The sequence below is a fragment of the Felis catus genome, chromosome C1, assembly GCF_018350175.1.
Source record: "Felis catus isolate Fca126 chromosome C1, F.catus_Fca126_mat1.0, whole genome shotgun sequence".
NCBI classification, from domain to species: domain Eukaryota; kingdom Metazoa; phylum Chordata; class Mammalia; order Carnivora; family Felidae; genus Felis; species Felis catus.
This window is the reverse complement of record NC_058375.1, coordinates 120166886-120292288: the sequence shown is the minus strand read 5'-3', so window position 1 is coordinate 120292288 and position 125403 is coordinate 120166886. Positions and strand designations below refer to the sequence as shown.

Sequence of the window (125403 nt, the reverse complement as noted above, 5' to 3'; positions counted from 1 at the left end):
ACAGCATCTGGCCTGCGTCTGTGACACCGTGTCTTTCTCTCAGTAATCAGGGCTGGGCTTCCCTGGACGGGATTACGGCCAGCATGCGGAGGGGAGGGTCCAAACACCATCGTCTTCTGTGTCACACACGACTCCAGAGGAATCAAAGAGAGACATTTCTAAATCTATTCATAAACTTTAATAGCAGCGAGAGAGGGCAGGAAAGCAACTTAAGATGACAGAATAAATTAAGGACCTTGAGGGAGGCAGGATCGACGTGTCCTCTCCCATGGAAGAAAACTGTTTTCAACAAGACGTGATGGAATAAATGCAAAGAGAGGAATGACAGCGCAAAAGGTATGTGACGACGGCACTGATGAAAATCTGCTCCCCAATTACATTGCAATTGATCAGTATTCCTAGGGTCAGTACCTGGATTCCTGTATAAAGTAGTTAAAATGGGGCGAACAGATCTACACAAGGATGTATAGAAAATATATCACCATGTGGGAGAATGCAGGATGCTTAGCCATTAAGAAAGGCAAATTAAAACAAAATACATGATCATACACCAATTAAACAGTTTTCTTCTAGTGACAGAAAAATTGGTTTTGGCGAGGTTGTCAATCTCTCTCTCTTGTTTCTCCAAAGCTGAGGCCGAGAGAACAATAAATCCATTAAATCTCTCTAAGGTACGATTTGGAAATATGTAAAAAGAACAATCATACTGTTCCTACCTTTTGCCTCAGTTATTAAATTTGGAAGAACAATGTATCAAGGAAAATTCCCCGAGGGGCAAAATGATTTTGCTCGTTGTAATTTAAAAATCAGCAAGCAAAGTGCCTGTGGGGAACCGGGTACCGTGCAGGGTCCGGGACTTGACCTTACTTGCAAGCAACAAGCTACTGTGTAACTGTTCACAGATGTTGTCAGAAGACAGACACAGTGGGTCGGAGACAAAGGACTTTATTCCTCTGGGCAAAAGCTGCGGCCTGACCTCCGTGTTCATTTGTGCTGGTTCCTCACACTCCCCAAATCCCACGGGGGTTATAGAAAGAGCCTGTGATGACACCCGGACGGGCAGGCGACTGTGTTACAGGAGAGGAACCCTGGGCTTGGGGGGTCCCCTTTGCCCAGGGGGAGAGGTCACCTCATCTGTTACGGCCCCTTGCTGCAAACACAACTCTCTCAAGTGGCCTGGTCAGTGACGCAGGGCCCTGTCCTCGGCGTGTCCTATCGGAACGGGGTGGGGCGCTCAGGGCCCGTGGATCACCTGTCCCAACAACGCCTCCTTCATTCGTTCAAGACATCCTTTCTTTTTTTTTTTTTTTTTTTAAATTTTTTTTTTCAACTTTTTTATTTATTTTTTTTTGGGACAGAGAGAGAGAGAGCATGAACAGGGGAGGGGCAGAGAGAGAGGGAGACACAGAATCGGAAACAGGCTCCAGGCTCTGAGCCATCAGCCCAGAGCCTGACGCGGGGCTCGAACTCACAGACCGCGAGATCGTGACCTGGCTGAAGTCGGACGCTTAACCGACTGCGCCACCCAGGCGCCCCAAGACATCCTTTCAAATGCATCCAATCACCTTCTACGTGCCTGTGCAGAACCAGAAGTTAAGATACAGCAGTGAGAAGCCGCCCTGCCTTGGAGGAACTTAACATTTTTCTGGGGAAGGCAGGTAACAAAAGGCGCCGAAAGACACAACATGATGTCAATTCATGAAGTGTTGTGAGGACAAAGCAGAACAGTGAGCTAGAGAATGCCTTATTTTTTGATTTAGCTTTCCGTAAATTAGATTTATTCACTGCCAAGAAAAGGCCTCTGCTATTAACAACGCAACATGTGAAGGCACTTAGTTTATTTTTTATATCTTTACTCAAAAGGTAAAATTAGGGTATCTAGAATCTCTTTTTTAAATTATAAGGCTCTTTCCTGCCTGAATTGATATTTTGATTCTTTGTGGCTCATTTCTTTCTCCTTTTGTTTATTTTCTTAATCAGAAAGGGTGTTCCTGTGTGTTGTTAAAGCTTTACATTCCTTAAACGTATTTCTTTTTTTTTTAAGTTTCTTTTTTTGTTATTATTTTAGAGAGAGAGAGAGAGAAGGTGTGTGAGAGAGGGAGAGAGAGAGAATCCTACGCAGGCTCTGTGCCCAGCTCAGAGCCTGAGGCGGGGCTCGATCTCACAACCCTGGGGTCATGACCCGAGCAGAAATCAACCGACTGAGCCACCCAGGTGCCCCTCAAACATATTTCTTCTCAGGGCTTTGGTGGGTGTGCTGTTCCCGCTCCCTGGGATGCTCTTCCCTTAGGCGAAGTTCATTCACTCACTCCATTCTGGTCTCTGCACCCATGTCACTCTCTGGCCTCCCCTGACCATCAGGTCTACAGTCTGTCCCTCTCTCGAAAGGCGTTCCCTCTGCTTGAAACCAAAGTGAGAAAGTAACTTTGAAATATGTTTGAGGGGCACCTTTTCTAACACAGACTTTTTATATAAAACAATATTTAGGGGCGCCTGGGTGGCTCGTTCGGTGGAGCGTCAGACTCCTGATTTCGGCTCAGGTCATGATCTCGCGGTGACGGGATCGAGCCCAGAGTCTGGCTCTGCCCTGGTGCTGAGCGTGGAGGCTGCTTAAGATTCTCTCTCCCTCTGCCCCTGCCCGTCTCGTGCTCATGCGTTCTTTCTCTAAAACAAAAACAAAAATTTCATAAAAGAGTTAAAGGAAAATAATCAGACTGGACCCCAGTCCCGTGTACGGAGGGCAGCCTGGCGTCACGGACACGGGGGCAGGAGGGGCAGGGAGTCAGAAGAGCTGAGTCCCAGCTGGGAGGCAGCAGGTTAAGACCACAGACCTCTCTGTTCTCCAACTGCAGATGGGAATGAGGCCTAAAGGGGTGCGGGTAGGATCAAGTGAGGTAAACTGTGTGGACGAGTTTTCTTGTTGCAAATATTCAAGGGATCACAACTGTAAAAACACGGATCCACAGCAAAAGATCACAAGAGAAGGGAATGGAAGGTTAAACTCAGAGTGAAACAGTAGCAACAGTGACCCTGTATTGAACCCTGACTCAAGCCAGTGCTACCAGCTTCCTCTAACTGTAGTTCTTTTTATTATTATTATTATTATTATTATTAGAAAAGTTTTTAAAGTTTATTTATTAATCTGGAGAGAAAGGGAGGGAGAGAGAGAGGCAGAGAGAAAAAGAGAGAGAGCGAGGGAGGGACAGAGAGAGGGTGAGAGAATCTCAAGCAGGCTCCTCACTGTCAGTGTGGAGTCCGAACTGGGAACTCAAGAACCCTGAGACTGTGACCTGAGTGGGAAGCCGGCTGAGCCACCCAGGTGCCCCTACCTGTAGTTCTTTAATACTCGCCTGGCAGGCATAATTCGCCTTGGTTTGGAAATGAGGAAACAGAGCCTAAGTTGCTCAAAGTCTCTCAAGTAATAAATGGCACAGTATAAAAAGTACAGCTACGAAGAGAATATCTACCAACATGAAGAGCGTTAAGCGAACTCTGCCAAATAAGAAATTGATTTTAGGTTTAATAAACATTCTCTTTAGGTAAGAGAATAACAGCAAGTCAAGCATCTGACTGCTGCAATACGGATGCTTTTACATTTTTGATAGTCTTTGCTCTGGTTACACTCTTGTCCAATAAGGGGGAGACTATCGTGAAAGTATTTCAAAGGCCCGTCCCCGTTTTGTGCTCATCATGGGCACTGTCCCAAAACCGCCCAGCATCCAGCTTTTTCCATGGCCACATGCAAACCCTGCTCCTTGTCATTTACACCTGCATATCTGTCCCCTTGACCCCAGACTTTCACGCCCCTGCCAGGTCCAACCTTCCATTCATCTTGTCCAATATCCACACCCCTTCCCTGCGCTTCAGTAAGTGCAAAGCCTTGTCTCTGACCCCAGCATCCTCTGTCTCTGCAGTCATTGAACAGTCCATTTCTGATCATTTTATCGATCACTTGACACTTATGCCTGTATTTAAAAAATTTTTTTATGTTTATTTTTGAGAGATAGAGAGAGAATGAGCAGGGAGAGACAGAGACATAGAATCCAAAGCAGGCTCCAGGTTCTGAGCTGTCCACACAGAGCCTGACGTGGGGCTTGAACTCACAAACCACCAGATCATGGCCCAAGCCGAAGTCGGATGCCCAACCGACTGAGCCACCCAGGTGCCCCTGCCTGTCAGTGTTTTTGACTTCCTTGCCTGTTGCTTCTTATGCCCTAGGAGTGTGCTATCAAGTCCGAGTGTGTAAGCAAGAACCGCGAGGCAGGGTATGCAGACAGCAGAGAGCATCTACAAAGTGAATGGATGAAGAAGGGAGAGCAGAGGAAAAGAACGTTCTTGGGACGTCCTCCCTGCCGGGTCCAGATCCCCAAAGATTGCCCCAGGTGCCAGGAGTGGACCGCTCACGGGAAGAAACCCCTTCCACCTGCTACGGTCTCAGGGGACTTTTCCAGAAAGTCTCTCTCTGGGAGCTGACTCAGTGCCGTGCCCAGTCTGGCTGTTCTGAGCACCCTGCTTAGCCTGAGGCTGTTCCTCAGGTGTCAGAAAGAAGCCGGTGGGTGACTGTCCCTCTGCCGCGGTGAAAAGAAAAGGGGCCGTTTGGGCTCTGTGTTCCTGTTTTGATTCCCGGGCACAGAAGTAGTGCCGGCACTGGGTTGATTTAATTATTGTTGAACTATTATTCAAAAGCATGAGACTGAAAATGGGGGTGGCGGGGTGGGGTGGAAGGTTAGGGTGATTTCACCTTTCTAATTGGTGTCTACCTTTGCCCACAGGTCAACAAAAATAACCCCAGCCTTAGCCTGGAAGACATAGAGTGTGGCCAGGGCTGTCAGCAACTGCAAAGGGCAGGGAGGGAAGGACCAACAGGGATATGGCGGCGGACAGGTGTTGGTGGGCAGGGTTGGGGTCAGGGGACAGGTTGCAAACGCTCCCTGTTGGGGGCCCCTGCCAAACTGCCTAGAAGCAGCGTCCTTTCTTCCCGGAGTGAACTTCTCAAGGCACCGTGAAGCGCCTGCCGGTCAGAAGTGCTCGGAGTGGAGCCGGCTTAGGGGCTTGCTGTTGTCTGTACCTCGGTACCTAGTTCAGGTATACGTAGGATCGTCATTGGAGGAAACCAGAACTCCTCGCCAGGAGAGAGGGTGGGCGCCTCTGTCTCTCTGTCTCTCGGATCCCAGGGATCCGAGAAGGTGGTGGCTACGGCATTGCTGCGCGATCATGAACCTTCTCCGGAGACAACCGCAGTTAGGGTTCTCTCCGCCCGGCGGAGGAGTTGGGGGGGGGGTGGTGGTGGGAGTCGGTGGGGCTGCGTGAAGGCCTGGCTGGTGCTGGCGGGTCCTCAGGCCACCCCCACCCGCCCACCCGGTTGCAGCCAGGCTCCTGCCGCGGCCGGCTGCGGGAGGGGGCAACTCTCCAAACCCGCCCCTGCGCGCGGACACTCCGCGGCGCTCCCGGATTCCCAGCCCTGTGACAGCCCGTTGCCCCGGGGACGGCGCAGAGAGGTGGGAGGGACTGGCGCGCCAAGCTGAGCTGGACTCCAGAGGGGTCCCATTCTTTTTTCTTCCACTGGAAAAGAGGTCCACGAGGGCTCCCGGCAGAGGAGCCAAAGTGTGGGCTGCGGCCCAAAGAGGGACAGGGTGGGGCGACCTGGACCCCGCTCTGTCCTCCCAGGGCACGCGGCGACCCCTTCCACGCCCCCACCCGCCCGGTCCACACCGAGCCCCGGGCCGCGCGCGTGTGTCCCCTGCCGGGAAACCAGGATACCGCGCGCCGCGCGCCATGGAAGCAGCTAACCTCACGGTGGCCGCCACCGGCGTCTCCCTGCCCCTGGGATCCGAGGCCGGCAGCTTCAGCCCAAGCCCCGGCGGGGTCATCGGGTCGACCCCAGGCGGGGCCGCCCTGCCCGGCCGCGAGCCGCCTTTCTCCGTCTTCACGGTGCTGGTGGTGACGCTGCTGGTGCTGCTGATCGCGGCCACTTTCCTGTGGAACCTGCTGGTTCTGGTCACCATCCTGCGCGTCCGCGCCTTCCATCGTGTGCCTCATAACTTGGTGGCCTCGACGGCCGTGTCGGACGTACTCGTGGCCGCGCTGGTGATGCCCCTGAGCCTGGTGAGCGAGCTGTCGGCCGGGCGACGTTGGCTGCTGGGCCGGAGCCTGTGCCACGTGTGGATCTCCTTCGACGTGCTGTGCTGCACCGCCAGCATCTGGAACGTGGCGGCCATCGCCCTGGACCGCTACTGGACCATCACGCGCCACCTGCAGTACACGCTGCGCACCCGCCGCCGCGCCTCCGCGCTCATGATCGCGCTCACCTGGGCGCTCTCGGCGCTCATCGCCCTGGCGCCGCTGCTCTTTGGCTGGGGCGAGGCGTACGACCCACGGCGCCAGCGCTGCCAGGTGAGCCAGGAACCCTCCTACGCCGTCTTCTCCACCTGCGGTGCCTTCTACCTGCCGCTTGGCGTGGTGCTCTTCGTCTACTGGAAGATCTACAAGGCGGCCAAGTTCCGTTTCGGCCGCCGCCGCGGGGCTGTGCTGCCGCTGCCCGCCACGATGCAGGTGAGGAGCGAGCGTGCTGCGGCACGGGTGGGCTGGAGGAGGGGGTCGCTGGGTGGGGAGGCAGCTCGACTACGGGGAGAGTTGGCGGCGGAAGCTTGCACACTTGTGGCGCGCGCCGGAAGGCTGGCCGCCAGCGCACCTGGAGCGCACAGGGAGTTTGCCATCTGCTCTCCTGGCGCGCGCGCGGAGGGGCGCATCGCCTGCCCCAGGCGCGCACCGCTTGGCCACCTGCGGACCTGACGCGCGGGGGAAGGGGTTCCCCCACCCGCACACTGGGGCTGGCGGGGGCGCTCCCACCGCTAATCCACGAAGCTGAGGGGGGCTCACAGGGGCAGCGTGTCGGGGCAGTAGTGAGGGCACACCGATCGGCCGCGCCCTCGGGTGCTTTCCGGGGGAGTGACTGTGTCCGTGTGAATCGTGCAGCCGCCAACTTCCCGGTCCCGACTAAACAGAGCGGGACTGCGGCGGGCTGGAAATGTGCGTCCCGCAGATGAGCACATTCCTGTATGTTTCGTCCCCACCACACCCTGGTCCGTGCTCTGAAGTCCAGACACTAAATCTCCAACTCTATCAGCCAGCTCCCTGCCAAAGAGGGAAGTGAGCGTAAAACAGAACCCAAGCGTCGCTTTCCTTTCACTACCCCAACCTCAGTGCTTTCCTCTAGTGACTTCCGAACGACATAGAACAGTGAGTTCAAACCTCAGCTGGGACACTGGGGGGCGGTTCCTTAATGTCTGTGGGCCTCTTTCCCATATCTTTAAACAAGTTCATTCCTACTTCATGGTGAGAGAGGATCACATGAGATGAAGAACGTGAGGCGCCAGGCACACGGGGCGGCAGAATAGAGATCAAGGAGGTCCGGCCAGGCCGTGTGCACTGGGCAGGACCTGGAAATGAATGAGATGCAGGGCTGTGCATTTGGCAGAACTTCTCTGCTTGTAGTTAAAGTTGGACCTTTCTGCCTTTGGGCCAAGATCTAGTAGAGTCAGCTCCCTCCTCACCCTGCAAGCCCCAGACTTTCCCTGTTAAGGGGTGGGGGGCGGGGCAGGCTCAAAGTCCTGGAGAATAAAAACAGGACTTATTGCCCCTTCCCAAATACAATAGAGTGGCTGCCCTTTGTCCACAGGGATACCTTCCAAGCCCTCCCCGCACCCCGCCCCACTTGGATACATTTCAGGCCCCCCATGGATGCCTGAAACCTTGGATAGCACTGAACCATGTATACTGGTCTTTTCCTATACATGCCTAAGATAGATTTTAATTTATAAACTAGGCACAGGGATAGCAACATACCTACATTTTTTTTTTTAACATTTCTCAAGAGAGAGAGTGCATGCACACCCAAGCGAGCGGGGTGGGGGGTGGGGGTGAGGGGGAGAGCAGAGAGAGAGAGAGAGAGAGAGGGAGACACAGAATCCGAAGCAGGCTCCAGGATCTGAGCTGTCAGCACAGAACCCAACAACGCGTTCGAACTCACGAACCATGAGATCATGACCTGAGCTGAAGTCAGACACTTAACCCACTGAGCCACCCAGGCACACCTAAAATTTTTTTTAATGTTGATTATCTTTTGAGAGAGAGAGAGAGAGAGAGAGAGAGAGAGAGAGAGAGCGCGTGAGCGCGTGCATGAGCGGGGGAGGGGCAGAGAGAGAGGGAGACACAGAATCTGAAGCAGGCTCCAGGCTCTGAGCTGTCAGCAGGGAGCCTGACCTGGGGCTTGAACTCACTGACCCCGAGATCATGACCTGAGCTTAAGTCTGATGCTTAATCGACTAGCCACCCAGGTGCCCCATAATATATATAATAATAAAATAGAACATTATAACATTATAACAATAAAAGTTGTGTGAATGCAGCCTCTCTCTCCGAATATTTTACTATACCCATCCTTCCTCTTGTGATGATGTGAGATGGTAAAATGGCTAAAGTGAAATGATGATGCAGGCATTGTGACATAGTGTTAGGCTCCTGTTGACCCGGATAAATCAAGAGGGTCATCTGCTTCCAGACTGTGGTTGATCTCAGATAACTGAAACTTCAGAAAGCTGAAACCATGGATAGTGGAGGGGGCGGGTGGGGGGGGGGGAGGGCTACTGCCTATGGCCAAGGAAGGACTGCCGATGGGGGTGGGGCGGAGGAAAGGGACAGTGAGTTTTCTATTGTTAGTTGTGTTTTAATTTTGGAAAGTTAACTCAGATACGTAGGCTACTCAAACATATGTGTTTTAAAAAGCAGGCTTTTTTTCCCCCCTCTTCATTAAATGGCAGAGAGATTTTGTAGCATAAAATAGGAATGTCAAGACTATAATTGGAAAGTGTTGGTAGGGGAGAGCTTTATTCAGAATTAATGATGTTCTTTGAAAGGTCCTTTTGGAAATGCCTGGGGTGATTATAGCTTTTCTGTCTGATTGCGAGGTAGGGCTGACTTTTAATAGCTACATTAATCCAACGTGCACCTAGAGAAATCATGGTGAAATGGACGCCAGAAAGGCTTGCCAAGCCGGGGTTTGGTGTTTATTTTTGACAGACCTGGTTCCAGCAGGTGATACTGAGAAGAAGTGAGTGAACAGGAGCCTGGCCAATCCGGGGTGGCCTGTGGGTGGGGAGGAGGAGCTCTGGGGGGCAGGGCGAAGTATTGTGATTTTCCACTTGCAGTGGGCCCCCTGCCAACCCGGTTCCCTGCTTTGGGTGCTGCCAGTTCTCTGGTATCAGTCTAGGCCAGGCCTGGGGGTCTTGAGTCCCGTGATGCTGAGATTGTAGATGTGAGGGTCTTGGAGAGCGGCCTGCGTCTTTAGGCTTCAGCCAGCCCTCACGCAAATGCCTGGGAAATGCTGCTGAGCAAGCTTTCTAGTATTAAGACCCCCAAACAGAAATTTAAAATAATATGCCAGGAATACTCTCTCTCTCCCTTCCCCACCCCCATCACCTGCCATTTCCTGCACTCTGACATGTCGGTACTGATTTCTGTGGGTGATAGAGGCACTTAGGAAGGTGGAGGGCCTCTGGTAACAGGGCTGTGTACATCCCTCCTCTTCTTTGGAATTCTGTGGCCCGGTCCCAACATTGAAATATTACCAGAAAGGGCCAAGCCACAGTTCCTGGGCAGTGACTTAATTCTTTGAGGGAACAAATGCAGTTTTTGACAGTAGAGACAGAAACCAGTGGTGATTAAGTCAGTCCCCTCTTCTGGACACTGTTTTGATGCTTTCTCTTCATCTTCTTATTTAAGCATCACAGCCCAGCCAGGTTGGCCTAAAGTCTCTGTCGGCGGCTTCCAAGGTGGCTGTGAGAGGGGAAGAGATATATGGAAATACAGCAGCTTTACTCGCCTTACCCTCAAGTGGACACGTGTGGGTTCTGTTCTCGGTCCACTGGCTGTGAAATCCAGGGGACCCCAGGGATATTTGGTGAGAGCTATCTTTGCCACCAGCCCTCAGCTTCCAGTCGATAAAACTCAGCTGCCACAAAGTTAGGTCATCTAAGACCACAGAGTTATGGAGTGGAGAAGCTGAGGCTGGTTGCAGACCTCAAGTCACCGTTCTTTACTTTGTCATTCCTCCGTGCCCCTCTGGGCACTTAACTGCCGAGTGCTGCCCCACTGCCCACGGCATCTCACCTTCATAGGAATGAGGCAGTCGTATCCCAGTCAAGGTGGGGTATGGGAGCAGCGTCTCAAAACTGTGCACGGGACTCTGTTCGTTCCAGAACAGCTGAGCACAGAGGCACTGCTGGCTTCTCTCAGGAGGCAGGCTTCATTCCTACCCTGACATCCTTGCTTTCCGCTTTCTAGACTGAGCACCGCATACACAGTATATTCTGCTCCCCACAGAGCAACCCCCATGCGTTGTGATCGTTTCCTACTGCCCTGTGCCCTTTCTGTTTAGGAGAAAAAAAGCAGAATCAATGGGGATTATTTATCTGCCTTTCAACATGTGACATCAAAAAGTTTTTCTTTTTTTCAGGGAACCCGGGTGGCTCAGTCGGTTAAGCATCTGACTCTTGATCTCAGCTCAGGTCATGATCTCACAGCTTCTGGGTTTGAGCCTTGCATGGAGCTCTGCACTGACAGAGTGGAACCTGCTTGAGATTCTCTCTCTCTCTCTCTCTCTCTCTCTCTCTCTCTCTCCCTCTCTCTCTGTCCCTCCTCCACTCTCGCTCTCAAAATAAAATTCTATAAACAAATTCTATAAAAAGAAGTTTCTTTCTTTTCAATTGTTTGGTTGTTGTATACAAGTTGATACCAGGGTCTAATTGTTCATTAGGCAAAGTAGGCACACCACCCGGAGGCACCATACTTTTCGGGGCCCACGGAACTGGTTTACTTTTAATTTCCTTTAAAATTACGGGGACAATGAATATCGCAGCAATGAATATATAATAATGTGTCCAGCCTCGATTATGTTAGTCTTTCTAATAATATAGTCATAAAATATAATTTTTAATACTTCTTAATGGGGGAAGGGCCCACAGAGGCAAAGATGCCTGAGGCTCAGGGATGTGATAACGCCACCCTGGGTGATACCTTTCACTCATTCACTCAGTCAATAAACACGCGGTGGGAGACGGTGCACAGTGGTTCAGAGCATGGGATTTGGAAGCAAGGAGACCTGATTTTCAGTTGTGTGCGACTTATTAGCACTTCAGCTGAGTGACTTAATCTAAGGCTGTATTTCCCCATAGGTAAAAAGGAAATACTGCTGCCTGCCTCATAATATTCTTGTGAAGAGTAAATGAGATAATGGTGTATATGGAGTATTGAAAATGGTAAACCATCCATGACAGCTGCTGTATTATCTTTGTTATTATTTTTTTTAATTCCCCCTGTAAGTTATAAACAATGAATTCTTATCTTAGTCCTCTTTAGTTCTATTACTCACCATCCTAGGCAGAAGAGTTACTTTTTGCTGGAGTAACATAGCCCAACAAACATGTATTAGGAGTGTAAAACAACAAACATGTATTAACTCACTGTTTCTGTGGGTCAGGCTTGGGAATGGCTTCGACCTTCTGGACTGAAGGGCTCTTGTGGTTGTGGCCAAGATGTCAGATGGGGCAGAAGTCATTCGAAGGCTTGACTGGGGCTGGAGACTCTCCTTCCAAGATGGCTGACTCACATGGCTGTTAGCAGGAGATGTCCATAAGGCTGCCTGAGTGTTGTCACAATATGGTGGCTGGCTTCCCCTATTCCAAGAAAGCTCAGCAAGGAAGATACTGCAATGCCTTTTATGAGCTAGTCTCAGAAGTTACAGGCAATCACTTCCCATATATTCTATTTACTAGAAGTGAGTCGCCAACTCCAGCCCACACTCAACGGAAGGGGAATTAAGCTCTACCTTTGGAGAAGTGTCAGGAAACTTGTGGACAGATTTTAAAACCACCACCATCTGTGTAATTGAGCATCACACAGATGGTGCTCAAAATTACTTGACTGACTATTGCTGACCTATATATCAGGCAGTGTGGTAGCTTCTGGAGGTTCAAGGAATGCGCAAACAAGACCTCTGTTCTCCAGGGGTTAATGTTAGTAGACTACAACCATAGCATTAAAAAGTGAATAAACTCTTATAGGTGCTCTGCTAGAAGTCTGTCCAGAATACAATGGTCCTGAGAGACTGGATAATAAAGGGGAAAGCACTTTGTAAACAGCAAAGGGCGAAATAAATGTGTAGTATTGAGCTGTGGGGTTTATGACAACTTGGATCTGAGTGTTAGCTAATGTTATATTATAAAATATTTGCCTCTCTAAGCTAATTGTCTATATTAATATAAGCAGGTCTGTGTGCTGTAAACATACAGTACGTGCACCTTGAGTGACTGAAATCTGCACAGAGCCCCTTTTGTTTTTGTCCTTTGTCCAATATTTAGTTGTCACCAGACCATCCCAAAGACTAAGCTGCTGGTGGGCTTTTGCTCTTGTCAGAGCTCGGGTCCGGGAAGAAGACGTCGCCCTCGTTCTGACTCTGTCTATTAAAAGAACTTGTGGGCTCAAACACATTCCATTCCAGACTGCAAGATTATTTTAACTTTAGGAAAGTACATTTTATGAATCAAATCGTATCAGTGGTAATCAAAAATCTGGTTTATGGTTTGATTCCTTTAAGATGGGTACCTAATAGTCTGTTTTCAGAAATACTTGGAATTGCCAGGGAGCATTTTCTGGACCCCTTTAGAAATGTCCCTGGCCTTCCCCTTTCTATAAACTTCTTTGTTCTCCTTACATCATCACGTTCATTCTATCTCTGCACCTCTACTTCCGTTTCTCTTTTCTCTCTGATTGGATCATTGAGGAAGAGTGCAGGGGGAGAAGGGGAAATGAAGGGGGCATAGGCGAATATGGTGCAGGCGCCGTGTGTCTTCACCAATGACCTTGCAAGGAGCTGCTTCTTAAATCCGTGTAGTTCCTGTAGAAGGTTGAGCTTCTCAGTGGAACACTGAGATCAGAACTCCATGGTTCTTAACCTTCTGGTAGGTCACAGATGACTTGAAAATTCAAGAAAGATTTGGACTTGCTGCCCAGAAAGGTACGTAGGTGCTTAGTCAGCCATTTGCATAGGGCGCTCCCTGAAGCCCATCTCTGAAGAGTGATACTGAGCCTTGCTCCCAGCTGGCCCTCTTGAGGGATGGAACCCACAGTGCAGTGGGAACTGTGACTCTCTGAGGCAGGGCTGTAGTCATCAGGGTGTGGCCCCCAGGGGGGTGCATCGGAACACTGAGGGTTGACAATACATGTGCAAAAGGCAAAACCTCCCTTCTCTCCATTTCTCCCTCTACCCCTTCCCTCCTCCCCACCCCACCATTCCAGGCCTCTCTGTCCTGGGGTCCCAACAGAGGCCCTTCCATTGGCATCCACTCGTAAAGGGAGGATGACTTCAGATCAGATGATATTAGAGCTGAAAACAGAGCTATATTCCTCTTCTCAGCATGAACTCCAGTGGATCCTTAGCCAAACCACAGTGACCAACCTCTCCACAAAAATCCACGTTCTCCAAAAACAAGAATGATAGCAGTTGTACCTTCTGTTATGGTCACACCCAAGAGCTCAGCAAAACTATACTCCGTTACAAATAGAATTACACTGAAGGAAAAGTTATTTTTTTCAACCCTAGCATGCTCTGCTTTTATTTATTTATTTTTAACAAGAAAACTTCCTTAATCTTTCTTTCTTTCTTTCTTTCTTTCTTTCTTTCTTTCTTTCTTTCTTTCTTTCTTTCTCTCTCTCTCTCTCCTTCCTTCTTTCTTTCTTTCTTTCTTTCTTTCTTTCTTTCTTTCTTCTTTTCTTTTTTTCTTTCTTTCTTTTTCTCTCTCTTTCCTTCCTTCCTCCTTTCTTTCTTTTCTTTCTTCTTTCTTTCTTTCTTTCTTTCTTTCTTTCTTTCTTTCTTTCTTTTCTTTCTTCCTTCCTTCTTTCTTTTCTTTCTTTCTTTCTTTCTTTCTTTCTTTCTTTCTTTCTTTCTTCTTTCTTTTTCTCTCTCCTTCCTTCCTTCCTTCCTTCCTTCCTTCCTCCCTCCTTTCTTTCTTTCTTTCTTTCTTCCTGCCTTCTTTTCTTTCTTTTTTCTTTCTTTCTCTCTCTCTTTCCTTCCTTCCTTCCTCCATTCTTTCTTTCTTCTTTCTTTCTTTCTTTCTTTCTTTCTTTCTTTCTTTCTTCTTTCTTTTTCTCTCTCCTTCCTTCCTTCCTTCCTTCCTTCCTTCCTTCCTTCCTTCCTCCCTCCTTTCTTTCTTTCTTTCTTTCTTCCTGCCTTCTTTTCTTTCTTTTTTCTTTCTTTTTCTCTCTCTTTCCTTCCTTCCTTCCTCCTTTCTTTCTTTCTTTCTTTCTTTCTTTCTTTCTTTGTTTCTTTCTTCCTTCCTTCCTTCCTTCCTTCCTTCCTTCCTTCCTTCCTTCTTTCTTTTCTTTCTTTCTTCTTTCTTTCTTTCTTTCTTTCTTTCTTTCTTTCTTTCTTTTCTTTCTTTTCTTCTTTTTCTTTCTTTCTTCTTTTTTTTCCACCAGAGAAGCAGCTGAGAACATTTGCTGCTCTATGTTATCAGATAAGCTAGACAGTTTCTGTTCACGTTGAGGGGCTATTTTGGCTAGTCGTGTCCTTGGTGTGCCTTTGGGAAATGCAGTGGGGAGCTTGGTGCGCCCCATGGACCCTGGGGCAGAGAGACTGGAGCCCCAGGCATTCTCGGTCCTGACCTGCCGAGCTCTGGTTAGAAACAGGGGGTTCCACTTACGATCCGGGGTGCCTTCAGCCCGAACCAGCAAACTCTCTATGCCCTCTCTCCTCACTCAGAGGCCGTAGGCCTTGATTCACCACTGGGATTAGCGTGGCCGCCCCGACACCTGCCTCATGGAGACTCTTGTCCTACCTGTGGGGTCACAGCACCAACTGGTGTTTGTTCCACAAGTGATTGGGACAATGCTTCTTTCTGCTTTCCTCTCCTGTTCCTTGTTAGGATGTTGAGTTAACAACATTAGAGGATGAAAAATGTTTGTGGGTTCTTTCTGTGGCAGCTGGAATATTTTTAAAAAATTTTAAAATTTGTTTTTGAGAGACAGAGAGACACAGAGCATGAGCAGGGGAGGGGCAGAGAGAGAGACACACACACAGAATCCGAAGCAGGCTCCAGGATCTCAGCTGTCAGCACTGAGCCTGATGCAGGGCTCGAACCCATGGACTGTGAGATCATGACCTGAGCCAAAGTCAGATGCTTAACCGACTGAGCCACCCAGGAGCCCCAGCAGCTGGAATTTTTAAAAAATTTTTAAAATTTATTTTTGAGAGAAAGAGAGGAGGGACAGAGAGAGAGGGAGACACAGAATCCAAAGTAGGCTCCAGGCTCTGAGCTATCAGCACTGAGCCTGACTCGGGGCTCTAACCCATGGACCATGAGATCATGACCTGAGCTGAAGTCTCAGGATGTGAGTGGGGGATGGGAAGAGAGAGGGGGGACAGAGAACTGAAAGCAGGCTCAGAGCTGTCAGCACAAAGCCCGACTCAGGGCTCAATCCCATGAACCGTGAGATCATGCCCTGAGCTGGTCAGTCACTTAACCGACTGAGCCACCCAGGTGCCCCACTAGAATTTTTTTTTTTTTTTTTTTTTTTTAGAGGAGAAGGAAGGAACAAGGGGACAGGAGGCTGACATTTATGAGGTCCTACTATGCACCGTGCCTCATTGTGATCCTCACACTAGGCCTACAGTACAGACAAGATTCTTCACGGTTACAGATGTAGAAGTGGGGGCTCGGATGGTAATCCTGTCTAATCACTAACTTGCTCTGAGCCTCGGTTTCCTCATCCCCATCCTTACTGGTCGCTGTCATTACTGAATAAGACAGTGTGTGGAACCACCTAGCCACGTACCAGACAACCGTCAAGAGCCGGGAAGGTCTGGCATTTTGCCCTGCTTGTGTGGCCTTGGCCATGGCATTTGATGTCCCCAAACTTCTGTGTATTGAGAGAACCTTTCCTTTTTCAGCAGGACCCACTGACTGTATGCTTTCACCAGCCCGTATTCTTGTCTGCACATGAGCGGATTTCTAACCAGAGGTCAGAGGCCTCTAAAGCCCAGATGGTCAGTTTCCAGACAGGGGTGCAGAGGGAAGTTGGGGTGAGGAGGTTGAGGAGAGAGAAGACCAAAGAGGAGAGATGGAGAAGCTCACGGGTGGCCCCAGAGCTGGTGGTCAGAGAAATCACCAGGAAGCCCTTCATGTCCGTTCTGAAAACATTTCCAGGCATAAATATCCTTAAGATAGGTTCTGTCGGAACCTATTCAGAGCAATCACGTTTACTAAACGCGCGGAACAACATATAGGGATTAAGAGTGTGGTCTCTGGGTCCAGATATTCAAGTCTGACTTCCAGCTCTTATAAGAAGCAACTGGGTGACCTTGGACAAGGCATGTAACTTCTCAGAGTGTTTTCTCAACTCCAAAATGGAGATAATAATAGTAATGAATACCTCGAAAGTCTGATGTGAGAATGAATTAAAGTTATCCGTCACAAGCGTTTAGCATCGCGTCTTAGAGTAACTTCTCTAGAGCTGCCCTTAGCCCCTTTTGGATATCTCATTTCAAACGAGAAGAGCCAAGCTACCCAGTCCCCTCGCCAACCAGGATCATCCCAGGTTGACTCGGTTTCTTTGAAGCTGTTTCTGGAAAGATTCCAGGGTCTCCCAGCCTCTCTCTCTGTCTCTCTCTGCACAGAGTGCAGCAGGCTCAGGTGGAAAGCTGTGAGCTTACTTCTAGCGAACAGATGCTGAGGCGGGACAGACTCGGGTTCTGCCACGTCGTGCCGTGGTGCTGGAGGCCTGGTATTTTAAGCCTCCTTGGTCAGTGAACTTGCCTTTTCTGTTTCTCTTCCCCCAGGAGCCCTTTGAACTGAATTCACCCCATTTCATTCCCTCAACAGCATAACAAGGACTTAGAACTTGCCTTACCCAGAGGAGGGACTCCAGTGCCTGGGAGGCCGCGTAGGTCAGCAGAGAAGTGGCTGGAAAAGTGCCCATTATGGATGGAGCGGGAGCGCCGAGGGAGAGAAACAAACGCATCACCTCTCACTTCCGCTCCTGCTCCGATAACATGATCCCCTCCCTAGTAGACTGTTAAATATTCATGAGGTGGCTTCAGAAAGGCACGTTTTGTGGCTCAGACTTGTCTGGTGACTTGATGGTCCATCAAGAGGCAATCAGCCGATCAGTACCGCCTCTTCTGAAGAGGAGTGGGGACATGGGGCTCATACCTGCCCATGGGGGGCTGGCAAACCTTGGAAAGGCTCATTAGAGGGGTTCTGGCTGGCCGCTCTGGGGGCGCAGGGCGGGGAGGGGGAAATGCTGTTTGTTCCCATGCTGCCATCACTTTCCTTGTCATTGTCTCTCTCCAGGTAGCGGGCAGGAAGCCAGGTGGGCGCTGGCAAAGGCAAGGACTCTTTGTCCACGTCTTCGTGATCTCTTTCCAGGCCGGTGTAGTGATTTTCCCACAAAAGGCGCTGGGGGTGGTGGGGGAAGTAGCAGAAGACACTGACTGAATTCGAAGGTGGTTCCCAGGGTGGAGTCCCAGGTTTGCATGGGTCAGGCCCCCCGGGGGGGTCCTGCAGCACTTGGCTTTGGCCATCCTAACGCAGTGAGAGCAGACGGCGAATGGGCTGTGGGCCCTGTATTGTGCTCCACGGCCGTGATGCTGTCCCCACAGCTGCTTCCAGCGGTGTCCAAGCTAGATGCAACCCTTGCTCCCAAGCCTCCCGCCCCTGGGTGCCCCCAGTGTCGGTGGGCCATGGCTGGCAGCATCCGGGCAGGAAGGGAAATGCAGATGCGGACCCTTCTGTTGTCATGGTCACTCGTTAACGCAGCAGCTGTTTCCCGGAGCACCTGACAGGCACGGTGGCTGCTGCCAGGCAGGTGGCACACAGTCCTAGAAGACACAGTCCCCGCCCTTGTTGAGCTTGGACTGGGGCGGGGGCGGGGCAGATACAATAGCCGCAGTCACACAAATTCCTACGGAAGAGGACAATGTGATTGAGTTTAGAGGGTTACAAAGGCCACTCTGAGAGGGTTGGTGGCCTCTAAGCTGAGACCTAAGAAGTAAATAGGAGTTAGCCAAAGGATGGGGGTGACAGGGTGGACATTGTGCTGGGGACTCCTTAAAGAGTAGTGAATTATTACCACAAAGGCATTTACAGCTGTCTTTTTTTTTTAAATTTTTTTTACATTTATTTATTTTTGAGAAACAGAGTGAGACAAAGCGTGAGCGGGGGAGGGGCAGAGAGAGAAGGAGACACAGAATCCGAAGCAGGCTCCAGGCTCTGAGCAAGCGGTCAGCACACAGCCTGATGCGGGGCTCGAACCCACGAACTGTGAGATCATGACCTAAGCCGAAGTCGGACGCTCAACCGACTGAGCCACCCAGGCGCCCCTGTCTTTTTTTTTTAATTAAAAACTTTTTATGCTTATTTATTTATTTTTTGAGAGGGACAGAGAGAGACAGAGAGAGAGAGAGAGAGACACCAAGCTGGGGAGGGGCAGAGAGAGAGGGAGAGAAAAATCCCAAGCAGGAGCCCTGCTGTCAGTGCAGAGCCTGATGTGGGGCTGGACCCCACGAACCGTGAGATCGTGACCTGAGCCGAAACCAAGAGTCGGACGCTCACCCGACTGAGCCACCCAGGTGCCCCCAAAGCTAGGCAGTACGGAAGTACCCCTAAATCCGAATTGAATCCATCTAGCACATAGTTGTACAATTTCTTGCAATGTTGAGGTTTATAGGCTGCCTCTCCAGCTGCGAACTTGGTGCCTGGCCTGGGTCAGGGCTGTTCTATTTGGGGTCCTAGTCCCCGACCCAGCCCACTCCATGAGCATTGAATGGCACACCCAGCACATTCCCAGTTCACCTCCACGGTGTCCTTACCGGGGAGAGGACTTTCGTCATCCAGCTTCACACATGGCCCGTGGGGCTGGGACTCCAGCCAGAGTCTGACACGAGGCTCCCGCTCTTAACTGCCTCCCTCTCTTTTTATATCATATTGACATTGTGGGGACTGCCACTCTCACTCCCGGAAGAACCTTCGGGGCTTAGTTTAACCTACAGTCTCAGGAACCTTTTCACCGAACGTTTGTGACGGATTATGGATAAATGGGTCTTGAATGAGGCTGCGGGGGAGGGGTTGGCCGCACGGGAGCCACCCCACGTTGCTTTAGCATCCAGTGTTGGGTTTTCGGTGTTAACAGCACATTTCCTTTGTCCCAAGGTGAAGGAGGCCCCTCACGAGGCTGAGATGGTGTTCACGGCGCGTCGCCCGGTGGTGGCCTTTCAGATGAGCGGGGACTCGTGGCGGGAGCAGAAGGAGAAGCGGGCGGCCGTGATGGTGGGCATTCTCATTGGCGTGTTTGTGCTGTGCTGGATCCCCTTCTTCCTGGCGGAGCTCATCAGCCCCCTCTGTGCCTGCAGCCTGCCCCCCATCTGGAAAAGCATATTCTTGTGGCTCGGCTACTCCAATTCCTTCTTCAACCCCCTGATCTACACGGCATTTAACAAGAACTACAACAACGCCTTCAAGAGTCTCTTCAGCAGGCAGAGATGAACACGGGGCCTGGAGAGACGTGCAGGTGGGGGGGCTGTGGGCAGGTGGGCAGGGCCCCCGCCTCCCCCCCCACCCCAGTCATCTGGAAGCCTCTACCCCCAGGCGGGGTGTTGACGTGTGAGAGCCGCACCGCTGGGCCTGGACCGGAGGAGCAGCAACGCCAAGGGCTCTGCAGAAAGCATCTGGCAAGCCTGCGGTGTGCCCTTTCCGGATGTGTGACAGACACTGCCAATCGATCGCGGCAGTCCACTGAGCGGACCTCTGCCCCGGGATCCTTTTCAGACAGCGCTCCTGGCAGTGACTGCTGACCGGTGAAACTGACAGGGGAGTCCAAGCCGGCTTGCCTTTCCTTCGCATAAAACCCTATTTCTCCGGCGGGGCCGGTGGGGGGGGGTGTCCCGCAGCACGGAGCCCAGGGGCCTGTTTGGGGGTCCACTCAGGAGACCGTCTCGTTTGTGAAACAGCCCTTCTCCCACCCTCTATCCACCCGATTCAACTTCTCTTCCCCACCCTCCAAGGTGGTGTATCCCAGTCTGGGAGACGGGAATCATCTGAACTTTGGTTTTTTAAAAGAAGTGTCCCGTGCAGCCATATCTACTGAAGGAGACTTTCAGAGAAGAGGGCTGGCAATTTATGTTATTGACTTCTCCAGATGATTTTCTTTTTCATCAGTGAGGGACACTGCTGGGTGCTTAGATTGTTCTTTGGACCAATTAAACAGGCATTTCAGGGGTGGGGGGGAGCATGGTGAATTGCAGGCACGAGTGCTTTTTAAATCTCCCCAAGTGATCTCACCGTGTCGCCAGTGTTGAGGACCCCGGTGGGGCCCTTTCTCTGCTTCTGTACAAGGGAGAGCAGCTGTGACAAATGTTCCCACCTTCTTCAGCATATGGATTTGTATGTGTAATAAAAATACTTTTGAAGCATTTATTTCTAGGCTCAGAATCATTCGTATGTATGATTGATCATACACACACACACACACACTCACACATGCCTTTGAAAGAGGGACACCTACTGTAGAACTAAGATACAACAGCCTCCCAACTTCCATAGTGGATCTTGGCCTTCCTGAAAATACCAAATGCGGCCCAGGAATGGAGGGGTCCGAGGGCCTGGATGAGGGGGATTCCTGGACCAAGTCATGCTGGCCACAGACCGTCTGATTTTGGAGAAGTGCTGGCTGCCTACCGATTATGCTTTTCAATGTACACAAAACAGACCCCTCCGCCATTGGCTCACTGGATGTCTGAGGTATGTAGATATTCTTTGGGATTTGGTACTTTGGGGTTGATCAGAGTATACAGGTCCACAGCGCCTTTTCCAAAATCATTGGGTCCAGATAGGCTTTGGAGTTTAGAATTTTTTTTAAGTGTTAGAAAGGCAATATGGTGTGTGTTGCATAAATTAGATAACACCCCCAGCTGGGGTGGGGGCAGCAGTCTCTACTCAAACTGTGCAGTGAAATATATGAATATTTACACTGAGAAAAGGCTAAAAATAGCTCACACTGAGATCAGATCCTGTCATCGAATGAGTCAGAAACAACCTGTTCACCGAACTCAGTGTTTTTACGATAGAGGGCCCGTAAGACCTCAGACGATCCACAGTCCCAGCTTTGCTGCATGTCAGCCCCGTTCAAATGAGAGCTTCCAAAGGGAGTCTGGGCAGAGACTGTGGTCCCACTACCTCTTTGCCGCTGGAGAGTGGCCCATCACGCAGGTGCTACGCATGTCCCTACGACAGCCTTTTTGGAGTCATTTTGGAATGTTATTTTCATTGGAAGATGCTTCAAGAAACAGTCTTTTTTAAGTTTTTAGAAGTTTACTTATATTGAGAGAGAGAGAGCGAGAAGGGGAGGGGCAGAGAGGGGGACAGAGAGAATCCCAAGCAGGCTCCGTGCTGTCACTGCGGACCCTGACGTGGGGCTTGAACTCACAAACCATGAGATCATGACCTGAGTGGAAATCAAGAGTCAGATGCTTAACTGACTGAGCCACCCAGCGCCCCTTAAGAACTAGTCTTATGAAACCTGTTAATGCATTTCACATAAAAATGTAGTCATCTGCTCCATTCTTTGTGAAGGCCTTTTTTTTTTTTTTTTTTTTATAATGAGGACTTTTCCTTGACTGTTTGCATTTTTCCCTTGATCAGGAAGAAGAACAGATCCAAATTTCTGGCCTAACTTTGGAATCTGTGTAGGAACTGGGAACCTACACAAACTAGATTTGTGTCTAATGTTTCTAGCCAGTCTGTAATTCCAGTGTTTACTTAGGGCTTCCCTATCCTGGTGTTTTCTGTTCTATTTGTATTTTCCTCTCATATTCTGTGCATTTCCTCAAAGCCACCTTAAATCCTCCGTGAACCAAGGCAGGGAAGAGAAGACTAGGCACATTGTTGTGTTTTACAAGGCTGGAGCTCAAGCTTGGGCTACTGGGGATTTCCCCCTCTTGGCTGAATCACACTAGGCGGCATTAAAGACCTTCTTCCCTGTCTCTCTCTTCATAAAACACACAATCGGGAATAATTTTAAGAGCACCATCCATTGGGCATCTGCCATGTGTTGCTGTTGTAGTAGGTTTCATATATAAATGCTCATTTAATCCTACATGTGTATCCTTCAAGGTAGGTATTGTTCTCATTTAACCACGTTCCGAGAGGGGAAGTAGCCCGCATCTGGTCACACAGGAACACCTGGCAGAACTGGTGTGTGGACCCCGGGCTGCCTGCATCCAAGCACGGGGCAGTGAAGGGAAGCCAACAGAAGTCTGCCTGGACTCCATGTTTCCGTATTGGCTCCCATTTTGCAGCATGAGACCTGCACGCGCTTTAGTGGGTCTGCCTGCATCGATCTAGTTGGATTCTAGGCAGGAGCCTTAGGGGAAGGATCGAGGGAGGGTTGTGGGAGGGGGGGTGCGGGAGCGGGGGACTTGTGGAATGTTTTGTTTACTCTTACGCCTGGGTGGGATGCTTTATGATTGTGTTCCATTGGCCTGGGCTTTGACTTAACGTAGGGTCATGATGGGAGCATCCCAGGCAGAAGGAATGGTGTACGTTGAGTCCTTTGGAAACGGAGGTTGTTTCCTTGCTAATTTGGTGGCAACTTCTGTTGGACCTTTCAGACTTGAATCTTCTCTTCAGTTAGTGAGGCCTTCCCTGACCACTCACTGTAATTACAAAATGCATAGATTCCTGAAACAGATCAGTTGATGACTGCCTTTATGCAAGGATGCACTTGTAATTCCTTTTAAGAAGAGTATTAGAAATAAGTCTATTGGCAAAGTATCCGATATAAAATGAACATTCCAGGAACTTCTTTAATAAGCATGTTTCTCTTCTGCTTCAAATCTGCCTGAGGAACATGACTAAGACAGGGGTAGGGGGGATGTAGGAGGAATTAGTCTCTTCCCTGTCGGGATTCATTTCCTGATTAAGGTATCATACGGTGTCTTCACGTCAGAATCTGGTTTCACAAAGTTCTAGGCTTGTAGGAAGGCTGTGGCTAAACCAATCGTTTTATTTTATAATGTAGTCATATGTAATGGGTAAAGCATGCTACTTTTCTCCCCTTTAACACGGCCGCTCCTACCCCGAGGCCTTTCCCCTCACGACTCCCTCTGCCTGGCATCTCCCTCACGCGGGTGTCCATGCGGCTCCCTCCCTCCCTGGTCGTGCGTTTGTTTGTTGATGTTTATCTAATGCTGAGAACACGGATACCCGAAAGAAGAGACAAACAACCGAGAAAGTTTTTTCCGGACGGGACGTTTTGATCATAAAAACAATAGCGATTCAAACTTCTGAAACCCAACAGCCCACAAATCTAGAAAATGCAAGACATGGTTTCTTCCCTGAATCAAGCCGAGACCACGTAAACCTTATCTTCCAAAGGTGCCAATATTCACGCAGAGCAGCTTAGCTGCCCGTAGCGTTTAAGCCATAGAACCCACACCTGGCTTACACATGACAAAAATAAAACAGAAGCATACAAAATAACGTGCGGTTTATAGAATTAAAAGAAAATTAGGGCGGCTAAGAGTCAGATGGAACAGGCAGTGAGGGACAGGAGGCATTTCGCAAGCAGGCGCTCTGGTGACATTTATGGTGAGCCTGGATGGTACCAGGACGCTGATGCTGGGCCGGCCCTGACCAGGTGTGATGTCTCCAGTAGCCGGCAGATTAACTGGCGCTCTGGGGAAGTTTCCAGAAAGAAAAGCCAGTAAAGAATGTAAGGGTGGTCCTTAACTCCTCGTAACACTGCAACTATCATGGCCGAGCCAGGCACTCCCGAGCCTTCGGCCGCAGTCAGCATGCTGAGGCAGTAATGCCGTACGGCCTACCCGGTTTGCCCTCCTTGCGCGGCTCCCCCACGGGAGGGTAGTGAAGGCACGTTCTTTCGTCTGCTCTGTCCACTGCTGCATTCCCAGGGCCTGACCCAGTCGAAGTTCAACTATTTGTTGGTTGAATGGGAGTTATTTTTCTCATGGAACCCGAAGTATGGGGGTGTGGGGTCCCCAGGTTGGTTCAGAGGCCTGCCGTGCCTTCAGGAAGTCCGGCTTGTTCCATCTGCCAAGCTCAGTCCGTGGGGGTTCTCTCTCCTCACGGTCTCAAGATGGCCCAGGTTGCTCCAAACACCTCGTCCTTCCCCGACAATGTGCAAGAACGCGAGCTCTCCGAATGCATCTGACCACCAAGCAGGAAGCTCCCCTCCCTAAGCATGATGGGGCCAAAATGGGCTTAGATGCCCATCGCAAACAAATTCTTGGCCAACAGAAACAGTCTACTTGAGAATGGCCGTCATGACTCCTCCCCTGGGGCTGGACACAATCAGTTCTGCCGGAGAGAGGGGTGAGGAAAAGCCCACCCACAGCAGGTATCCATGGGGGGCAGGCACGGCTCCCTTGGGCCATGACTCATGGGTGCTATCTCCATCTTTCGCACCCCAAGAGCCAGAGGAACGGGGCTGTGCCGTGACCCTCATGAGAGAGAAGCAATCCTCCAGCCACCCTGGCCTGTTCCCAGGGTACAGCCACTTCATGGTCCCATTTCCCTGTTCGTGTCCCCTCCCCATCACCCAACGCACCTGGAGTAGAACCATCTCCCTAGAGCTGTCCTACCTAGAAGGTAGCTCCCTTCTTGCTTCCCTATTTCCCCCAAGACCCAAGAACACGAGAGATTAATTACTTTGGGCTAGGGTTTTAAATTCCTAAGGAGAGCAGATTTACCCAACAAGAATCTTCTGTCGTGTTGCTATTTTGTAGAAAATGAAATCAAATTAAAATTTAAAAACTTTATTTTTTTGAATAGATAATACATGTACATGGTATAAAATTCCAAAGGTACAAAAGGTATACAGTGAAAAGTCATTCCCACCCCTCTCCCCAGAGGCAAGCAAGGCTGACAGGTTCGCGTGCACCCTCCCAGAGATATTCGAGGCATATGCGAGCAGGTGTGCATGATATATGTGTGCGCGTGCACACACGCGTATACACCCATCAACACACATTTTTCTCCATCCTCTTCCTCCTTCCAAAAACAAACACTAGCACACCAAGAGCCCCTTTTCCCCCACTTGACCAGGCACCTTAGGGATCATCCCATGGCAGTACATACAGAGCGACTCTGTTCTTATAAACCAAACACCCCACTGTGTGGATTCACCATACTTTATTTAACCATTGCCCTATGTTGGTGGCAGTTTCTGACTTTTTGCTATTCCAAACAATGCTGCGGTGAAAATCCTCATATGTAGGAAACACTCCTAGAAGCAGCATCGCTGGCTCAAAGAGTGTGTGCGTTGGCACTTGCCATAGATACTGTCAGCTGCCCTCCACGGACGCTGTGCGGCTGCTACTTCTGCCAACATGGCATCCCAGCGCTGTGCCCCACTTGTTGGCTTCATGCGGCTGAGTCATTTCAACCAGTCAAGTTACCCTTAGGTTCATGACATACCGTGAGCCAAGCCTACTCGTGATCTGATCTCTCAAATTACTATGTTCCCTCTATCTCCCTCCCACCGTATGGGGGGAGAAAACATGTGAAAGGCAATTCCTCTGAAAGGTTTGAAACCCTGACACCCCTGTCATCCCCAGCTTCGAGGCTAGACTATGACAAACACACTCTGAGAGATCCTCTCAAGGTGCTGAATCAAATGGTCTACCTGTACTCAAACTAAGCGTAAATCAGATGAAGTTTCCGTCTGAACTCTGCTAATACAGGGATGCAAAGTCACAATTTAGAGAAGCTCTTTTATCCGACCAGGATTTCCTGGCCATTCGCCCAAGCCAGGTTCTGGGGAGACTCCAAGGTCCCGGCTTTCACTGCTTTTGCACTCTGGGCGGAAGGCAACAGACTTGGCAAAGGACTGAGAGATCAAACAGTGCCACCAAGACAGATGGCAGGGGAGAGGGCAGAACGTGGTCAGGGCTGCAGGCCGACAGCGAGCGGGTCTGCGGAGGATGGGGCCGTCAGGGAAAGCCACTGCCCGCGATCTTGGGTGGACGGCGGTCCAGGCAGAGGCAGCAGCAAGGACAAGAGCCACGGGCAGGTTGTGAGCTTGGCGCCTTTGAGGAACTGACGTAAGGCTGATGTGGAAAACCCAGAGTATTCCCCACATTGTCAAACGAGCCACAGATCGGCTACTAGATCCCCCCAATGCTTTTACACATTTCTCATGAGAAGACTGGGGACCGTGACAACATGATTTTCTACACAGTGTTTTTGGCCTGCCGCCATGTGCTTTAGAAGAAATGCTCTGGACTTGGGGAAAAGGACTAAGACAAGGCCTGGGGGGCTCTGAAGACGCTTCACATAGGGCACCCCCCGACTCGTGTCCAGCCACACGGACAGACAACGGGCACCTCACCCTGCTGGGGTTCTTCACTGAACTGCTGTGCCTTGAAGCCAACACCGGCCACAAGTAAATCATAAAGTGCTTCCTTAATGTTCTTCCTCAAAGCATATTCAAGCCAACTCTGCCTCTCAGGCCCAGTCAAAGTAACCGTTAAAGCTTACTGCTAGAACGTCTACTTCCCTTGTGCACTGATCGTCAGTCACCTGCACAGAGGGCAGGACAAGGCCATGCCCAGGTGACGGGAATTGAGGCGGCGCAGGTTTACGGGCCACTGCTTGCTGCCCAAAGTGCCTTTTCCAGCAGGTCTGCTTTGGTCCCTGCAGATGTGGTCGGGGCCATCAATATTCAGCCTGAGGTCCTGGGGACGGTGCTTGGTGAGGTAGTAGAGGGCTGCCTGAGGCCTTCCCTATCCTCTGCTCCTGGTTTCGGGAGGTCCCAAGAGCTACGCCGTTAGTCAGAGAGCGATTCCTCGGCCTGAGAGGGGCCTGCTCTCGGTACCAGCCCCTCTGCCTTCCGGGCCTGCTGCCAGACTCCGGAGACAGTGGCAGGACCTGGGTACCCGCAGGATATGGGCAACGGACCAGGACCTAGTTACAAATGTACACCTGAGGCTCTATCAAGGACTTAGGCCTAACTTAGAATTTGCCCTCTCTGTTCAAAACGGAAACAGACCCTCCTGTGGAGTCTGGGCAGCATTCTCTAACATTCGGCACCTCCCTCTAAGTGTAATTAGTTGACCCCTGAGACCGAATCCGGGCCAAGGACAAGAGATATGATGCCTTGTGGTCCTCCAGTCTGGACTGCTCAGCAGCTCTGCTTGGGGTTTAAACCAAGGCAGCCCCATGCACTCCGTGCGATGCGTGTGGGGGAGGACAGCCCCTGGCCCAGAGGCTGGCGGAGAAGGTCAGGGCACCCGGCGGCCAGCCCCGGGAAGGCTGCCAAAAAAGCTCACTGCTCTGGCCGAACAGGGACAACTCAATGCTTCCTGGGGAAACCTCATTCCTCATTTCATAAAAGTAACTTAAGGATGTGTCCCTGCTGCTGTTTTTTTTTTTTTTTTTTTTTTTTTTTTAAATTCCAGAACAGTCTGTGGGCTTAGCTGAATACGCAGCCATACTCTGGGCACATAAGATGTCCTGGGAGGAACTCCCCTGAGTCGCTTCTGAAACGAAGGGGCCTCGGGCATCACTTGAACCTGTAAGGCCTGGCTGTAAGGCACGCTTAAGTGTCCTAATTACTCACAAAGACAATTAGCACTTTGTGGGTCATCTGTGGCAAACACGGAGTTCTTGCGACTGGCTCCTGTGGTCTAACTCCAGAAGCGTCCAAGGAATAGGAACTAACCCGTATTAGGTCTTGTAGAACTAAAAGGGGAAAACAGATCTTCTGATACCCCCCTATACCAAAACACAAACAAATGAAACTTTTTGGAAACATAGCCCAATACACGCCCTCGCTTTTAAAAAGCATTATTAGTTGCTTTGGATTAGTCACGCCATACGTTCCCCGACAGCAGAGAGGCGGGAGAACGAACCCCAGAATACCACCCACTCCTCCTCCCATCACCTTTGCACACATCATCTCATAGCTGCTCCTGCGTTGTCAGGGATGGGTCTACGAGCTTCTCGACAAGAAAACACGCACGTTTCCCTGAACCTAAAACAATGTGCAGTCAAACTGCCTTCTCCCTCCCCTGTCCTCAGAGAGCTACTTGCTTTCTGGCTGTGTCACTTGCTTCAGCTTCACGGGGCCCTTGCAAAAATCAATCTGCAGATGACCATGGCCGAGGGAGCAGCCGGAGGGAGACAGACGCGGCCTGGGAAGAGCACACTCGGCACAGGGCAGCTTCAGATCACACAGTGTTGCTCCAGCCTCATCACACAGGCCTCGCTGCCCTGGCGCAGACACCAACGGGTGTTGTTCACCCAGCGCAAGAGCATTCAGACTGTCCACATCACATCTGCTTAATGCACACATTAGGGAACTAAAACATGGTGTTCCTGAGGCTGCCCCGAATGCCCTACCTGCCTGACACATGTAAGCTTTTCTGTTTCATGGTCCAAACCTGCTGATGAGTACGGGTGCAAGGTTTATGCGGAATGAAGCAAACCTCACACGGGGGTTAACGGAACACGACTGAGCTGCCAGACCCCGGGCAGCCAGGGCAGGCGGAGCTCCGTGTCTGGTTTGGACTGCTCGTTTTCAGAGGGTCAAGTCCACCACTCTGCCTTCCTTCAAGGGCCCCCAAAAGCTGATCCCAGCCTGCCTTTCCTGCAGAGACGGGCCTATCCACTCCTTTCCCAAGAAACACACTTGTACTCTCCCTGCGCCTCTCGTGTTTTTAACTATAGTTGTACTTTATCCAAATTGACCTTCCCACCTGTCTCTGCCTATTAACATGCAACTCTCCGTTCAGACCTAGCCCACGTCCTGCCTCCTCCACGAAGCCTCCCGGATCTCTGCACACCTCACTGCTCTGCCTCGTCGAGCGCCCTCTGGTTTCTCTTCATGGCCAGTCGCTCTGGGATCTATCACATGCTGCCCTGGACCTCGGTGAATGGTGTGTCTGTGTCTCACCTCTGTGCTCCGCCCATGATCTGCCCAGATGTGGCGCACACGGAATGTGCTCTTAATGAGGGGGGTGCACAAGACCAGCCACATCTGGCCGTGACTCAAGAGAGAAACAGGGTCTGAAGGTGTCATGCTTATTTAGATGTCCTCAGTGTGAGGCCCCTGTTTGCAATTTTTGGTGAAGTAAACTTGAGTACTGTGTAAGAACAGAAGCAGCGGCGGCCACTGAGCTCTCGTTCTTGTTGCTACACCATTACGACCACTGGCTGGCATCGGGGGGGCGGGGGGGCAGGAACAAAAGGCACACAGGTAAGTGAAGGGCCTACAAGACCACCACTCACATGGGCTGGTCGTTCAGCTAAAAGCCTTTGTTTACTAAAAAAAAAAAAAAATCTCAGCCGACCAAGCTCTGGGGTTCAGCGGGCTACGTTTGCTCCCCAGGCTCCTTGCTGGGGCCTGAGCTGCAGGGCCTGTGTTTTACACGTCTGTTTCCGTCAGGGTTTACTTCTCACTGCTTGCTCAATTAACATTTGCTGAACAAACGAATTCCTTTTTATTCAGAGAGTCCATACAGATACAGGTACCTTCATATGTGCAATGTTACTGGAGAAACAAAAGTTGAACCGACACAGAACAAATACTGCCCACATTTCTTCATAGGACGACGGGCATTATCCAAGCCGTCAGGTGCACACTGTCTGATTCCATCGGCATCAGAGAGATGAAACGGAAGCAAATGGGAGGAAGGAAGTACCCAGAGCGTTGAGGTGCATCTCTCTACTGTAGTGTTTGGAACCACTTCACCAGCCTGTAGTCGATATATGGCATTAAAAAAAAACCAAAAACCAAAAAACAATGACATACGATGACGTCTGGGAGTTTTCAGGAGGCCTTGGCTTTCACCTTGGACAGCAGCACCTCATTCTTGCGGCCCTCCTGGAAAGGAACAGAGAGACGGCATGCAGAGAGGTGGTGACCACATGAGCTCCCACGTGAACCTGACGGTCTTACTACCTTTTCCCCAGTCCCAGGAGAGACAGCTACTGACTGACTAAACCGGCCCCCTTGCACGCTGCCACCAGCACGACGGAACTTCCTGGAGACGTGCACCTGATTCAGTGCCAAAACAACTATAATGACAATTGGCTTCTGGGCTGTCAGACTGAGAACTGGATGAGGATTAGGCACAGTCATCGCAAGACTTCGTGAAGTCACTGAAATGCTCAAGGGGACAGCAGCAGAAAGCAGACACTTTTATGTTCCAATCTTGGACCACTACGATAAGAAAGGGGCAAGGTCCTTGGAGCCAGCCGCCGAAGGAGTGACCCAGCTCACACAGCAAGCAGAACACACAGCAAAGTTCTTACTCTGACAACAGTGAAGGTCAAGAATATCCTTGGCTTTAAGAAAGAAACTCACAGAACACAGGGTGAGAGAAATGCATCGAGGGACACCTCCCCTTTTAACACTGAGCTGTCTGAAATCCATTACTGCACGTCCTGAGGGAGATGACCGAGGGAGGTCACGGGTGCCATCCTGTGTGTGTGGAATCTGATGTCCAGTGGTGCAAGGTCACCTCCGCATCGCTTTGTATCCCCCCTTCCTTAAACACGTTCCAAAGCTTCTCACTAGGCATCCTCCTTCCCTCTTGTTCCCTCTGGACTCGACAGCTCAGGATATCCTTGACACCTCCATCTGCTGGCAAACAGTGTCCCCTCCTTCCTCTGGCCATGTCACCGGGAGCCCTGTTTAAACTGAGAGGTGCACATGGTAGTGGGAAGGGCCTGGACACACAAGCTGGAGGGCTGAGGCCTGAGGCCTGAGAGTGAGGCCAGGCCTCCAGTAGCCATGCTTCCTGGGGATTCTCCTAGTGGGGAAGAAATTCTTTCATCCTTCAACCCCCTGCATCCAAGAACCCAAGAGTCAATGTTTCCACCTTTCTGGGCCTGGCTATGTGCTCTCAGCTCTCCGGAGGCCCTTTGTTCTTTCCGGCAGTGTTGTGGCTCATGTCTGCAGTGGCCCTTTTTTTACTAAGTGCCAGTTCCCCTGTAGGTACTTATTTTTCTCCTCAGAGCTGGGGAACAGCTGGGCTCTGGGCCTGGGGTAAGGCTGAATTATTCTGTCAGAAGCAGAGTACTCTAACACTTTTTGAGCACATGTTTCTGGAGGGGGAGGCAGTTACTTTTTCCCGGGGGGGGGGGGTGGGAAGAGAAAGAAGTTGAGTAACATTTGTTGGACTAGAGAACGAAGTTTTCCTTTTTAAAACGGGTTACTGAGACTTGCTTGGGGAGGAAACCTCCAGCCAAAGACAGAGTGCGTGTGTGTGTGGGGGGGGGGTGCGGGGGGGGGATGGAACAAGAACAGGCAGGTAGTCATACTATTTATTATTAAACTACCCTCTTTACTTCTGTGTATTTTTTGAAAATTTCCATAACAAAAAGATAAAACAACAAAACAATGACTAAATACATTCAGTTGTCACCCACTTCAACTTTCAAACGAGGCAAAAACAACTCAGAAGCATCCAAGTGCTCCTGTGGCAGGGTCCCCAGCAGGGATAATTCTGGGGACCACACAACGCTCAGACGGTGCCTGAACTCTCTGGCTGTACCTGGTATGTGTGAGCCCTGATTAAGTTTCATGCAAGCTACTGGAGGCCTTTTGGGAAACCACAGAATGACACCATCTGTCTGTTCAAAGCAAAGGAAAGGGTCCCTAAGGCATTTCTTTCTAGAAGAAAAGGGAAAATACCTCCCTTGATTCTGTTTCTTTCCTACTGAAGACCGTATGGGGCCCACTATGTGCTAGACATGGCACTTTAGCCCCCTCGAAATTATGCGCTCAAAGCCAGCTTCGTGAAAATGTATGGTTTGCATTCCTCAGCGCTGGGCTAGAATTGAAATGTTGGGTCGGTGACCTTAGGAGAGGCTGTGCTTCAGGGAGGTAGTTAATTAATGCAATCTGGCCATTAAACTGATTTCAGAGTATGTGCTGTTTCCTGGCAGCCTTGCTGTTAACAAACCCTGCTGGGGCGAGCAAGCCCGTGGGAGTTTGGACACGGTCAGGGGTCTCGATACCAGAGGAGGCTGGGAGTCAGGACGAGGGGCACCACTGAGCTCGATGAATGTGGAGGAAACCAAATGCAATGAAGCGGAAGTAGTAATGTGGCCAAGGGCCATGCTCTGGACGATGATAACTGTGCTCTGCACGAAGTGATGAGTGCCAGAGACCAGGATACGGTGGGAATCTAGAACCCAGGAGTAGATGACCAGGCAGGTTGGGGAGAGACAAAGAAAGAGGGCAGAACAGAGAGGGTTCATCATTCCAGACTCTGCCCTGGGATGAAAGTCTGCCTTCCCAAACTGTGCATCTATTGCCAATGAGATCTGACTGGTACCGCGATATGTAACATAGCAGAATCAGCCTGGCTGAAGGGATGGGGTGGGAACTGGAGGGGAGTCGGCCTACACTGTCGCTTCCCCCTCAACCTGTGGGGGCCCCAAGAGGGTCCAGGTTACCTCAGAGGAGCTTATGGAAAAGGTTCGAGATGTGGGGACACTGACATGCGATGGCTAATTTTAAAGTTTTGCCAAGTAAAACATTAAAAAAAAAAAAAAAAGGAGTACATACTATCAGTTTTAATGTCGAAAAACAAGAAAGTATGCGTTTTTTTTCCCCAAAAGGTAAGTCCTTTAAATGAAATATATGTAGCTGTCTGAAGGACATATTATATTCTCCTTCCCCTTTATCTCTCCAACTTGCTTTGGACCGAAGAAAATAGGCATGGGCAAGGAGATGGTCTAGGAGTCTCAGCCGGCTTGGAGAGACCCTCCCTTGCCCTCTGACATGCAAGTGTCTGTGCCTGAGGAGGCCGGGACAGAAGTCTTGATGCTTAATGTATCTGAAGGAACTGTTGCCTTTGGAGGTCACCCTAAGCCTTTAGCCCTGAGCTTTTCCATTTCGCTTTTATTTGCTTTGATTTTGACAGCTTATACTCATCCTCCCCAACTTACCTGCTTTTTGTTTCTGCTGTCAAAAGGGCAGTGCTGACATGCCCAAACAATATTTGAAATGTAATTCCTCTCCACTGGGCCTTTTCTCTTGGTGAGTTATTTGCATTCAAAGGCAAAAAAGAGCTCTTCTAGGTCCTATTTGATCCTTGCCCGCTAGCTCACTAGCCCTTCCAACCTCTGCTAACCACAAGGGGCTCCTACCAAGAGCACCTCACCACCCGGTCACTCTCCCATGCTGCCTGGCCTTAGGTCTCACTCCTGCTCTGCCCGTGGCCAAGTCTTCATCTGAGGGAGATCTTCCCTAACCACACCATCTCCATTAGTACCCCCAACCCCCTGGCAAGAAGTGAAATTACTTCTTATATGTTAATACTTGTTTACTAGGGTTTCTGTCTCCTAGCTTGTTATCTGTCCCCCCAACCACAAAATAAGCTCCTTGACATAGGGACTGGGTCTTGATATACCTCCAGGGGCCTGGTACGAGCTGGAAGAACATTTATGGAAAGTATAAAGATTTCAAAATGTCTATGGGTTGTGGCTCCCAAAAGTTAAATTAAAAAAAAAAAAAAAAAAAAGGAAGGAGGGTTGCCTGGGTGCCTCAGTCAATTAAGCGTCCAACTCTTGATTTAGGCTCAGGTCACGATCTCATGGTTCTGGGATCGAGTCCTGCATTGGGATTCTCTCTCTCCCTCTCTCTCTCTCTGCTCCTCCCCTGCTTACTCACATGTACTCTCTCTCTCTTAAAATAAATAAATGAACATAAAAAAAAGGAAAGAGAAGTAGAAAAGGAAAAAGGGTAGAAAGGAAGGAAGAGAGAAAAGTCTAAAAATATATAGAACAAAATTATTGGTATGAATAGATTATATTTTTTATTCTGTAGACCAAACACCAGGATACAACTACACCTCTGGCTCCTCTATATTCAGCCATTTCCAAACTCACTGAAACCACATGGATTTGGGTTAGAAAGGGGGGAGGAATTCCTGAAAATGAAGTGGCTGATACCCTAGAAAGTGACAAAATGAAGTCTCTTTTCTGGAAAATCTCTTAAGCAAAGAGAAAACACTTTTCTGTCTGGACCCATGAAGAGAAACCCTGCCCAAATGCAGGCAGAAATGACAGAGACCAACAAAATTCAGTTGAGTGTTGGGCACGACAGGAGCCAGACAGAGTGCTAGATGCTTTCATCCCTCGCCTGACCCAACAGAATCCAGCAATGAGGAAATGGGTTTGGAGGGATTAAGTCACTGGCCAAGTGCACAGTTGGTAAGTGGTAAAAGTAGAGCTTGAATCCAAACCCGCCACGCTCAAAATTCATTCTTTCCACAGGCTTCTCAAGGTCTCTCCCCATCTTATTCCAGACCTGAATTTAGAACAACTGCTGTTTCCAAGTGACTCTGGATGCAGGCTGATAGTGCTTTTCCTTGTAAGTTTGATATGCTCATTAAATGTCAGAGGAATGAAAATAAAGACATCATTGTCTCTGGAACATTCAATTCGAGACTCAAGATGGGCCCCCGAACTACACAGTCCTGAACCACCTAGATGTCGTGCGTTACTGTTGGGATCACACCGCCAAGCTGCTATTGCGGACCAGTGGAAAACCAGAGAATCCATTCCCAATGTCCCGCCCCCATAGCCTTACATGCCCTCCCCAACCCTCCTCTTACCTCCTTGAACTCTTTCACAGTCTTGAAGTACAGCCTTTGTTTTTCTAACAGTTCCAAGTACTGGTCATTCAACTGGTCTCTTCTCATTTTGTTCTCTTGCTTTTTCTTTTCCATCTGTTGAAACATTTCAGGAAACGGTGATGAAAAGGCCTATTGTGACCAAGGGCTGCTGGCAGCATCCAAAAGGTGAGTATTACCATTTCTGTGGACTTCATTTACCTTCTATACATTACTTCTGGGATTTATTCTTTGCATGACATTACATAGAGGCTTGTCTACTTCAATCAGCAATTCTATCATTGGGCACTAACTGTTCCTGTGTGTGTGTGTATGTGTGATTACAGTTTCACAACAAACAGGTTGGTGGTTCTCAACCATGGGCTATTTTGCCCCCCAAAGGGCATGAGGCGATGTCTGGGGACAGACACCTGTGAGGAAGGGGTGCTGCTAGGAGCCAGCGATGCTGCTAAACATTCTACAACGTACACAACAAGGAGTAGTCATTCCTGGTCCAAAATATTGATTGTGTTGAGCCTGAGAAACTCCTATTTAAATAACTGAGTTCCCTTTTCATTTAGCACAAGTATTTCTCACACTATTGTACAATTCCTACAATTAAAACTATACAATATTCCTGATCACCCTGCTAACTTCACCCATCTTTCTAGTCACACACAATTAAGGTTGTTTCCAGGATGGTGACCTCATAAATAAAGGCTGGATTTGGGTTAGAGAGACTTTCCTCAGGTACCTAACAGCTTTGTCATTCAACAAATACTGTGTGGACACCCTGGGCACTAAATGCTGTGGTGACGAGGCAATGTCACTGCTTCCACGGAGGGTGCATGCTAGAGGGACTGACACTAACCAAGCACCTTACACAGAGCTCCGCGTGCAAATTCACACCTGTGATCAGTACTGTGAAGAGAATGACAGGGTTGGGAGACAGAGAGGAGCATGCGTGGCATCCTCAGACTGGATGGTCAGGGAGCGCTCTCTGAGGAAGTGACATTTGGGCAGAAAGTTATGGTGGTGAGCTGGTGCCTGGCTGGTGGCAGGTGGTCAAGAGCGCGCTGGATGAATTCACTGGTCTTCTGATGCCCGAACAGCGCTTCTGAGTGACGCGTTGGGAGGGATTACACAGTTGACACAGGGTAACGTCGAACTGGCTGCACCATATTCCGCACTCAGCCCCGTGCCATGCTATGGGCTGATCACGTGGGTGAAGTGTGACCCGGTGCACCCCCTCCCAGCCCTTTCCAACCTTGCTCGGGGGAAGGCCCGCCCCACATGGGCATTCATCTGCCCAGTCTGCTCCTGACCATGTATACAGCTCTAAGTCTCCTGGTGACCTAATCCTGAGACCCTGCTCTCCTCTTCTATAGGTCTGCACGTGGGCACCTGTCACATACCTGCGCCCAGGTCTGGAGTCTGGTAACCCGCCTTCCCCAGTGTGTCCCGTGCTCCCTTCTGGCAGGCTTCCTGATACCATCCAAATGAAAATGGTTCCTGCCACAATCCCCACTGCTCTTACTTGCTGGACCCCAGTTCTCACAGCTGCCAGACACTTTTTCCACTGGGTCCCTACCTCCTGACTAGCACAGCAGGCAGATCGACCCCAGGCCTTTCCTGCCTGCTCTGTCCTCCAGCAGAAAGTCTGGCCACGCCTGACCACGTCCCAGTGATATAAACATGGTCCTATAGGGGTGCCTGGGTGGCTCAGTTGGTTGAGTGTCTAATTTCAGCTCAAGTCATGATCTCACAGCCCATGAGTTCAAGCCCTGCATCGGGCTCTGTACTGACAGCTCAGAGCCTGGAGCCTGCTTCAGATTCTGTGTCTCCCTCTCTCTCTGCCCCTCCCTTGCTCATGCTCTCTGTCTCAAAAATAAATAAAAACATTAAAAAAAAAAACCACATGGCCCTATAATCAATTTAATTTCAGTGTATCCAGGACCCCACATGGGAGGTGGTGTAGCAACCCTGAAATGGAATGAGCAATCCTACCCCTGTCACTTGTTGTGTTTCCCTGGGCAGGTTATTTAACCTTTTTGAAAGATAAGTCCCCTAGTTGCAAAATAAGGGTAATATCACCTAGATCACAGGTTTTGTTACCTGTGTATATAGGTATATGTGGGACTAAATATTGTATGAATGGCACGTCACTTGGTTTACAACAGCCATTCAGCAAAGACTCTGTTTTGTCTTCACACTGGATGCCCTAGAGTGCTGGTGGTAAGAAGGGTAAGGGTCCTCTTTGCTCTCAGAATCAGGAGCTGGCTTAGGGCTGAGTTTTATTTTCACACTGTCCTAGCACCCCTAACCCAGGCACATGGTTCTCATGCCTTGCTTATCCCCCTTCACACTCTAGGTCAGGAACCCCTTCTTACGCTGGGCACTTGCTCTCAGTATTCCAGAAATCCAGAGACTTCTCCTCAGGATCAGGTCAAAATGCCTGCCAGTATGTGACTATCTCTTTACTCAGGAAGCCTTCGATGCACCATAAACACCTTCTCTATCATTTGTAGGCACTGCTGGTCTATGGTCTACTCTATGTATATTCTGCACCTGCCAGTTCTGTGCCTGGGGACGTCCGTGCTCTGGGAGGACACTGACTCCCCTGCCACATATACTCTGAGCAGGTACCACCATGGATAGGGAGAGCGATGGTTTTTCAAACACATCAAAAGAAATGCATCTGAATGAATGTTGTTCTGCAAAGACAGACTTCTTGCCTTTGAAGTGCCAGTCAATATTCAAACTTGCCCCAAACCCTCTCTGAGAACTGCCTTTAGAGCCAACTGAATGAAATCATTCACTCAGCAAACAGTTCTTAAAAGCCCACCACGGTCAGGTGCTGTATTCGCCACTGGGGATGCAGACATGAAAAAGAGAGCCCTCTCTGCCCATGGTCCTGACCACCCATCCAGCACGCCACATCTTTAGAACTTATCTCCTGGTAAACAGGAAGGGGAAGCCAAAGGAAAAAACCCAATAAACTCCTAGTGTCCTTTCCTACGGACAAGAGCAGCTCCCCAAGGAGGAGCCTGGCAAGGGTGGAAAGGTCCACCACGCTGGGATCTGGGTTGTGAAAGGCTTGCACTTAGCTAGATTCTTTGTCCTCCTTCTACGTTACACCCTAGGTCATCAAGGGACTGTCTTGCATTGGGTATGTGTACATTCTCGTGACTGCTTTCGTTTTTGTGGCTGAACAGTCTTGCCACTAAGTGATAATTTTATTTTTTGCTCCACTGACATCATTTTATTGAAGTCATTAATGGGGAGATTAATCCTTTCTCTAGGGAAAGGGATATAAAGATATTTTGCCCTCAGTTCATCTCTTGTGAGATGAGATTACAGGCAGCTTGAATGTCTGTGTTTTGTGAGTTCTTATGATGACAAGTCCTACCGGTATCCTTTCCTTCATGTGTTTACATTCTGGCGTGGCTCACTGGACCACTTTGCCCCTAGCTCATGAGAGGAGATGACCTAAGTCCCCAGAAGGTTTTACTGCCATGCCTGAGGACCACTCTGGTGTGATCCATTTTTTAAGTGGACCAAAAGTAAGAGATTTGGAACTATTAGTTAGGATTCATCTGGTTATCACAGTAGAAAACTGTAACTACATCTGGTTTCCAGACAGTCATCAAATCTTCCTTTCTACTATCAAAATGGCCCAAGTGCACAGCCACAAAGCGATGAAAACCCCATACTGGCCCCAGGCTGAATGATTCTCTGTAACTATCTCTAGAACTCCCACAACACCCATCAATTCCTCTTCTCTCTTCTGATTTCTGAGGCATAATATCCTCTCACTTTAGAATTCAGTTTGACAATTATATGCATTTTTTATAGAGGACTTCTGAAAACTAAAATGCTCTCAAGATCCTAAGAAATGAATCTCTAATGGTAGAATCTCAGGCCAAAGATCCAGTGAAGAAGAGATTCTGGGTAAGAGAGGAAGCCTACTGGTGAAAGAGGGTTTCCTCATCTATAAAATGGGGGTAACACTACTTGCTTAAGAAGGCTTTTAGGAGGAATAGCACCATGCTTAGCTCACAGTGGGTATTCAGTCCACAGGAGCCACTGTTAGGAGCTGCCTTGGAACACCAGCTGCCTTTGGAGCTGGCCCTGCCCACTGCAGGGTCAGAGGTATGGTGGGAACCCACTCTGTAGACACTGAAGATGTGTCTTCAGGATCGGGAGCACATCCCCAGGTCAACCACAAGAGGCCTGCTCTTCCCAGGGCCTTCTCTAAAACCAGTATGAAATCCAGGTTGCATTCTAGGAAAAAAGCCATCTGACCTTCATTCTACTTTGCTTAATTCCTTCTACGATCTGTTCCATCTGACGTAAAAACTGGTCCCGGGTAGCAGGGGAGGCCATGGCTCTGAAAGAAAAATCAGCGGAGTTACGACTCGCGCACAGGATGCTGAGGAAGGGGGCGGTGTCAGGGAGTCCTCTCCATACCCAGATGATGCCCCAGAGGCACCCAGGTCCCCAGCAGTTAAAGATTCTAAACTCCGAGGAAGGCACAAAAATTAGCTTCATCTCTTAACTGAATATTAATCTTTTTTGTCACTTTCTCTACAATTTTCTTAAGTGATAATGTATTTTCTTAAAGTAAAACAATATATCATTAAAATCAACAAAAACTTTTTTTTTTCCAACAAAAACTTTTTTTTTACTTTGACAATGACATGCACTGCCTAGGACATGGATTCCATTTTGTTTTTAGAAATCTGGGGATTTGCAGGCACTGCTCCAGACTGGCAGACATATTCTGAGATCTTCCTGAAACTGGGGTTGGGAAACCTGGTCCTGTTTCTAAAAGCAGCAGCTAAACCAGTGGCTCTCCTGGTGTCCTTCACTTCCTGTTGTGCACTGGGAATGGCACCAGAAGGGTCAGAGCACACGGATGCAAGGATTGAGAATTTTTCCAAAGGATGGGCTGACAGAGAGCAGAGCTCATCACAAACACACTCCAACACTGCAGCCTCTCCCAATTATCAGGAAATGATGATGAAGGCGCCATTTTTAGAAATGCCACAGGGTTATAACTCGCTAATTGAAGCTGAATCTTACCACCGAACTGTGGGGTTTTTTTTTTTTTTTTGATTTGTTTTTAATTAGAAATGAAGCTTAAAATCTAGAGTTGGTAATTCATTAAGATCTTAGTCACTGGTCACCTGCCAGGGGATAAGAGAGGTTTGTGCTGGAAGCAAAGGAAGGGTGCTTACAGACAGCAAGCACTGGGGCTACCATTGGGCATGCTTAAGGGCTGGTATGACTTGGGTACAGGGAGGCCTTGCCACACAGTTTTTGGAGAAAAAAATTCTCATCTGAATAAAGTAGTTTAGAAGACGCACATTGACTTAAAAACAAAATCTATCATAAGGTTTTAAAAATCTTTTTAAAAAATCAGATTAGTTCATTATCTAAATCTTAAAGCATCTCTACGTGCCCCAGAACAAATGGTATCGATCTAATCTTAACAAGACAAAAGTGACATACAAAGAGATTACGGTAGTGAGGCGGTCAAGTTACTTGCAAGTTAACTTTTTCCAAACCAAGATATTCTTTGGTGTCTTTCAAACTCACTCTAACATCACCGTAGTTCTGCAAGAACGCAGAGACAGCGTGAACTGAGACACGCCTGGACTTGGCAGGAGGGGGAAAGTGTAAAAGCCACATGTCTAGCACGGTCTTAGTCACACCCCTGTGAAATCGAAGGTGAGAGGAGTACAAAGTGCAGGGGGCACCAAGGTCGGGACGGGAAGGAGGGGGGCTGGTACTTACTGGGAGAAGTTCTCATGAATTGAGTTCAGCAGGCTAATCTGAGGAAGAAAGCGGGGGGGACTGTAAGCAAAAGGTTGAAAGACCCTGCACCGCCCCCACCACCACACGCGGTTTTGTCTCTGGACACTGCTGCTGAGAGGAACACACCTTGTTTCCGGAAATAAAAGGACATGAGAGGGGCGCCTGAGTGGCTCAGTCGGTCAAGCGTCCGACTTCAGCTCAGGTCATGATCTCCCAGTTCGTGGGTTCGAGCCCCATGTTGGGCTCTGTGCTGACAGCTCAGAGCATGTAGCCTGCTTCGGAGTCTGTTTCTCCCTCTCTCTCTGCCCCTCCCCCACTCATACTTTGTCTCTCTCTCAAAAAATTAAAAAAAAAAAAGGACATGAGAAAAAGAGCAACACGGTCTCAAGCCCCCCAGTTTTTCCCAGAGCATCTACCTTCCGACAGCCCAGGACCCCAGGAATGCAGGAAGACGGGCCACAGAAGGGTCTAAACTCTGGCTGAGAAGACACCAAGCTAACATGAGGGCTCTTCGGGCAGCTACCGCCACAGTCCTTGCTCTCTTGCCAAACACTGTACTTTATTTTCAGGGCTACCAGCTTAGCGGAGGGTCAGTCAGGGTGCACAGCGAGGACACGCCCATCCTGCTGCTCCCCAATGCGGCCAGGTGCTGGGCGGCTCTGAGAGTCTCTGTGGGAATCCATCATTCAAGGCCCCCTTCCCGTGGAGAACACCTTAGCCCACACGCACAGGACCCTCTCTCTGCCCCAAAACTGCAGTCCAGGGCAAGGCTCTGAGCTCGGGGTCTAGAACCCTAGATCTTCTTTCTGGTTGTGTTATTAACTCAACTTGTGATTTATTGTACTTGGACTTCAGTTAGTAACACAGAAATGATATTCCTGTCCCTGCGACTCCCCAGGGATGTTTGAAAGCTAAAATAGCACAGGCCTTAGTGGATTTGGAATAAAAGGCACAATTTAACCAAATGCAAAGTTCTATGTGAATATGGCTTGGAATTAAAAAGCTTCCAGCTGCCGCATACTCCTAGTTTTTAAAAGAATGGACCAGGGGCACCTGGGTGGCTCAGTTGGGTGAGGGTCTGACTTCAGCTCAGGTCATGATCTCATGGTTCGTGAGTTCAAGCCCCGTATCAGGCTTGCTACTGTCAGTATGGAGCCTACTTCAGATCCTGTCTCCCTCTCTCTCTGCACCTCCCCCACTCATGCTCCCTCTCTCAAAAATAAACATGAAAAAAAAAAAAAAAAGAATGGACCAACTTTAAACACTGCTGTTGAAGGAAGGTGATGGGTTTTCTAAGAAGGCTCTGGCCTGCCCTTAAGTTCGTTGGCAAGTCTTTTCCGCACTAGGTAGAAAGACCCCAAGGCCAAGGTGTGTGGCAGAACTATCTCCCGGGTCTGATGTAAAACCCATCAAATGCACTCCACTCAGTCAAGCATTTCTCAAATGCCTGTTATGTGCCCATCACTATGTATGACCCCCGGACAGAGAAAAAGTGAACTCAATGCCCCTCCCTCAAGAAGCGTCCTCTAGGAAGAGAGAGATTGATCTGGTTTGATTGACAATAGCCAATGAAGGTGGCACTAATTACACATGCCTCCATCTGGGGACAGGAAAAAGACGCAGCTGTAGTATGGCTCTTATTAAAGAGGCAGGGCAGCTTGCAAGGTGACAATGAAATGGAAAAAAATTCTGTTGACCTCGAGGTGAGGCGGTAGGTGGGAACTAACATGCACTGGGACCCACCAGATGTAAGAACTTCACAGTCATTTCCTGTTTTGTCTCCAACACAATCATATGAAGTGGGCAGCATGGCCCTCTTTATGGGTGAGGAAAATAAGGCCAGACTAAAACCGAAATCTGTTCGACTGGAAAGCGTGTGTTCTTTCTGCTCCACTGTGCTGCCACCTCGAAGACCACATTGTTCCTTTTTTTTTTTTTTTTTTTTTTAAACATAGCTGCACACCCTGCTCTAATCACTTGTCCACTGTGAGGGAGCCCTGAATCCTGAGTGTCAGAGTAATGCGGAGGGGGTGTCTGTGCCCATGGCGAGCCTTTTCACTCCTGTTGGCCCCTGATGATTAAAAAGCTAGATTCCTCGTGTATACTGTAATAAGCCCACCATCCCCATTTTATTTAGCTGATGCTTTTATCTAGCCTTTTTTTTTTTGAAAAAAAAAATTTGTTTTTAATGTTTATTTTTGAAAGAGAGAGACACAGAGTATACGTGGAGGAGGGGCAAAGGGAGAAAGGGAGACACAGAATCCCAAGCAGGCTCCAGGCTCTGGGTTGTCAGCACAGAGCCTGATGCAGGGCTCGAACCCACAAACTGTGACATCATGACCTGAGCCAAAGTCCGACGCTTAACCGACTGAGCCACTCAGGCGCCCCCTTTCCTTCCTTTAAAACTCAAATGAAAGTCTCACCGACCCAGGCCCCCTCCATGTGAACCCCATTTCTCACAGGGCACGACAAAACAGCTCGAGCAGTCCCAGGTTGGCACAGGCCATAGGAGCAGCAAGGTGTCTGTTACTAACTTTGTAACCCAGCACTGGGCATGCGGTGCGTGCCCCTTCTGCTCACACTGACTGCATCCTTCAAACTTCCTGGGGTTGACAGCCCTGGTCTTTGCTCATCTGATTAAGTTACTTTCTTTTTATGCAGATTCTTACCTCTTTTTCCAAATAAACCTTTTTATCATCCAGGGTGTTATATAAAGTGAAGAACTGCTTGGTTTCTTTGTGCACAGCCGAAACTGTAGATGCAAAGACATCAGCACACATGTAAGAAAATGGATCAGAACAGCCGTGAGCACCCTCTTCTCCTGGAAGGCCACCCCCAGGACTGCGGCCTGTCGGGGCATCTGTGCGGAAGCCCCAGAGTCGAGCCCGTCCGGAGCCGCTGCAGGCGGATGGTAGCTGGCCGTTGTGACTGGCCCAGCCGGGAAGAGGGGCCAGAGGAACCTGTCAGCATGTGGGGTAGGTAGTTTCTCAGGTGAGGGGTCCTGGGGGGACGGTGGCAAGGACGCTTGGTGTGCATGGTGTGGGAAGGCACGCCAGCTCTTCCTGTTTGTGTGGCTTCCTCCCTTCCCACACCCTCAGGAGCAGGAGCCACAGCCTGCTCACTTCTGTAGCCCCATGCTCGGTGCGGGCCCACAGCAGGTCTTCCAGAATACCTACTGGGTGAACGACGTGCCTGACCTAGGGCACAGTACATGCCAGTAAGAGTGCCTTTTCTGCCCATTTGTGGGCCCATGACTAAGGGGTGGGGAGGTCTTATTTACCAGGCTCCCAACATCCTTTCCTACAAAATTCCTCTGCATCTCTGCCCACCTCTCCATCTTTACTCTTCCTGATAGAATGACTTAGGAGGCAAGCACCAAATTCCAGGACTAGGAGTGGGCCGTATTCGCTAGAGGACGAGGTCACTGGGGAGGCTAGAGGGGTGGAGGGGGTGGGGACGGTTCCTGCCCCAGTTCCTCCTCCTGTTCGGTGGCTGGGTGCTTGGGCGGTCCCCCCATGTGACTCTGAGCCTAAATGCCTTCCTCATTGCTCTGAGTTTTGTCTCTAGCAGGAGACAAAATCCCAAGACCTGGATTCACAATCAGCCTTTGGGCCTAAACTGAGCCCTGCAATTTCGCCGTAGCCAAAGATTCTGATGTCTAAGATTCTGATCAGGTAACTGGCCAGATGACAGCGGGGTCTGGTTTCCTAGTTGCTCCCCAAACACAGGTTCCCTCTGGAGCAGCATGACTGGGGGAGGGGAGAGAGAGGCAGAGCAGGCTGGTGGGCACTTGTGGTTTCCTTGGGCAACTGCCACTAACACTGAAACCAGATTCTTTTTTTTTTTTTTTCAACGTTTATTTATTTTTGGGACAGAGAGAGACAGAGCATGAACGGGGGAGGGGCAGAGAGAGAGGGAGACACAGAATCGGAAACAGGCTCCAGGCTCTGAGCCATCAGCCCAGAGCCCGACGCGGGGCTCGAACTCACGGACCGCGAGATCGTGACCTGGCTGAAGTCGGACGCTTAACCGACTGCGCCACCCAGGCGCCCCTGAAACCAGATTCTTTAAGCCACTCAGCCAACTTTTAACTTTATTACCCAGTGATAGCTGTCTCTCCCCCAAGCTGTGCAGCCCAAAGATGGGTGGGGGCTGGCGATATTGCCATACATAACTGGAAACAGAAGTTAATAATCTGATACAAGTATTTTGAGGCAGTAGTTAAAAATGTTTCCAACATAGAAATGTCTAATTTGTACAAAAATCATTACATGAACTACTCAGTATAAAGTAGTATTCCTGCTAAGAGCTTTAGAACAGGGGATTTTAAGCCTGGCTGAAACACGGAATAGCCTGGGGAGCTTTTAAAATCTCTTGACCGGGGGCGCCTGGGTGGCTCAGTCGGTTAAGCGTCGGACTTCGGCTCAGGTCATGATCTCACGGTCTGTGAGTTCGAGCCCTGCATCGGGCTCTGTGCTGACAGCTCAGAGCCTGGAGCCTGTTTCAGGTTCTGTGTCTCCCTCTCTCTCTGACCCTCCCCCATTCATGCTCTATCTCTCCCTGTCTCAAGAATAAATAAACGTTAAAAAATAAATAAATAAATAAATAAAATCTCCTGACCAATTAAGTGAGATTTTTCTGGAGGCGGGGCCGGGTGATTAGAATGGACAGTCAAAGTTGAAAATCGCTGCCATCAATCAATCAATCAATCAATCAACTTTTAGCTTTGCTGCTCAGGGATGTGCGTGTCACCTTTCCTCTATTCAGATCAGAGACTGGGTGGAGGCTGCGGATATTTGACAATGATAAATACTAATGATGGAAATGATACAGATATTTTGATGCAACTGCTTGGAAATGTTTTTGGTGAAAAAATGTCCTATCAAAAGGGCTTTAACAAGTGTCAAATTTACTCTGAAATACACTGATGCAAGGTATTATTGAATATTATTATTGTTCAAAGCTGGAAAGCAGGCAGAGATAGAGAATTAAAGGGGAAAGATTTAACTACGAGTGTTGCTGTCTGCCTCTGACCAGCTGAAGCATGGTTGAGGACCACAGAAAACATCAGGATGGGGGCAGGCGTGAAAAAAAGCGTAACCCTCACTCAAGCAAAGACACTGCTTTGGCTGGGACCAGCACGGATGTGTGAAAGGCTAGGACCCCAAGGTGATGTCTGAGGTAGGTTTTGGAAGAAGAAATGGTGCCAGCCAAGCGGGAGCTGCAGGACAGTGGCGTTGTGGACTTGGGGACCAGCTCAGAGGCCAAAACCCAGACACCCTCGCGAGAGGGGTGAGACACTGAGGGGCTGCAGGGGAAGCTGGCTGGCAACTGGCCCACCTGATGCAAGACTCTGACCAGTGCATTTAGGATTCTGAAGATCATCTGACAAGTTACGGGGAGCTGTTGGATATTAGGGCCTTTAAAGTGAGAGTGTAAAATGGTCCAACTTCCATTTGAGTTAAGACCTGTCACACAAGAGTGCAGACTCTGGGCAGTGCTGAGAAGGTGGCTATGGCAGTGGCTCAGAAGAAACAGACTTGACCGTTTCTTGGAAGCAGAACCAGAAGGGCAGCGGAGTCAGAGACTAAGGGGCTGGGGGTAGAGGCTGGCTGGACAGTGATCCCAGTGAGCAGGAGGGGAAATGGGGTAGGGAGGCTGAATTCGGTTCTGTATCTGTTGAGCTGGAGGTATCCAGGGCATATGCATGAGTGGGGACCTAGAAGAAGGGGTGATGGTCCAGGACCCGTTTACAGACTAGATCTGAGTTGGGTCTGACAGAGCTGAGAAGGAGTCCCAGGCACAGGTAACAAGAGGAGTCAAGGCCCAAGATGTATGTCAAAGTGCACGGCATGTTGAGGGGTAGTGTGTGGGCAGGGGAAGCCAGAATGTGAACCTAGAGAAGGAAAAGGGGGTCTCCAGGCAGCCACTTAGACTGAGAAGGATCTGGAGATAATATGGAGAGATGCTGTCCTCAGTAGGCCAGCCCGGGGAGCTCCTGAAGACTGGTCAGCAGAGAGAGAAGTAACATGACAGACGGGTGGGTGAGGGACTCAAGGAAGGGTATACAGACCAGCTAGTGGTCGTTCAGCTGACTACGACACAAGTCAGAATGGCTATCACAGTGGGAGAGAGGCAATGACAATTTGAGGGCCACCCTGGACCTGACGAGCTGTGCTCGCTGATTCAGGCTGAGGGACACCCAGTCCTAGATTACTGGGTGAACATAATGCCATCAAAATCAAGGACCACATAGGCAAGAAAGTTTGTAGAGAAGAACAACGAGTGAGGATTCATTCAGAGATGCTATACTGTGGGGTGCTGACTGTCCTGTGTGAAGCTGGAAAGCGGATGGAGAGCTCAGTGGAGCCAGATGGCTGACCAGGAGGAGGGCAGGTTTGAAACATCATGCTAAGAGCTCAATTAGCTCAATCTGTCCACAGAGAGGGCAGCAGAGCCCCCCAGTGCTGCTCCCGGGGTTAAGGGTCACTCAGCAGTGAGCTTTGTGGAATGAGCGCCCGGTGGGCCTGGTGACGACACGGAGCCCTTTCTGGTGGTGGCTTTCACGGACTGCGCTGTGATGCACACTGCACCATGCTCCCGCAGGACAGGACCCTCGCCTCCTGAGCCTCCCACCACCAGGAGTGTTTGCACCTACTCTGGCGGTAGAGTTCAATAAATCTCTTCTGATACTGTATTAGCTCGGCTCGGCTAGGAACTTCATCAATCTTGCGATGCAAAATCGCTATTTCTCGATTTCTTCGAGCCTAAAGGCAAAAGGGAGGAGGAGACAGTACTATTTGGTAAAAGGTCTTACATGCTCTCTGCCCCCATCTCCTTCTGAGCACAGCCACACACCCGAAAATCTGCTGTGGCCTGAGGCCCCCATCTCAGATTCTGACGGACTCTCCTCCACTTTGCAACACACGGAGGTGTGCGTAGCTATGAACTAGAACCAGAGAAGGCACGATGTTAATGGGTCGGCAAGGAAAATCCTGAGTAGTTAAGGCTTTTGTGGAGAGCCCTCAGCCATCCCTCCAGGCCCCAAAAGTCTCTAGAGTAGTGGATTCCACGACCACCAGGTGCGGAACAGGTACGGAAAGGAAGGCCTCCCAGGTGATGAGGAACTGCCTCCATATGGGTTCCAATTTCCTCAGCCTGTTGATAAGCTCCTCCAATACCTTTCTAGAATTTTCTCCCTACCATGGATTCGGGGTACGTTAGCCAAACTGGCCGCTGACTGTACCTGGGGAGGCACAGCGGTGCTGTGTGGCTCAGGGAGCGTTTAGGCTCCCGAGGCCTGGCAGGCAGTACCAGTGGGAAGTGGCTGGGTTCCTACACTGCTCCCCACTCCCACTCATGGTCCAAGACTAACAGGCTCTTGGCACTGCCCTTCTTCTGTGCCACCCCATCTCTCTCTGGCCCGCCCTGCTCACGACAGCACGTGTGTGTCTCGAAGAACTGGGGGAATACAAACCTCTGGGAGAGAAGCTCACCAGCCCCTCTGGAGACCACACCCAAAGTCGGGTCTCTGAGGCTCTGGTCAGAGGCAAAAATGTGCTTCTATTGGCCAAGACTACCCTGCCCTCTGGGTGCTCAGGCTCTGACTCTTATGTCCCCGCCCCCTTCCCCTCTTCTCCCCCCCAGGAATCTTAAGATACAATTATTCACTGTTTTAATACATCTTTAACCTTTCCCTTTCTACTGGCTCCTTCTCACCAGCATTTAGACAGGCTACAGTCCCTCATCCCTCAAAAGCCCTTCCCTAAGCTCTGATCGCCTTTCAGCCTTCAGCCTCCTTCTTCTGCAACAATAGCCCACCTTCCCTAGCCTCTCGGTGCCTCTTGCTGCCCCCACGCCCTGTGGTCATCCTCACGGCAGCTGGCTTCTCCAGACTCCCACTGTACTGCTCTCACCAAGGTCACCACAGGCCTCCTCTGGGAGACAGCTCATGGACAACCATCAGCTTCCAGCTTTCTTGATTTCTAGCAAAATTCACTATTCTCTCTGCCGAGCCCCCTGCTCAGCTTCTGCAAGCCCCTGCACTTGCCCATCTGGTTTCCCTCCCTCCTGGGTTCCTCCTTTCCCTCTGCCTGTCCCCACACAGGGTTTGCCCCATTTCCACAGCTTTGGTTATCACCTACACAGCACCAACATCCAAATCTCCAGCCCAGACTATTCTGAGCATCAGACCTGACATCCAATCATTTCTTGGACATTTCTACTTGGTCCAGTGCCCCAACTTTTAAAGCTCGTTAACACTCCTATACACACACGCCCTGAAGCCTATTCCTTTTGTTAATGCTTTCACTCAGTGAATAACACAAGTATCCACCCTACAGCCTGAGTCAGAAATTCAAGTACCATCCATGACTCCTCTGTTTCTCTGACCCAATTGATGCTAGGTCCTATCAGATACAGCTCCTCAGTCTCTCCTGTGCCAGGTCATTTCTGCCCATCCCCATGGGCCCTGCTCTGGCTCAGCCCCTCAGCAGGACTATGGTAGCTTCCCTTTAGCCAGTTTGAAGCTGCCCACAGTAGGCAGTTTGCATATAAACACCCTCGTACTTTGATGTATATGCACATATCTTGGTTCTCAAACAGCCAGCCAGCTCCCAGAAGACTGGGACCTGGCATCCCATTTACTATTCCTGGGACCTAAGGCAACCCTGAATAGACTGTAAGCACACAGTCACAAATTTTCAAGTATGCAGCTGTGTTTTCCTGATTTTATTTAATTCTGTTTCTTTAAAGATTAGCAGTGTCCTTGTATCAAGGATGAATTTGACATATCCAAATTTCACCAAATAGCTCAGCAAAAGAAGCAACAGCCAGAGACAGGAGAAATGAGGGCTCACCAGCCCCGGCAGCCCTTTGGCCATTCCCATCAGAGCCTGGCTTTCTCTTCCCAGGGAACAGGAAGTAGGCCCAAGCCAAAGTACAGCACAAGTTAGGTCTTGGCTTCTGGGCTTCCGTGAGTCAGATCCTGGCAATGTAAGGGATTTTACCACGCAATTTTGACATTATGTCCATTTATCTTTGGGACCAACTCTAAAACCTACTTCCCCCATATTTAATGGCTTTCTTACACACCTCCAAGGTTATCAAACAAGACAGCCAAAACGGGCACTGTACGAGAGCACTAGAACTTGAATGCCGGCTCTGGCACTCACCAGCTGCTTGACTCTGGACAGGCGCGGAACGGATCTGAGTCAGCTTCTTCATACAGAAAATGGGGCTAAAACCTACTCTCCACCCCGGGTCAGGATCAATCAACATGAAGGAAAGTAACATACCGAAGTGAGGTGTTACTGTTATCTTAAACCACGTAGTTACCCTCCAGAAGGCAGCCTCAGTACCAACCTCGTTTTTAGATACTGACAATTCCTAGCTCTGCTACAGGACATTCATACCTAGTTAGGTATATTTATCTATCTTTTTGTTCGTGCTTTCACTTACCTGTAGTAAACGGATCTTGTAAAGTTTCTCTTTCTCCATATTATACCGTTTGTCTAGGTCTTCCTAAAAATTGGAAAAGGACACAACCATCTAAGAGCAGGAAACTTTCATTCTTCAATGAAGTCTTTTGAAAGTGAATTTTTTTTTTTTTTTTTTTAGAGAGAGCGTGAGTAGGGGAAGGGGCGGGGTGGGGGAGAGAGAGAGAGAGAGAGAGAGAGAGAGAGAGAGAGACAGAGAATCTTCAGCAGATCCACACTCAGTGCAGAGCTTGATGCTGGGCTCGATCCCATGAGTCAGGTCAGGATCATGACCTGAGCCAAAATTAAGAGTCAGACGTCCAACAAAACCACCCAGATACCCCAGAAATTGAATATTTTTGTCACATCTTTCCATTCTGAGGCCCCAAATTTCTTTTCTCAAATGGCTGAGTTTAGGGTCTGGGTCCCTGTGTTATGTAAGACCCTCGAGGCTCTTTCACATCACTTTATTACAATTCTTCCTTCTTCTGGGGTCTAGGTGAAAACTAGTGTTCTTAAGTGGAGTATCCCCCAAATTTATGCCTGCCACCAAAATCTACAATGATAAGGAAGTAATTATTAAAGAACCTCTTGTTCTAGGTATCTGCGTTTACAGTGACGCTGGATTTGCTTTCTACGTTTCTACTTAGAGCTACACTATCCAACATGAGAGCCACTAGCTACATGTGGCTGTTTAAATTTACTTTAACTGAAATTTTAAAAATATTCAGTTTCTCAATTACGGCAGCCACGCTTCCAGTGCTCAGGGGCCACACAAGGAGCTAGTGGCTGTCAGAGTGAACAGTGTGGACACAGAACACTGTCATCACTACACAACGTTCTTTTGGGCAGCACTGAATTACAAGAAACTGGTTTAACTGGTTTAACAACCTGTGGGCCAAATTCACCTCTCTGCCTATTTTTGTAAATAAAGTTTTATAGGAACAAAGCCATGTCCTTTCATTTACATACGGACCGTGGCTTCGGGTAGCGGAGTTGGCACACAAAGCTGAGGCTATTTCCTGTTGGGTCCCTTACGGTGTGCTGACCTTGGAATGTAGTACTATAGGGACAGTTTCCTCGCTCTGCATCACCCCCACCCCTCCGAGCCTGTGGGTTGGGACCAGCAGGCGTGGCCAGGGAGGCCTCTCGCCTTCTCAGCTGGGATATCAGAGCAAACACAGAACGCCTGAACAAAGTCTGGGAGAAAACCCCCCAGAATGGCGGCCTTCAGGGTGATCACTGGTTAGACCCTGCTTCCGTCTGAGGGGTCAGGTGTGTGAAATGGGGCAATGCCCCTGAGAGCCCACACACGAAGATGTGGTCATAGTGAAAATTAAAGCAGGTGTGAAAACTGTCAGGGCAAGGTACAACGCTGGTGGCCACTCCTGGGGAGGGCAATGGCAGTCCTGAGATTGGGTATGTACTTACATTATGAGTCATCACAGGGGTTAGGGCACCATGTGGATCTCCAGAAGACAGGGTCTGAAATGATGAAAAGTAATGAACAGCCTTCCTGAGTAAGGGGTATGGGACAGAAGCTGAGGGTCTGGATGTAGGAAGGGGTGGGGGACAGCTCATGGACCATGTCTACGGGCCCCAGATTTTAAATTGTTCTTACATGTGTGTCACAACAAACAAACTGCAACTGTCTTTGAATGTAATAATCCCTCCAACAAGATGTGATTGCTAAGAAGAGAAATATGATCTTGAAAGTCTGATTTATGCAAACTCAGTGGCTGAGCTGACGATTTGAGCCTCAAAGTTTTAGAAAAACCAGAGAGGCTGGCTGTGTGATGAAGGTTCCAGAACACTGCTGCACTGCACGGCCAGATTCTGCTACTCTCCCGTGCCAGTCCCATCCTGCCAGCGTGGAGACACCTCCAAGACACAAATCCTGCACAGCCAGGAGCACGGTCCCTGAGCTAGGGTACCTGGACTGGTGCTGGGTGGCTTGAACCAGCCTCTTCCCCTCCTTGAGCTTTGAGCTGCCTGAACTGGATCTAAAGGGAGAGGGTGCAGTCAATGGGCTCTGAGAGAACCAGCTCCTGTGTCTTGCATCGTAAGCACTTGGGGCCTCAGGGGAAGAGCCTAGAATGAAGTGTGACAAGGAAAAACAAAACCAGTAATCCCTAGTCTTACTTGGTGAGAGACACAAACTTTTTTTCTGGCCTGTGTTTTCACTTAAAAAAAAAATTATTTTTTAAGTTTATTTATTTTTCTTTATTTTTGAGAGAGACTGAGAGCGAGCAGGGGAGGGGCAGAGAGAGAGGAAGACAGAATCCCAAGCAGGCTCCACGCTGACAACGCAGAGCCCGATGTGGGGCTCGGACTCACAAACTGTGAGATCTTGACCTGAGCCAACATTAAGAGTCAGACGCTTAACCAACTGAGCCACCCAGTTGCCCCTAACTTAACTTTCAGCGGAAATTCCCACTGGCTCCCCAGAAGAGCAAGTCCTGTGTCCTGAGAGCCAGCCACATCCAAACAAACATCACAGAATCCAGAATTAAAACGTCAACTGCGGAAACATCAATGAGTTTCAAGAAGAGCAAGTCCTGTGTCCTGAGAGCCAGCTGGTGACATCCAGCAATGCTCCAGTCATGCTGGAGCTCTAACACTACGCCTCGTTCCTTGCTTACTGCTGCCTTTTAGGGGCAGGGCATGTCCCCAGGCAGCAGCGGAGGATGAAGTGAGTAAATTGGTACAAAATTTAGAGAACAGGTTGCTCTTTGAAGAAGGTTCCTGGAAACACCCCTTCCCTAAGTGGAGGGGGAGGCCAGACCAGAGGGTAAATGAGAGGGATGGAAATCTAAGGAGAGGGATGGAAATCTAAGAAAATTCTGTGATGAAAACAGTGGAGAAGCATGTGTTCAGAGGACCAGGTTGAGGGAAACTGGTCAGTCCTTTTTAGCATCAGACTTTTTGCCCGTCAGTCCTCCAGAAATCCTCCCGCTGATAAGTCACAACAGCACCTAACAGTCTTGAGGACTCCCTCCGAGCCTGTATTTACCTTTTCATCTCCAGCTGGCACTCTCTCGGCTTTCAGGTTTTCGATTTCCTGCTGCAGCCGTGTCATCTCCTCCTTTAAAGGCGATGTGAACATTTACAAAATGCAGACAAGCTGGCGAATGGACTTGTGCCCGCACCGCCCCTCTAGTGACCACCAGGAGGGAGGGCTTATCACAGGACCCCCAGACATCCCAGGTTTACAGGACAGGCCCGGGTTCACGTGATGTTATTCTTTCACACTTTATAAGACTTCTAAATATACATATAAATTAGAACACAGTGTTTGTTAGGCTGTGCTCTCAGTTTGGGGGTTTGACACACACCGTGACCGATGTGACTCACTTCCAGTCTCCTCAGGGTGGCGGGTACCCACCATAGGGCCCCGTTCCTCTTACACAACTGACACAGAACTGCTCCATGAATCTACGTTTTCGACTGCACTGGAGTCGGGTGCCACAACAGCACAAGGGGTGGTGACATTTCACAAGAGCCCTGGTTCAAGATCTGCTCACATCAAGCAACACTTACTCGACAATGTGCTTTAAACTCCTGTTCCTGACTTTTCAGGTTTTCATTCATGGCTACAAGTGCTCTCAGGTTCTGCAGCATGCTGAAGAGAAAAGACCAAACAATGACATATGGAAAGCTGTTATGATTTTATGAATCACACCTAAAACCAAGTCCCCAGCTAAAGAGAAACTCCCTTTTAAATTTCCTCTGTCTCTCTCCAGAATGTCTAATGGGTTCTCCACAAATGATAATGACTCCCATTTAACTGACATTATCATTCATTTATATACTCAAGTCCATCAGGCCACATCCAAACAAACATCACAGAATCCAGAATTAAAATGTCAACTGCAGAAACATCAATGAGTTTCAAGAATACTGCATCTACTTGTACCAACTACTCAACAGTATTCAGAGCATAGACGGCATCACACAGTTTTTAATTTCCACGAAAAGGAGACAAATTACTTACGGTCATTAGAAGAATTAATTTGAAAATGAAAATGTCAAGTATCTGACAATACTTTGCTCCATATCATGAAAGAAGCGTTGCTAATTATAAAGCCAAGTAATCTGTGCCTTCTTTGCTAAAAATGTCCTTCAAATCTGGGACTGCTCAATCTGTGCCTGAAGCTTTTTATGATTTACAGTATCATTCAGGGAGATTTTACCTGGCACCTAAGCACTTTGGTGCCAAAAAAAATCAAATGTCAGTGTGTCTTACACTTTATTTAAATTGTTTAAAGACAGGGGCGCCTGGGTGGCGCAGTCGGTTAAGCGTCCGACTTCAGCCAGGTCACGATCTCGCGGTCCATGGGTTCGAGCCCCGCGTCAGGCTCTGGGCTGATGGCTCAGAGCCTGGAGCCTGTTTCCGATTCTGTGTCTCCCTCTCTCTCTGCCCCTCCCCCGTTCATGCTCTGTCTCTCTCTGTCCCCAAAATAAATAAAAAACGTTGAAAAAAAATTAAAAAAAAAATAAATTGTTTAAAGACAATTAAAAAAAAGTAATAAAAATGAAGGAAAAAAACCAGCATCTATTCTTTGATTAAAAAAAAAAAAAAAAAAAAAGACTGCACCTTGAATCCCAAGGATGCAGGGTTGGAATGCTGCCAGTAAAAAACTGGTAACAAGGGTTGACTCCAAGGAGAAGAACTGGGTGGCTGGGGACACGGGTGGGAGGGAGACTTTCACCACATGCCTTTTTGTTCTGTGAATGGATTATTTGGTTTTTAAAACCAGAAAAACAAAGGTGGCGTTTGGTTGGCTCAGTCGGTTGAGCATCCAGCTCTTGATATCAGCTCAGGTCATGATCCCAGGGTCCTGGGATCGAGCCCCAGGTAGGGTTCTGTGCTGAGTGTGAAGCCGGCTTAAGATTCTCTCTCCCCCACCACCGCCCCCCCACCCCCGCCCATCTCTCCCGCTTGCACATGCTCTCTCTCTGAAATAAAAAACTATATGAAAATTAGAAAACCAGAAAAACAAAAAAGCAAAAGCAAAACGAAAAGTGTGCTGCTTCTGCTCCCAACAGGAATTAGGAGAATGAGGTGGCCAACTCAGTGCAGCCCAAGCCTCTCAGCATGTGCCGGAGCGATGGGGAGTCACCACATTCTGGATGGGGCATGTGAACTGAACCGACCCGCATGGGGCCAGACCCTCAGCTCCTCAGTCCTGTGTTCAAACAAAATAAGCCACCAGGCACTGTGGCAGAGTCAGTTTCTTCAAAGGGAACACCAGGGAAAAGGGAAAGTAAACACCAGGCAGAGTCACTTTCTTCAAAGGGAAAGTAAACACACGTGGAAACGTCTTACTTTGGATCAGCTTTCGATTCTATCTTCTCCAGGGCTGCTTGCTCCTTGTCCAGTCTCTCACTGTAGCTCTTCAACTGTGAGATAGAAAAGAGGCGTGGCTGCTAGACACTTGGGGGGACAGGAGAGTGAGCGCGTGCATCCTTCCCCCCCCTCCAGCTCACATCTGTGTCCCACTTCTGACAGCTGGCCAAGCCCAGTGGACCCAGATGTACACCGAGAAAACAGGTGCACAAGAGAAACAGGACGGGGGTGGAGAGGATAACATGGTCAAAACCAGACCCATTGGGACACATTCTGTTGGTGAAGGAAATCTTGGCAATAACTTTAAATCACAGCAGCACACAGATGGAAAGCCAGAGTAAGGCCGACAGCAGGTGCCTTTAGGTAGGTCGGTATGAAGAGGGAAGTAAAATAGGCTATGAGAGACAGACCTGGCTTAAATTCCACAACACCAATGTCATGGCTATCAGCAGGGGTAGGGTTAAATCTATCTTCTTGAGTAATTTCACTTTCTTTTTCTGAGTCAGAGTGAGGATTTAAAAAAAGAAATTTTAAAGAAACTCAGATTTCCATTTATGAGGTCTACACGTATACAATAGAATACAAAGGTGCTAAAAAGAGTAAGAAAAAAGCATCTCTTTTATGACGACCTCTAGCATCTACTGTTAGTTGGAAGAAAATGATGTACAAAACGTTGATTCCCATGTGTTTCCAATGTGTATAAAGGAATGTATATATCGAATGTGTACATGTATAAAAGGATATACGCATGAAGTATTTGTAAAAAGATTCACAAGAAACTGGTGATCCTCTGGAGAGGGTAACTATATGGCTGGGTTACAGTGATAGAACTATTATACTTTTTGAATTTTGAACTGTGTGAATGTGTTACCTACTCAAAAAAACAAGATAAAAAGTTCTAAGGGTACTAGTTGAAAACGGGAGACCAAGCACAAGTTGCAACAAGCCCTTCTTGCCAAAGTCCTAAGAAAAAACAGACGATGATGTTTAAACATGGGAGCAGGTACTGCAGGGACAAGAAGACGGCTGCTGGAAAGGTGGGGCTGAGGAGGCCCGCTGGGCGGGATCAGCAGACACAGGAAGGATGGTCTGCAGGGCTGGCATCGCAGTAGGAGAGCCAGCTGCGCTAAGCAGTGAAGCCTGGCTCCCCTAACGATGAGCTGGAGCTCAAGCCTCAGAGGCAGGCGGGCTCCCAGACTCCGTAATGCCCAGGAGAAAGGTGGAGTGCCCCCCCAAATCACATACCACCGGCTGATCTCACCCAGCAGTAGGACCCACCCTTCTAGAACAATCACGGAAAGCAAAGCAGGCTTCATAAAATGGATACAGAATCCACACAGCCGGTAATAGGAAGTTTCAGAACCAAAGATAAGCATACCACCAAGAATTACCCAACATGCAAGACAGAACCACAGATGAGAAAAATAAAACCGAACAAATCAATTTTGATCTGAAGAAACTGTTTATAGATCAAGAAAAACTTTCGACATGATGGAAGCCCTTAGAGAGGTGGGAGAGAATACTGCACATACTACAAAGAAGAAACCTCACACGTAGGAAATTAAAGCTGCGACTGCTGAAATTAAAACATGGACAGGCCAGAACCCGGCAGCCTGGTGATGCAGGAGCACGTAGACTCCCCACAGGTGTCATGGGCTGTCATCTGTCCTTGACCTTCCCCACCCTCTCTACTTTACTAAATTTACTGGAAAGACAGGTCTCCCCTGGTTTTCAGTGCCACCAGGTTATCCTGGAAGGGCAGGTTTTGCTGAAAAGGTGAGAGGGGTCAGAATGCTCGTTTTGCCCAATCCTTGACTTGAACAGATAAGGAGGCAGAGGCCCAAAGGTGAAGTTCATTGCTTGCTCAGGGGTCTGGTCTTCAGGACTCTGACCAGCCAGGCTTCGTCAGAAGTTGCTGAATGCTAGGTTTTATACGGCTTCCCATTTTCCTAGACGGGACTTAGTTTGACCGCCCCACGAGAGAGCGAGCTCTCAGCAAGGTCTTTGGTGTCCGACAGCCAGCACTGGAATCCTGGCACCCTTGGTGTAGCTGTAAAGTCCCCAGCTGCACGACGGGGATGAAAACAGTGCTGCTAGTGTTGTTACAGACAGTCCACGGACTGATACAGGTGAGGGGTCCAGAGCACAGCCAGCACATCCTGATGGTGGCCGCTATTATTACCTGAGGATAAGAGGTGATCTCCTATCACTGACTTAAATCACTTCTTCTACCTCCCAGCACATGGAGCTCAGCAAATACCTGATTTAGTGTTTAGTACAAAGAAATGCCTTTAGAGCCACTTAGGATTTATACCCTAAGACATACAAGTGTTTTAGGAAATTGATATCAAGATGCTTTGCCTTTAATCTCTCCCAGATGGTTATACAAAAACTGATCCATGACTTGGCAAACTTCATGCCAGAGACTCTGTGGCAGTAACATTTAGACAGCAGCAGGGGCTCTGCCCTAGGAGTCTGCCATCCAGCCCATAGGAAGGTAGTCACAGAGCAGTGTGAAGAAACCGCATCTGTCCAAATGCGACACAGGCTTCTCTGGGAAGCATGACAAAAAACCTCATTCTGCCGCTCTTTTGCCTGCCCTTTTCAAACGTTCTGACAATAACTGAAAAGACTGGCCCAGGTCAGAATTAAAAAGTTTTGTCAGGTTGACAGCAAGGCAGTGAGCTGAGTGCTACATATAGCTATAGAAATAAGAATTTGAAACGGGCACGTTTCGTGTGAAATTACAAAAAAGGGAGAGGGGTACTGCCTTAGTGTCAGAGAGGTTGTTAAGACCAGTCCTGCTTCCATGTGGTTCGGAAAGTACCAGGTGGGGCCCCTGTAGGAGGCCCCTGTAGAGTGTGGCTATCGCTCGAGCACCAAAATCACCATGAGGAGAGCTTTTCCGATCCAGAGGAGGATAGCTCTCTATGGAAACACGAGGGACAGAAATATGTAAACTCCTCTCATGACAGGGCTGGCATCAGAAGCGTTTGTTTTCCTGGCCTGGTCTCCCAGGCCATCACAAGTAGTAGGTGAGCCACACTGTAAACGCCCATGTGAGATGGGCAGACTCCCAACCTGGGGTAGAAAACGCATCATGTGCTTCGAAATATACCCACCGCCCCCCTGCCCCCCAATTCGGCCTGGAAGATAAACAGCAATGCTGAACAACAAATTACAGCCTTCTGTAGTTCTCTCATCTTATGAAAAGAAGCTTTCTCGTTCTTTAGGAATTCAGTACTTTGAAGCTATTCTACAATCTGTGGGCTTGTAGAGGAGCCGGGCCCACTTACTGGGCACGGCCCCCCCAAATTCTACGTGGCCTGTGCCCTGCTGACTGGGCTGGCCTTCCTTGGGAAGCCTTTCCCGATGCTTCACGGCCCGCGACGGTGTGGATAAACTGGCTGCAGGGGTCATACTGTGAGCTGGTCCCATGTCCCCAGACGGGACGGCCCTGAGCCATGAGAAGTGGACAGTGATGCCTCCCCACAGACTGATGATACAGGCATTCCATTAGGGGTGCAGGCCAAAAACGGCTCTGCAGATCTACTCACCTCTGTCAGAGTTTTCTTGGTTTCATCATATCTGGCTTGTAGGCTGGTGTGACTTGCCTGCAGCTATAAAACAAAGAGGAGATACCTGATCTCATTCGATCCTTACAGCAGCACAGCTATGGGCGGATCCCCGTCTCACACACGGGAAAATGGAAACTCAGAAGACACTTAAACCGAGCGAATGTGGGAATTTTAGAACGGCTGTCAACAAGTGAAGAAAAAAATTCATATAATTAGCAGCAACTACACGTCAGGTGATACGCTAGATATTCTGCGTAAGTTCTATCATTGAATCCTTAAATTCAACGGAAGAAGACATTATTCTTACTTTATTTTTTTTTTTTCAACGTTTTATTTTTTTATTTTTGGGACAGAGAGAGAGAGAGCATGAACGGGGGAGGGGCAGAGAGAGAGGGAGACACAGAATCGGAAACAGGCTCCAGGCTCTGAGCCATCAGCCCAGAGCCTGACACGGGGCTCGAACTCACGGACCGCGAGATCGTGACCTGGCTGAAGTCGGACGCTCAACCGACTGCGCCACCCAGGCGCCCCTCTTACTTTATTTTTTTAATGTTTACTTATTTATTTTGAGAGGGCAGAGAGAGAGACACAGGCAGATGGAGAGAGAGGGAAAGACGGAGAGAGAATCCCAAGCAAGCTCTGTGCTGTCAGTGCAGAGCCTGGCAAGGGGCTTGATCTAAGGAACTGTGAAATAACGACCCGAGCCTAAATCAAGAGTTGGAGGCTTAACCAACAGAGCCACCCAGGCGCTCTGACATTATTCTTATTTTACAGATGAGGAAATAAAGGCTCAGAGGGGTTAAGTTACTTGATGGCAAGTTTCACAGCTATTAACTGATAAAGCCAGGATTCAAATTCAGGTCTGATGTTTCTGTTTGTCTACACTCAGTTCGGTTAACCAACCAGCATGCCCATTCACAGAATACAAACTGCATTTCAGCACTCAGGATTCTAGCACAGACTATGACAGGCCGGCAAACAATCTCAGATAGAAGAAAGAATTCAGACCTTCCAACGCTAAGAGAAAGAAAATGAATTACCTTTACTGTTCAAAGTTACATAATTGTAAACGTACATCTGCAAAATGTCATGTCGCTTTTCCTTACTAAAAGGTATATCCTTGTGCTGTCTGTGAACTTTCAGAAATCTGAAAACGTTCACCGAAACCCCAGAGCGTTTGTACATTTCCACTCTGAAAAGGGGAAGTGGCAGAAAATGATATCGGGCTCTTTGGCTGTTACCTGAGTACATATTAACAATGAGAAATTTTATTCTGAGTCTCAATGACTGCTTCAAAATAACGTGCCCCGTCCTTGAACCTGTAAGCAACCTATTAACTGTTATGTTGCCTTCATGACTCCTAAATCACACTTCTAGTCTCCATGACTGATGGATGGTTACACTTCCATGAGGCCTATCAAGAAGCCAACTCAAGCAGAGAGCAAAAGTGATAAAGGAGGGAAGCAGGTGGGCTTTGGCTTCTCCCTTTTCAAAGGAGCCATCTGTGCAATGAGAACTTCCATTGGCCTGGTTGTATAACTGGTAGAGAAGAGTATTTCTGGAGAAAGTTTTTCTCTTGAAACACTAGTGGTTGAACTCTTGAAGCTCTTTTGTAGCTCCAGGAAGGGCTCCTGGCATTTCCCACCTGCCTCACCCACCTTGCTGCCCACCTCTCAACCATGTGCCTGACCAGCTGCCATTTGACATTTACCTCATGCTCCGCTCACATGAGGTGTGTGGGAGGAGATGATGAACATGGAACAGTCCCTGCACTCAAGGAGCTGGACCAGGAAACTGGGGATTAGAGTATGAGAATAGCTGGGGCAGGGCCAGACCTGGGGGAGGCCCAAGGAAAGAGCCTGGCTCACGGGGAGTCTAAGGAAGGCATCACAACAAAGACTCAAGCAGGCTGGGTCTTGGCAGAGATGTAGCTTTCTAATTAGAGAAGACTCATCTCTCCTCTTTAACTGATTTCATAAGAGGTCTTTTCATCTGCTCATCTGACCATCTTTTCTCAAACAGGATGTCCCAGTAGCTTAGCTGAGCTCTTCATCTTACTGGAATCCTTCATGATTCTCCTACCCCTATTTTCTTCTTCATCATTAAACCCTAGACTCACCTCTAAATTCAGCAGCTGGCTACCACTCCATTTCTGGGTTCCTCTTTCCTTCCTCAGTCTCAGGTTTCTTCTCAGTTACGTACTAGCTGCGTCCCAGCTCTATGCCTCTGCAGCGCACTCCCTTGTACCCAGAGAGGCTCTTTATTCCTTCTCTTGCTTTTGCCCCTCCTCCCATTGGTCTATTGGGCTAGAACCCTCCCCAGGGTTATCATCAAGGCCACGAGAGTATATCCGGGTTGCCTTCCACCTGCATGACCTTGGATGAGGAGTTCTTGGATTTAAGGAGTTTGGATTCTCTCATATACTACTGGTGGAAATATAAACTGGCAAAATAACTGGTGAATAATTTGATGGCTTCTAGCAAAATAAAAAGTGCATATATTTTTTGACCCAGCAATTCTACTTCCTAAAATCTATCTTACAGGAATACTTACATATTTGCACAAAGATGGCTGTACAAAGAGATACATAAATTTGCAGTGGAGAGGGGGAACCTGAAACAATCTACATACCCATGAATGGGGGCAGGTACAATAAGTTATATTACACATGCGCTACGTCACACTATGCAGTCAATTAGAAAGAATGAGGTATATTTATATAGTCAAAGTTTTGGTTTCACCATTAGAAAGATGTGTGATCACAGGCCGAACTACCTCACTTCTCTGTGTTTGTTTCCTTATTTGTAAAATGAGGAAAATAATAGTACCCCTTCCACAAGGATGTTGTGTGAGAAGAATGAATGAGTTTGAGAAGCACTTTGTAAGTATTCAGTAAAAAAGTCCTTATTAGCCATTATCACTACTGACGGAGAGACATCTGTCTTAGAATAAGTGAAAAATGAACTGAATATTGTAGTCAGACAACCCGTTCTCCCCAGGTAAATGGGCATATACAAGTGTTTGCAAAGTCTCAAAAACAGTGGCCTTTTCAAAGAGTAGAGGGGACTGTCATATTTTGGGGGAGGGCGGACCTTCATTTCATGATATAGTTCCATACTATTTGGTTTATTTACAGTGAGCTTGTACTATACCTGTAATTTTTAAAAGTGGTTAAAGCTATTAAAAACGGATAGGGACAAAAAATGTGTATAGCAGACCTTCACACACAGGCATGTGGAGTATATGGTCTCTCATTATGACTCGCTGTTCAGTGCTCACCAAGAAGTGAGTGAAGGCCGGGTGAGGTGGCCAGGGAGGCAGTCCAGGAGGGTGACAGAGGAAGGAGCTGGGGCTGCCGCTCCAGAGACCTGGATTCTCACACAAGAGGCTTGCTGCCGACGCTGTGACTTCTGGTGGACAGAATCAGAGACTACTAGGAGGTGAAGGAACTCTGCAGACCAGCAAGTCCAGAGGTGGACAACTTTTTGCAGAAGGGCAAATTTAGATAGAGCAACCTTTTGTCAAAGAGCAAAGTCAAATTTAAACTTTGGCAACAATGTTTGTTTGTTTGTTTATTTGTTATTTATTTATTTTGATAGGATGTTCCAAATTAAAATGGGTGTAGCAAATTATCTAGAAATGAAACAGGCATATTATTATAGCTCAAAACATTTTGAGAAAAAATGTTTATGAAAGTGTTGATGTTGGTTTTCAATCTTTACATTCATTTCTATACTTATCTGAGAAGCTTTCTAATCTTTTATTCCTTATGCCTGCATAAGGCTTTGGTTCATATAAGTGCATTCCTGTTTATATTTTCATTTCATCCTTGGAACTCTCTCCCTTTTTATCATCTGAGACCCCTAACTCATACGTGATAAGTGACCTTGGCAAATATTTCCCTCCATCATTTTCCTTGTCCAGCTGACTAGCTACGTGGCTAGGGACTACTGTACGTGCTGGTCATCATTAAGAGCACTACTTGCAGTAATAATTATCGCTGTCCTTTACAGAGCCTGCCACATACGGGCAGTGTGCCTGAAAAATAACAGGTGCATGGTACCCATAGGTTCTGGACCAGCTGCAAAACAGACCCGAGTCAGCGAGGACTGCCCCTTCAGCTGAGTATGCTCCGGGACTGCCACTGCAATGACACTTAGCACCCCTTCTCCCCAAGTTTAGGTGGGAGAGAAAAAGCAAACATTCATGCTGAGATACTCTGACTCATGGGGTCTGCGGTATCTTCAAAACGATCTCCCTCTTGAGGGTAAAGACATTATGATAAAGAAGCATCATCCCTAATTCAGGCTTATCTTGATTCTGTGATGAGTTCTTTTTGAACCGATCACTTTCAGGTTCTTATCATAATGGCAAGGGTCAGGAGTAGAGAGGATACTCTCTGAGCGATGAGTTAAAATGTCTAAATAATAAAACAGAAATCAAATCACAATCTTTGTATCCTTGTTTGCTTATTATCCAAGGCATTTTGGCAAAACCAACCTACTGTTTGTTCAGCTATGGTAGAACAAATTCTAACAGAACAAATTCAAACAAAAAATGATCGAGCAAGCCCATTTGATGTATTAATATCTTTTGAATACGTGAGACTTCAAAGGATAAAAAATGTACAAGTTCAAAATGCCAAATGGCACCCATTTTTGGAAATCAATTGTTACAGGAACTACTGGTGAACGGTTCTTTACAAAGCTGTATTCATTCCCATAATCTTCTGCTACATGTGCTTTTCTAATTAATTAAAGCGTACTGCCAATGCAACTGAAGCATGTAACAACTTTTTATCCTCTATTGATTGTTCCTGAGTCAAACTCTACTTTCTAGAATGAATATGTGAAGGTCTTTCCAAAATAGTCCCATCCATCACGAAGTATACAGAATAATATGTCCTAAAGCTCCCTTGAAAATAAACTTGTTTCCTCCATTTCCCCTACCTCATCAAAGCCATCAACAGCTCATGCCTGGACTACTGGATCAGCAACCTAACAGTCAGTCCAATGAACTCATGCTCCCACAACAAATAGAATGGTCTCTGAAACATGCAAAGCTGATAATGCCACTCCCTTCCTTAAACCTTTCAATGGCTTCCACTCACCTTATCATGCCCTGGGAAGTCCTGTCTGATCAGCTTCTGCTAAGACTCTCCAGCCACAAAACAGAAACTGGCCAGGACCCTTCCTCTTCCAGGTCCTAGCTCATGTTGTTCCATGATTTCCCAGCCAAGCCCCCACCTACTTCCCATGCAGCCTTCCAGCCCAGCAAACACCTATTCATCTTTTCAGTAGGGGTCCTCTGTGACTGAGGCCAGGTCAAATCTCCCTATCTTATCACTCTAGAAGTCTCCTTCAAGCACTTATCACAGCTGTAATTAAATGGTGTTGTATGTGTGATGTATTTGTTTAGAATATGTTCCCTCATTGCTATCTTAAGATCCTTAAAAGCAGGGATAACTTGTTCTTCATTTATCCCCACGGCCTAGCAGAGTAGTGCTCAGTTAACATTTGTGAGCCAATAAATGCTCTTCTTGTCATGTGACCTTCTTCTAGAACAGACGTTGGCAAACTTTTCAGTTCGGGTCAGAGGATAAATATTTTAAGCTTTATGAACCACATCTGGAAAAGGCCAGAAAGTAAACTATCTTGGGCTTTCTGGGACACGTGATCTCTGCAGCAACTACTCAGTTCTGCCCCTGGAGCTTGAAAGTGGGCACAGAAAGTAGGTAAACAAATAGATGTGCATGTATTCCAATAAAACCTGACTTACAAACACAGGTGGCAGCTGAACTGGCCTAAGGGCTGTAGTAGGCTAATTCCTACTCTAGAACTTCTATTCTAACATGAAGATCTTCACTCCCTCCCCGGTTTCTCCCTTCTTGAAGAATAGCTTCATTTTACTTGAATGTAATTATAAAAAAAAAAAGCCACCAACCTCTTCCAGATGTTTGGTCTTCTGCAGAATCTGCTTGTTCAAGGAAATGACTTTCCGACGATGTAGCTGGGAGGTTCCTAATTTTTCTGGACTTTCTTCTGCTGACAACTCAGACTGCTGTGGGAAACACAGAGGGCAAGCCCAAAGGATTTAGTTAGCCCATCTCAGTTTATGTGAGACGGATCCATCCCTGCTCACCCTGGGAAGAGCACTATAAGCAGCCTGTCAAAACCAAGCCAGGGCAGCCATGGGGTCCCAGGCAAAACCCCGGTCCAGAGAAGACTCTGACACAATGATCAGGTTCCTCACCAACAGAGTCTGCATTCCTGGCAGAGGAGCAGCATGTGCAGAAGCACAGGAATACATAACTGTGGTTATGTTGGTATCATGTAGGTCATATAGGCAACAGGGCACCATCAAAAGGTTTTAAATAGAGGAATAACACAGTCATATCAATATCTTCATGAGACTACAATGGAGTTATCAAGAATGGCAAACTGATTCACTTTCACTGAAGTATTATAAGTATATGGTCAAAAAGTTTAACTGTTTGCAAGTATTTATAATGAAAAGCCACAGCCTATCAACTTATTTCTCTCCATCCTATGGATCCACTCCCTTTCTATTCTTTTGGTGTTCACAGAGAATAAATTTGAAAGGGATGAAAGTTGGTGAGGGGCCAGCAGGAGATTCCTAAAATTGTATGTGAGGAGGGAAGGGAGAAAAAGGTTGTGTAGGAAGTAGAGACCTGTCAGGACTTGAAATGGGTAAGGGAGAGATTTCTGGGTGAATGCAGCAATGGCACTGAGAAACCACACAGAGGAGGAGGCAGCTGGGTAGAGACACTGAATACAACCAGCAGCCTTACCCTAGTGAGAAGCCTTAGGACAAACAAATTAAAAGGTTGATCCTGTTGCAACAGGAGTCCTTCCCATACTTCGTAGATAATCATAAAAAGCTTAGATAAGCTTTATTAAACAAATGCCCATTTCAACCACATTTCCTTCTTTACTGGAAGTATCCCAGTTCCAAACTAAGCAGTGACTTTAAGCCCAAGTGCAACGCAACTACTTGGGTATTTGATTTTCTCTGCATGTTTTCACAGTGATCATAAGCTTGAAAGTCTGGAAGATTTGCCCACAGGGAAAAGAGATGGGGAAGTGAGGAGGAGGAGAAATTGGACGGAACAGTCACCATTTATTTTGGTTAAGGACTTCCCTGAATAATTCAGCAGCACTACTAACAGATGATGAGTTTTTGCCGCTTAACGGTTCCGGAGGTGGGGAACAACCAGCAGGATATGGCTGCGTAAAACAGTAAGGAATATCCATCACTTTCCATCTCGTGGGCTGGTGGGCCATAAAAGAAATAGAAAAACTAAGCACTCAGTAATGCAACATATCTAGCCTTGAAACCAGGGATTTTAAAAAAATGTCAACTAACATACTCTAGCTTATCTGGATCTCTGGGAATTAGAGTTAACTTTAAAATAAAAAAAAATTTTTTTTATTTACTTTTGAGAGAGAGAAAGAAAGAGAGTGGGGGAGGGGCAGAGAGAGAGGGAGACACAGAATCTGAAGCAGGCTCCACACTCTGGGCTGTTAGCACAGAGCCCGATGTGGGGCTCGAACCCATGGACCACAAGAGCATGACCTGGGCCAAACTTGGAGGCTTAAGGATGCTTAAACCACCCAGGCGCCCCTAGAGTTAACTTTTGCAAATACAACTAATTTGGTCACATCAAGAGATTCGCAACCTATAGTCTAGAGACAGGGAACTGTTTCTGAAAATTATCTGAGTATTAAAAATGGGGGAGGAGGAAGGACGACTCCCTCTCAATTTTTAAATCATTTGTCAGAAACGGATTTATTATCTCCTCTACACTGATGAACAATGTTATTTATTTGCCCACTTTTGTTTGCTATATATATTTAATAGCTTTTTTTTTTTCATAGTTAATTTTCAGATTTGGGTTTTACCATCCAACTTAGATTCCTTGACACTGATTTCCAGCATGTCTCTGGCATATCCTGAGAGCTTTTAACTCTACTAGTAGAATTACATAAGCCTTCTAGCTAATAATTTATTGACATTTGAAATAGAATGGATTCCCTGCTCCCTGGAACTACCCCACAGGTATGTCCCCATGTTTGATATCAGGATTATCTGGAGTATCCTGACCTCCTCCAGTGGCCTATGCAGGCAGGCTCCAGGGGATCAGTGTCTCACTTATCCCTCAGACTTCTTCCGGTCTGCGGGGGCGAGCACATACTCATTCAGGGCTGTTCTGTACCTTGGCATGGCTTGGATGGTGTTTCCAACTTTTAGCAAGTTTTCCTGCTGATGAACTGCTTTTATGGCTAAGGTCCTAAGGTAAAGAAAAGTGTATCTCCAACCTGGCTTCTTTACCCTCTTACCCGTGTACCTCCTACCCGTGTACCTGCATACATACAGCTTTGTTTTAAAATCAAGACCTTTGACTTCACTTCAGAGAAGGCTTCTTGCAGGAAAATCAGTGGCTACCTCGATATCTGGAAAGATATCTAGGCTGGTTTATTATTTCTTTCTCTAGTTTACAATCTTTCTACCTAGATTTATTTTACTATTTTATTTCATTTGAGGGGGGGGGCAGAGGGAGGGGGGAAGGGGAGAGGGAGAGGGGGAAGGAGAGAGAGAGAGAGGGAGAGAGGGAGAGAAGGGGGGGAGAGAGGGAGAGGGAGAGGGAGAGGGAGAGAGAGAGGGAGAGGGAGAGAGAGAGGGAGAGGGAGAGAGAGAGGGAGAGGGAGAGAGAGAGGGAGAGGGAGAGGGAGAGGGAGAGGGAGAGGGAGAGAGAGAGAGAGAGAGAGAGAGAGAGAGAGAGAGAGAATCTTAAGTAGGCTCCATGCTCAGCATAGCTTGACCCCACGACCCTGGGATCATGACCTGAGCTGAAATCAAGAGTTGCACACTCAACTGACTGAGCCACCCAAGTGCCCCTTTCTATCTAGATTTAAATTTTTAGCCACATGGTCTGACTCTCCCAGGGGTCTTCAAGGTCAATGTCTTTTTCACAATAATACTAAAATGTCATCTTGTTCATTCTCATTCTCATGATTATACTGTGAAGTTTCTCAGATGTTACATGCCATGTAGTACCATTGCTTTGATGTTAATATGTAATGCATTTATTACTATTATTTGTAAATGCATTAATATGTGAGCTATTGAGACCTCAGTAGTTTTTAAGAGTTCTTAAAGGGTCCTGAAACTGAAAATTTTGAGAACCACTACTTTAATCTAAGGGGTCTGGCCCACTTGGGAATCCTGTATTGGTCCCAATCACTGATTGGGGCCACCTTATTAGCAATGAGCTCCAATCAGTGGAGTGGGCCCACCTATAACTTATATAACCTAGAGAGAGGAAAGTTCCTTCTGATTCCACTAGGTGCAGCCCCTTAAATTTGAATCTTCAAAGCATTAATGTACATTAATATCAGGATACTATATGCCAATTCCATATCTGACATTTCTCCATCCCAATTAAAATGGGTAATATATGCACATGGCTCAGAGCACATATGAACTGTGGGTCCCTCTGTTTGCCTTTGAGTCTAGTGATGGTGCTATGCAAAGTGCTTTGTCTAATGGGAAGTTATTTTTGTGCAGATATAATCATTTATTCTTAAGCTGAATTAAAGAGTCTTAACCTAGTCAATGGAAAGCCTATTTTTTAAACATATTTTTCATTAAGCAATCTAGAGACTGATAAAGGCAGAAGCAGTTCTTTAGAGCATTATGGCCCATGTGGCATTCTGGTCAGTGAGAGTCACAGTGAGAAGGAAACTGAAGATGACGACGCTGGATCTGGAAGGATGAGACAAAGTTGGACCGATGGAGAGGAAACTTTATAATAAATCTTTCACAGAAAAAATTAAATCCTTGGGGCATCTTAACTGATTTCTACTTGAAAAGTGCAATATCTCTCAAAGAATGCCAATCATCTACAAATATTCCATTTGTGTTTACACTGGAGGGAGAACTAAAGAACCAATCTAATTTTGTTCAACAATTTCAGATTAAGAACGTGCTTTTAAAACCACAGTGTGGATTAAGATGACTTCTAGTACAGATTCAATGTTTTCTAATAAATGATAGATATTCATAACTTCCACTCTTAGGGGAACCAGATTTAAATGTCATTCAATAATATTAGTCTGGTTCAAAATAGTAAATTCCTAAGAGAAACAAAAAATGATTACTTTAGCTAAAACTATATACTTTTATAATGAAAGAGACCCCAAAGGTTATCTACATACAAACCTTCTTCCTAAAATAGAAATCTCTCCTATGTTACCTCCTTCCCCTACTAAAATATGGCCACAAAGCTGTCAGCAATAAAGATCCCTATCTCATGATATAGTTCTCTATACTGAAGAGATGGGCTTCAGTTTCTGGCACGTTGATGAACCCTTCTACTGAGGACAAGTAAACAGATAATATAAAATACTTAATTTTTTAATCTTTTAAAAAAGCTATGAGCTAGCAAGAATGTAAGAAACCTGTCAAGCCGAAAGTTAGTGAAAGTGGAACTCTAGGAAGGTATGTATACCCACTGCAGTTGGCTGTTTTCTTGAAAGTATTTGTCAACACCAGGTGAACTCAAACTTTGATTTTTACACTTCAATAATTGCTTTGCATAAACCTTGAAACAGGTGAAAGAAGAAAGAAAAGTCTGCAGCCAGATTTTTGTGACAGATTGGCCCTTATGCAGTGTGTGTCTAAATCCACACACTACCTGTATGGTCCAAAAAACCCTCAAGTCAAGACTATGTTTGTTTGTTTTTTTTAATTTTTTTAATGTTTTATTTATTTTTGAGGCAGAAAGCGACAGAGCATGAGCAGGGGAGGGGCAGAGAGAGAGAGAGGGAGACACAGAATCCAAAGCAGGCTCCAGGCTCTGAGCTGTCTGCACAGAGCCCGATGCGGGGCTTGAACTCACAAACTGTGAGATCATGACCTGAGCCGAAGTCAGACGCTTAACCGACTGAGCCACCCAGGCGCCCCAAGACTATGTATACAATGGACTTGGGCTGGGGTGTGGGGTGTGTCCGGGTACTTGCCAGTACGAAAAGGCAAATCTCCTCTGAAAGAACAGAGATTCAACTCTAGGCTTCAAAGAATTTCTGTAGGTAAATTTGCAAGGAATATGAACTCACAATCAAAATTTGAAAGCACGTACAAAACACAAGCAAAAATCCAGCAGAAAACAGACAGAATCAGATCTGCAGAGACACAAACACATACATGTCCATTCTTCCCTGAAGCAACAGAGATTAAGTGTAATCACTCTTCCGCATAGTAGTTAGATTTACTGACAAGGAAGTCTCCATCGCTCTTTCCTCTCCCCTTCCTGTAATGGTGCGTCAATACCCTTCCCCATCTTGACTACGGTCCTCTAGACATTCTCCAGCTTACAAGTGACCTTTTCACTGGAGTCTGAGCACTGCAGATGGGATGGGACTATTCGCTCATCCCCCTCTGCTTCTATTAATAAGACTAGATATGTAGATTCTTTTCAGTATTTCTGACTCCCACTAATGAAATTTCGTGAATTTCAAAGACCCATATTCATGTAACACTGCTGAGTCTAACGCACAGTTCTGGGTTGCAGGGTGGGCAGTATCTGCCTGGAATGCGCTTAGCATTTAGTATGCATGAGCAGAATCCTATACCTCTCACTTTTATCCCCATGAACTACTGTCAGGTCGCCTGATCCTGAATTGGTATGACTGATTTTGCTGAAATTCAATCAAAGTTCACATTTATCCTCTTTAAAAAATGAATTTGTTTGGGCTCATCATTTCAACCTAAGGTAGTTTTGAATGTTGATTCTATTCTCCAGAGTGCTAGCCATTTCTTCTTTTCTAGCTTTCAATGATGTTCAAATCTGACAAAACAAATTCTATGCTTTATCCAAATTGATACAGATCCTGAGACTGTGGGCTGCACTGTGCAGCTTGAGACCATCCTACTAGGTCAACAAGTCATTAGCTGATACCATTTTTTTCTTCTTTAGTTGCTGTTAGTTACTATCTATTGCTTTAAGTCATGCAGATTTCAGGAGACTGTGGAACACTTTAGAAATCCCATATATTTAACATTATTCTTTCCGGATTCACAGGATTCCTTAATCTCCAGATTCTGATTACCGTTCTAAATCTCTCCATCCCAACTTCCTTTGCTTAGTTGAAGTAACCTTCACTCAGACCCTGTTATGTATGAGGCACAGTGGTAGGTACTGGGGACATGGAAAAAGACATAGACCTTACCCCTGGACCTTCACAGTCCAGTCAGGTAAAGCCTTATCCACAAATAAAGGGGTTATCCTCCACATACTCCTCAAGTCTAAATTGTGCCACAGAGGAAGAGAGAGTTTTGAAAGCTCTTCTTGTTCCTTCTTCTCCCTCCCTTCCATTTTTTCTTCCACAAACGTTCATGAAAACCCTATTACGTTAGGCACTGGGGATATTCAATGAGCCCAGCCATCACTTACAACAGACATCCTAGTCCTGGGAGGCAGGTAGAGACAAGCAACACAGGGCACTGTCAGCAGCACTAGGAAGGAAACTACAAGGAACTGATCCACGCAACATCTCAGAAGAGTCTGTCTTAGGAGGGAAAGTCACCCTCAATGGCCCCTGGGCGAGTCTCGGCAGAATCTTGTCAGAGCCACTTGTCAGCCTCAACTGAACATTTATTATGTGTTAGGCAACTGAGATACAGGGATCAAAGATGAAATCTTGCCCCTCCAGAAGTTTACAGATGTAGGATGTGATTTGTCAAACACTCGTGACCTTGTGTGAAGAAATGGAGTCCAGCAGGAAGGGGTATAAAAATTCACCCCTAGAAAAAACCTCTTTTTTCTGTCTGTGGTCACAGCAGGAGCTTCCCAAGAGGGCAGGCAACTCTTTCCTTATACCATACTTGTTCCCTAACTCTACATGCCAGTGCTGCTAGAAGATGGTAAAAAATGCTGTTCTGTGGAGGGGCCAGATGACGGGATTAGAAACATTTGAATCTACACTTACCAGAAACCACGGTAGTTCTAGTTCAGGCCTGACTCTTCAACAAGTAGTCAGGGTCGCCTGGTTGCTAAGGTCCCCATGACCTGCTAATCTTGGCAAGGCCCCTGGGGCGTGCTATCTTTCCTCAGTCCCCAGCCCCCTTAGTCTATTCTTTTCCATTTGTCTCAACTGGGTATAGTTTTAAAAAGTCACTCATTCTGTCTATTTATTACCAGGAAAAAAAAGTTCAGTATCAACTATACCAACAACCAATCTGCTTCGAGTGTGTACTGATGTTTCAAATGGCAACACAAACCAAGCAACAACTGGCATCCACTTGAGATCACCAGGCTATATTCTTCTGCAATTTCTCTCTTTATGGGTTGGTTGACTGCTAACTAGGAGCTTCTCAAGGCAGCGTCCACATCTTCTCATAACTCTGTCCTTGCCCCCATACCTGACACTGCCTGGGACACAGTACATGCACAACAGGTGTTTGCTGCAAGAAGAGATCATCCCACGTAGGGGCTCAATTCTGTCAGTTCTCGGCAGAAAAGAAATCAAGCTGAAGACTTAAAATATCCCCCAAATGATACCACTTTTCTTTGTAAATGTTTTAAAAAGCTAAGTGGAATAGCACTAACTGAAAATATAAAACCAGCGTAGAGAAATAACAACATGAAGGCAGCTACCTCAACAAGGCAGATGACATATTAACAATGGGTTCTTCTGGGTCAATCCCATCCAATTTAGTTAGACAAATTCTCTGCGGTCCTACCGGGAGCGAAGGCTTAGGAGGCGCCGGCCACTGCGTGTGCCCAGCATCCTTTGGTTCATAACAGTTCCTGTGGGGATTCACAATCACCATTCTTCTTCATTCCAGACGGCTGCCAATCAAGGCCAGAACCATGTCGAACAGAGGTCATCCTTAGGACTTTACACACAGAAGTGCGGTGGGTGTGAGAAGACTGACAGTCTGTGGTGAAGCCACCAGGTGACAATGCAGAGAGAGACAGAGTGAAACAAAGGCAGAAAGATGACACAAGGCTGTTTGAGTCTCTAGGAGCCCTGCATTCATGGACCTCCCAGTTATGACAGCTGATAAATGCTCCCTTTTGTTTATACCATTCTGGACACAGTTCCTATCACTTGCAAACAAAAGGCTCCCACACAGCGTACTGTTCAGGTTAGTGAGTGGCAGAACTTAAGAGACAAGTTTTCTTTGCTTGTTGCATCACAAGTGGTATAAAAATTATCACAGTAGACAAAACTCAAATGGGAGGAAATAGAAAATTTGAACAGACCCACAACTAGTGAAGAAATTGAATCAGTTATCAAAAATCTCCCAACAAATAAGAGTCCTGGGCCAGATGGCTTCCCAGGAGAATTCTACCAGACATTTAAAGCAGAGTTAATATCTATTCTTCTCAAGCTGTTCCAAAAAATAGAAATGGAAGGAAAACTACTGGACTCATTCTATGAAGCCAGTGTCACCTTGATTCCTAAACCAGACAGAGACCCCACAAAAAAGGAGAACTATAGGCCAATATCCCTGATGAAATGGATGCAAAAATTCTCAACAAGATACTAGCAAATCAAATTCAACAGCATATAAAAAGAATTATTCACCATGATCAAGTGGGATTCATTCCTTGGCTGCAGGGCTGGTTCAATATTTGCAAATCAATCAATGTGGTACATAAGAACCATATGATCCTGTCAATGGATGCAGAAAAAGCATTTGACAAAATACAACATCCTTTCTTAATAAAAAAAAACCCTTAAGAAAGTCAGGATAGAAGGAACATACATAAACATCATAAAAGCCATATATGAAAAGCCCACAGCTGGTGCCCCTGGGTGGCTCAGTCGGTTAAGCGGCCGACTTTGGCTCAGGTCATGATCTCGCGGTTCGTGAGTTCAAGCCCCACGTCGGGCTCTGTGCTGACAGCTCAGAGCCTAGAGCCTGGAGCCTGTTTCGGATTCTGTGTCTCCCTCTCTCTGACCCTCCCCTGTTCATGCTCTGTCTCTCCCTGTCTCAGAAATAAATAAAAGAACGTTTAAAAAAAAAAAAAAAAAGAAAAGCCCACAGTTAATATCATCCTCAATGGGGAAAAACTGAGAGTTTCCCCCCTAAGGTCAGGAACACGACAGGGATGTCCACTCTCACTGCTGTTGTTTAACATAGTGTTGGAAGTCCTAGCATCAGCAGAAAACAAAATGAAATAAAAGGCATCAAAATTGGCAAAGAAGAAGTCAAACTTTCACTTCTTGCAGATGACGTGATCCTTTACAGGGAAAACCCAGAAGACTCCACCAAAAGACTGCTAGAACTGATACATGAATTCAGCAAAGTCTCAGGGTACAAAATCAATGTGCAGAAATAGGTTGCATTTTTATACACCAATAATGAAAGAACAGAAAGAGAAATAAAGAAACTGATCCCATTTACAATTATACCAAGAACCGTAAAATACCTAGGAATAACCAAAGATGTAAAAGATCTATATGCTGAAAACTATAGAAAGCTTATGAAGGAAATTGAAGAAGACACGAAGAAAAGGAAAAACATTCCAAGTTCATGGATTGGAAGAATAAACATTGTTAAAATGTCAATACTACCCAAAGCAATCTACACATTCACTGCAATCCCAATCAAAATTGTACTGGCATTCTTCTCAAAGCTAGAACAAACAATCCTCAAATTTGTATGGAACCACAAAAAGACCCTGAAGAGCCAAAGTAATATTGAAGAAGAAAACCAAAGCGGGAAGCATCACAATCCCAGACTTTAGCCTCTACAGAGCTGTAATCATCAAGACAGTATGGTATTGGCACAAAAACAGATGCATAGACCAATGGAATAGAACAGAGAACCTAAAACTGGACCCACAACATATGGCCAACTAATCTTTGACAGAGCAGGAAAGAACATCCAATGGAAAAAAGTCTCTTTAGCAAATGGTGGGGGGATAACTGGACTACAACATGCGGAAGAATGAAACTGAACCACTTTCTTACACCATACACAAAAATAAACTCAAAATGGATGACAGACCTAAATGTGAGACAGGAAACCATCAAAAACCTAGAAGAGAAAGCAGGAAAAAACCCTCAGCCGCAGCAATTTCTTAACTCGACACGTCTCCAAAGGCAAGGGAATTAAAAGCAAAAATGAACTACTGGGACATCATCAAGATAAAAAGCTTCTGCACTGCAAAGGAAACAATAAACAAAACTAAAAGCCAACTGATGGAATGGGAAAAAATATTTGCAAATGACATATCAGATAAAGGGCTATTATCCAAAAAACTTACCAAACTCAACGCCCGAAAAAAAATAATCCAGTGAAGAAATGGGCAGAAGACACGAATAGACACTTTTCCAAAGAAGACATCACCAAATGGCCAACAGACACATGAAAAGAGGCTCAACGTCACTCATCAGGGCAATACAAATCAAAGCCACCCTGAGATACCACCTCACACTGGTCAGAGTGGCTAAACTGAACAAATAAGGAAACAAGAGATGCTGGTGAGGATGTGGAGAAATGGGAACCCTCTTGCACTGTTGGTGGGAATGCAAACTGGTGCAGCCGCTCTGGAAAACAGTGTGGAGGTTCCTCAAAAAATTAAAATAGAGCCACCCTATGACCCAGTAACAGCACTACTAGGAATTTATCCAAGGGATACAGGAGTGCTGATTCATAGGGGCATACGTACCCCAATGTTTATAGCAGCACTTTCAACAATAGCCAAATTATGGAAAGAGCCTAAATGTCCATCAGCTGATGAATGGATAAAGAAGATGTGGTTTATATATTCAATGGAATACTACTTGGCAATGAGAAAGAATGAAATCCTGACATTTGCAGCAACGTGGATAGAACTGGAAGGTATTATGCTGAGTGAGATAAGTCAGTCAGAGAAAGATATTGTATGTCTTCAAATCATATGTGGATCTTGAGAAACTGAACAGAATACCATGGGGGAAGGGAAGGGGAAAAAATAGTTACAAACAGAGAGGGAGGGAGGCAAACCACAAGAGACTCCTAAATACAGAGAACAAACTAAGGGCGGATGAAGGGGTGGGGGAGAGGGGAAGATGGGTGATGGGCATTGAGGAGGGCACCTTTTGGGATGAGTACTGGGTATTGTATGTCGGCCAATTTGACAATAAATTCTATTTATAAAAAATACATAGCCCAATGTACCAGTAAAAAAAAATAATTAAAAAAATGAAACAATGACCACAAGCGTCCAAAAAAAAAATTAAAATTAAAAAAAAAAACTGTTTAAAAAATTGTCATGGTAGAAAGGGACAAAATTTAATCAAATGTGATTGTCTGCATTCTCTAGAGACTTTCTTTCCTTTCTGTTTTTATACGTGCATCCCTGACCATACTCTGGCCATTACCTCTTTTTGGCTACAACCAGCTCTAATTACCTGAGCTCCCCAAAGTGCTCCTGAAAGATATCATTTCAAGACAGCCTAGGCTTTGGATTAAGTGCAAGATAGAGAATGGTCCTCATAATCAACAGGTCAGAAGCAATGGTGCCAGAACTTTTTTTTTTTTTTTAAGTTTATTTATTTATTTTTGAGAGACACAGAAAACGAGCAGGGGAGGGGCAGAGAGAGAGAGAGACAGAGAGAGAGAGAGAGAGAGAGAGAGAATACCCCAAGCAGGCTCTGTGCTGACAGTGATGTGGGGCTCAAACTCACAAACCGTGAGATCATGACCTGAGTCGAAACCAATAGTCGGACGCTTAACCGGACTGAGCCACCCAGGTGTCCTGGTGTCAGAACTTCTTAATTGTTGGAAAGGAAAATTTCCAAAACCTATTAAGGAAAAAAAAATCCTTCCACAAATAAGTCCTTCGGTGGTCCAAAATTCATCGAGAAGTTGACAGCCTTCTGGCTAGGATGTTATTTTCCAATGACATGAAAAACAATGCACACATACACACCATTTTCAGTTTACCTATTTCTGTGGCTAGTTCCCAACATGATCTGGCCTCTTCTCTCTACTTAGCTCAAGGTAGGCAGTTGGATGAGGAAAGACGCTAAAGACGCTGTCATTGCGAAGCCTGGAAGGCAGACACTAAGGATGATGGCAAAGGAGGCCTTCCCCGCTTTCCCGTATGAACATGTCACCTTGCCAAGGAGACAGGTTTCAAAGTCAGATGGTCCTGTATGCAAGTCTGGAACTTACCAGCTGCAAGATACTGGACGAGTTACTTAAGACCTCTGATCTTTAGTATCTTCATCTGCAAAATGGATATATCACATGTTTATGTATTGAGCACCAACACTGCCAGGCTCTTGGCAAGGCCCCAAAGTTACAGAGAGAGTAAAAGGTGGTCCACATACACATAAACAGATAGTTTCGACTGCATGTGAATGAGTGTAATGATGAAGGAAGGCAGACGATTTGCTGCGAATTAAATGAGATAATGGTATGCAAGGTACCTGGCACACTCAGGAAAGATTCTTCTGATTCCCCAAGACAGATCTGTGCATCTAGATTTACAAAATGTGCTAAGATTCTGGCTCAGGAAGATGCTGACCAAGGAATGATTTAGCTGGCTGTCAAGTATTAAAGTGGTTGAAACGGTATATGGGTTGGTAGGTATGTGGCATTAGGGAGAGTCCCTTCCCACCCTTTCAGGGACCAGGCACCTCCCTTGGCCCAGCCTTGCCTGGCTCAGCTTCCTTCCCTTTCTTATGGCTCAGGTTAGTGGGGGACAGTGGAATGGGAGTGGTTTTTGGATAGTCAGGCTTCTTAGCTGCCTGCAAATCACAGTCACAGACTCTCCTTCCTTATAAAAGTGAATGCTAAGATGCAGGGAACAGATTAGACATCCGCACCAAAAAGCACACTGGTGTCTCATCTAGCACCTTCTGAGAAGAGTGTTACCCTTTGGATAAAGAGGGGGATGGTGCTCCTTGGCCAAGAGCCTACGTGAACTCATGAATTATATATCTGGGAGCTTTTTTACATTCCTCTTCCCTGCTGCTCTACAGGAACCATATTAAATCGAGTTACATACCTCAGGGAATTGCTTTGAAACACATGGGTTATTTATCACGTTACACTGTTATAAGAATTTGTGAACCTTACAAAGAGAAGCCTGCACATGTGTTTTACTACATTTTTATATCCCAATGCCTGTCAACTTTCCAACTTGTCCCAGGCAGGCTGTTCGATTCATCCCCTGGTCACAAAATCATTTTCACTCTTCCTTCCTCCCCAAACTATCTTGTCCCCTTTCCTCACTAAGCAAAAATCCACCCTGTTCACAGCCTAATTTGGGTTTCTTTCAAGTACCTCTTGATGGCTTCCCTTTTGGGCATCCCTCAACCTTATCTCCACTTCCGAGGGGTTCATTACTGAAACCCTGAAGGGAAAGGAAGGCTATGGATTTTAGATAAATTGCCAGTGCCTGGTGTCAGCCCAATTTATGGCAGTAAGATTACAGTGAAGAACAAACATACTGCGGTGGACAACCTGACAGCAGCCCCATGGTGTCTGCCTCCCGGTGTTCAGGCCTTTGTGTCATCTCCTCCCTTGAGTGGGGGTGGGACCTGTGACTTGCTTCTAACCAAGAGAACACAGCAAAGGTGATGGGATGTATGTGAGTGCATATAGATAGCTATGCTACATAAAGCTGTACTGTCTATCCCATGAGGAGCTGCTGCCCCTCGCTGGCTTTGATGAAACAAGGGGCAATGTTGGGGAAGGCCACGTGGCAAGGAATGGAGGGAAGTCTCCAGCTGACAACCAGCACGAGCTGTGGACCTCAGCCAACAGGTGGCAAGAAACTGAATGTTGCCAACAACCACATGAGCTGAGAAGCAGATCCTGCCCCAGTTGAGCTTTGGATGAGACAGCAGCCCCGGGAAGCACCTTCACTGCAATCTTGTGAGAGTCTGAAGCAAAGAACCCGGCTAAGCTGTGCCCAACTGCTAGCCCACAGTGGCTGTGAGATAATGAATGTGTGTTGTTTTAAGCTACAACCTTTGTAGTAATACTGCTATGCTGGAATAGATAACTGAATATACACACAGAGGAAGAGAAAAGCAGCCTCTGGCATCTGTGAGCCCAGCTGGCACTCTCAGCAAAGCCTGGATGTGTGCGAGCCGGCCTGTGCATACTAGGTCTTCGTGTTAAACATAAACAATTCCAAAGAGTGTCAACATCACACAAGGTCTTACAGATACAGGTAAAAACACGACCACTCTGTAATCACGTCTGAGCATGGACAAAACCTGATCACTGTTCAAACCACAAACATGACCAAACATCCCCCTATACCAGCTAATAGGAGCATACAGCTTTAACCTTGATTCGTTCCCACCTTTCTAGAATTTTTTTCATCCCTCCCATCTTACTGATACAATTTATTTAGACACTCCTTTATAGAACTGCCCTTCCTTAAAACATCCAACACAGAGCAAAGTCCTACTTTCTTGGTCCTTCCTCAAATCAGCTAAAGTGAGCCCGAATTCCATAGTAAGTTTTTCCTAATGCCTCCTTACTGAGATGCCATTTGGTTCCCCACTGGTGAGCAGTCTCCCTCACTACCACCAGCAATAAACCTAACTGTTCAGTGACAGTTGTGTTCCTGGTGGTCTCTGGTGGGAGGACGTTGACAAAATAAGAGCAAACAAATAAAGCGAACAACATCTACAACAAAGTCTTTCTATGAAAGTTGTATTAAAAACCCATGCAAAGAAGCACTGACTTGGGGGGGTGGGGGAAACAGGAGAATCCCAGCCCCAGACATTCTAAGCCATTGTATTGGCTGTCCTGCTCAGAAGACCCCTTACTTGGTGGGAGGTGGCCACCTGCTGTGTTTACAGTAGGTCATAACTCCCAGTTTCGGGAGACATCCCTTCCCCAACTACATCATCTGTGCACAATCACTTGAGAAGAATATTGCACGGCGGGTCAGAGCAGAACTAATTTGTCGTCAAGGCTCCTGAGACAGGGAAAGCAAAGCTGGATGCTTCAACAGACATCAACGGTTTAGGGGGATAGACCGAGTGCGGCTGGGGAAGGAAGGATGTGAAACAATGCCCTGTAAATCTGGTTTTACCGATACTACATCTCCGCCAGACCAGAATCAGTTATGTGCAAAATGATTAATCACTGTCTCCCTGAAATAGTCAAGGTCCTGCTGCCCATTCTTAGGAGAGGGAAAAAAATCTAACACTGAAATATGACTTTCAGGCTTTAGTTCATTCTATACACTTTTAATAAAGTGGAACAAAAAATTTTGCCTTGAGCTTGGTTGAGTTATGGGGTTTGTCTCCTAAGCGGCAAAGCTTATTCCTCGACCCAATCACCAAACTGGGCCCAAGTTATAAGAAGCCTGGTAGAGGAGAAATGCCTGTGCTATACCTCCGGCATCGATTTATCAGATGCGATAATCGCTCTGAGAGACAGGTTTTCTCTTTATATGTATAGAAAAATAGGCACTGCAGAGGAAAATTTACTGAGCTAACGGGCAGATGCTGTTGGCTTTGCGTGGCATGCATGTTTTTGACAAATGTTGCTGATGAATTACAACTTGACTCCATCAATGCTGCGAAAGGGTGTAGGGGCAGAGAACAAATCCTTGAGGCATCACCTGAGGCAAAGATGCCAGCCAGGCCCCCACATACCTTCTCCGCGTACTCGGACACAATCTGCTTGATCTCTGCGGAGCAGAGTCCCACGATCTGGCCCACGGAGCTTGCGGTGAGACGGCTCTGCAATCACAGGGATGGGGGGTGCGTAAGGCCATGCCTTGTCTTTCACAGAACTGGAAAATGCACTGAGTAGTATACCAAAACAGATAATATTCCCTGGGGAAAACGTACTCTGGCTTTTGTCTAGGCATTCATCAACAAGGAAGGGAGAAAACAATCCTCGGGACAAATGTTAAGCCCTCTCTCTACCTCCTGAGTCATTCAACTGTGCCAGATTCTCCCTGGTCCCCGGGTACCTCTGGAAAATCATTCCTTACCTCACACACCCCATCTCAAGGTCTCTTCCTATGGGTCACTGACAGAGCCTACAGGCTCACTGACAGAGCCTACAGGGAACTTGGAGGGCTTAGGACTCAGGGAAAAAAGAAGTGCAAATGGGAGAGATAGAGGAATCTTGGAACTCCCCAAATACCTCTTTACTGCCATAGGCCTTCCCTGGCCTAAAAAGGAAGGGTCCTTTCAAAGCCCTTGGTTAAACCTTTTGGACAGGACTTGAGGTCTGGGCAGACCAACTATAAATGCAGTATTCTATTTTCTACCATCCCACCAAGTAAGGGGTCTTCTGGAATGGTTGGTTATGGAGAGGCAGGGCTGAACCACGGCTCTTCTACAGAAGCCCTTGGGATGCTGTCTCAGCAGGGACATTCCACTCTCACAAGGGTCCTTCAAGCCCCACAGAGGTTCCCACTGACAGCGACACTATGTATTGGTAAAAAGCTTCCTAAAAGAAAGATCTCAAGGAAACAGGAAGCACTGAGTGCTGAAAACACAGGGTTCTCTTAAAGGTGGTCCCTCTGTAAGGAGGCCCCACAGAACAGTGCAGGGCAGTTCCAAGTCCCCACCTCCACACTGCGCCCTCCCCACACAGTCTCCCCTCACCTCTTCATTCGCCATGGCGGTCATCTTGGTCATCAGTGACTGAATTCGCTGCTGAAAGAGGAGTGGGAGAAGTAGCAGTGAGTGGACCCGACTGCATAAGACTTCCACAACATGTCTAAACAGATCTCTGCGCCACAATCCAAGGCTTGTTTTACGTGATCTGTTATAGTGAGCCTCATGGGGCAGGGGCAGGAGAGGAGGGGGGTGAGAAAAGGAAACTGGAAAGGGTGTGACAGGCCAGCTAACAGCAGGTGACTGAGGGAGGCAGCTGGCCATTTTGCAAAGCTGGGGATGAAAGGGAAATTTCTCCCCAGATGATTTAAACAGAAGCCTCAGGGGATTCATGTGGGCCGCACACCTCTTCCACAGCTTGAAGCTCATCTTCTTCCTGAGCATCGGCTCTTTCTGCAGCCGAGAGCCCCGCAGGGAGTGTCGTTTTCTTGTCCTCGGCCTGGAAGGGAAGATGCAAAAGTAGCTGAGCACTCGAGATGAAGACTCAGCAGAGAAAGGACAATAATGCAAGGCACGAGTCTGGGAAAGAAAGCACACGCATCTGGAAAGGTGTAGCAGTCCCTGACAAGTGGAAAATCCACAGACCTGAGCTTCCATTTCAAATACAGACCAAGCAGGCTGAGCTCCCGGCCTTGGCCAATGCCTATATCCATTTCTGACCTGCTTGCTGATTAAATTCCTATCAGGTCGTACACATTTGCCAGCCTTATTACTTGGACAGGGTCTCTCCCCTACTTTAATGCCTTCTAGAGTAAATCACTGCCGAACAGAGTGCTTTTTTCAAACTGCCAGTTGAGACCCATCAGTGGGATATGAAAGTAATTTAGCAGGTATGACCAGCATCTATATAAATTGAACAAAAATAATAGAACAGGACATATCAGAGTGTTTTACATGTAGTAAAGGGTTAACTTTTGCTAACAAAAGGGAAGCTTTTGTTTTTGAGGTGTCTGCGCGTGGGTACTGAAATCACGATGAAAAACAGGATTCTTACTGCCAAGAAGCAGTCAACGAAGTTTAAAAACCTCTTGTGTGAAGGATAAAAACCTAAACTGCTTTGCTTGGTGATTAAGCTTCATGCTCCGGACCCAGCCTCAGGCTCTAAATGTACCACACTCAAGACACCCGGATTAGATGCTGTTCCTCAAACATGGGCTGGAAGTCTAGAGTGCCCTGTTTTAATACCATCTCTGCCACCCATCAGCTGGGCGACCTCAGGCTTACCTTCTCTGGATATCAGAGTCTTCTAGGGTGGAAAAAGAGAACTGGTCTCAGACACCCTTCTCAGACCATCCCAGTGCTAGGATGCTTTTCTACGACATGCCCATAATTGACCCCAGGGAGCACCGTGAGCTCCTATACAGGTATATCTACACACGTATCCCCTGCTTTTCAAAGTTCACATCAGGCCACTTTGCTTTCACAGAAGACCTACGTGAGTACCTGTTGGTGCTAACCAAAAGAAATCTGAAAAGGATTTTCACTTTTACAAAAAAAGGTGGAAGTGAAACCAGTTTTCGGGGCTGGTTTAGCAGTGAGCCATTCATTATGGAGGCAGCGCGTGCCCTGGGCAGTGAGTGCAGCCCACCGAGCTCCCGCCCTGGGACTGACTCTCGGCATCTCGGCATCAAGCTGCCAGAGCTCAGAACTGTATCTGAACATCTGTGCTTCATCTCAATTTATTTTGTGTACCTGTTAGCGAGGTGTGTTCCACAGTATCAGGGAAGCCTACGAGAGGTTATTTTTTTTTAGGTGTAGGAACACTCAAATTTTTTTTCATATAAATGAATGGCAACTGCTTCTTTGCTTTACTCCATTTTAGCTTATAAAAGGCTTCATACATATGCTCTGCTTTATGATACTGAAAGAAACCTGTATCTATAGGGGACAAGACAAGCCCAAAGTGAATACTATTTAACGGGCATTGCATGATTTTTCCAATTATAATTAACACATCCAATACCCATACGCATAGATAATTTTTTCAGACTAAATTACATACCATATCGAATGTACACATCAAATTCTTATTCTATATCAGACACTACCTGACATTACTCAACTCCAGGAAACACCTAGCGTCGGCGGAAACGACTGTTGAGTTGAATAAAAACACAAATGTGAAAAAAAATAAATAATGAGAAAACAAACAAAAAGGCATCATAATCAGTCCATGACTGATTACTAATGAACTACTGCTACAGATAAAATAGCCATTGCTTATTAGATATCTCTGTGATGGGTGATTTTATATCCTTTACATTTCAGCCTTCACAACAATGCTGTGAGGCAATATGATTACTGCCCTTGTTTTGTAGATGCTGTGAACTAAGGCACGACAATTAAGTACATTGTCCAAAGTCACACAGTGGAGGGATTTGAAACCAGCCAGTTTGGCTTCAGAACACATGCTCCTGGTCACTATTCAGGCCCCCTGCTGACTGAGACAACAATTCCTACATAAAGCAGAGGGAGGCTGGGAGCCAGGGAAGGCTTCCTGGAAGGACAGAGGGATGGGGTTCTGGACAGAGGCAGGGGTGGCAGGAGAACAGAGCTGAGGGAGTAAGTGTCCCATGCAGGACTATCTGGGTGTCTGATGGGGAATGAGGAAAAAAATGGTATCAATAGATCTTGAACTACAGGACTCTGCTTTTTAAGAGGCCACTGACAACATTAGTTAGTGCTTTATTTAAAAGAGTGATTAAGGGCAGAGACTTTGATGTCACACAGACCTGGGTTCAGATTCTTATCGTGGCAAATTAGGACCTTGCGTGATCTTGGACAAATCAGGGAGCCTCTCTGGGCCTCAGCTTTCTGACCTCAGCTTTTCTGAAAAAAGGTAGCAAGCATCTTCCTCATAGAGATGTTCAGGGAAGTAAGTGAAACAAATACACGCAGAGCCCTGAACAAAGGGCCTGAAACACAGTAAAGGTTTGGCACTGTAAGACTGACAGGACAGCCTGCAGCCAACAACTGAAGATCATCAGGAAATATCTGAATTAAGAGAAAGTTTTGAGACTGCTTTGTGAAGTTAGAAATCCCCTCTTGACTTACCTGATTTCTCCACGCTAGGTACTAGGTTGTCTTAGGGCAGGCCTGTAATATGTGGCTGTGTTCTAGCTCACTGCGAGCATCCTGTTCACATCTGTCTAGGGTCTCTCTCATCAGATGGGGAGTGCTCAGGGCCCTGGGAATGGACTTCATCGTCACACTTTTGGAGTTAACAGAGTGCACGGAATTGCCCCCGGGGCCATGACTTCCAATCACCTCTCACTTTGAGCCCTGCGATGAGGCTGCTGCCTCAGCTCCCCGACTTGCCAAGGTGGCTGGCTGCAGATACAAGGGAGGTGCGATGGCCAAAGGCAGCTGGTACATCCCTCGTGCGCCAGGCTGCCCAGCGACCAGAGCACGGACATCCCACTCTTGCTAGGCGGGCAGCCTGTCAGTGTCAGACAGACAAGGGCGGGGGGGGGGGGGCACTTCCATCTCTCCAATGTTCTCTCCCATTATCTATGCTTGTCTTACCTTCTCTGTTTTGCTCTGGCGGCTAAATCCATATCTCCTGCAGGCCACAAAAAAGGGGAGTTCAATTACTATTCAAAAGTCACACAAATTTGGTCAAATGCATTTTGGTTGGAGTTTTATATGCAAAGTACCAAAGAAAATTTAGGCCATATAATAACTGGAGAAAATGTTTTAAGTGCCTGAACCAGAAACATGTTCCACTGTTCTTGAACAAAGGGCCAGCCATTCTGTTTGTCATGTGAATACTACCAATGGCAACTCTCAGAGGGTGCAGAGTACAGTATTTTCTTTAAGTGCAACCATTACTCTTTGAACCAGGAGCTGCATTTCAGATCCATGGTTTAAACTAAAAGCCTTAAAACTTTCTGTACAAACAAACGGGAGTGTGTTTGCTTGGGCTAAGCATGCTCTCTAATGGCTACATTCAGAATCTGGGGTCCAGCCCATTTTTCATTCTCAAACATAGTCCAAGCAGGATGTCAACAGTGTTATGCGTTCACGTCAGGCAACCTTAAATTCAAAGAAACTCAAAAATGCAATTTAGTTTAAATTAGTTTATTTTTAGGCTCTTTTTTTTTTTTTTTCTGTTAAGCAACACTGCAAAATCCATTCAACCTACGACAAAAAGCATTATGCAAAACACCCTACCTCACTTACCTTCCGAATAGGTTAAAAGGAAATAAAGTTACACGCAGCCATTTAAGAGAAACCAATCAAAGACTCCTGCTCTACCTTTACTGACACCATGCTGACGCCACGTGTTGGTCACTGGGTCGGTACGCTGGCCTCCAGCCCCACTGTGTTCCCGCTCTTCCTCCCACCTCCTATCTGGCTTCCAGTGGCCTCATCCGCACGAGTCAATGGCAGGCCTCTTCCCTCCTGGGCATCCACTGCCTGACACAGAGCTCTGCACATCCTGGGCTGTTCTCCTTTCCTATTCACACCTCGCACCTCAGCTCTCGAGCTACCTCCTCCCCAAAGCATCCCCCACGCGTGGACACTCTGCCTGGGCCAATCCATCCCACACCTGTACATGTTCCTCCACCTCCCAGAGACAATCACGTCCAACCGCCTGTATGCACGTGTGCATCCATTTCCCAGAGGGCATGGGAGCCACTTTTACATTTAGTATGTCTAATGTAGAACAAATAAACTAAAGATAAGTGGAAGAAAAATGCAGAAATCAAGAAGCCAAAGCATCACCTGGTCTTGCAGTAGGTTGACATGTAACTGGAGAGACCAAAGAAAGAGTCCAGGCCGGGCACAGTGTGCCCACTCATTAGGCATAACTCTGTAGGCCCAAAGTGCAGCAGACTGAGGCTAAATTCTGAGTATCCACACACACTCTCTACAGGACCTTATGGCAAATCCTGTGAATTGGTTTCACGATATCTACGCACCCTCCCGTACTGCAGAGGCTGGAAAACAAGACTCTATTTTCTACACTCCTGTGCACCTACGGCCTGGAGTGCTATGTAGGCTCCACCTGTCAGGTGCACTTACTGGAGATCTGAATGTGCAGCAGCTATGTGAGGAGAGAGGGAGGGTATGAAGGGTGTGTTGTAGGACTGTGGGTCACACCGATACCCTGGTTGGGGGCCAGCAGCTGTCACAGTGGTGTTCTGATTTTGGCGGAAGTGTTGTGGTCTCTCTGTCAGCAGCTGTCGTATCGGTTTCCTAACCCCACAGGCCACTAGCTAGCTTCCTGGTGGTGGAGGCAAGAAGCAGCATCCTTGGAGGCCCAGTTCTGATGTGCTACTTGGGGAGTGACCCTGGCTTGGCCTAGGTCCCACCTCTCAAACCTTCCCAAGGATCCATGTAGTCAACCTCTTCTGCTGAAACTGGCCAGAGGGTTTAGGTTCTCACCCAGTGAACCCCGGCCAAAAGAGGGTCTCACCAAAGTTTCCCCCTCCTAGAAGTAATCCTGCACCATGGGTGTTCCTTCGTTTTCCAGGCCTTTAGCTCATGCAGACCCTTAGGGCAGAAGACATGCTCTTAGGCAGACAGCCTTCATCTAAGGCCCCTGAAAACTATGGATTTTCCAAATGAAGCAGTAAACAACTAAATGTGGGAGACTGGATTTCTAGGCTCCTTCTACTCTTTCATAAAGACAGAGGCTGTGGGAAGGCCTTTCTGACCACCCAAAGGCCTAGGTTAGGCCCCACAGGTATGCACTTCTGTGTTTACACCATCAACATGCTCATCTCACAGTGTGCGATAATTATGTCTAATCCTATAACTCTGTTGCACTCCTTCAACAGAGTGCTTCACTCATTTTTTTTTAAAATAATTTTTTAAATTGAGATATGACTTGTATAACATAAAATTTCTCATTTGATACTATATACTTCAGTGATTTTCAGTAGATTCACTCTTTGTACAACCACCACCACTATCAAATTCCAGAACAGTCCCATCACTTTAAAAAGAAACTCTGTATCTATTAGCAGTTAGTCCCAATTCCCCTCTCCAGCCCCTGGCTACCACTTACCGATTTTCCATCTCTACGGATTTGCCTATTCTGGACATATCCTATAAACTGAATTTTATGTGGCCTTTTGTGACTGGCTTCTTCACTTAGTATGTTTTCAAAGGCCATCCATACTACAGTATGAATCAGTACTTCACTGCTTTTTATGACTAGGTAATATCCCTTTATATGGATAAACCACACTTTGCTTATCTATTCCTCGGCTGATGGACAATTGGGTTGTTTCCACTTTTTCGTGAACAGTGCTGCTATGAATGTTCACAGACAGCTCCATCAGCTTTTGTATCCTCAGCACCTAGGACAGCTCCTGGCACACAGTAGGTACTCAAGAAATGTATGCTGAATGAAGAGTCTGGCTGATTTTTCTAAAGCCCTCCTTCTCCGTGTGACATGGTGACACTGCTTCCATGACAAAGAGCTGTCCCCAGATGCCTATTAATTCCTGTCTCATTATGTTCACTGGTTGAGAGGTCTCTGGGAGACTTCCATGTTGCTTGAGCTTCACCAAGAGAACATGGTATCCCTTTATGGCCTATCACCCCTCAAAAAGAACAACGGGATGCTTCAACTTATTTCTACAAAGCATTTACTTCTCTTTTATCTTTCATAGGCATGCTGCTCTCTCCTCCCACCTCCCTCTCCTCTTACCCTGTCTGCCCTGCCCTTGCCTCACAAGTGTCAGTCTGATCTGTGCTGCCAGATGCTTCAATTTGTTTCTGCCTTTCCCTCTGTTAGCTCTGACCAACCAGCCCTGCTGATGTCTTACACTGTCAGCACCAACAGAGCTCTGGTCTCTTTTCACCCATTTGACTTCCTCACACCCTACACCTTACACTTGATCTTTAACATCAAGGATGTACACCTTCTAGAACAGCATAGTCTGAAAAAAATATAATGAGAGCTAAATATATAACTTTAAATAAGTAGGTTCACACATTCAGGTTATTCCAAACAAACTTGAACTTTTTCCAATAACTAAATCAAGCCTGAGTCTTTCAGTGCTACTTAATTAAAATTCTGTTCTTGAATCACATTAGTCATATTTCAAGTACACAATAGCCACATATGGCTAATAGCTACCATACTGGACATCACAGTTCTAGAAAACAAACTAACCTTCAAAAACAACTGCCCCAGGGCAAATTAAGACAGGTACCAAACTATGTGAAATAAAACAAAGGCATAAAAAAGCTCTAAATACTAAGGGCTGGGGGCCCTGTTCTTTGTTCATTTCACAGGTATCTGCTTAACTACGAGCGGTCACAGGCCTTACCATCACAGAGGATCCAAACAGGTTGGGAGAGACATGCCATATTTCCTTTACTAAGTACAGAATAATTCAAAGCAACTAAAATTAGGCCTCAAATGGTGTGGAATAAGCCAACACCAGTATTCTAGTGGTAGTGCTTCCAAATTCCACTTGCAAGTTGTTAAAAAGAGAGCCATGGGCCCAAGGTGGAATCCCTCACCTCTGTGAACAAACCAAGACTTAACTGCAGCTTCAACCTCTCTAGGAGTGGAATTTTAACCCAATCAGTCTGGAATCTTCTGGTCAGCACCAAAGAGGTAATCTGTCATATGGACTCTCCCCATCTTCCAGAAGAAAATGAGGTAATCCACTTAATAAGATTCCCTCCTTTCCCCCTAAAGGAAGGTGACCTTGCCTGAAACAATCCTTTCTTTCTAAGGATTGCTAATAACTTCTTGCCTTACCTTCCTTCCTATAAAAACCTTCCATTTTGTACAGCTCTTGGGAGCTCATCTCTACTTGCTAGATGGGAGGCTGCCGGATTCATGAGTCACTTAATAAAGCCAATTAGATCTTCAAATGTACTCCGCTGAATTTTTTTTTTTTTTTTAAACAAAGTCAAATATACCGCACATAAAATGCATTTCCCCACAGTGGCAGTTTTAAAGCATGGTTAGGTGTTTTAATTTAGCTCCTAAAAGCTGATTGGACCCATAATAAAATTGAAATATTATAGACTTACAATTTTAAGTGTAAAGTCAAAACCACGAGTCTTGTTTTTCCAAAGCCATAACATTTAAACAAACCTATCCAAACATGTTTTTAACAGGCACACACCATCCTTAAGGCCTTCAGCATGGGTGACCAGGCTCAAAGTTCAACTTCATTTTAGTGACTGAGAGTTAAAAAAAGGTGGAAGCAGCTGGAATGTTGACCTCCAAGCCACTGTGGGCCCAAGCTAATGAGTAATCTTCAACCCCAAAGAGTTTCAGACCTTCTAACTCCAGGAGTCAAAATACTTTCCCTCTTTTCAAAAGGTGAGATAATGAGGAAACTAGAGGCACTGACAAGAGATGGGGGTTCGGATTCCCAGGTGGGGATGAGCAATTAAGGGGTGCCCCGATGTTGATACTCAAGGGAGAGACAGGATAGAGGTGAGTGAGTCCCAGGACCAGTGAAGGCCTGGCCTTGCCTGACTGGGGAAGGGAAGGGAGAGTGTGCAAGACTTCTCAGGCTTGGGGGAGGGCTCGTGGTGGGGTACAGAGCACACAGGAACAAGGAAAGCTGAAAGGAGAGGCGCGTTTGGATCTACGGGTCATATTTAAGGGCATCTGAGAACTGAAAACTGCTGCTGTTAACGATGATTATGGTGATGAGGATGATGAGGGCAGAGCCTAACAACCGACATTTACTGTTTCCCACACAGGGCAAACTATCCAAAGCTCTTCACATTTATATTGCTAACGTAATCCTCATTTAATGGACCAGACCTCCATGGAGGGGATGGTACTGACAGAACCCCCGAGGAAAAAGTCTGATAGCCAGAAAGGAGGGGAGGGCCTTCCCAAGGAGGGGGCATGAAATGCACACTTGCTGGGGCTTTAAGTTTTTTCCAGTTTGCCCCATCAGTTTTAATAAGCACTCTCTTTGTTCAGTGTCAGACCAAACAACAAAGACTGGGCTTGTCTTTCTAAAACCAGGAGCCAAACTTCCCCTGGAGGTTCAAACAGTATTTGTAGATAATGACAATGGCACGCTTTTGGAGTCCCAACAACACCTGAGTTCAAGTCCCAGTGTGAGGCTCTTAATAGTTCTTAATAGTAGTTAACAGTGGACTTTGGGCAAGTTATTGTTTAAATTTTCTGAATGCTGTCTTTACCATTCTCAAAAGAGAAAACTGAGCTAACTAAACCATCAAAATGTCCTAAGTACCCACTTCCCCACCTCTCACGAACTCACCCTCTCCTCATCAGGAAAGCTAAAAAGAAAGCAAAACCATCCTTCTCCTAAAAAAAAAAAAAAAAAAAAAATCCTTCATCAAATACCTACCCTAAGCTTAGAACACAGAAGTCAGTCTAACCCCACTGACAGGAATTAAGATTGATAGGGACACACTCTGCACTTTCTTACTCCAAGTTTGAGGAGAGTCACAAAGAAAACCTGTGGATTGCTCCCTTCCCTAAAGAAAGCCCCACCAGACTCTGGGCAGGGATGTCCTGAAGTTGCCCAGCCATCATATGATAAGAATGACTGCCCTCTACAACACATGCAAAAGAGCCAGTTTAAAACTGGGATTTTCAAAACAAAATGGTGAAATGTCGTCAGCCTGGTCGCGGTGAGGTGGACAGTTTACTGAATCCCTGACTCCTCTACACGCCCAGGAACGTTTGGAGCATCCATGACAATGGAAAACATAGAGGTATCAACAACAGAAACCATGAAAACCACAGCATTCTCCCGACTATTCTTTGGCTCTGGAACGTGTGATACCCAGGGAGGTGGTCTCTCCAGCTCTGGCTCCCCCAGACTCACATGCCCACCTACGCTGGGGCGTGGCTGCAAAACCCCATCACAGTGCCTGGGGCCTGCGACCTGCCAGTTGCTTAGGGCCCAAAACTCTGAAAGGGCCCCACACCTGGTTGTTGCTGCTGTCTTGCAATTCTTAATAATTAAGCCTTATCAATAACGATTAATTAACAAGGGGCCTTGCATTTTCATTTTATACTGGGCCCTACAAACTATGTGGATGGTCTGGTGGTGCCTGACTCAGAAGAGGAATTCAATTCACAGCAGCAACTGGTGAGCCGTGGAGCGGCCGGCACACCCGGCTTAGGGCCAGAACAACACCTTCCTTGGTAATGGAAGGGACCGGCTTCCATCCTTAGGAAGAGGGACCGGACACCACACCACCCCCTCAACAACAAAGAGGGAAAGAAGAGTGGCAAGTTTTTCTGAAGTGTTTTTCCACTTGGAAGGTGGAGTGTCTATAAACCAACGAAGCCTACTTTCCTTCTCATTCTCTCCAGCACTAGTACTGGAGCACTGCCCCTCCAGAGGGGGCGGCCATGAGACCGATGTTCACTCAGAGAGGTGCTCGAGGCAGAGCCGGCTGGGTTAGCAGGCAGAGCAGCACGCGACAACCACTCCCAGGGCAAAGAAAGGAAGCACAAGGCGACATACTCACGTCAAGGAGTCAGCTACCCTAAGTAGAAAACGCAGGACATAAATGAAGGTTAATACCCAAGGTCAACCAAGAAACTCACCGAGGAGAGCGCTTCTTTGTGAGTTTTTAAGTAAAAAAATGAGGACACAAGATAACTGGTTTTGTAAAACATTAGATTATTAAGAAGTGACAAAATACTTCTAAATTCTTCATCTTCCTGCTCAGGACAATTCCTCACAGGAAACCAAAACTATTATTCTAACCCTTCGAGTAAAACCACTGTAACCGTTCGATTCTTTAGCTTACCTAAAGATTGTAACAAATGGCAGGGGTATGACGGGTGGCCCACCCCCAGCCTCTGCAAATACCGCCAGCCCCCCAACTCTGAGGAGGGCAGAGACAGGGCACACAGTTGCACGCAAATTTCCGGAGGGGCACTGCAAAGAAAAGGCCTCCACCACCATCGTCAGGAAGCTACCCACAGAAGCGTGGGAAAAAAGTCCCCGGTGATGGAAATCTCGGACCCAAACCGGTAAACTCAATCAGGTAAAAGCCGACCAAATTAATCTCAATGAAGCAATCCAAATCAGCTTTTCTTTTCAATGGTTTTATAAAATAGACACTTCAGATTGGGTCCCCTTTATTACCTGCCATATTCCAAAAGCGTAGCATGGACTCGAGATTCTTCATCCAGCAGCTCTCCTGCTCCCTGTTGGCGTCTGTATTTCCGACGGGGCTTGTAAACATCCTAAGGAGCGGGTGAGACAGAGGACTTACTGAGTGTGAGAGGGCCCTCCTCCTGAACTGGCCGCTGGGTGCATCCCGGCCGGTCAGGGAGGCTAGTCTTTCCCCATCGTGGCGAGTATACCCCTCTCCTGCAGGAGAGCCGGGGGCGCTCAGGGAGGCCACCCTCAAGGACTCTGCTCCTTTGATGTGCACATAGGTAGCAAGTATTTCCACTCAATATATTGCCCCTCAACTTTGTTTTCACTTGGTGGGTTTCTTTTGTCCTATGGCATTTTAATACTTTATGTGGTCAAACGTAATCATTTTATATCTTACTTCTTATACCAGGGATTGTCAAAAAAAAAAAAGTTCTTGTATGTTACTTGTATGGGTTATATTTAGCCTTTTAAACTACTCAGAAGTATTTTTCCTGAATGGAAAATTAAGAATGCCAACATCATCAGTTTAATAGTCTAGCCTTCCCCTGATCTGAATGGCATGCATATGTATACCATGTACCGGTGTTACCCTCTTCTATTCCTCCTGCTTTAGGAACCTTTATCCTGTCTCCACCGTTCTTTTGCAAATTTCCTGGCTATTCTTACACTTTTTCTCTTCCAAATGAATTCTAGTAACAACTTGTCAAGTTTGTAATAAAAAGCAGTTGAGTTTTGATCAGAATCACAACAAATCTACAGATTATTTTGGAAAGAACTGACATATTAATAATATTGAATCTTGCCTTGAGAAGCAAGGTTTATCTCTCTATTCAGATCTATTTTATTCCTTAACAAAATTTTCCAGAAGCAAAACAAAACAAAAATGCAAATTTTCTAGTCACTGCATATCCAGACCTTTTCACCACCCGAGCCACAAACCAGTTCAACAGTCACAGGTGTGTATGTTAACCCAGAATCCTTTAAACAAATTCCTCAAGTGGTCAAGGAGATTTCAATTCTTAGACTCTAAAATAGCAGAGGAGTAGATATAAACCCTTCAGCAATACATATCTTCTTTACAAACGTGTTGAGGTTTACCCTCAAAAAGTGTATAAAAAAAATAAAATGCTCTATCAACTTTCACTGACTTGTACAAATGTGGAAGCAAACATAGATCTATTTTGTGTAGGACACATCCTGAAACTACACATATGTACATATATGCCTCCTAAGCAAAGTACGTGGTATGTAGTAGGTGCTCAATTAATGCAGGTCTTTACCCCCACCTGATTTAGCATTTTGCCCCAGGTGAATGTCCTCCTTGACTGCCAAGCTGGCAGCCAAATCATATCTTAAAATATGCTCAGGCCTCTGAACGCAAGCAGGTGAATATTTATGCCAAGGAAGGTATTCCAGTCGTTTGTCCCTGGATTTTTTCTCCTCCACCACCAGACCTCATCATCACTATCCTCGACCTGGACATCACTAGGACAAGCATTACTAGCAGGCTGCTCCATAGAGTGGCATTTTTATTCCAATTAGAGTCGTTCTTCCCTTGATATTTCTGGTTAACTTTAGTGCTGTACTTTTTATTATGAGAAGTTTCAAACACACAGAGAAACATTCTTTTGTAAGACATACTATATAATCTTAACAGTTTTGTAAAAAAGGAACAGAATAGGGTCTGGGATGATGCTGGAGTGGTTTTCTTATAACTTGCTGCCAGAAATAATCCCTAGTTTGCTCCTGCTGTCGACATGAATAGGAAGCTATGAATAATGTAAAACAGATTTATGGGGAAATGCAAAATATAATGAACCCACATGACGTCAGTTACTGCCCATGATTTAATTCTCACTGAGCTCTACTATTATAGCAGTACTATATAATTGAGCTTAACTGCTATCTTCCTTAGTTACCACTGATAGAGTCAATGACCCAAGACAGGAAATTGGATTCTTCTAAAAAAAGGGCTGACTCCAAAACAATAGCATACCGAAACCAACAGCTACGAGGACCTTTTATTCTGCCAAACAGTGACAATGTTGGCCTTTGCATAATTATTCCTTCTACTTAAAAGCACCATGTCATATACCGCTCACCTCTTGCATTTTATAACTACACTAAGAGGTGGAGGCAAGGCAGATGCCATTACCCTCACTTTCCTACTGAAGAAGCAGAGATTAGATAATTTGTCCAGGATCTCTGAGACAGTACTAGGTCCCCTAGCTGCTGGTCCCAGGAATTTTCCAGTGCACTGACTTGCTTCTGGTGGGCATTCCTGCCACCCTCCAGCCATCTCAAATGAGTCCTCTCATGACACCATCATACACCTGAGGCTGCCACACGGGTCATTACGTGGTTTGCTTAAGTGACAACGACCTAAATTTCAGGGCAACTATAGAGAGCTATTGCTAAGTCACCCTTTAAAGCAACAGGGAGTCAGGAACACTGATGTCTAGCGTGGTCTCTGCCACTAACTGGCTCTGTGACCTTGGGGATTTCCTTCAATGGGCCTGTTTCCATATCTGCAAAATGAGGACTGAACTAATAGCTCTTGGACAGTCCCTTGTTCTCTGTGCTAAAGGACACATGAGCCGGGTTAAAATATTAAAGTGACTCTTTTGTAAAGCAGAGAACTCTTGTCCTGTGAGAGTCACATATTTCTACCTTACGGGTTTGGCTGTAAGTCAGTGGGTGAAGTAACTCCCGAGTCATCTCCAAAAGGCCAGGAAGGGAAGTGGAAGAGCACAACGCCGGGGCAGTGTCTGGAGCAAAGGCCTGATCACTGCCCCCTCAGTTACGGCAGGTACCTCCTTTATGGAATACCGAGCAGGCAGCGAGACACCCCCACCAACGTCTAAGGTCAACAGTTCCAGTGCGGGCCACACCCAGGCCAGTAGGAAGTGACATCCTCCTGTCTTGGGTCTATTGACCTGAACACATCATCTCAGGGCTCACCAGCCCAGACCAAGTCTCACAGATACGCCTCAGCCCAGGAGCCCCACAGACTAACTCTGGTTCCGCCTAACGGGGCTCCACAGAGGTCTCCACCATCAAGGGCAATGTCCTGAAAGATCCTGTAAGAAAAAGTTATTGTAACTGGGACAAATATTTTTTTTTCATTCTCATGTTAATAAAATAACAGACAGAACAAAACCCCTGGGTACTGGGTGAAGGAAATGGGAGACAAATGGATGGCGACCATTTCTGGAGAGAAACATGTCTACAGGGAGGAAAGTTAGCTGGGGAGGTGGAGTCTTCTCCAGACTCTGTTCCTTTTCTATTCTCTTTCACTTGAGCTCTGCTCTGCTCCTTGAGGACCAGCACACATCCCACCTCAGGGCTCCTTGAATCGAACAATATAATTTGCTGGGTAAGACTAAGGTCACTGCACTAAATAAAGGAGCCAAACGCGGCTTCTGCATGTTGGTTCTTAGGTTCGTGTTCCTCACAGCAGGCCGAGACCGACTGGATCAGGAGTGTGCCAGTGCCAAACTGAAATTTTCACGCATCCCGTTCTTTTAAACACGGCCCAGACGGGCAGATTTTTAGCCACTGACAGCCTATGTTGCATACTCCATAAAACTGCATTTGCTAACCACAGAGTGGATAGGCCCTGGAACTGTAAAGACCCCAAATCACTGCTGCCCTTCAGAGATCGCTGATGCAGATATTCCCTGTGCCGGTGCTGAGTGACATCGCCAAGGCACACGGACAATCCCCCGGGGAGTTCCCTTGCTCCCTTCCCCTTCTAGATGCAGCCTTGGAGCCTAAAACTCTGGACAGTGGCTTGCTGTGAGGGACTGCCCTCTCCTACAAGCAAACCTGTCAAAGCATCACTCAAATAAAGCTTATTTGTGCTGCTGCCCCCTGACGGTCATATCTTTTTCCTCGATGAGACCCCAAATTCCCTTAAACCCTTTCCTGGTGGAACATCACTGCTTTTACCTCTTCTCCTACGGCGTGGTCAGGCACACAGTGAGTGAATACACGCACAAGCAAGGTTTTAGCACTAACCCCATAACTTACCACCCGTCTGACTTGGGGCAAGTTACTTTAACCTATGTAATTTTTCATCTGTAAAAAAGGTATAAGTAGAGTTATTGGGAGGTTTAATTATTTAATAGTATCTGACACACAGTAAGGGCTAAGATATACATTTGTAACCTATGTATGAATATATATTAATAAAATGTACTAATACTGTTTTACGTATGTTGCCACATTTATATTGTACGTGCTGAATGGAAAGGCCTTCCTCACAGCATCTCCTGTGGTAGAACACAACACGTGGGAGTAGTTACTTCAAATGACATGGTCTCTTAGGTGATCCGGTAAGTTCTGCAAAGCATTTTCTTTCAACTAGACTGGAAACTTTGGAGTCTTCTCCCCCACCCGTTCCCTCTATTCTCAAACAAAATTCTAAACATTACCAAAAAATGTTCAGTGAATAGTAAACATTTCTTGGAACTTCGGGTAAAAATTCACGGTACTCTTTACTCAGGGTTAAGAGAGAGGGACAGACCTCACTGCACAGAGCAGGTACTTCAGGAATACGAAGGCTGACAGCACAGAAAAGGAGGAAGCAAGCCGCACATGAGCACAAGAAGTGAGACAAATGAGCGATTATGTTATGACACGACAAAGAGAAGGTGGTAAGGGGTAACCTGTCCTGGGTGGCAATTGTTTTGTTTTCTTACGTGCTTTGAAAATATTACCATCAGCAGGCCTTCTAGAAAGCAGCTAGTTAAAGGAGGAATGGAGAAGCCAAAAAGGAACACATCTCAAAGAGGAAAGCCAAAGAACTGGGAACAATCCCCAGGAAGAAGACCAACGAGGCCAAGACAAAGAGAGAGAACCACAAAGTGATGAGCTCAGAAATTCAAGTTCACAGCAGTCTTTCTGCCTGACAATCTGCCAAGAGGTACAATAGCCTTAGGCATAAACTTTGACCCAATTCCACTTTGTGAAATGTATCCTAGGTTAATAAAGATAAAAGAAAAAAATTAGCTATGAGAATGTCCTATATAATGGCCAAAAAGAAAAAAAAAGATACAAACTAAGCTAGTTAAATCAGTACCACACAATGAATAATCTACAGCCAGTAAAAAGGATGTGGAGGTATATTTATTGGCATGCAAATATATTCTTGAGCAAAATTATACATTCTTGAGCAAAACCCAAAACAGAACGTAAAATATAACGCCATTTTTAGAGAACTCTAATTCTCTCCATTGATATACATATTTTATATTTCCTACTTGGAATAGAGGTCAGTAATTATCCCTGGATGGTGATATCATGGTGACTTAGTCTTTGTATTTTTTCCCATTTCTTAATTTTCTATTATTATTATGAAGGTACCAGCACAAAATATAAATAAGCTATTTTAAAACAAAAAATCGTGCACAAAAAAGTGGCTGGGCTACATAACCAAGGACAAATGCAAAAGATTTGGGCCACATAACCAAGGACAAATGCATCCTATAAGGATGGCTAAGGATAAAAATAAGCTAAACATTTTGGAAAATATTAAAATATATTTTAATAGTTTTTTTTTATTTTTTTAATGTTTATTTATTTTTGAGACAGAGACAGAGTGCGAGTAGGGAGGGGCCGAGAGAGAGAGGGAGACACAGAATCTGAAACAGGCTCCAGGCTCTGAGCTGTCAGCACAGAACCTGATGTGGGGCTTGAACCCAGGAACTGCAAAATCATGACCTGAGCCGAAGTCAGAAGATCAACTGACTGAGCCACCCAGGCCCTTTAATAGTTATTTTTTAAAAAGAGGGTATAGCTAAGTATGAATATGTCAAAGTCTGCTGGTTGAGGGAATATGGTATTATGTTAGCAGATGACGAAAGAAAACAACATGATAGTCTCCACTTGGCAGACATTCTCTAGCTGGACAAAGGCTCTTCTAGTGGAAAAGTCATAGTAAATGCCGCCATAGGGGACTGAAGAGGTGATGGGAAAGCACCCAGCCAATCTGGATACATTTGAATCTTTGGGACCTAGATGAATAATATCCCAGAGCCCTGAAATAAGTCAGGAACATTGCTGTAAAATTGGTGCCAAAAATATGTGGGAAGTCAGAGTCCAGGTGAAGAGAGGAAGCTGGAGAAGCACCATGCCTGTCGCGTTTGAGGAGTCAGATGTAAAATCAAAATGTGGCTGCCTCTTCCTATTTTGCAAATATGTAGGGAATTTGTTAACTCTTTTGGCTTTGAATTTCTGATTTTTAAAATCAAATCAATGATAGGGGTGTCTGGGGGCTTGGTTGAGCAACTGACTTCGGCTCAGGTCATGATCTCATGGTTCGTGGGTTCGAGCCCCACATCGGGCTTAGCACTGACAGCGCAGAGCCTGCTTCAGATTCTCTCCCTCTTTCCCTGCTCCTCCCCTGCTCATGCTCTCTCTCTCTCTCTCTCTCAAAATTAAACATTAAAAATAATTTTTTTTAATGTTTATTTATTTTTGAGACAGAGAGAGACAGAGCGTGAGTGGGGGAGGGGCAGAGAGAGAGGGCGACACAGAATCTGAAACAGGCTCCAGGCTCTGAGCTGTCAGCACAGAGCCTGACGCAGGGCTCGAACCCACGAACCATGAGATCATGACCTGAGCCGAAGTCGGACGCTTAACTGACTGAGCCACCCAGGCGCCCCAACATTAAAAATAATTTTAAAAATATAGAAATAATAATATGTAACTCCCTGACTGTTGGTGAGGAGTTAATGACACAATGCTTGTAAGATACCTAGTTAGGTGCCAAATATACAGAAGGCCCTCAATCAGTACAGGGTGGCTAGGGACATATTTTATAAAAGGCTGGGTCCAGAAATTAGGCACCCATTATTTGACCTTATTTGAATCCTTAATTTACTATTCACAATTCAAATTTGGGATTCCAGATTCGTCAATAAGGAGTAGGTAAGAAAAACTGAGGAGGCATGTGAAGGGCAGTGCCGGGAAAAAGGTGGGCAGGGAAGGAAACACGCGTCAGAACCCAAGACCTGCAAAGAGCCACACGCCTGGTAGTCTAGGAAAGACTTCATTCCCTTCGCGAAGGGAGACATTTCCCTTAGAGAGAGTGACAGTGAATGAAAAACAGCAAGCAGCTTCATTTCTTATGTGACTCACAAGGATAAGCCAGGGACAGACACTGCAGCCCTGGAGTCTCTTGTAAGCTTCTGGAACTCTCATTTCAAGGCAAGGAAGTGAAGAACCACTTGCAGAAGTGGTGGGTGGAAGGGATGGAAGTTAATGGCAATGGAGCTCAGCTAAGAAACCTACGAAGACAGCTTCCAGAAGTGAGAGGTATTTTCAATAGATAGGGGAAGAAGCAAACCAACAAAACCCAAAGTTCAGCTCTGGCCATCCATCAAAATTCTTTATCATTCCTGCTACAAATGTATGGACAGTCAACTGAGGAGCAAATTCACACATAAAAAAGGAAATAAACTGAGTATTATCAAAGAGACTTGCAAATTTTTCCCATTTTCCTTTATCTTGATATTATTTTGTAATTAGCTGCAAACAGCACTGTATCTAGAGGCCCACAGTTACAAGACTGGGTTTGCATCCTGGCTCCATCATCACCAATGTGACCTTGCGCAACTTGTAACCTAGCTGTGCCTGAGCTTCCTTGCCTGTTAAAAACAAGAAAAAATACTACTACCTCAGAGGACTGTTGTCAGGACTGCATAGGTTATATATAAATGCTTATAACAATGTCTGGGTACCATGTATTTGTCATTATCATTACCTCCTTCAATTCTATGCAGTCCTATTACCAAGCAGAAGATGATTTTCTTTAAAAATTCCACTACAAATGAGAGGAGGGGAGAATGTGTCCCTAGAGGCCTGAAATGTTTAGTGGGCATGATGATGACAGGCCCAACTTCGTGGGTAGGACGACGGACAGCTATGCTGGCCTTTCCTTCACGGTGATAAGGCCGAATGAAAACTGTACTGTTTCTCACTCTCTACCCAGGGCTCAGAGTGAGATTTACATAAGAAGATATTCAATTAAGCATTTCGGAAATTTTACTTTTATTTACTGTTTTTGAATAAGTAACGCACAGACTTGGTATTAAATCCAGATAGTACAGGCTTTCCAAGGAGAAGAGCATTTCCCCTCCTCTCCTGCTCCTGGCTCCCCATTCCCTGTACGGGAGGTAATGCCATCACTTGGTTCTTGTACCTCTCCAGAAATGAAGCATAATATAAAACAAGAAAAAACAACAGCATATCCAACAAATTGATTATTAATTTTCATGAGAAATGCAGTTAGGGGGAATCTTTAATCGCCTACAAAACTCTATATTGGTAAGGTAAAAAAAAAAAAAAAAGCCCACAAAATTGTATTTAAAATAGGACTCCAATTCAGTATAAAAATGCACATTAGGGGCGCCTGGGTGGCGCAGTCGGTTAAGCGTCCGACTTCAGCCAGGTCACGATCTTGCCGTCCGTGAGTTCGAGCCCCGCGTCGGGCTCTGGGCTGATGGCTCAGAGCCTGGAGCCTGTTTCCGATTCTGTCTCCCTCTCTCTCTGCCCCTCCCCCGTTCATGCTCTGTCTCTCTCTGTCCCAAAAATAAATAAACGTTGAAAAAAAAAATTTTTAAATGCACATTAAAAACATGCAAGAAATATGTCTAAGCTCCAAAAGAAGCTGCTTCTGTGTTGTGAGATTAAGGTTCTCTTCCTCTGTATCTAGCAACCTTTATTTAATTTATTTATTAAATTGTTTTTTAATGTTTATTTATTTTTAGACAGACAGAGACAGAGCTTGAGCAGGGGAGGGGCAGAGAGAGAGGGAGACACAGAATCCGAAGCAGGCTCCAGGTTCTGAGCTGTCAGCACAGAGCCCAATGTGGGGCTTGAACCCACAGACCATGAGATCATGACCCAAGCCAAAGTCAGACGCCCAACTGACTGAGCCACCCAGGTGCCCCTCTATCAACCTTTAAAAAAAAAAACAAAAAAACAAAAAAACTTTGAAGGATGTTCTAAACTGAATGACTATTTCATAACCAGGAAAAAATTTAATCTGATGTCATATCATATCCTCTTATTATTATTTAATACTGCCACTGAAACCGGAAATAGTACCTGGCTTTAGTGTATAACTATCTTGATGGTATTCTACTCCTTCCATTTCCAAAATAGAATTTTGAAAAAGATACAAATTACAACTATAAAGTGACAAAGACTTTCTTCTTTTTTTTTTTTTTAAAGTTTATTTTTGGGAGAGACAGAGACAGCGCAAGTGGGGGAGAGGCAGAGAGAGAGAGAGAGAGAGAGAGAGAGAGAGAGAGAGAAAGAGAGAGAGAGAATGAATCCAAGCAGGCTCCATGCCATCAGTGCAGAGCCTGATCCGGGACTTGAACTCACGAAGCTGTGAGATCATGACCTGAGCTGAAACCAAGAGCCGACGCTTAACCAACTGGACCACCCAGGTGCCCCAAGGCTTTCTTGTTTTAAAGGAGCACTTCATGTCACCAAATGATTGTTACTCTTTTTAGAGCGATCACCTTGGAAGACCACACATTTACTCTTGAAGTAGAAAAAATAAGTAAAAAAACGCTACACGTTATTTTTGGAAGAAAGCAAACAAACCCCCAGGCATTGTGGCTTCATTCCCAGCAGCTCAGGTAGGAAGGCTGGGGCTGGGGTGGGGTGGTGGCACTGATGAGGTTCTACTGGGCTCTGGCCCAGAATATTCTGAAAAGCTCTTCTCAGCCCTTGCAAGCAGAGATCCCACGGTTCTCTGGGCATGGAAGCGCAGAGTGGGCATGTGAGTGCAGATCCCACGGTTAAGATACAATGTGTGTGTTGACCAAGGATATCCCCGTGTGTCCCACACAAAGCTCAGGAGTAGCTCCTCTCCAAAGCCATCACGGGGTGCTAATCTCAATTTGCCACCTCCAGCTCATCATCTACTCTTTGGAGCTATTCAAAGTTTACACCTGCCACTGGCACAAGTAAGGAAAGGCTTTGGATCTGGAAAGTTTCTCCCATAAAACTGGAAGTAAGGAGGACACAGGACGTGGTTGTGGCATTTTCTACCCATGAATGCTGGCATCCAGATATGGGCACGGGGGCAGGCAGGGCTTCCTTCACACGCACACCTGAGGTCCAATCCTAGGCAATCCCAGGAAGACCTTGGCAAGGGTTTTGGGATTTGAATCACAGGGCTATTGGGAGGCCATGAACCTGTCCTTCCCTCACAGAAGAATATGGGCAGGGGAACTTACTGAAAGGTCAACAACTGTCTTGATGGCCTTTTCTTTTCTTTTTACAAAGTCGTCATCCTGTAAGACAAAACACAGCGATTAAACAAATCCTGTGTGAAGACTGGAACTCAACTGGACTTTTCAGAACCATGTCTTACAAACTGACTTCTCGTCACAGCTTTGCCTGCAGACGCCTCTATCGTCTAACAGACTGGAATATATTCTGCGTGGGAAGAAGCTAGGGCCTCTGCAGGTGGCTGTGAAACAGAGCCCCACAGCCGGTGACAGTGAGGGGGCCCACAGAGTGTGCTGGTGAAGAGAACCACTCTCACCCAAATCCTTACGAGCTCTGAAACCCTGGCAAGCTGCCTCGCCTCTAAGCCTCAGCTTCACCATGTGTAAACGGAGCCGCCTATGCCAGGGCGGCTGTGAAGACTAAAGAGGGGTAGGCATGCAAGGGGCTGGGAATTCATGCAGTAGACATTCAGTAGTTACCAGTTATTACTACTGTGGTGGTGCTGGTGGCTGCTATTAAACTATTATGATAGGAACGCCCTTGGCAATGACCTAGGTGATCTCTCAAAAAGCTTTATATGGCTATAAAAAACTATACTCATTCTTATAATTTAATAAACATTCTGAATCAAGTATCAAAGTTGAGAGAAAGAGACAAAACCGCAGGGCTTTACACAGGGCTTTAAAGCAGGGCTTTAAGCAGTGCCTGCTTAAAGAGGCAGTTCTTATGAAGCAGGAGGCCCCCTTTCAAAGCTGACCGGGTAGGGGCAGAGATGTCATATGGAGGGGTGGGGAGGCTGAGCTTCCCCTGCTCCTTCCCAGGGAGCCTCTGAGCAGATGCACTGTTCTCAGTTGGACAAGAGAAGGAGAATACTGACCTCGGGGAGACTGTAGGTTTTTTGGAACTGGGAAATGGAGTAGGAGCGGATGTAGTCACCCATTTCTTCCTTTGTTTCTATAGCTCGCTTCACCAGCCACTGGGAAAGAGAGGTAGGACATGTGAGGACAGGGGTGAAACACCACCGCGGTCGAGGCCAACTCAGAGACGGTACGACTCATCAACCCGAATCACCACACCTGAACTGACTAGGTGACGAGAAACTACCCACGTACACATGCTGTCCCATGTGAAAAGCAGCCGGCCGGGCGTCTGAGAGGCTAAGAGCCAAGGGCATCTGGAGCAGAGTGGCCGTGCAGGAGCTCTAAAGCCTCACTGCAGATCCTCAGTTTCGCTCTGTGCAAAGTCGAGGTGAGAGTATCAGTTTCTTTCACCTCACAGAGCTACCGGGGGAGGAAAGGAAATCACAAGGACCAGAATACTTTGCGACTAAAGCACAGCAAAAATATAGTTATTCCCCACAACCCCCCGGTTCCAGTGGCAGATCTTAACATAACCCTCCCTGTGCTGCCTGTACCACAGACCAGGGAAAGGGAAGAGAGCCTCAGAGAACATCTAGTACAACCCCCTCTTTCATCGATGGAAAAATCCCTCAAATACTCGCATTTGAGTACAGGTTTGCCGAATACCCGGCCCTAGACTTCAGGTGAGTGAGGCAGTCACAGCATTTGCTCTCTTAATCCACACATTATATGGCAACTGGCACTGGCCATGTTGTACTGAACCTGAAGTTCAGAGCCACTACAGAATTTGTCTGTTCTTGTTCCATAGGTAGCAAGCACAAAGCTGTCACAACTCACAGGCTCTTCCACACGGGAAGACCGGACAGAATGTAAAATACAAAAACAGCCTTTGCTTCTCTTCCCTGGCTCTTCATTCAGTCCCTATATGACTGAAGAACATTATGGAGGGAGGATGCCATCTGTCAGTCACCGTTCTCTTTCCAGAAAGAGCTACTACATCCCCAAAGCAGCTTGTGGACAGTAGTAGTATTTCTCCTGGAGCACAGCACACTTGGCAAGGTTTAGCTACTTAGGACAGCAGACGCATGGCATATGGGCTGGTGCTCCTGCAGGGATAGGCAGAATGCTTGCTCACAGAGGGCAGCCAGCTCGAGGAAAGGACGTATTTAGGAAGTACTTGCCCAAGATAGGAGTGGCTGCAAATAACTCTGGGGGATATTCTTTTGTTGTTAGTATCTTCCATTTATTTCCATCACTCCACTCCACCCCACCTCCAAACAACAGCCTCAGGCACTGACTAAAACCCAGAAGCAGGGGCAGAAGCTCACACAGCCTTCAGAGCTTCTCCAGACCCTCTCCTGCAGCCCCATCCAGCACCATGGCCCAGGACAACTACGGAGGCTGACTCCTTGCTCAACTCAGTTTCTACTTCCCTTTGGATGGGAAGATCCAGTTTCTGGACTTTCAAAGTCGTCTCTTTCTCAGACGCTCCTCCATACATTAGATCTACACTGAGCTGTTAATTTGGCTGGATCCTGGCGAGTGTGATCAGATAAGGAAGGAAGTCTTAGGATTCAGAGAATCGATCGCTGTAGTGGACTTCCTAGAGTGAAGGGCTGTGGAGGGAACCTCTTGGACAGCCAAGCTCTGCCCCAAGTCCCTAGCATTTGAGAAAAATACCTACCTACCCTCACAGGATTCACATGTCTGGCCTGGGAGAAGAAGATGTGACCTAGAAGTACTGGGGCCTGAAGTCAGATCCCTTCTTCTCTAGGCTGGCATTCAGTGCGTTACTACAGCTGTGCTAAACAGCGCAAACCTGGAGGTGAGCCCCAAGAATCACACAAGACAACTAACTTGACGACTGCTCTTTCACCGGTCTCCGGCAAAACAGGCACAAACTACAAGCTGTGGTTACTTTTTCATAATACTTTCATGTATTTAAGGGACTGTCCATTCAAAGGACTGTACTTTATTCCAAGACTGGGGGGTTAAAACGCCTTTCTTTTAGGACACAATAAAGCAAGATAGTTGTCACTTAAAAAAATGGCTTTTTTGTTAAAGTATAAATGATATACAATATTATATTAGTTTCAGGTGTACAACATAGTGATTCAGCAATTCTGTACACTACTCAGTGCTCACCACAGTAAGTACAGTCACCATCCGTCACCACGCAATGTTATTACAATGGTATCGACTGTATTCCCACTGCTGTACTTTTCATGTCCGTGACTATTTTATAACTGGAAGTCTTTACCTCTTTATCCCCTTCACTTATTCTGCCCATCCCCCACCCACTTCCCCTTTGGCAACCACCGGTTTGTTCTCTGTATTTAAGAGTCTGTTTGGTTTGACAGTTGTTACTTTGAAAGATGTTCTTGCTCGACAAATTACAGGTGACAACCACAGGCCAACCTCCATGTGTGCTTTAAGAAATCTGGTAACCACTAACCTAGGTTCTCACATCCAGAGAGGAAGCCTTCCAGCATTCCACGTACAACAGGGAACATTCAGATGCTCAAAATGCCTAAGCTAGCGAAAGAAGATCACTTCCCTTTCATTGCCTTTTCCTCTCTGGATCAGATTTGTTGCTCTCAGAGTTCTACAATAGGGCTGAGTAAGGCCTAATCACTAGAGATTTCGGCTTTGGGGGGAAAGGCAATAACTTCACATTATGGTGGTAGTGGAAGTTTCAGTAATACCCAACACAGGGTCGCTAGCTCCTGTTTTCACAAAAGGAATCAGGTATCATCCTCCTGCGTCAGAAAGTCTAATGAACCTACAGATCAAATTCTGAGTTAAAGTTTTAACTTCCAATTCACAAATCTCATGGTATTTGATTGAAAGTCTAGTTTGGGGGAAGTCCCCAAAAACAGTAACAAAAATAGAAACAACTATATGATACTTACAAAGCACTTACTAAGATGTGCTGGTCCTTCAGCTAAGTGCTTTATACATACTGAAGTACTTAATTCTCATCCTATCAGGTAAGTACTATTATTGCTTCTATTTAACAGATGAGAAGTTAAGTCATTTGCCCAAGGTCACACAGCTAAGTGGCAGAGGCAAGATTTGAACCCAGGAAGTCGCTGGAGACCATGCTCTCAACGCCTGTACTATTATAATCTTTTTTTTAGTTTTTTAATGTTCATTTACTTATGAGAGAGACAGAACACAAGCGGGGAAGGGGCAGAGAGAGAGGGAGACGGAATCCAAAGCAGGCTGCAGGCTCCAGGTTCTGAGCTGTCAGCACAGAGCCCGATGCAGGGCTCGAACCCACCAACTGTGAGATCACTGACCTGAGCTGATAGCAGATGCTTAGCTGACTGAGCCACCCAGGCACCCCCATACTGTTATAATCTTAACACAGGCTTAGAAGACTTCTGAATCAAGGACTGCATGAATGGCAGAGTGGGAAAGCACAAGGTTTAGTGACAAGGAGTTTAGACTGGAATCCTGCTTGACAGCTCACCAGTTCTCTGCCCTTAGGTAAATCAGTTACTCGCTCTGAGTCTCACTTTCCTCAGACATAAGACTGGGATTATAATAGATGCTTCCAACAACTCTATCAGGATCATTTGCAAAGCGCTGTTCACACAGCAGGCCCTTTCCTTTGCTCCTCCTCTTCTCGAAGTGCCTGAAGGGGAGGGTGAGACACAAGACTGCAAGAATATAGGGGGCTGTACAGCATATGCCACTTACTCACAGAAGCTTGGGAAATAGCCACGGTGGAAATTAGCCTCCCATTAGACATCTAGTCACCAAATAAAGACTAATTGCCTACACAGTCCCAGACATTCCACCAGGTGCTGAAAACACAACAGTGAGCAGGATGGCCATGGCACCTGCCCCCAAGAAGCTTAGTCTGACAGGAGGGACAGAAATAACCAGACAGATATACATGGTTACAAACAATAGTAAGGAAGGATTCCTACAAAGGAAAGGAATATGGCCGGTATGAATGGATATAGCAAAGGAACCTGTTCTAGATTAGGGGCTCATGGGAAGCTTTCTTGAGGAGGTTGGGTGGCACTGAGATCAGAAAGATGAATATGAATTAAGCAGGCAGGGAGAGAACGGTAAGAGCTTTCCAGCTTGAGGGAAAGGCCTTGTGACAGGAGGAAGCATAAGATGGATGAGGAAATCTGAAAGTCAGAGGAGCTAGAACAGAAAGAATAAAGAAAAGCAAGGAATAAAGTTAGGCTGGATAAGTGGGACAGGACCAGAACATGGAGGGCTCTGGAGTTCTACCTTTACCAAAAGGGCAATGAAAAGCAATTAATGGGAACATTCAAAGGTCACAACAGGTGACAGTGTGAACCTAGGGAAGAACACTGGCCAACTTCTGAGGATGACGTCAGGAAGTCCCATCATGTCTTGCTCCACCAACTCCACGCCACACCTGTTAAATCCAGGATCTAGGCCAGATGGCCCAAGAGCCAGACCCCTTATAGGAATTCTGGTGTTCGGAGAACAAGAAACCACACAGAGGCTCTCACCTGAACAACAGGAAATATGTGAATAAAATCCATGCCCTGGATCTGGTGGGGCTCCAGCTGGTGTGGACACTTCATCCTTGGCAGGACTGAGACGATTTTTTCTGATAGTGCTCTGTTTGGAAAAAACAACAGCAAAGAGTGAGAACACACTAAGTGGCTCTTAAGACATCTCTCAAGTCTGGGCAGTATTCCAGAAGAATCTGGGGCTTCTCAACGCCAGACCGTGACCAAGCTTCTCCCGACTGACTGCAAAATGAGAAAAATAGGCACAATTCAGATGTGTCTGTGTGCACGCGCCTAAAGCCACAAAACGGCTTTCTTTCTTTATTCTGCGGTTTTGTTCTTCCCACCTTTTTTATATTAAAACATATCGTTTACTTACGACATTATGGTGATGTTTGAGGTAATAATTATTTTTTAACATACTTACATTGTAAAATACAAAGTTATCAGTGCCCCAAGTTCTTTTACATTTCATTTTACTGACCTACTTTTTCCAAAAATCTGGGAACCACTAGGTTACACATTAAAAAAATTGTTCTCTCTCTCCTTCTCCCCCGTGCGCATGCGTGTTCTCTCTCTCTCTCTCTCTCTCTCTCTCTCTCTCTCTCTCTCTCTCTCTCTCTCAAAAAAAAAAATTGTTCTAAATATCATTCAGGAAACAAATAATTACCAGACCCTGTGCTGGGTGCCTACAATAGTAAGACAAAACATGGGGCCTGACACTAAAACAAAAAATTTAGAGTTCTCCACTCTGGTATAAAAGTATTTTTAAAATAAAAAATAGCCTTTAATTTTTTTTTTTTTTTACTACTTTCAAATTAATCCTAAATTTGGGGGAACCACGTCCTTGTTCTTTTTTTCCAGAGAGGAGAACGCTTCTGCTTCTCATCAAGAGCATTCTGAACGCTCTCCAACACCTTGCTTCAGTCCTGTGAAACGTCCAGGAATAAGGGGAAGAATGGGGCTTCCCGAGGCCCGAGAGCATTCTTGTAGCCCAGTCAGGAGGCAAGCATCCTCCGCCTGCTGAGAGTTTCCACAGCTCCTGCCCAGGCCTGGGTGGGACAGTTTTAAGGCAGGCATGACAGCAGGGTCTGTGTACAGGTCCACCCCATCACAGACGTAAGCCTCATTCTCTACTTGGCTGGTATTTGATCTCCAACTGTCTGCTTCCTGTTTCTTACACTTCAATTGGATTTGGTTCAAGAGGGGAGAGCAGAGGTTACCAAGTGGGTCTGCCTTGAGAAAACAGTCACCAGGCATGACCTTGTGGGGCCATATGGAGAAATGGGGGCTTCTGGCTCAGCTTACGTGGATAGGTTAGGTTATAGTCCTATTCCAAAACCCTTAAAAAAAATCTTACCCCTTACAGCAGCTACTGTGGCCTTGTCTGCAAGTGAGAACTATTTTCTGATAGATGAAAGCCCTAGTGAACAAGGTCCCCAGTTCTTACTAGATGCTTCAAATTCAGCAAGTGGGTCTACTCACGGTGTTCCTTGTTCAAAGAAATCTTGTATGTTTTTATCTCTCTGCAGTCCCATAATCCTTCCCAAGAGACAGACACCCTTAAGACTGACATCTAACAAAGGCCTGGGTCAGAGCAATTATTGTCTTACCTATGCTGCCCTTAGTAGGTTTTATCCTCTTGGTCTTGGTAGGAACTAAGTGAAATCCAGGGAGAAAAGCTAAATGGCTTCCCAGGGAGTGGTCCCTGGAGAACACACTACAAAACTTTGTTCATTCCCAGGAAGAAGCTTTAGAAGGTGGCACCAATGTTAGAACTACTAAGAGGAAATATGGATCATAATATCAATGTCAAGTCTGATAGGTCAATCATAATATCAATGTCAAGTCTGATAGGTTTAAGAGACAAAAATACGGAGAGGAGAAGACTGATACCCTACTGCACACATTTACAAAAGGAGGGAACATCTACCTCCCAGGAGGGAAGCCTCTGGGAGAACATTTTCACCCCTAACAGAGTGGGCACGTGTGTGACTCATCCAAAAGGTCTGAGACGTGGAAGGAAAATGTCACATGCCTCTCAGTCACTATTGCAGTCCCTCCTTTCTGAGCAGCCTGTCTTCAGGATACACGTGTCTTTTTTGTCATGAGGTATGTGGCTGTCCCAGTGGGGAAGCCCATGGTTGTCCAGTTGTTTCTGGGGCTCAAATGGGATAGTTAGGTAGGCAAGAATTAATGAACCCATTTGGCAGCATATCTAAGGCTCTCTCTATAATACACTTTATCTTTTATTTTAATCTCCGTCAGACTCTCATGCCTTTCTTCATTTGCTTGAAACTTGTGAGGGGAAGAGACTGGTGCTTAATTGACACTGCTCCCTAAACTCCAAGCCTAGCAAATACAGATGATCCTCACTTGGCATCCTCATTTAGGGCAAGTCTTAACTGTTGATATCCATGGGGCATTTCCTCTCAGTCACATTCTGGTTCAGCGGGAGGAAAGCTCCCCCTAGTGGCTACAGATCTGAGTCTGCATAGGGTTACTGGTCCGTAAAAACCAGTCAGTAGCTTGAAAACAAGAGGCTGAGACCCCCAGTACCATCTAGCTCAAACTTCTACCTTCAGACCAAGTTGTGTCTGGCCACTGCTCAGAGACTGCCTCCTTTCCCAGTTCATAAAGGCCCTGAGGGAAGGATGCTGTGGGTCATCTCAGGGTTTACAAGCCTCTTAACCCTCCTCCCAGAAATCACTGCCAAGACTGAGGTCTCACTCAACAGCATATGGAAGCAGCTGGAGGCAGAACCACTGCTGGGCCAAGGGAGGGATGTGTGGGACATACAGGCAGGCTGGGGTAGGGGACAAAAATCAGGAGGACTTCTTGAAACCCACCAGCCCCTCTCTCTTTTTCCCTGGAGGTCAGGGTAGACCCTCTGACTTTCTGAAAATCTGGGTAAGTGACCACTGCAGAGGTCCCCCATGAGGTTTCTTAGTCTAAGATTTTGACAATGCCCACTTGCCACTACAGGTGATTGGTTTGATTCCTGCAGTTTTTAAGAGTGTTCAGTACACGGTTTCCTCCTCCACTGCCAACAGTTTGAAAGAGAGTGAATTAACCAGGGTCTAAACTCCAGCTCCATCACCTGCTCTGGGACTTTTGGCAAGTCATTTGGTCCCTCTTGTCCAATACTCCCATCATACATGAGGAATAATGCCTGTCCTACTTACTCAAACTTGTTGCGATGTTTAGGTAGTCATAGGCAAGTACAAGCGCTCTGCACACAGGCGCCTCCTACTCGTGTGTTGTTGAAGTGAACTCAATTATAAGCCTGAAATCTCATTTATGGACCTCTGAGCATAGGAATCTGCAGTCATGGGGCTTTACGACAGGCTAGGAGGGTAGAAGGAGGATGTAGACAGAGGGTAGAAGCTCATGAAACCCTCAAGAAAAAGGGATCAACAAGAAGAAAAAGGCCCCAATTGGGCATGTACAGAAAACAGCCTGAAAGATAATCATGCCCTCCTCAGACAGTGCTACCTGGCCACCCACCACACAGTTTCAGCTGGGACATACTGAAACATTGCAAACATAAGCCAGTTTTAGTTTCAATTGCACCTAACCAAGAAACTCTGTGGAGAGGAACCTCAAACACAGAACACATTCCAAAACCAAACAGAGAAGATGTTTGAATAATTCGGTGCCCTGTGGCTATGGCATTTCCCTTACAGGTAAGAGAGACCCCACCGTCTGATGCATTGCTAGGAGTCTGCTGAGTCTTCAGTCATGCAAACCCCTGGCCCCAGTTTCACCTACAATTACAGTTCATGGCTCTGCACTTAAAAAGCTACACATCAAGTGTTTACCAGAGAACATAATACTGTACATCCTCAGCCCCTTATCTAAACCCTTTGGGGCCATAGGTGTTTCAGAATTCAGAACTTTTTAAATGTTTGCACTTTAGTGGACATAAGAGGCATATAGTACATATTATGTAGAGCCCAAGTGAAATCTAGAGCAAACTGTACACTTGAAGAATTATTATTTCTGCAGCAAAACTTATGAAAATTCCTGTAAGTGGGATCAATAAAGACTAAAAATAGTCTTAAGTAGGTTCAGGTCATGTTTTGTTTCCAAATGAGTTTTGTATCCATACTTAGAAAGAACAGACCTGTTTTCAGTGTTTTTTTTTTAGATTCGAGAAACATGGACAAGGCATTAAGAATGCATATAAAACCCACCATGCTCCAATATCTCCTAAGAGTACTGCCAGTGACAGGAAAGTATCATAATTCCCAAGGACACCAAGGTGAAAAGGGGCTAAGAACCACTGTAAAACTCTAAGGGAATTTGCAAAGAAGGGATACACAGAATCTAGGAGATGGTAAAAGTGGTGCAGAAAGAATGCAGTTGAAATCGAAAGAATGCAAAAGACATCCCAGCATAGCAGGGGTGCCACAGGCGTAAAAAGCAATCACTCAAACTGGAACAGAAAGAGGCCTCAATCAAGAGTGTCCTCGAGAAGATAGTAAATTTATGTTAGTAAACAGCTAAAGAATCTGGGTGATCTTAGCTACAGGTAAAGCTATGTGCTTCTTGGTCAAAAAGGAAAAAAAAAAGGCAATCAGAAACTCAAGAAAAGTAAGCTGTATACAGACAAGGCAAATTACAACATGCCTGATGTTCAGTGACTTTTCATAGAGACCACTCCACTGGCTCAGGCCAAACACCTCAGAATCATTCTTGAGTCCCCTCTTTCTCACACCCAAATCCAATCTGTCATGACATCCGGTTGGTTCTACCTCCAAAAATAGATGAAGGATCCCACCAAATGCTAGCCACCCGTCATGGCCACCATCCTTCTGTGAGCATGGCTACAGTGTGCTAAAGAATCTCCCTGCTGCCAACTTCACCCCTTTGATCAGTAATCAGAGAGTTCCTTCTAAAACCGATTATGAACAGAACAGATTATGTTCCTCATCTGCTCAAAACCCTTCAAGAATTTCCATCTCAGTCAGAGTAAACTCAAAGTCTTTATTCTGACCTACAAAGCTCTACCCGATCTGGCCCCCCTAACTTGTCTGCACCTCTGCTATTGCCCCTCTCCCCCACCTCACTGCACTCCCGGCAGGCTTCTGTTTGGAGCCTTCACGCTTGCGGTCCCCTTTGCTTGGAACCCTCTTCTCTCAAGTCTTAGCTCCCATATTCCCTTCTCAATGAGGCCACACTGACTTAAAGTTACAACTGCCTCCAAACCATGTCCCTCTTCATATACCTTTTCAGCTTTCATTTTTTTCAGAGTGCATATTACTTCCATAAATAACTCAAATTTTATTAAATTAGTTGTTTATTGTCTATCTTCCCCCAAAAGACTCTAACCTCTGTGAGGGAACGATATTTTTCATGAATATATCCAAAGTACCCAGAACAATGCCTGACCCATAAATATGGACTCAATAAATATTTGGTGAGTCAATGAATAAATGAAGATATTCCTTTTGACTGTAATATTTTGAATATTTCCCATCAAACGGCACCATTATGGTCGAGGAGATCACATTTCCTTTTCTTTGACACCATCACAACTCTTAGTTCTTATTGTAAACACTCTTTATAAATTTACTTTTACAATTTACCTGTAGATAAAGCATGGACAATTTCATTGCTATTATTATTGAACAGATTGTAAATATTATGCCCTGAACATTGTAAAAGTGATGATACGATGGTAGATGGAGGCTGAAAGGAAGAAGGAAAAACAGATACCAAAACGTTTACCCTAAGTAGTTAGGAACCAGGAGAAACTATCTTATATTAATGAGTCAAGAAACAGAAGCTTATGTAGATTACAGCTATACAAGTGATCACAGGACAACAGATAATAATTATAAGACTGAATAATGGGAGACAAAGGGGATGTGGTGAGTAGTATAGTGAGCTAAATTCCTCCTCTTATTAGACTTGAATGAAACATACATAGTTGGAGATGCACAAGTGACCTCTCTGAAAAATCTAAAACCTAAATAGGCAGAGATGATCCTTTCCAGGGAATAAAACCAGGGTATACAATGGAAACAGGGAGAGACATCAGCTGTATATTTTGTGCTCTTTGGCAGTATCTGAAATTTTTTTTTAATTTTAATTTTTTACTTCATGGATGTAGCACCTATACAAGAAAAACAAACAAAGACGCAGGGATAAAAATTTACCCCTGGAGTTAGCCTGACCAGCAGAGAGCAGAGCCACATGCCTAGACTCTATCACACTGTCCCCAGTGAAGGACTTTTCCCGATAGGTCACTGGATGCGATGTCACAGTCCCAGAATGACAGATGCCGGAGATGTAGAGCTCCGCTATTCATGGCTGAGCACTGATGAGCACAGTGTCACAGAGAACAATACGTCCTCTTTAATGAGGAGCCAAAAGATGTCCTTTGGTCTTATTATTAAGAATTTCGGTGATTCTGTGGGACCGATTTTTCTTCTGTGTGGAAACAGAATTGGGTAATTCATCATGTTTTTCTCTTTTTTGTTGGCTGCCAGAAAGCTTAGAGCCAAATCTGTGGCCCGCCCTTAGAAAAACAAGGCATTTTGTGGCCTATGACAAATGTTGTAGCCTTATCCCCAACTCCCATTTCTTTTTCCTTTTGCTTCGCTTCCCTTTTTCTCCATCATATGCTTCATATGCATATTTGTAAACTAGCTTTAATCCATTTGGAATAGTTTTTTTCCTGGAGGAGGATAAGGCTTCAGAAAAATGATGAAATAAGTCACAAATACACACAGATCTGAACTCACAAATCCCTCTCCTGACAAATAAGGGAACTGTGACTTGCCCAAGGTCACACAGCTGCCCATTGGCAGGGCTGGGCAGAACTGGGGATCCCAAGTGGTCTAATGAAATCACCAAGCCCCTAGTGAGCTATGGAAGACTGGGTGGGACACTCAGATGAAATCTCTAGCTAGGAGTCCATGCTGCCTCCTCTCGATGGCAGGCATGATCACAGAGGCAATGGGGAAGGGCGGGGGGGGAGGGGGGAAGATTCTCTTCCTCACTCTATTCAATATTCAACTTCAATTTAATACATTCGTCCCAGCTGCCCCTGGAAACAGATAAACTAAGAAGTAACTGGAAACTATTAGACAGTATTAGAAAAAGGATTAGAGTTGCTGAACATCAGTAATCATCAGAGAAATGCAAATCGAAAGAAGGGCTATCATCAAAAAGATAAGAGATAACTAATATTGGCAAAGCTATGGAGAAAAGGGAATCTCGTGCACTGCTGGTGAGATTGCAAATTGGTACAGCCACTATGGAAAACAGTATGGAGGTTCCTCAAAAAATTAAAAATTAAAAAATTTTAAATCGGAACTACCGTATGATCCAGCAATTTAATTTCTGGGTATTAATCAGAAGGAAATGAAATCAGTATCTCAAAGAGGGTATCTGAACCCCCATCTTCACTGCAGCGTTACTCACAATAACCAAGATACAGAAATAATCTAAGTGTCCATCCTTGGATAAATAAGATGTGGTGTACATGTAAACACACACACACACACCCAGGAATATTATTCAGGCATAAAAGAAAAGAGGAAATCCTATAATTTGCAGCACCATGAGCACCATGGATGGACCTTGAAGATAAGATTTATGCTAAGTGAAATAAATCAGAGAAAAACAAATGCTGTGTTATTTCGCTTGTAAGCGGAGTCCAAAACAACTGAATTCAGAGAACAGATTGGTGGTTGCCGGAGGTGAAGGTGGGGGGTGAGGGAAATGGGTGAAGAGGAACAAAAAAGTACAAAAGGTACTTGCAGTTATAAGATAGATAGGTCCTGGGGATATAATGAAGAACACAGTGACTACAGTTAGCAATGCTGTAGCATATATTTGACAGTTGCTAAGAGAGTAGATGATAAAAGTTCGTATCACAAGAAAAAAAATTGTAACTGTGTGGTGATGGATGTTAACTAAACTTACTGTGATGAACATTTTGCTATATATATATATACACATACATACATCAAATCATTTTGTTGTACACCTTGAAACAATAGTGTTACATGAAAATTATATCTCAATGAAACTAGGAACAAAAAAGAGAGAGATAATGTTAGAAACAGCCTGAGCATTAAATGACTTATATGCTAGCTGTGTGACTGTGGCTTCTAACAACCTCAGTTTTATAATCTATAAAACTATGATAATATCTGTTGTAATGAAAACTAAAATAAAATATGTAAAGTGTCTTAGCACAACTTTTGGCACATAGCAGACACTCAAAAGTTAGCTCCCTTCTCCCCCTTTAGCCTCTTCCATGGCAAACCCTGGTAACTTACATTTTTTGACCTATTGTAGAGTTTTCCTGAAAGAGCAAATCAACGTCTATGTCAAAGTTGCAAGTGGTGATGCACCAAGTCATTCCTCCTACTACCTGCAAGACACAAAGAAAATACCTGTTTTCTCTTCCTGGTTTGGGGAGAGGGGAAGTGGAAGGTAGGAAAAAATATAAGTAGTTTTTATACAATCAGTGACCCTACAAAATTATTTATCTTCAGAGAGAGAGTATATGTGCCCTTCTGACTTCATCCACTACAATTCATCTAAAATAGCACCACTCGATAAAACTTTCCGCAGTTATGGAAAATGTGTCTGTACTGTCCAATACAGTAGCTACCAGCCACATGTGGCTACTGAGCACTTGAAACGTGGCTAGTGTGACTGAGAAGCTGACTTATATTACGAAATGGACGTATCATTCATAGGTCCTCTTTATACTGAGGGAGACGGACATTAATTCTCAGCCAAGAGAAGTCTTACTCGAGTTTCAGGTAAGTGCCAGATTCCAGAGGAATTATGTGTTTTACAGACCAGACAGGTGAGTAGCAAGGCTGACATTTGTGGCTCATTACTTAATTTCCATATATATTTTTCACATATCTAAAGGAGAGGAGAATCTCTGGTCTACTTTTCTCATAGGATTTCTTAGAGATGCAAATGAGACTAAGGCTAAAAAAACACTTCGAAACAAAAAATCCTTTTCAGACACGCCTTGATGTTAGAAAAAACAATAGTGACTCTCATCTCTGGCTGTATTTTATTTTATTTTTTTTTAATTTTTTTTTAACGTTTTATTTATTTTTGAGACAGGGAGAGACAGAGCATGAATAGGGGAGGGTCAGAGAGAGGGAGACAGACACAGAATCTGAAACAGGCTCCAGGCTCCAAGCTGTCAGCACAGAGCCCGACGCGGGGCTCGAACTCACGGACTGGACCGCGAGATCATGACCTGAGCCGAAGTCGGCCGCTTAACCGACTGAGCCACCCAGGCGCCCCTCTGGCTGTATTTTAGACACATGTGAGATGCCTATTAAATACAGATTCCAGGGGCGCCTGGGTGGCTCAGTCGGTTAAGTGTCTGACTTCTGCTCAGGTAATGATCTCGCGGTTTGTGAGTTCAAGCCCCGCATTGGGCTCTGTGCTAACAGCTCAGGGCCTGGAGCCTGCTTCAGATTCTGCGTCTCCCTCTCTCTCTGCTCCTCCCCTGCTCATGCTCTGTCTCTCTCTCTCTCTCTCCTTCAAAAATAAATAAAAACATTAAAAAAAATACAGATTCCAGGCCCCAGGTCAGATCTAAGCAAAATATCAAAGGGTGAGGCCTCAATGTCTGTATTATGAAACAGTCCATAGTGATTGTTATGTAGAGCCGGGCCTGTGGCCCACTGGAGCACTCAACACTTTCTTCCATCAGGAAACTGTCCTGTCCTGCTCTGGCTGATCTGCAAGCTTCATTTCTGTGCACAGTTGGCTGCTGCCTTTGCTGCAACATGCCACTTATTCTATGTATGTTGCTTTACTTGTCTCCCTTTCCTATTCTATAGAAGCTGGGCTCTCTGAGTACAGGGCCTTGGTCTTATCTCTGTGCCCTCAACACTCATTACTATGCCTTGTGCATAATAATTCTTCTAGGTTCTGCTGAATTAACACACTTCATCCCACAGTGACTTCTCCCTCCTCCAAACTCAGAATGGACCATCTTTAGAAAAGCTGGCAATTGTCTGTGAGCACACTGACCTAGGACAGCTCCTTACTAGCTCAGATTATTTTATCTTACGTAAGCTTTATCTCTTCACTCAAACTGTAAGTTCTTTAAAAGGAGGAACTATTTCTGATGCCTCTTTGCACTTCCCAAAGGTCTATACACAGAAAAGGAATTCAAGGCATACCTACTGATACATTTGTGTTTTCTTTTAATAGGAAATTGGAACACTTCCAGTAACGAACCTGAATGAGAGAGAAGCACTGGAGAAAGTAAAAACACAATCTCTTCCTCTTTTCCCTGTGCTGATAAACCATGCCATCCCAACAAAAATCAGCCTAAGGGTCAGGAAGCTTTCCTCTTACCTTGTCAAAAGGTGACAAGCCTTTAATTCTCGCCCTGAAATACCCAGCTGCAACCAAGAGTTCCAGAATTTCAGTTAGCTTGACATTTTGTTCTTCATCTTCCCTTGTTTCTACCTAAAACAAAAGGTAAAAGACAGGCTCGTAAAAGCTACCTTAGGATAAAGGAACACCAGGCATATCCCCCGATGCCACAATTTAATTGCCAAGGTGCAAGTGACATTGCCTGTATCACTGTGTTCATGCAGAAGCATGGCTGCATGAGTCACAAAGAACAGAGTCCTTGGGCCTCAATAAGCTGTGTGGACCGTCACAGGTGGGGGGAGAAGACACACACAGGCAGTACAGATTATTCATCGGATGGGGAAGGAATCCAGGGAAAGGAAGATGATAGCATGGCACCGCCCGGTTCAGTAACACAAGGTTTACTTCACAGGCTCCCAACTAAATTATAAACTCCTTACAGACAAAACAAGGTTTTGTTTTGTTTGTTTGTTTGTTTTAACTTTTTGTGCATCTTGGTCCCAGAAGCAACTGACAAATGGGGCTAGAACCAAGAAGGGAGTTTAAACACGTATCTCTCTCTTCAATCGTCTTTTTGATCTCTAAGGTAAATTAAGAAAGGCTTTCAACTTGGATACATGAAAGGATGCTGACTACCGCATAACGGGATTGCCTTAAAAATAATAAATTCACCTAAAATATTTAAATAGGGAACTGATTTAAATTTTTTAAATTATAGCCTACTTTCACTCCTAGGTGTTGACCTATAACTGAAAAGCATCTAAATATTCTAGTAGTACCGCCTCCATCTACTTCCATGAACTGTACCTTCCCTCTCTTCCATGACTGCGGAACATAAAAAAACACTTCTCTACATAAAACATGAGCATCATATAGCTGGTTCAAATTCTGGCACCCACCTCTGACTCCTCCCTCACCCAACAATGTCTGTGCAACCTTCCTTTACCCTGCGTGTCGCAGCCATCCTCCCCTCCCTTTTATTTACACTTCATGCCAGGACTACTGCAGCTGCCTCAACTGTCTCAATCTTTCTGCTCTTACTCTGTTTTCCTCACTCCTTCCTAAATCACAGCTTTCACATCATCCCTTCTTAGCTCATCCCCCAGCCCTTATCATTAATGCACCACACACAGTCTGTAAGATAAACTCCAAAGTTCCTGGTTGGCTATTCAGATCTTTGGCTGCAACCTATCATTTTAGCTTCATCCTTTACCTCCCTCCAAAACAATCTAGTCATGGCTCTGGCCAAGCTCAAGCATGGCTCATTCCCATTTCTTCACTGTTCCCACCCCTTCCCTTCTCCTGATACTCTCTAACCACCCAGAAACCATCTTCAAATCCCAGCTCTTATTCGACGCCAACCTGACAAATGCAGCCTGAAATGGTCACTCCTCTGCATTTCTATTTCATTTATAGTTCATGTCACTCATACAATTAAGTATCAACCTCTTCTGAGTAAAACGTCTGGTGTTAATGCACAAGCCTGTCTTTCGAAATGGGCTATTAGCTGGATTAGGAGAGGACCCATATATTATTCAGTCATGTTCACACCTCTTCTGAAGTAGCATTAGGCTCAAAGGACAATTAAATATGGAATGACGTGCTCGATCATTACATAAAGTGCATGACCTATGCCAGCCACGGATTAACGAAATGTTTTCATAGTCATGACACCATAAAGGAAATTCAAGTTTATTTTGAAGTACAAATTGCCAGGAGAGAGAGCTCACATATTAACATATAGTTGAACAAAGAATTATTAAAGTGATTGACAATCTCTTGCAATATGGGGTGTGACAGTGACAGCCTCGTGCCACTGCTCGTTTTACTTCTTAATCTCAAACCACCCCGGCCCAGCCTATTCAAGCGTTACCCTAATTCTTAGTGGACATGCAAAAATAAAGTAATATTAATTATTCACTCAGTCTCTTCCTTTGCAAAACATCTGGGATAGTTGAGCAACATCTATAAATAGGGAGACTCCAAGAAAAGAGAAGAGCAATATGGTTTACAAAGATGGAGTAGAAAAGAAAAATGGGATGACAGAAGTATTTTCTTATAGCTTCTAGGATGTAAAACAGGAACCCTTCATTTGTTCAATCTTCACTTATCATGAGAACACTTCCAAGAAGAGGACAATTCATCCCAGGTGGGTCATTCCTTCCTCAACTTGTACCTAACGAGAACCTGCTGGCCAACCCCATGGCAGATGCATGGCCCATGCCTTTTATCTACTCACCCCCAGAATGGAGAAGTATATACGTTTTTGGGAAATAACCTATGCAATAACTTTCTGGCACAAGACCCTGAATGGAGAATGTTAATTAAGACTCCGCATTCAATTCACAGATCAACACTGAAACAATATGGAAAAGGGCCACTGACTAACCCACAGCGACTCAAAGGATACCCTCTTTTGAGGGTGTAAAAAGCCATTACATTGGTTGATACACTCACCATTAAGAAACTAAAATTCTGATAAAGATGAATGAATGTGAGCTCTTAAACCAGGCACACTAAATTTTCAATTGCCCTGTACTATAGTTCATGTAAGCTGGAAGGCAAGCCCAAGTCTAGCTATCTTCCCATCCTTCACAAACCTACAGTAAAAGGTTTAGAAAATTGAGTTTAAGGAATTAACTGGATTAGTGACAGTTTAATGACACAGACTATCCATATTCATATGGACTGGTCTTTGAACTAAATAATAATTTGATTATATTTACCCTGTATGCCTCCTAATTGCCAAGAGCTGTCTTAGGCTCCTGGGAAACTGACAAGTCAGACCCAGCCTCTTGGCAGTCAGAGAAGGGTTAAACAAAGGACACAGAGGACCAGGTTGCTTTTTATTTTAGAAAGACCCCCATTTGTAGTACTGCAGGACACTGAAACGGAGGGATTCAAGGTAGAACCTGAGAAACCAGAAAGGAGTCTACAGCAAAAGACCAGGCAAAAACTTGATGAGAGCCTAGAATAAAGAAGTAACAAAAAAGAAACATCAAATATCACAAGACAGTTCTCATCTTGGCAATCCCCTCCCCCTTCCATCAAAGTAATTTGCACGTAAGGTTTTACCTAGTACAGTTCTGACAACATGACATTTCTTGGGTTTTCCTAGGATTACAACAAAATGGACTTATCCACTGGGAGCACACACTGCCAGGTAAGTCTGTCCTTCCAGCACTATATTATATCCCCAGCTTTTATGCGTGGAACAGCGATCCCTCAATTAGTGGGTACCGTACGTATGAGATGAAAGAACTGAGGATTGGCAGGGAGTAGGGTGGGTGGGGGGACACGCAGAGAAGCAAGATTGGCCACAGGCAGCTGTGATGTCCTCCTGTCAAGTGCCTGCTTCAGAACCTTAGGAGGGGGACAGAGGTTCAGTGTGGATTTCATTTCTTGAGTCTCGTAAACTAGACTAGCTTTGGAGGAAATGAGCTGGAAGAGAAGACACTGGCAAACCGCCTCGCTAAATGACACTTGCAGCCTAAAGGAAATGCACGTTCCTTTTATTCGCAGACAACGTGGAAATCCGGAAACCACTGACTGCCCTGTCCCTCAGGAGCGACTGAGTATTTATTTAATAACAAACACCTCTGTAAGGAAAGGTGCCCGCTATGCTCTGGAGAAGCAGCCACGCTTCCGCCAGGCGCTCGGCCCGGCCCCATGGCCCCACTGGACAGCGCGTCGCCTCCCGCACACCGCCCAGCGCGCGCACTGCTTCCAAACTTCTGTTGCCCGGGTCTGGCGCGGGGTGGGTAGGGCGGCATTCCCTGCACACACCAAGGCGGGTGAGGCCGGCCGTGGGGACCCCGCGGGCCCCGTGAGGCGGCGGCAGGCGCCACAAGGTCACCGCCCTTTGCACAACCCGAGCCCGGACGGTCCCAGCGCGCGTCTCGTGACTCCAGGGCGCAGCAGCCCCGGGCCTCGAGGCGAGCCCTGCAGCGCCAGGGGTCGGGGCACACTGCCCGGGAGAGCGGGAGAGGCAGGACCCCGAGCCCCACGGCGCCTGGGGCTGCGTGGAGCTAGGTACTGGGCTGGGAAAGACCGCCTCCGTCCCGGGGGACCCAGGAGCGGCTGAAGTTTGTCCCCGCCCCTGCCCAGGCTGGGGGACCTGCTCGGCCCCCCGGCGCACAGGGCCAGCGCTCCCCGCCGGGGACACACCTGAGGAAGGGGGCGGGGCGCCCCAAACGCTGCCCGGGCCCACTCAGCCGGCCGCTCGGTGGGCTCGGCCCTCTCCCACGAACCCGGACTGTCAGGGAGAGGGGGGTCCTTACCTCCGGGAGACCCTGGCCCTCCGGCCCCTTCGGCAACCCCATGGTCCTGTGACAGACGTGCGGCGGCAGCAGAGCCCGCAGAGCGTCCGGAGGAAGCTGTCCCCGACCGCCAAGCTGCTACCGGGGTGGAGGCAAAGCGGGAACTTCCTCTGCCGCCGCCACCGCCGCTGCCGCCGCCGCCGGCCGGGAGCGCGGCGGCCCCGCGGAGCATGCGCACTGGGACGCGAGCACATCGCGACTGCGCCTGCGTGAGGGCCACCCCTGGCAAGGCCGAACCGCGGGGGGGCGCTGGAGCTGCTGTCCTGCCCGACTTCGGGACCGGTGTTCCGCAGGTGCTTCGCGCCGGGCTCCGCAGTTTTCTCCGAGGTGCATTACAGGGTCGATTCCTCCATCTCGGGGAATTTTTGCACTGGGTTCCCTCTCTGCTTTTCACATGCGTTGGATGCCCCAAATCGGGGTTCTGCCCGCTCGCTCCGCGAGCGGGACTTAGGAAGCCCCCTCATTCTCGTGTGGAATTCCAGCATGAATGCGTTTGGGAATTCCAGACACCGGACCAGTTCTAGCTGAATCGGGGTGTCCCCTGATTTAAGCGCACTCGGGCAAACTTCTCGCTATATATATACGGACGAGGGAACGGAGCCCCCAAGGAAGGCTTCTGCATGCCCGCTGACTCCCAGGGTTCCAGCTAGTGCATCTTGTTTTCCAGGAAACCTCGTTTGGGATAATATCCCTACACTCCCAACATACCCAGTTCTGGGTCTCCCTTGAGGAAAAGTCATCTCAAAGTGTAACTCCGGTTTTGATGTCATTTTAGCTGCCACATCACTTACATGATGCACCCTTTTTGTGTCCCAGAAGATGGCAGTTATATAAAAGGGTTGTCTCCTGGGCCACAAGCCGCCCCCCCCCACCCCTCCGCACTTTACGCACTTGCTTCATGATGGCTTCTCCAGCATTTATTTACTTATTTATTTACTTATTTACTTATTTATTTATTTATTTATCGGGGATGAAGAAGGTGACATGTGAAAACTTGCTGTAGAAGAGATCATTCCTTCTGGGGGAGGAGGGAAGAGTGGGAGATGTGAAACTAGATCCTTGAGATTAAGAGTTTTGTGTGTGTGCGTGTGTGTGTGTGTGTGTGTGTGTGTGTGTGTGTTTCCTCTCCGCATACCTAACATCTTAAAAAGTAGAAACAGTACTCAGTAAATGTTTTTCCTTGAAGAAATTTTGTGGGCTTTTTGTACTTTTTCCTTGATGTTTGTCCTGACAGAATAAACATACCATCTGAAAGGCCCTAAGAAGGGCCATTTCCTTCTTAAATGCAGTTGGCAAATACTTGTAACAAAACTGTGTGCCACGCTCCGCCCCCCCAAGTATGAGAAATTTGAATGTGCAAATTAAGGCGTTGAGATGGGAACTCTCTTAGAGTTATGTGACATCTTGCACTTATCCATTGGGAAGCCAATGAAACTCAGTCTTTATGCCTCCCATTCTCAACTTACCAAATGTATTTAGTTTTATAATTTAAAAATCATCCTTCCTCCAGATGGTATAGGATGAAGGGGAATGATGGGTAATTTGTGGCCACTGTTAAATGACTAGAAAGTACTGATGCCTAGGGACAAGTAGCAGAATCTCATATAGCAGGCAAGCCTAAATAGCTGTATATAAAGTAGTTCAGGGAATAGGGTCTGGAGAATAATAGAACTCAGGTAGGCCACACACAAGTTCCCTGTTGGAAATGCTTTTGCAATGTTTAAATAAACATGAGCAGCTAACTTTCCCAGTTTTACTGTCTGTGTCGGGTGACAGTAGCAGAGTTGGGCTGGCATTATGCCTTTTTTTTTCTTTTTTTTAAAGATCCCAGGAAAACAGCCATGGCAGCAGTCAAGAAAGCTTGGGCTTCCCATGTTTGAGAGAGGAACCCCAGCGCAGCTTTGGAGCGGACCTTGAACAGACAATGTCAGAGAAGGAGTTTTGTGAGTACTTGCTCCAGTAAATGTATCTCTCTCCCTCCCCTGGCTCAGGATACCCATACACATATTTTGTCTCTCTAGTGGGATCTTTGGGGATTAGGAATCATTCTCTCTTCTGCACATCCGGTACAGAGCTGTGTGACGTTTTGTAAGTGCAGGATTCTCAGGAACCTCAAAATACCTTCCTTTTTTGGATAAAAGGGTGCCATAGCAAAAGAGTTTTCTGTTAGGCTCACCTTTATCCTAAATGGAGTTTTCTGTAAAGCCTGAATCATCCTGTTCTCATTTCTCCCAGCCCTTCCAACTCTGGGCACTTGCTGTGACCAAGAAGGAGAATCATGAAGTCTTGAAACAGGAAGGGATCTTAAAGGCATCTAGTGACACTATGGGTGTTGAGGTCACACAGACGTTAGTGGCAATGCTGAGACCAGTGCCCCAAATTCCTGATTCACAATGTATTTTTATTCATCTATCAAGCATTCATCCATCCAACAAACA

At 46.5% G+C, this 125403-nt stretch overlaps 2 protein-coding genes across 7 annotated transcripts; one reads left to right on the top strand and one right to left on the bottom strand.

Annotated features, from left to right (window-relative positions):
• The first annotated feature begins 5505 nt into the window (after positions 1-5505).
• Positions 5506-20525, top strand: LOC101084129 (5-hydroxytryptamine receptor 5B). The gene is made up of 2 exons (XM_003990711.4): positions 5506-6552; positions 19263-20525. Exons 1-2 carry the CDS (start codon positions 5776-5778, stop codon positions 19593-19595), a joined length of 1110 nt encoding a protein of 369 aa, XP_003990760.2. The 5' UTR covers positions 5506-5775; the 3' UTR covers positions 19596-20525.
• A 9020-nt stretch (positions 20526-29545) lies between these two features.
• On the bottom strand, positions 29546-123122 carry CCDC93 (coiled-coil domain containing 93). Of its 6 annotated transcripts, none has more exons than XM_045033688.1 (26): positions 122927-123122; positions 118626-118739; positions 116561-116655; positions 108261-108372; positions 103776-103874; positions 102904-102960; positions 92627-92727; positions 92001-92018; positions 85077-85113; positions 81898-81990; positions 81540-81590; positions 80574-80660; positions 64864-64980; positions 58900-58962; positions 55322-55395; positions 53533-53614; positions 53006-53077; positions 51424-51477; positions 49976-50038; positions 47175-47283; positions 43186-43268; positions 40496-40533; positions 39002-39086; positions 34700-34813; positions 29920-29952; positions 29546-29824 (listed from the first exon to the last, which is right to left on the bottom strand). In XM_045033688.1, exons 1-26 carry the CDS (start codon positions 122966-122968, stop codon positions 29603-29605), a joined length of 2115 nt encoding a protein of 704 aa, XP_044889623.1. In that variant the 5' UTR covers positions 122969-123122; the 3' UTR covers positions 29546-29602. The 6 variants fall into 6 exon arrangements, with proteins under 6 accessions (XP_044889623.1, XP_044889624.1, XP_044889625.1 ...); XM_045033689.1 differs by having other exon boundaries at positions 81540-81587; XM_045033690.1 differs by lacking the exon at positions 92001-92018.
• Positions 123123-125403: the final 2281 nt, after the last annotated feature.

Bases quoted from the DNA above. Each gene is read 5' to 3' on its own strand.
- LOC101084129 (XM_003990711.4), top strand. From the start codon at position 5,776: ATGGAAGCAGCTAACCTCACGGTGGCCGCCACCGGCGTCTCCCTGCCC. The intron at 6,553-19,262 runs GTGAGGAGCGAG...CTTTGTCCCAAG, and splicing joins CGCTGCCCGCCACGATGCAG to GTGAAGGAGGCCCCTCACGA.
- CCDC93 (XM_045033688.1), bottom strand. From the start codon at position 122,968: ATGGGGTTGCCGAAGGGGCCGGAGGGCCAGGGTCTCCCGGAG. The intron at 55,396-58,899 runs GTGAGTAGATCT...TCTATCTCACAG, and splicing joins CCAAGAAAACTCTGACAGAG to TTGAAGAGCTACAGTGAGAG. The intron at 29,825-29,919 runs GTGAAAGCCAAG...TATCGACTACAG, and splicing joins ATGAGGTGCTGCTGTCCAAG to GCTGGTGAAGTGGTTCCAAA.